This window comes from Mercenaria mercenaria, chromosome 17, assembly GCF_021730395.1.
Source record: "Mercenaria mercenaria strain notata chromosome 17, MADL_Memer_1, whole genome shotgun sequence".
NCBI classification, from domain to species: Eukaryota; Metazoa; Mollusca; class Bivalvia; order Venerida; family Veneridae; genus Mercenaria; species Mercenaria mercenaria.
This window is the reverse complement of record NC_069377.1, coordinates 4,684,892-4,817,068: the sequence shown is the minus strand read 5'-3', so window position 1 is coordinate 4,817,068 and position 132,177 is coordinate 4,684,892. Positions and strand designations below refer to the sequence as shown.

Genomic DNA, 132,177 nt, shown 5'->3' with positions numbered 1-132,177 from the left:
AATGGCAAGTTAAAGATAAATTATTCAGAATATTTTTTGTTGAAGAAAAATGGCGAGTTAAAGGTGAATCATTATGAATATTTTTTTTGTTGGAAAAAATGGTGAGTTAAAGATGAATTATTCTGAATATTTTTTGTTGGAGAAAATGGCGAGTTTAAGATAAATTATTCAGAATATTTTTTGTTGAAGAAAAATGGCGAGTTAAAGATGAATTATTCTGAACATTTTTTGTTGAAAAAATGGCAAGTTAAAGATAAATTATTCAGAATATTTTTTGTTGAAGAAAAATGGCGAGTTAAAGGTGAATCATTATGAATATTTTTTTTTGTTGGAAAAAAAATGGTGAGTTAAAGATGAATTATTCTGAATATTTTTTGTTGGAAAAAATGGCGAGTTTAAGATGAATTATTCTTAATATTTTTTGTTTGAAAAAAATGGCGAGTTAAAGATGAATTATTCTGAACATTTTTTGTTGAAAAAATGGCGAGTTAAAGATGAATTATTCTGAACATTTTTTGTTGAAAAAATGGCAAGTTAAAGATAAATTATTCAGAATATTTTTTGTTGAAGAAAAATGGCGAGTTAAAGGTGAATCATTATGAATATTTTTTTTGTTGGAAAAAAAATGGTGAGTTAAAGATGAATTATTCTGAATATTTTTTGTTGGAAAAAATGGCGAGTTTAAGATGAATTATTCTTAATATTTTTTGTTTGAAAAAAATGGCGAGTTAAAGATGAATTATTCTGAACATTTTTTGTTGAAAAAATGGCGAGTTAAAGATGAATTATTCTGAACATTTTTTGTTGAAAAAATGGCAAGTTAAAGATAAATTATTCAGAATATTTTTTGTTGAAGAAAAATGGCGAGTTAAAGATGAATTATTCTGAACATTTTTTGTTGAAAAAATGGCAAGTTAAAGATGAATTATTCAAAATATATTTTTTGTTGCAGAAAAATGGCGAGTTAAAGGTGAATCATTATGAATATTTTTTTTTTGTTGGAAAAAAAATGGTGAGTTAAAGATGAATTATTCTGAATATTTTTTGTTGGAGAAAATGGCGAGTTTAAGATGAATTATTCTGAATATTTTTTGTTGGAAAAAATGGCGAGTTTAAGATGAATTATTCTTAATATTTTTTGTTTGAAAAAAATGGCGAGTTAAAGGTGAATCATTATGAATAATATTTTTTGTTGGAAAAAAATGGCGAGTTAAAGATGAATTATTCTGAACATTTTTTGTTGAAAAAATGGCGAGTTAAAGATAAATTATTCAGAATACTTTTTGTTGAAGAAAACTGGCGAGTTAAAGGTGAATCATTATGAATATTTTTTTTTGTTGGAAAAAAATGGTGAGTTAAAGATAAATTATTCTGAATATTTTTTGTTGGAAAAAAATGGCAAATTAAAGATGAATTATTCTGAATATTTTTTGTTGGAAAAAATGGCGAGTTAAAGGTAAATTATTATGAATATTTTTTGTTGAAAAAAATGGCGAGTAAAAGGTAAATTATTATGAATATTTTTTGTTGAAGAAAAATGGCAAGTTAAAGATGAATCATTATGAATATTTTTTTTGTTGGAAAAAATAGTGAGTTAAAGTGAATTATTATGCACATTTTTTGTTGGAAAAAAATGGTGAGTTAAATATCAATTATTATGACTATTTTCTATAGGAAAAAAATGGCGAGTTAAAGGTAAATTATTATGACTATTTTTTACAGGAAAAAGGTGCCAGTTTAAAATAAATTATCATGAATATTTTTTATAGGAAAAAGAGTGGTTAGTTTGTGATGTAGCTATAGTATACACTTACTGAATTCTTGCCAGTTAATAGTCAAAACTGTTGCCCAAGGTCTGAAAGCCCAAGGGCCAAAAGTTTTGATTATTAAACAACAAGCTATTCAGTAAGTGTTTATTACATGACATTACTGTTTTATTTTTTAATTTTTGATTTTATTATGTTGAATACAACCTGGTCATGAAGCACAAACTTTGTACCGGAAATTTATATAAGGAATTATGTAACCATACTTATACTTGTATGTATGTTTATGTAAATTTTTGTTAAGGTTTTGGGTTGTTGTGTTTCAGCTGTCTTAGATTTTAGCGATTCTTTATACTTTTCTATAATTTTTAATGCTTTTCAAATAGAATTGAAAGATATTTTATCTATATATCTTAAATAGGACAGCAAAACAGGCCTTTAAAGGTGATGAGTGTAAGGTGAATGATGCTTGTAATTTCCTTGTAGCTTACCTGATGATTTTACAAATTATTTAATGTATAATCAAAGCTTCCTGACCTTTTATGGCCCAGATGTCAAATACCTGGAGGTATGTGTTTGAACTGTCCATTGTTCTGTCTGTCACACTTTCTTTTGTACTAAACTTCTGCAGTTTTCATCCTACTCTAATGAAGTATACATCAGCATGAAGGATTTCTCTCTCTGTGATTTGGGGGCTTTATCTCACCCTGTCCCTCTGGTCAGGTACTAGTAGAGGATGAATTTCGCTCCCTGTGTGGCTGGGTTTGTGCTATGTAAAGCGCCTTTGAACGTGTTTATCATGAAAAGGGCACTATATAAATCTGGTATGATAATAATGAAGTGAACATATGGGTCTTGTCAGGATTCCATGTCTGAATGTAAAGACAGTCCAGATACGCACCTATTCTTGGCTCTACAATATTGCAGCTGCATTTATCCCTTGTGTACTCAACTCACCCTACAGTTTTCATCCAGTTCAATTGAAACATCAGCATCAAGTGAATATGCACATTTTCCTGCATTTAATCTTATAGTCAGCCCCTTTCTGACTGTGTTTTATTGTAGGAAGCATTATCAGGGGTCATGTGTCAGTGTTAACATTATTCTTGATGTTGAAAAATATTTTAGATTTTAATTCACAACAGACAGTTTCTACAGTTCTAATTTTTACAAAGATGCACCTTTTATCTTCAGTTAACTTTGTGCAGATATCTTATGCAGCAGTAACTTATCATTTCATGAGAATTTTACTAATATTCACCTGTATGTACAGACCAAATTTCAATAATAATCTCTGTATATGTTTGTAGTTGTGATAATTTTTGAGTTTGAATTTTTCTTGACTCACAAATAGTCATGTGACTTGATACAAAGAGAAACTGATGCTTCGTAGAGGAAAAAATAGATTTATTTTTGTCGAACAGGGTTTAATTTACACATTGATATTTCTAGATAAATTTTCTATTTAACAGATTATTATTAAACTTTTACATGTTATTAGTGATATTTTTACAGTTATTAGAAGCTAATTGGTCAATGAAAAGGTAAAAATTTGTTGATAGTTTCTATTATTGATATTATTTTGTTCTTTAAAATTAATGATATAAATCAGTTAAGAATTGCTTTAAAATACAATAATGGAGTAATTATTTTTTGGAGTGTTCAAAAGTTACAGATATTTAAATTGTCTAGTCAATAAGTTGTTGGTATTATAAAAATTCATGTTGTTTGAAAAGATATTGTTGAACTTGTACAAATGGATTATAATGACATAAGGGAAGGGACTTCATTAGAGTGAAATAACAAATGTAGTTTAACTTTAAGGGAGATAAAGCAGTGTAGACCAAAAACTAGTAGTGTTATTAGCCGGTAGATCTCCCCTGTTGTTTTAGGGGTCAGTAGCCAAAGGTCAAGACTACAGTGACCTTGAGACTGGAAACAGTTTTCAGTCAGTAAGTGTAGAATACAGTGTAGTTAGTAGAAAGGTCAGTTATTTTGGGGGTCAGTAGATGAGCCACCCAGGGCCAGTTGGGCCTCTTGTTAATTGTAAAATTTTTGTTGCCCTTGGGGGCTTACAGTTGAAAAAGTTCTGGTTGTTGGCTGATAAAGTTTGGAGCAGTTCTATTTACCAATTTATGTAACAATACTGATTAAGTTTGAATTACCTCAAAAAATAAGTGTCTAAAATGTTACAACTTAGGGCAAACTTTTATAGTGGATCTGTTAAGCATTATCTTTATTATGTATAGGGCAGATATATGAAAAATCAAAAATTTGAAATTCAGAAAATAGGTAGAGCTATTGCATTTGGCCATTCAGAGGGGTCCGCATATGTCTGAGTTTTGATTTGATTTGATTCAGTTCTTGTAACCATGACATACTATGATGATCTGACTTGCAACTGCACTGGTTCCATAACCATATTTTCCAACTTCACAAAGTTGTGTCCCTGTTTTGACAGCAATTTTTGGTAAAGTTTTTGTACGTAAGCTGGGTCTCTTCAGCTACCACTTGTGGGAATGGATTGGAACATCCTACACTTGTTCTCTCAATCTGTGATGGTCTGACATGCAGTACAAAGGTTTGGTAACTCTTAGCAATTTATGATTGAATTTTTCTGTGTTAGCTGATACCTCAGTAGTCACTGGAAGGAATGAATTGAAACTTAACACTCTTGTTACCTGTGATGTGCACTACACTGGTTCCATAACTCGTGCATTGCAACTGCATTTTGCTTTTTCAAAGTTCAGTGTGCAGGCTGATCTTAGTCTGCACTGTTCGCTATTCAGTCAATAAATTTTCAGTGAACACCCCTTTGAATAATAAATGGTATTGTCCAAATGGAATGATGGATCAGTCCATTTTAGAAATTCAAGCTAAAGGTCAATTTAATGTAAATGTATATGATGGTCATTGTAGTTTTAGTTTGCTGAAAAGTATATGTTATTAGATTAGCCAATGTTATTGGGTGGTGGGCATCAAACTCACCATGTTCGCTTATGTTGAGGGTTTGGCTACAAATTTGTCCTGTCCACTAGTATTTGGGATGGGCTTCAAACCCATCATGTCTGTTCATGGGTTGTGGGAGTCAAACACTTCATGTCTGCTTATCTTAGGTTGTGGATGTCAAACCATTCATGTCCACTTATGTTGGGTGGTGGGTATGACACTTAAGTCTGCTCATGATTGGTTGTGGGTGTGAAATTTGTCATCTTCACCTATAGCAAGCTTATATCAATACCAAGGCTGGGATGGCATATAGAGTCATTGGGTCAAGGTCATTCAGATTTAAAGACGGAAAAAAAAAGTGCCTTCTCAATACCTTGACCTTTGATTGATATATTTAGATGAAACTTGGTCTAGAGGTAGCTTATATTGAGAACAACGTGAAGATTGCATATTAGTTATGTTAGGTCAAGGTCAGTGTTACGAAAGATAGAGAAACAATGTTTCCTCAGTTACTAAAGTTAGGTATAAGAAAAGAAAATCAGTAACACTTGAGTCTGTAGGAAGTTTATATGAATACCATTGTTAGGCCTGTTGGTGCAAGGTGAGACAACTTTTACTTTAACCTTTAGCCTGCTGGCGGCAAGTGTTTCTGTCTTTGAAACCAGTGCAGACCAAGATCAGCCTGCACATTTGTTCACTCTGTTCACTATTCAGTCAGTAAATATTCAGTGAACACCCCTTACAAAAATAAATGGTATTGCCTAAATTGAATGATGGACCAGTCCATTTTAGAAATTTAGCAGGCTGAAGGTTAAAGGAAAAGAATAAAATTAATCAAATTACACTAACATTTACTTAAATATTTATTGCAAAGGATGTCATTAGGTCTAAATCACTTTTTTAAAAGTAGAAAAAGTTTGTTTGCCACTAGTTTTGGAAAAGAGTCATCAGGAAGTAGAGGTTTTTTTCTTCTTTTAAATGGTTTTGCGGATTTTCATAGAATTCTCACTTTTCTTGTTTTATAGTTTTATAGGGCAAATATGTTATTTTTAAAATCATGTATAAACAAATTGTCAGACGAGTTGCAGTTCTGTACTATTTTAGGGCAAAATTAATGTGTTCAAGTTTGAAAAAAAGTTAATTGTGTCATTTTAACTCTATACATTGGATATTTTTGTTAAAAGTTACAGAATACATTTTTTATGAGCAGCTCCTATTTTATTGTTACTTTATTTTGTACTGTTTCTTTTAGGGCAATCATTTTAAAACAGAAAACATTATAATTTTCTATTAAATATTCAAGATACCATTTTTTGTCATTCTTTTGTGTTCCCTTTAGAAGGGGCCATCACGGTGGTGGTTATGGTTGTGGACTTGGACTGGCGTGCCCTTTGCTGCTGTGGGTTTAAAACCTGGCTTGGGGTGTACAATTCAGGCCTCCTAGTGAAACCTTTAAAACCTTTAAAAACCTTTAATTTCAGAGCAAACCTTTAAAACCTTTAAATCTTCTGAAAAAACCTTTAAAACAGCCAAATAGCCTGTAATTTTCACTCAAAACCTATATTTTTGTTCAGACGGCTTGCCGTGCCAGTTTAAAGCAAGTAATGGTTATACTACTGTATTTCTTCCCCCCTTTTAAGTGTTGTTATTAGGATACTGCTTGTGTATCTTTCATCTTGAGTTTTTCAGAATGCTGTTGTGTTCACCAGACCACATACATGTAGTAAATACCTACATGTATATATATTATGTGTTTTCAACGAGAATTCCGACAAACGTAGCCTTTATTTACTCTTTATTTTTTAGCTCACCTATCACAAAGTGACAAGGTGAGCTTTTGTGATCGCGCGGTGTCCGTCGTCCGTCCGTCCGTGTGTGCGTGCGTCCGTCCGTAAACTTTTGCTTGTGACCACTCTAGAGGTCACATTTTTCATGGGAACTTTATGAAAGTTGGTCAGAATGTTCATCTTGATGATATCTAGGTCAAGTTCGAAACCGGGTCACGTGCCATCAAAAACTAGGTCAGTAGGTCTAAAAATAGAAAAACCTTGTGACCTCTCTAGAGGCCATATATTTCACAAGATCTTCATGAAAATTCTCAGAATGTTCACCTTGATGATATCTAGGTCAAGTTCGAAACTGGGTCACGTGCCATTAAAAACTAGGTCAGAAGGTCTAAAAATAGAAAAACCTTGTGACCCCTCTAGAGGCCATATATTTCAAAAGATCTTCATGAAAATTGGTCAGAACATTCACCTTGATGATATCTAGATCAAGTTCAAAACTGGGTCACGTGCCTTCAAAAACTAGGTCAGTAGGTCAAATAATAGAAAAACTTTGTGACCTCTCTAGAGGCCATATTTTTCATGGGATCTGTATGAAAATTGGTCTGAATGTTCATCTTGATGATATCTAGGCCAAGTTCGAAACTGGGTCGCGTGCGGACAAAAACTAGGTCAGTAGGTCTAAAAATAGAAAAACCTTGTGACCTCTCTAGAGGCCATATATTTCATGAGATCTTCATGAAAATTGGTCAGAATGTTCATCTTAATGATATCTAGGTCAAGTTCGAAAGTGGGTCACACACTATCAAAAACTAGGTCAGTAGGTCAAATAATAGAAAAACCTTGTGACCTCTCTAGAGGCCATATTTTTCATGGGATCTGTTTGAAAGTTGGTCTGAATGTTCATCTTGATGATATCTAGGTCAAGCTCGAAAGTGGGTCACGTGCCATCAAAAACTAGGTCAGTAGGTCAAATAATAGAAAAACCTTGTGACCTCTCTAAAGGCCATATTTTTTATGGGATCTGTATGAAAATTGGTCTGAATGTTCATCTTGATGATATCTAGGCCAAGTTCGAAACAGTGTCATGTGCGGTCAAAAACTAGGTCAGTAGGTCTAAAAATAGAAAAACCTTGTGACCTCTCTAGAGGCCATACTTGTGAATGGATCTCCATAAAAATTGGTCAGAATGTTTACCTTGATGATATCTAGGTAAAATTTGAAGCTGGGTCACGTGCCGTAAAAAACTAGGTCAGTAGGTCAAATAATAAAAAACTTTGTGACCTCTCTAGAGGCAACACTTTTCATGGGATCTGTATGAAAGTTGGTCTGAATGTTCATCTTGATGATATCTAGGTCAAGTTTGAAACTGGGTCAACTGCGGTCAAAAACTAGGTCAGTAGGTCTAAAATTATTAAGATCTTTTGACCTCTGTAGAGGCCATATTTTTCAATGGATCTTCATGAAAATTGATCTGAATGTTCACCTTGATGATATCTAGGTCAGTTTCGAAACTGGGTCACGTGCGGTCAAAAACTAGGCCAGTAGGTATAAAAATAGAAAAACCTTGTGACCTCTCTAAAGACCATGTTTTTCATGAGATCTTCATGAAAATTAATGAGAATGTTCACCTTGATGATATCTAGGTAAAGTTCAAAACAGGGTCACGTACCTTCGAAAACTAGGTCAATAGGTCAAATAATAGAAAAACCTTGTGACCTCTCAACGGATCTTCATGAAAATTTGTCAGAATTTTTATCTTGATAATATCTAGGTCAGGTTCAAAACTGGGTCACACGAGCTCAAAAACTAGGTCACTATGTCAAATAATAGAAAAAAAACGACTTCATACTCAAAACTGGGTCATGTGGGAGGAGGTGAGCGATTCAGGACCATCATGGTCCTCTTGTTAATATTTTACTCTAAAAGGCCTTTATTTCCATAGATTGGAGCCTTTATAAAAACCTTTATTTTTGTTCAGGCCTGCTAGGAGGCCTGACAATTCCTACCTGCAAGGAAGCCATCCAGCTAGCTTACAGAAGGTCAGTGGTTCTATCCAGGTACCCACCTGTGATGAAATAATGGCTGGAGGGACACCTTGTGTCTTCCTCAACCATCAAAAAATTGAAAGTCGACCTATGACCTATTATTGTTTCTTTGTGATATTAAACTGAACAAAATAACTTGCCTTTTAATCCTTATCATGCTGAACATTGATTCTGCCTTTGCGACCAGTGTAGATCTTGATCAGCCTGCACATTGTGCAGTCTGATCAAGATCTGCACTGTTCGCTATTCAGTCGGTATCCTTTTCGGTAAGCGCCCCTTTTACCAGTTCATGGTACTGTCCAAATTGAAAGATGGACGAGTTCATTATAGAAATTTAGCAGGGTAAGGATTAAGCTCACTTGGATAAAAAGGTGTTGTGATCGTGATGTTACATTGTTTGTTTATCTAGTTTTGCTTCAGAAGACATCAAAACACATGACCAAACATACTCTATATCTAAATCTCATTTGAAACGTCTGGCTGGATTTCGGTTCTATTTTGCAGGAAAGGTGTATCAATACTAAAGATGTTAAAACCCTGGCAGTCCGTCAGATAAAAAAAACTAAGCTGCATGAGAGATGGCAGTGTACACTTCTTACCTAAGACTGTTTGTTATACATGTTACGACGCCGGTGTCCGTCTGTCTGTCCGTCCGTTAGCAATTTCGTGTCCGCTCTGTAACTCTTGAACCCCTTGAAGGATTTCGAAGAAACTTGACACAAATGTTCACCACAACGAGACGACATGCAGAACGCATGTTTTGGATGGCTCGTTCCAAGGTCAAGGTCACACTTAGGGATCAAAGCTCATATGGCTTAGCTTCGTATTCGCTCTGTAACTCTTGAACTGCTTGAAGGATAATTTTAAAGAAACTTGGCACAGATGTTCACCACATCGAGACGACGTGCACAGCACATGTTTCGGATGGCTCGCTTCAAGGTCATGGTCACACTTAGGGGTCAAAGATCGTACCTTAGGGCGTATATTGCTCCGCATTGCGGTGTTCTTGTTCTGTTTCGTTATATACATGTGATATGGCAAACTATCTTTGCTTGAAAATGGTAAAACAGCAAAAAAAGTAATAACACGTCACGCATCCAATATGAAATTCAGGCGTCAGTGTATGGAAAAATATTGACGTTTCCGGTACCAGTGTAACGTAACGGGGAATAGAAACGAGTATGTAATAAATATATATATATATATATATGTCTGCCCTGATATTTGTATATGAAACCGGTCGGTAGACACAAATATATATAGAAGCAAACCCACTGGATGTTTTTTTCTTCTATTTTATTTATTTTATATATATATATATATATATATATATATATATATATATATATATATATATATATATATATATATATATATATATCTGTATATTGGACCACTGCGTCTGTTCTAAGTTTAAGTTTGTTGTAACCAATAACGGGCGACTAGCCCGCCCGCTTAGCTTAGTAGGTAAGAGCGTTGGTCTACGGATCTCGGGGTCGCGAGTTCGATCCTCGGGCGGGGCGTATGTTCTCCGTGACTATTTGATAAACGACATTGTGTCTGAATGTCTGAAATCATTAGTCCTCCACCTCTGATTCATGTGGGAAAGTTGGCAGTTACTTGCGGAGAACAGGTTTGTACTGGTACAGAATCCAGGAATACTGGTTAGGTTAACTGCCCGCCGTTACATGACTGAAATACTGTTGAAAAACGGCGTTAAACCCAAAACAAACAAACAAACTTCCAGAAGACTTTTAATTAGATATCTTTTTTCACTCCGCTGCAACACCGCCAGAGCTAACAGTGTACCATTTTAAAACTCTTTTTTTTTCCCCACAAAATATGCAAGGGATGACCCTTCAACTTCTTTTCAGAAAGACGAGGCAATTCCGCTCGAAAATGTAAATAGTAGTAACATCACACAACCTTTCATTAGGCAAGCATCTATGGAAACTGTCACTACAATATGTTGATTTGTTAGAAAAAGATGACCGACATGAATGTGTCTTATTTTCTGTACATGTATTACTGTCTATAGGGGAAACACAGAAAATAACATTTCCTAAACTGCAGGCCTAATTTCAAAATAATTTAACAAAAAAAATGTTGCTTTGGGGACCCGGATTTGCTTAGGTTGTTTCAATACTAGCCAAGTACCATATTTACGTGATCAAGTTCTGTCAATACGTTCAAATAGATTTCCATTTACTAAACTGTCCTTTAAAAAGATTTGAAATGTTCAATTAAATTTTATTAAATTGTGGTAAAATAATTACGCATATCATTTTCATGTCCGTAAAACAAGTGGTGTGGACATGCACTTGTACTAAAAGCAATCTCCGGTTGTCTTTAAACCCATTTTGTTAGATAATCACGTATTATCATGCAACAGTTGTTCGTTTAAAATCGTTTTTAAACAGTGTGTTAATCATGTTTGATTTGTATTTTTATGTTTAATAATCATGCAGTGTTGTGGTTTAGTGTTCTGCTGACGTGGATGAGTTTCGAAAACTTTTTTAAAAAAACTTTCTTAGTTTTGATACGAGATTAAATTTTGATACGAGATTTAAAATATCCCAGGGAAATGTTGGTTGTTTTATGATGGTCGCGACGTCTACGATCAGAAAACTATGTTATTTCTATGTTGACATAAAAAATAAAGTAAAAGGCCACTAACTGATCCCTTAGAGCTGCATTACAATATTATAACGTGTGTGGCCTTCCATCAGAGACTTTATTTTAGTATTTCACGTGAGTGGTATGACCCCATGTTAATATCTTTGACGTAGTAGGAGAAATGCCACGGTGTACATGAAACTTTTTTCAACACACGTCAAATTTAGCAAATATTGTCAAAATTTACAGTCAAATACAGTAAATGCAGGTAATTGAATTTTGAAAAATGTAATATATTTCTTGTTTTTTAGCTCACCTGTCACAAAGTGACAAGGTGAGCTTTTGTGATCGCGCGGTGTCCGTCGTCCGTCCGTCCGTCCGTCCGTCCGTGTTTGCGTCCGTAAACTTTTGCTTGTGACCACTCTAGAGGTCACATTTTTCATTGGATCTTTATGAAAGTTGGTCAGAATGTTCATCTTGATAATATCTAGATCAAGTTCGAAACTGGGTCACGTGCCTTCAAAAACTAGGTCAGTAGGTCTAAAAATAGAAAAACCTTGTGACCTCTCTAGAGGCCATATATTTCACAAGATCTTCATGAAAATTGGTCAGAACGTTTATCTTGATAATATCTAGGTCAAGTTCGAAACTGGATCACGTGCCGTCAAAAACTAGGTCAGTAGGTCAAATAATAGAAAAACCTTGTGACCTCTGTAAAGGCCATATTTTTCATGGGATCTGTATGAAAGTTGGTTTGAATATTCATCTTGATGATATCTAGGTCAAGTTCGGAACTGGGTCACGAGCGGTCAAAAACTAGGTCGGTAGGTCTAAAATAAGAAAAACCTTGTGACCTCTCTAGAGGCCATATATTTCATGAGATCTTCATGAAAATTGGTCAGAATGTTCATCTTGATGATATCTAGGTCAAGTTTGAAAGTGGGTCACGTGCCTTCAAAAACTAGGTCAGTAGGTCAAAAAATAGAAAAACCTTGTGACCTCTCTAGAGGCCATATTTTTCATGGGATCTGTATGAAAGTTAGTCTGAATGTTCATCTTGATGATATCTAGGTCAAGTTTGAAAGTGGATTACGTGCCATCAAAAACTAGGTCAGTAGGTCAAATAATAGAAAAACCTTGTGACCTCTCTAAAGGCCATATTTTTCATGGGATCTGTATGAAAATTGGTCTGAATGTTCATCTTGATGATATCTAGGCCAAGTTCAAAACAGGGTCATGTGCGGACAAAAACTAGGCCAGTAGGTCTAAAAATAGAAAAACCTTGTGATCTCTCTAGAGGCCATACTTGTGAATGGATCTCCATTAAAATTGGTCTGAATGTTTACCTTGATGATATCTAGGTCAAGTTTGAAACTGGGTCACGTGCCTTAAAAAACTAGGTCAGTAGGTCAAATAATAAGAAAAACCTTGTGACCTCTCTAGAGGCCATACTTTTCATGGGATCTGTATGAAAGTTGGTCTGAATGTTCATCTTGATAATATCTAGGTCAAGTTTGAAACTGGGTCAACTGCGGTCAAAAACTAGGTCAGTAGGTCTAAAATTATTAAGATCTTTGACCTCTCTAGAGGCCATATTTTTCAATGGATCTTCATGAAAATTGATCTGAATGTTCATCTTGATGATATCTAGGTCAGATTCGAAACTGGGTCACGTGCGGTCAAAAACTAGGCCAGTAGGTTTAAAAATAGGAAAACCTTGTGAAAATTAATGAGAATGTTCATCTTGATGATATCTAGGTAAAATTCAAAACAGAGTCACGTACCTTCGAAAACTAGGTCAATAGGTCAAATAATAGAAAAACCTTGTGACCTCTGTAGAGACCATATTTTTCAATGGATCTTCATGAAAATTGGTCAGAATTTTTATCTTGATAATATCTAGGTCAAGTTCAAAACTGGGTCACATGAGCTCAAAAACTAGGTCACTATGTCAAATAATGACGTCATACTCAAAACTGGGTCATGTGGGAAGAGGTGAGCGATTCAGGACCATCATGGTCCTCTTGTTTTTGTTTGGTTTGGTTTAACGTCACATCGACATACATGTAGGTAGTATGGTGACTTTCCACCTTTTAATGATGAAGGAAGACCCCACCCAAGTGCCCCTCTGTGCATATTTTCATCACGAGCAGGCACCTGGTTAGAACCTCTAACCTTCCCTAAGCCAGCTGGATAGCTTCCCCACATGAACTCAACGCGAGGTTCGAACCTACATTGGTGAGGGGCGATTCCAAGTCAGCGACCTTATAACCTCTCGGCCATGGAGGTCTTGGGTTTGTTTACATAAATGACCAGTCAGAACGGATTAAGCCTTACCTTATTTTTAGTAAGTTCCTTGTACTTGCAAGAGAGAGAGAGAGAGAGAGAGAGAGAGCTCAGTGGGTACAGCATCTGTACGGTGTTCTGAGGCCTCGGGTTCAAGTCCCGATCTGGCTAGATATTTTTCTTATCCTGTAACATATGGCACGAACGTGGGACATTGACTTTTTGCGCTCATGTTCACCTTGTTCCCTATCCCATAAGAAACTCGACTAGCGGGGGAACATGTCATAGTATAAAACACTTCATTATAAAACACACTAAAATGGCTGCCTCCATGATAAGCCATTTTTTGTTTGTTTCTTTAATCAGTATTATGAAAGGCTTGAGGATTGCTTTCATACGAACTTCTTCATCGGCATTCCTTACCCTTTAAATAGTCCGGTAACTCGGCTGATTGAGAGGGTAATCCGAGGCCTAAGGTTCAATTCTTGGTCTGGCTGTATACCGTTTTATCACCGTGTATCACCGTCAAGGAAATTTAAAATCAAGAATCTTTGTATTTGTCAGTATTAAATGTGATATGGTAATCTGAGTCCGTGACAGTGGGTCAAACTGAATTGCAAATTACCTTTGAAACGAAGAAAAATTTAGGTTAGTGGACAACTGAACGTATTTTTGAGGGATATTCATGTAAGTCTGAAAAACTACCCTGACAAGAGTTTGTTAAGAAATCGCCACAGTGGCGGCCATTTTACTCAAAATTTTACATCCAAATTTTCATAACTTATAATATAAAAGATGACTAAGTGGTAACAATAAAGTCAATAATTTTGTCATAATTATGTTCTAAATATCTATGTGAACATATGCAAGTAAAAGGATGTGCATTTCACTACCTGTACTATGCCTTTATTTGATATTTTTCTCTGGCCAAAATGACAAAATTTTGCAATTTTACGTGCAGTCAAACTCAATATATATCCAATACAAGTAAAAAAACAAGAGCACCGCCTTGCGGATGCTGACGCTCATCTGATTGTTTTGTATAATAGAAATATTGTCCTACCCATGATTTTCTAAGTGTAAAAAGAACCATCATTTTTGCAAAAGCAGGATAAAGTTATGTTTCTTGATGTACAGCGTCCATTTATGATGGTGAAAAACTGTCGCAAGTTTTAAAGCAATAGCTTTGATAGTTTATGAGAAAAGTTGACTTAAACATAATACTCAACCAAGAAAATGATTTTCTAAGTTCAAAAGGGGCAATAATTATTGCAAAAAGCAGGATGGAGTTATGTTGCTTGCTGTACAGAGTCAGCCAATGATGGTGAACAAGTGTTGCAAGTATCAAAGCAATAGCTTTGATAGTTTAAGAGAAAAAGTTGACCTATACATAAAACTTAACCAAGAAATCTGATATTTTCTAAGTCCAAAAGGGGCCATAAATCTTGCAAAAAGCAGGATGGAGTTATGTTTCTTGCTGTACAGGGTCAGCTTATGATGGTGAACAAGTGTTGCAAGTTTCAAAGCAATAGCTTTGATAGTTTAGGAGAAAAGTTGACCTAAACATAAAACTTAACCAAGAAATCTGATATTTTCTAAGTACAAAAGGGGCCATAAGTCTTGCAAAAAGCAGGATGGAGTTATGTTTCTTGCTATACAGGGTCACCTTATGATGGTGAACAAGTGTTCCAAGTTTCAAAGCAATAGCTTTGGTAGTTTAGGATAAAAGCTGACCTAAACATAAAACTTAACCAGGCAACGCCGACGCAGACGCCGACGCCGACACCGCTCAAGTGATGACAATAACTCATCATTTTTTTTTCAAAAAATCAGATGAGCTAAAAATGATTACAACCAATTGTAAAGCAGACCGTGAAAAATAAAGTCTTAAGGAATTATTTTGAAATACTGAAATTAATGTTACTGAATTATACACAAAAATCCAATCACCACCAATTTATCCAATTTGTTTTATCTGTTCACACATGTCATAATTTACAGGTGATATTATAGGTCGACTGTTCAATGAAAAACTATGTTATCTCCCTATATAATCAACTTAGCGAAGTGTTGCGATGAACCATCGATGTGTACTGGTTTACCTAGCTAGCTGTGGTCAGTAATGCATCTACAAACAACATTTTAAATTAGATTTACATCGGGTTGTCTTTTTGTGTCTAATGCAATAACCAGGAACAATTTCGACAACAATTCCGTAAGAGTTTGTAGTATACATATTGTACTTCAAAAAGAACTAAATTTTGTCTTTGTAATATGTGTTATAATGGAGTTTGACTGCGGGTAAGATTTCAATATTTTGAGGTAAACTTTCGGTCTAAACGAGACTCAAACATTTTACAAGCGGCGTATGTACTATAAATCATCATATACTTCTATGTTGATGATAATTTGACCAACTGTTAAGGCTTTAGTGCAATTTTTAAGAGAAAAATACTCGGCCTGAAAATATGAACTGATACTGAGTTGTGACGTTGGCGATGCCTTAAGCTGCGTTGTCATTCAACTGAAAATAGTACGGCTTATGCGGAGGGTCTTCCACTTCAGATTTGTATGGAGGAATTGCCAACTACTTGCAGAGAATGACAATTTCTCAGAGTAGGGTGTGTGTGTGCGTGTATGTATGTGTATCAAGCTTATTCATTGTCGCCACCAATAACCACTATGGGAGACTCCTCCCGGAGACTGTTAATGGGAGGATAGTGCAAGACAGAGAAGACCCTTTATTTCCAGAAACTTCATTGGCTCTTTAGCGCTCCAGGCGTAAAACACCCATACAGGGGCCTCTTATCCAAATGTTAGTATAAGTAATTTTTCGTTGGAGGAGCCGAGGGGCTCAAACTCACGACCCCTAGTTTCGTAGTCAGATTTGGCCACTGCGTCCGCTCTAAGTTGGGGTGGGGGCGAAAGAATATTTTTGTTTCTGCGGTGTTGTAAGTTCTATGTAGTGAAGGACAAAAAGCTGTTTTTGGATGAATAGGAACTAACAAGTTCTGATGGTAAGAAAGACTAACAGATTTTCATTCCGTTTTATTTAATCAGATTTTTTTGTACATATTTTATTAGAAACTTCATGTAAATGCATACATACGTCATAACAGGTTGAAATTCAGAAATTCCTTTTCGCTACAGGCTACTGCCATTAACCCTTATCATGCTGGACACAATTGATTCTGCCTTTGCGACCAGTGTAGATCATGATCAGCCTGCACATCCGTGTAGTCTGATCATGAACTGCACTGTTCGCCATTCAGTCAGTATCTTTATTGGTAAGCACCCCTATTGACAGTTAATGGTACTGTCCAAATTGAAAGATGGACAAGTTCATTATAGAAATTTAGCAGGGTAAGGGTTAAAAGACAAAAACAATCTGACGTCAATCCCAAATTACCCCCGTTTTCTGTAAAGTCTGAGTTATGTCCTCTTTTAGGAGATCCTCTTAAGAGATACTTTCATTGAAACATTTGTTTCTTAGTCGTAGCTTGCAAGTCATGTAAATAAGACACGCACTAAAACTAACTCATTATTTCAAAAGTATCTACACGTTGAAAGGAACCATCTGAATAATTTTTCGAAAATTTGGTACTTGAAAGTTTAAGTACCCTAAAACTGTAAAAAAAAATACGACACAGTTTAATTTTGAATTCTAAACATTGCGATATTCATTTGCACGGCCTATTCTCACGTGAGGATGCCATAAAAGGTACTATAGATACTAGTATATCATATTTGGAATTTTTGAATTTCTGGCACTCTCATTGTTTACGCTGTAATCTTATAAACAATTTATGAAACGATTATAAATAAAACAAGTGAATGAAGTATTGCTATGCAATACAAAGTCCCCTACTGGAAGGCACCTAATTTTTTCTACTGCAGTATAACATAATGAACTGATATCTGTCAAAGATGTATAAACAATATTGTACTACATATACAATATGTTATAACATTATAACAACACACTTGGATTAAAATGTGCATATATAAAAACCCACAGTTGTTTTCATATTGAATTTTTTTGGCTGATTATAAAAATGTTATCATGTAAGTTATTTATAGTAACAACAAAGGGAAATTAATCTTTAAAAAAAAAAAAAAAAAAAAAAAAAAAAATAATAATAATATAAGTCCACAAGAAACTCTTTACCAGGTAGAGATAGGTCAAAATACACCTAAAAATTGGATGTAACATGCATGCTGTACCACAGAAAAGTGGTCTCGATTTTTCTCTACCGCCAGTAATAAAAAAGTTACAATAAAATCTATTTATAGTAACAACAAAGGGACGTAATTCTAAAAACAAGGGTGCCTCATGGTGGTGAACATTTGGTCCAAGTTACATCAAAATCCCTCCATGCATGAAGAAGAAATATTCCGTACAAAGTCACAAAGTCATTCTTGAATTTGACCTTTGACCTCTAAATATGACCTTGACCTTAGACCTAGGGACCTGGTTCTTGCGCATGACATGTTGTCTCATCCAGGGGAATATTTGTGCCAACTGATATCTAAATCCTGCTTTGCATGACAAAGTTATAGACCGGACAGGAAAAAAATCCTCTTGACCTTTGATCTCAAAGTGTGACCTTGACCTTTAAGCTGGGTACTGGGGGTTGCGCATGACACGTCGTCTCATCATGGGAAACATTTGTGCCAAGTAATATTAAAATCCCTTCATGGATGGCAGAGTTATGGACGGGACAGGAAAAAAACTCTGTTGACCTTTGACCCCCAATTGTGACCTTGACCTTTGAGCTAGGGGTCCGGGATTTGCGCATGACACGTCGTCTCATCATGGGGAACACTTGTGCTAAGTAATATTAAAATCCCTTAATGAATGTCAGAGTTATGGACCGGACACGAAACAGACCCTGTTCATGCTATGTTAACATTTGACTGCTAAGTGTGACCTTGACCTTTGAGCTAGGGGTCTGAAAGTTGTGCATGACACATCGTCTTATTATGAGGTACATTTGTGCCAAGTAATATTAAAATCCCTTCATAGATGGGAGAGTTATGGACCGGACAGGAAAAAAGCCTTGTTGACCTTTGACCTCCAATTGTGACCTTGACCTTTAAGCTAGGGGTCCAGGTTTTGCGCATGACACATCGTCTCCTCATTGGGAACATTTGTGCCAAGTAATACTAAAATCTCTTCATGGATGGGAAGTTATGGACCGGACAGGAAAAAAGCCCTGTTGACCTTTGACCTCCAATTGTGACCTTGACCTTTGAGCTAGGGGTCCGGGATTTGCGCACGACACATCATCTCATCATGGGGAACATTTGTGCCAAGTAATACTAAAATCCCTTCAAGGATGGGAGAGTTGTGGACCGGACAGGAAAAAAGCCCTGTTGACCTTTGACCTCCTATTGTGACCTTGACCTTTGAGCTAGGGGTCTGGGTTTTGCGCATGACACGTCGTCTCATCATGGGGAACATTTGTGCCAAGTAATATTAAAATCCCTTCATGGATGACAGAGTTATGGACCGGACACGAAATTGCGGACGGACGGAATGACGGAATGACGGAATGACAGAATGACGGAATGACGGAAAGACGGAATGACGGAAAAGAGCATTCCTATAGTCCCCAAAACTGGTTTTCAACCAGTAGGGGACTAATAAACATTTAATCACAGGCACTGCTTTCATGCGTAGTAATAAAACAAACAAGGGAAGAAACCGAAGGAGGCTTACAGAGCATAGAAATAAACATGTCTTTGTTACTTCCCTTGACAAAGTATTTTAACAACAGAATTTCTCCTCAGGTGAAATTGCACATAATGCACGATTTTTCCGTGCACAAGGACTGGATGTTGACCACATCATCAACAACAAACTCATTTCCCGGTACTGTTAGGATTCGTCTTCCTTTAAAAGAAAAAAAAAGATTATGTTTTACATACTACCTACAGGGTTATATTATATATCTACTGGGTAATATGATACATGTTACACCGCTGCTCTTTGTTTCAGCGGTCAGTAGAAGTTGCACTTTTTGTCATGTCAAGCTCTTACACACGTACTGTAAAAATTAAAATCAGTGATGTGGTGAAGGCGATTTCACAGCGACATAAATAATTTTTGCTATGTACAAATGATATTTGTAAACAGAATGAATTTTCACGGTAGCTTAGACCACAACCTGGTAAGGCTGCCACAGCACAAACGAAATGAAAAACATTACTTTTACCAAATGTTGATTACAGCAGGTGTAAGCAAGCAGGCACGTGCAAATCATCGATGAGCGTGACGTGCTTGAAATTCTTTACTTAAATGACTTTAGCAAGGCGGATATAAAACTGGTTCGTCCGTTTTTTGTTGTTGTTGTTTTTTTTAAAAAAAGCTTTTATTTTCTCATAAAAATGTTTCTATAGTATGGAATACATACGTTTTATTCTTTTTACGATTTTTGTTTTTCTTTCTCCGTTTCGATGAATTGGCCATTTTATTTTCACTATTTTTTCTCTCTGTCCGTACACATTTTATTCTCGTATTGGACTCGTCTTTTTGTTCCACCCTGCAGCGTAACTTTTCTTTTGAATTATTTTTTCTGCATTTGCCCTTTTTGCAGCGTTTGTTTTTACGCTTTCGTCCCTTCTTTCTCCCTTTTGTCTTGTTATCTGTCCATCTCTGTTGAAAAAAATCTCAGTTGGGTTAAAATAACGTTTCTTTTCTTATAAAACTAATGTATTATACGTGCGCTAAATATAAAATGGAAGAAAAAAGAAATGTATTTCGGCTTTCCTACTGAAATCTAACGAACAAAATCCCATCCAGCAGAAAAGATACCAGAAGCTTACATCGTATGTCGCGGGTTCAAATCCAGCACCGACCAAGACGTCGAGACCTATCTATAATACCAGAACTTGCTCTTTTTGCGGGGTGGATACTTCAAGCTCTGATGATAATTAATCATAAAATTTACCACTAACCTTGAACTTCTTTTCCCATTTACTTTTCCATCTGGTTACGAGGCTATTGTCGCTGAACTTAAGCCTGTTGAGTAAAACTTCTTCCTCCCCAATAATTAGATATTGCCTATTTACTCTCAACGACGGACAGACACAGTCGGAGTTTGCCCACATGTCGATTTCCCGCCTTTCCTGTAAATGAACTTTCCCGCGCTGTAAGATTTTGTCTACGGCCACCCGTATAACCGTGTTGTTATCGTCTATATTTGTTATGCTTCTCACTAAACACCCAATCGCTGAAAACATAAGAAGGTTAACATTACTTTTCAATAAGGAAAATGTTTAACACTATATATTTCATCAACTGGAAACAGGACGAAGACCGGGGACAAGGCCTTTGGCGGGTATAAGAGACTTCCGGTTCGTACAGATCGTACACGTGTAGATACGAGATACTCATTACATGCAAACGGAGAGTTTTCATTATTTTGTAAAATAGGTTCTTTTTTTTCACAGTTATGCCTTCATTTACGCAACAAAGACGAACTACTAGTATTAAAGGGAGGTAATAATATGTGAGAAGTTGTGATAAATAATTACATGACCAAATTATACTAAATCAAGGAAAGGTTCCTGTTGCGTGGGTGCTAGTACTAAAATTCAAATGGCGTAGAGAGCTTAAATGTTAATATTGTCACGACTGACAGTACGGTCAATAGGTTAAGAATTCGTTTAGAAGATTTCCTCGTAAAAGTAATTACTTTTAATTTAGCTGCCAATGATTACAACGAAATAAAAAGTCTTATGTCAAAAATATGCAAATTAGAAAGAATAATGTAAATTTGACTTCTCCCGTTTTCTTTGAAGTTTTCAGATAATATTATACGAGGTGACAAACATATTAACATCAGTAATAAAATAATTAGTAAATACTACAAATTCAAATATCAAAGTGCGCCAGCTTGACTAAAATGTTACTTAAAAAGATACATGTACTCAAAAATGTAGTTGATTCATGGTAGAAGTGACTAAGGTGCTGCATGGCGTATTCAAATCCCGGCTTTTAAAAATCCGCATTTGATGACATATGTACTTAAAAACAAATTAAGATAGATAACTCGAACCAGTTACTTCGATCCCATGTTCACAAATCAAAGCAGTTTATGATTGTGTGCATAGGGTCGTCTTGAAATCTTCGTTTAATATATCATTTACAGACGGCATGACGTGCCCTTTCCCTATAATTCTGACAGAACTCTCATATGTCATAGGGATGATAAGCATTTTCTTTGACACTGAAATTCCAGTACTTGTACGTGTACTAAAAACTGGCGAATGACTTAGTACACATAAATATGAGCCGTGCCATGAGAAAACCAACATAGTGGGTTTGCGACCAGCATGGATCCAGACCAGCCTGCGCATCCGCGCAGTCTGGTCAGGCTCCATGCTGTTCGCTTTTAAAGCCTATTGGAATTGGAGAAACTGTTAGCGAACAGCATGGATCCTGACCAGACTGCGCGGATGCGCAGGCTGGTCTGGATCCATGCTGGTCGCAAAGCCACTATGTTGGTTTTCTCATGGCACGGCTCATATGTGTACGGTTTGAACGTGAAAATAAGGTTTTACAAGTGTTTGATGAACGCGTCCACGTAAAAATCTGGCTCGAATTGCAGTGTTCTATATTTTAAACTGGCTGCTTATATATTTGAATGTATAATAAAATCCTACCCGTACGCGTACCCAGAAATGAATTCAATTTCAACCTCACTAAAATTATAATGCTTTTCCATATTCAGTTAAAAAGTCCAATTCTCCAACGTCTTTAAAGAAGGGAATAGTTCTGAACTTGCTATACAAAGCAACCTTTTATATGATCACGATAGAGAAAATACAAAGAGAATGTGAAGAAAAAAATACGACTATTTTTTTGCAAGTTCAAATTATGCGTAAAATTTACAAACTCTTCACTAATCGCAGGTATTCTATCTGTTAATCCACGTCTGTCTTTAATCTGTGCTTTTCTCTTTAATTAGGAAAATCCACGTGTCTGGCGAGCTCCAGACGGTGAGTTTGCACATTTTACAAAGCAGACGTCATAAATCATTATCCTTTGTCATTTATTTGTTAGAAAACTATTAATTATAACAGTATCCATTTACTATAATTACGCGTTAGGGTATCAAAATGTAAGGGTATTTGTAATTAACCAAACTTTTACTGTGCAAATGTGTCATTTTTGTGATTTATAAGTGTAATAACCTGATGTGAAAACAAAACTTTCTCTTCTATCCAGAATTTCGTTATCCATGCCTGGTATTCGAATAAATGCATTTCCTTTAACCTATTAAAGACCAGCCGTTTAAAAACCGCCTGCGGTTAAAGGCCACTCTCTTTCTCTCTGTGACTCTCCTAAGTTTGGTCGTTTTGTACAAGTTTGACCGAGCTTGTGAGATCAAAGCCCAATGGGAATATTTCATACCCGTTATGGCAATCGGCAATTTTCGTGTAATTAGGTATTCTTTCGTTAGGCAATTCGGCATACTTCGGACCTAAATATAGCTCCGCGCGCACATAGCTTTCCGTAAAAAAACGAGGAATGCCGAAATCGCATACGGAGAAAACGTAATTTCCCAAATGCCATTATGGGTCCACTACCTTAAGAGAAAAACAAGTCTTACCAAAATCGTAATTTCCCTTCTTATAAGCCTTTTTCGTTGGTTTATTTCTTGATGTGCATTTGCAATCTGAAAAATAGAAAAATACGGGACAAATGAGTACCGGCATGATTTGGCCAAGAATGGTCTATCATATACAAGAAATGTACTGTGTACATATATATAACTGTCGGCATGATTCAGAATGCAAAAAAGCAGCGCTTGAGTTCATATTGTGCATGAATTGTGCGTCTATCTTCGCGTTTCTTTTCCCGCCAAATTTACTAAATTTGACAGTAATAATTAATACAGTATTCAGTTTTGGTGTTAAGTGTTCAATACTTTTTTTGCTCAAAATAGTAAAAACGAGAGCAGGATCAAGTCACCATACACGTGAAATTGGGCAAAAATCGCAGCATCGAAAACAGAAATAGTTTATACCTTTCTTTGGGTTCGACCGTGTAGGGCTGGTCTCTTCTGAAGATTGTGTGTTTTCTGAAAGAAAAAAAATACAAATGAAATTTGAGAATTTAGCGAAACTGACTTTGCAGGAACTGAGGTTAATAATGACTGCTGGGCATATATTGGCCGTTAGTCTATGTTTCCAAATGATTTGTTCATAGGAGATAACTCCTGACGCTTTTAATGTTTTTGTAGAATTAAATCCCTTCTCTTCTATCAGTCACTTAAAGCAATGCTCCAGTTGCCAGTTTTCTGTCTTTCTCAATGCTTCTCATTTGACTGACCCAACGGCTATGTTATTTTATAACAACACCGTCAATAAAATAACCATTTCATCCTGGTATAAGACTTTCAAAGCTTCTTTTTGCAGATGTTCACATGTTTTGTGATGTGAAGATATATGTTTTTAAACAAAAACTCTTGCAGCCAGGACATACACTTTGTATTTTTTAATGTTTTCATGTCTGTTGCGGTTAAATTGTGTTTCTATAAATCCTGTTTTTTTCCTCTCTCCAAGATGGACGAAATGTCGTGAGGACCAGTAATTGTTTTACAAAAACCGGAAACGCCTAACTATATGAGCCGTGCCATGAGAAAACCAACATAGTGCATTTGCATCCACGCAGTCTGGCTTTCAAAGCCTATTGCAATTAGAGAAACTGTAAGCGAACAGCATGGATCCTGACCAGACTGTGCGGATGCCCAGGCTGGTCTGGATCCATGCTGGTCACAAATGCACTATGTTGGTTTTATCATGGCGCAGCTCATATACTGTTGCAACAAAGTGCACTAAATTTGAAATGCATTTTCATTTGCCTGTTTCATGAAATTATGTAATAATTATTAGTCACTGAAAGCGGATATGTTTATGCAAGTTACGTGTCATGATAAATGGGAACTTAAAAATTTAAAGTGACGTTGCGCAGACTGTAGTATTATTAACACCAACATGCGTGTCCCACACATACTGCGTGTAACAGGGGTGGAGGTGGGGGGTGGGTGTGTCATGGCACACCACTCAGCAAACATCAGCTTTGGCTTTTCCATGGCAGCGAACTCGAACGTAATTCAAAAAGGCTTAGGCCTGCTGTTTAAGTGAACTTTCAATAAAAAATATGCCTCGAGAAACGTTAAGGTAGTTCTGCATGTTTGATAAAGAGGAAGGAATGGTTTAACACGTCTACGCAGTGATCTCCCTTGCCGCTACGTTCTCATAAAGAGCGTAGCGGAAAGGTAGATCACTGCGTAGGGGTTTGCATTTATTCTGATAATATAGAATTAAGCCTAGGTCCTGCATACGGAAGGCGCTTATTCATACATTATATTTAACCATATAAAAGTATGTTGATTTACAACCTCGAAAAGTTTCATTAAACTCTAAACTGTGGCAAAAACCTATACGAGAGAATTTCATCAAAATGATCAAACACACTGACTATTCTTTTTATTTGTCGAAATTTCTTAGTATAGTCTGAAAGTTTTTTAATCAAATTCTGCATTGTAGAAAAAATTGATCCGAGCATGCAGAAGTACCTTATCTTTACTTATGGTACTACAGGGCCGATATGCGAGTCGTCACGTTAAAAAGGATTTGATATAAAGCGCCTCAAACGTCAAAGGGGAGCGGTGGTCTAGTGGATAAGGTGTCGGCCGCTCAATGATTCCAGGGTTCGAGCCCCACTGGGGTCACGACCATGACATCTCATATGACACCAGTACTGGTTTTTCCATGAAGCGGACTCGAGAGTGGCTTCAATAAGCTTAAAGCTTTCATCACAATTGAGCTAAAACAAGTTAGTATAAACTAAACGTCAATTATAACGTCATTCTGCAAGATGGTCCCTTATATCGTGACAAATGTCATATACATAAAAACACCGTGAGATATAGGCGTGTGAAGGAGTAGCCACAAAAGAGATACTAATAGGATGTAATCGTTTCATCCAGTATTATATTTTGATAGGTAAATGAAGGCAAACAGTAAAACGTCCACGCCAAAAACGGGTGGCAAATAAAACCTAGCACATCAAAGTTGGTAGTTAAGAGCAAATTGTTTGAATCTTGCTTTTGATGATGCACATAATCTTTTCCTAAATAGTGATTAAAGAAATAAAGTCAAGTATATTCAATTCATCTCACTTTGAACAAAAAGGTCAGTTTTCTTTGAAACTGGTATCGCATGGACAGATTATCTAGCGATCCTAGCTCTGAAAATTCTACGGAAACCAATTGGCGACAAGAATCTACATAATTATCATACTACGGTAGGTTACGCTTTGTTGTTTTGGATTTTATACTGAAGAATGCGCAAAAAAAGTTTATCTCCTGAAATTCATATCATGGAATGCAGATCTTAATCGAACGACTGATTTATGGTTTATACAGTCTACATCGTTTGAATTTATTGTTCTTGAACACGTGAAAAACATGTTATTCTATCACCTCTACAGAAGTTTGCCACGTAAGTGATGTAAATTGTGAACATAATTGTATTTCGATCTTAAACTGAAACAACTAAATGTTCTTCATATATTTTTATGTAATAACATTGTAATCACGGAACTGACTTGGAAGATTTAACCGCGCTTACGAATTTGAAATAACTTTAATAGCTATAATTATCTCCCTTTAATAAGTTCATTGAAACTGTGAGCGGAGGTTATTATTGATAAGTCGCCATTTCGAAAACATCTTTATCGTTTTTGAACATCAGATAATTTGACGCACTCTGGGACTTTAAAAATCTAACACTTCAGAAAGAACTTATGCCAAAACGTTAAGAAAACATCTACGACCCTGTAAACATCAAAAGGTCTGGACTAATTCCGTTCTATCAATGATTTACCTTTACATTGATATCATCTATCTAATACTCTCAAATAAATTTCGCATTTAGAAAATAAGTGATTTTATGAATGAATATGTAGATTACGGCGGAGGTTTATTTCTTCTCTCCTAAAAATAGTTTGACCTTTTATTTATCTCCACAAATATAGATGCCATATCGACAAACTGTTTTCATCACAGTTTTATTAAAGATAGATTCAAAGAAGTTCAAACTTCGTCGGTGTCTTTTGAAATATCTCTTTGAGGTCTAAATCTTTTGGGTTTGGCAGTATGTAAAGAGATAGGTTTTTGATGTTAACTACTTTAATAGTTCATCAGAGAACTTCAAAAGTGAAACATAAAGTAATATCAGCGTTGGACAGTTGCTTATCCTTTAACGCTTAATCGATTGAAAAACTTTTATATTCCCATGTAGCAAAGCTACTGAATGACAGCAGAAATAAGCGCTTTGAGAGTCTCTGATACCTTATAACCTTATATATTGCTCCTGGATTACTTTTTTTGTTTCCTGTAATAACCCGTTCACATTAATAACTGATACCCCGTTTAAACTGACTCCTGATGCCCCGTTTACAATAAATCCTGATGACCCGTTTACACTGATTCCTGATATCCCGTCTACACCGATTCATGATGCCCTGTTTACACAGATTCCTAATACCACGTTAACACTGGCTCCTGATACCCCGTTACACCGATTTCTGATGCCCCGATTACATCGATTTCTCATACCTCGTTTACACTGGCTCCTAATACCCCTTTTACACTGACTCCTTATACACTGTTTACATCGATTACCGATACCCCATTTAACATTGGCTCCTAATACCCTATTTACACTGACTTCCTATACCCCGTTTACACTGATTCCTGATACCCCATTTACAATGACACCTGATGATTCCAGAGACCCCGTTTACACCAATTAATTTGATAACCGAATGATACGTATCCCTAGTAGCCCGTTTACACTGATTATTGATATCCCTTATACACTGATCCCTATGTTAACCGGTTTATACTATTCCTTCTGTACCCCAAATACACCAACTCCTGTTATACCCCGTATACACTGATTCCCTATACCCCGTTTGCATTAATCTTTACAACATCTGGCCAAATTCCTGTTTACAGGACAATCAACATTCATATATCCGGATTTCAACAATAGTTGGTACATAGTTTCAAACTGGTTAATGAAAAATGTATAAAACAGGGTTAAACCTACTTTAATCTATAATTTCATGACTGTTTAATACTTTAATCTAATAATAGAGTGGACATACATAAATGAATTGGCTAACTTTCTTCTCTTTGTGTTTCAACAGTGACACGAAGAACGACACCAACAATAAGATCGAACGCACGAGCACTGACTAAATCCAAAAATAAACTATAACCAGCCCGGCGGGGACGCTGGTTCGAGTCATGGTACAAGTGAAAAACACATCAGTCGCATGTGGAACAAACTTTGACTTATTGTACCAAAGTGTAATACATTTAACTTGCACCGTACGCTAACGTTAAAATGTTTTCATTTATTTAATACGAGTATCTTAATACAAGCAGTAAACGTGTCCAATGACATTAAAATAAGCATTGAATTACAGCGGTATAATAATTTTTTCGTCCTACCATTCATTGAATTCCTGATTTAAATGTTTCATACATCACATATATAGATTCTTTAACCTTAATTCAACTTCTTTCAAAGCGTATTCAAGATTAAAAGAAATATATACATTAATGAATAATTAATAGACAAAACAAAAACTAACCTGTAGGCATAGACGACACTATAGCTTCCGGAGATACACAAACACCTTTATCATATTCTGGAAGTAGATTACAGTCCAAATCTACTGGCCATGAAAAATTATATTTGTTCATAAGAGGCTCACACCCACGTCTCGACCGCTCGCACACCGACCGACACGGCGGTATGGCGGCTTTCTGAAAATGAGGCGTACATATTGGTGCAAACATTGCACATAAGAAAAAAAGTAAGTCCGCACTGCAGTTCTGTTTTATAAGTTCACCATAGGGTTCTATAGCTAAACGTGCGTTTTCCTGTGTACTGTGGTGTAAATGGTTCGGCATCCGAGTCATGTTGTACGGCATACCCGCACACAGCGGGATCTCAATAGGTTCACACATGTCAAAGCCGCGATGAGAACTCGCTGATACCCTAACTGTCAAAGTATGAATTACACTGAATATAACAACTACCACTACTGCACGAGATCTCGAGACTGCATGTGCTACAGCACGAGAGCGCGAACCATATGACACCGTCCTGCTCTCACACGAGCTGCACCTTAACGAGTCCCACAGCTCACTGGATTTCGTATCAAACTCCGGAAGCATTTTTAACTCGTACGATTTTATCCTCCTGATTTAAGAATATCTAACAGTTGTTCTCGTAAGAAAAATAGAAATATTCCCAGACAATATTCTTTGATTTAAACAAAAAGAAAAGATTCTGCTATAAACATCTTCAATTAATGCGGTATTAACGATACCGTCTTCTACCTATTGATGTCGCCGTGCTCAAAGCACAATCAGTACTTCACTAGCATTGAATATCTCACTTATATATACCTTTTTAAATGATACACGTGGTCTCTACACTTCCATTGCATTTTTTTTGTTTAATATCATTTCATTTGTAGAAAAAAATAATTATCTTCTTTAAACCACAGCCCATGTACGGCCTATGAGTAAACGACATGAAAAATAAAAAAACACCGCTTTTCCAGATGCTTCACTATATAAAAAACCCTCTTAAATCATTTCTCGTGATTAATAGCTGATTATTTTATTGAAAATTCTGTTTTATCCTCGGTACGATCAGTTATCTCTATTAAAATCCTTAAGCCGCCTGTGGACTTGATAAATTTCGGGGCGGGATTTTAAAATCATTTTGAAATGTCAATCAAATTTTCCTTTTGCCAATTAGATATTTCATTTTCGTAATGAATGAAAAATGCTCATGGTGTATGTAAGTTTACTTCGTTTGAAGTTTGCGGACTTTCAAACAATGTTTCATTATACCGCTACTCTAAAATAAGACATTTTACATTAAGGATATTATGTATTAATGGTAGTTATTTTTTGTCTAAATTTATAAAATTTGCATGCTTTTGATTTTACAGAAAGAAACAGTCTTTTATGTTGAGCTATTTTATATCTAAATCGTTTAAAGAAATACGAAATATTTTACTTTATTGTATCATAAGCCCATCAATCTGTGACAAGTTTATAGTGAAGTCTTTACTCTATGGACAGTTCATGCCTTGAAGTGGTTACAATTTTAAGCTTTTTTGTTAATTATTAAATTATTAAATAATCACCTTCTTGTTCTTTCAGTAAGAAAACACGTAACTGTTACTCGAACAACAACAGAAACAACAACAACAACAAAAATTAAATAAATAGGATGTTTTATTTTTTAAATCTCGGGCTCGATAAACATGTATATATTCTGTTTAAACATGTGTTAATTTACGGACAGCGGGCCACTCGAATAATAATTACACGTACACGTATTAAAATCCCAGCTTCTCGAATGCTGACTGAAAACAACATGGCCAGCTAGTGGCTTAATCATCAGTAAACACTGATTTCAATAAAAAATACAGTGACAAATGGTCGCTGAATGTGTATATTGAATTCAGTGGCAAGTATTTAATCAATCATAATCTATTGAGACAGTCTGAACTAGTCTACTCGATTAATAACTAATTAAGACAGCTCGCGTAATTAGCTCGATTAAAAAAAAATCAAATAGTGGACTCATTCGTCGGCCCACGCTTTGATTTGGTTAGGTTTTAGTATACAAGAAGGTATCTCAGTACTTTTTTTAAAAATGAATTGGAACTTCACAGACCTGTTCACTGTGCTGATCTGACATGCACTGCACATGTTCCATAACTCTGTTTTGTATTTTTGCTAAGTTATGTCCCTTTTTCGACTAAGCTATTTTCGGTAAAGACTTTAATGTAAGCTGGTAACTTTGTAACCACTATTTCAAATGAGCTGACACTTCACACACTTGTTCGTTGTGATGATTTGAAATGCAGGTTACATAACTCTACTTTGTTTTTTTTTTCTGAGTGGTGTCCCTTTTTGATCTTACCAATGTTTGGTACAGTTTATGTAGGTAAGCTAGTATCTTGGTCACCACTATTGGGAATGAGTTAATACATGGTACACTTGTTCGTTTTGAAGCAGAGGTTCAATAACTTTATTTTGCACTATTACAAGGCTATGCCCCTTTTTCGATTTAGTAAATTTTGAATAAGTTTTAGTATGTTAGCTGGTATCTCAATAACCACTTGTGGGAATACATTATTCACTGCGGTTAAGTGACATACAGTTCTCAAGCTTCAGAAACCTTTTTTTTTCTTTTTCGAAAAGTTATGCATCTTTTTGACTTTCGTATTCATTCGGTTAACTTTTTTTGTGACATAGCTTTTGTCGCTGAATCTGAACTATTAAGGTCGTGGGCGCCTTATGACAATATTAAGGTAGTGAGCGCCTTATGGCAATATTAAGGTAGTGGGCGCCTTATGGCAATATTAAGGTAGTGGCGCCTTATGGCAATATTAAGGTAGTGGGCGCCTTATGACAATATTAAGGTAGTGGGCGCCGTATGACAATATTAAGGTAGTGGACGCCTTATGACAATATTAAGGTAGTGGGCGCCTTATGACAATATTAAGGTAGTGGGCGCCTTATGACAATATTAAGGTAGTGGGCGCCTTATGACAATAGTAAGGTAGTGGGCGCCTTATGACAATAGTAAGGTAGTGGGCGCCTTATGACAATATTAAGGTAGTGGGCGCCTTATGGCAATATTAAGGTAGTGGGCGCCTTATGACAATATTAAGGTAGTGGGCGCCTTATGACAATCAACAACTTCCGTTCGTTTAGACGTGTTCTTCGTACGCGATTTCGGCATTCTTCGGTTGTTATGGAAAATCATTTTTTGTGATGACCGAAGGATGCCGAAATCGCATGCGGAAGTTGCGTAATCTCACGGAAATTGCCGATTATCATAACGCGTCTATTAATTTAAAACAGAAAATAATGCCAAGTGGTTGCAGACTTTACAGGGCAATTTATGCAATGGCAAGTGACACTACTGAATGTAATTTATTGCAGATGGATTAAAAAGGATTTGACAGAGACAATAACTTATTTGCAATGGGAGAAAACACGTAACCCTCAACAGGGGGTAACTATATGGTCATAGGGGAATTCACAAAATGTGAGTTCTATCCATCAAGACTTAACCGACCGATAAACTACTGTGCAACCTTAAGTAACCCTAGACACCTCGTCTTTCTGCCGTAATCTAAAACGTCCATGGATCACCAGTGCTGTAAAGACCCTTGTATCTAAACATTAGTATATTGATAGTTAAGTACATATCTTTATCATTAAGCGACTAGACGGCCTCTTTGAAGTTCTAATTAATAAATATTTAATGTCTTTACAATTTCACAGTTTTTAGGTTTTGAATAAGAGGCATATCTAAAAGGAGATATGATATGTTAAGTTCTCAACTATCAAGGGGAAGAGAATTAAAGTCAACTGAAGTGATTTATTTCGTTTGTAATTATGTTATGGCATTGTCTTATTTTGACGTTTTATCTTACAGCGGGTTATGTATTCTACAGGATATTAGAACTTCTCTGAGGTTCGTTTGTCTGTTGGTACTTTAAAGGGACATGCCTCCTGATCAAAATTTCAGACAAAAATGAAAACGGATTAATAATAAATATTAGTAAATGTGTTTGTTATAATTATGTTTTATACAAAATACTGCTAAAGTCTCTTCTTTTTCATCTTTTTCAAATTCAAAGACCTTTTCAAATCCTTGATTTCGCGCTTGTTGCAGGATTTTTTTTCTATGAACTATATAAAAACGCCCGTCGCCTTTGTCATTTTCGGACACCATTTCGTATGAATATAAGTGCATGGGAATTCCAAGTGTTTATGCTCTGCATGGACTTGGGTATGGAAATCTCAAGTGCTTATGCTCTGCATGGACTTGGGTATGGGAATTCTAAGCGTTTATGCTCTGCATGGACTTGGGTATGGGAATTCCAAGTGCTTATGCTCTGCATGGACTTGGGTATGGGAATTCCAAGTGTTTATGCTCTGCATGGACTTGGGTATGGGAATCTCAAGTGCTTATGCTCTGCATGGACTTGGGTATGGGAATACCAAGTGCTTATGCTCTGCATGGACTTGGGTATGGGAATCCCAAGTGCTTATGCTCTGCATGGACTTGGGTATGGGAATCCAAGTGCTTATTCTGCTGGATTGGGTATGGAATCCATGCTTATGCTCTGCATGGACTTGGGTATGGGAATCCCAAGTGCTTATGCTCTGCATGGACTTGGGTATGGGAATTCCAAGTGTTTATGCTCTGCATGGACTTGGGTATGGGAATCTCAAGTGCTTATGCACTACATAGATTTTATGGGAGCCTCAACTACTTTTGTGCTACATTGATTGAGGTATGGGGTTACCACTGTTCGACTTGCGTTGATTCAGGTATATGAGTCTCAATTGTATACGTGCGACATGGATAGGGTATGTGGTGTCCTGCATTGACTGGGTTGTGGGAAACTCCGCATTGATTCGGGTATATGAAGATCTGCTGGTTACAATTTTGTAAATGCCATGCATGAATTCGAGTTGAATTTCAGCCGCAAATCTGAGCAAAAATCATTGCCTACCGCTTCGGGGACAATCAGATATATTTCTCCTATCATATACGGCTTCGACAGTCTGTGTATCAAATATACCTATGTAATTTTATATACATTTAATGGCCTATTTTCAAATTTAGTATTAAGAAAATGGGTAAATGAAGACATTTGCATAACTTTGAAAGTTAACACCTAGGAAAAAAAATGAACCCTTCAACGCATGGTGAATATGCATAAATTTGATTGTATAAGATAAATCAGAGACATTCCTTTGCTTAACAGTATAATATTTCAATTTATTTTTGGTATGACAATAAAAACGTTGAATCATTTGAATCATTAACCCCTACTTGTAAACATGAAAGGCTTTAAGCACAACCCTCTCTTGTTCTCCTCTCTTGCAGGTATAATATTCACTGTTGTTATAAGAACATAATTAATGTTGCGCATTTTTTGTTGAGTCAGTCGCTACATAGCCTCAAAATTAATCATTTTCATATTCAGTCTATCATTTCATGATGTAACTAAAATCTGAATAAAACAGCGAAAGTTTGGTTTCGTTTTTTTATCTCTTACACCGAAATAGAAGGTCTTGACAGATTTGGTTATAAATTATATATTCCGCACTCTCATAATGCTCAATTTAACACCCTTATATCTTTTGAAGTGTAAATTATAAAAGGAATATAAAAACTAACGGATCAGCCATGTTAGTGTATTAACTCTGCGAATTAACTTTTTCACGGACGACGTTCGGTGAGCTTTAATCTTTTATGAACCCCCGCGATGCGGGTATAGTACCGCTAATAAAGGCCAACAGTGAAATGCAGTAATGTAGGAGTTTCTCAAATTTCGTCAATACATTTGAAACCCTTTGATGTATCGCATATTTTGTAATATAATAAAGAACCCCCGGTAAACACTATATGTGGCATAAGTAAAATCTGTAATTGGTATACTTTCATGCGAAATTTTATCCGTATTTGATTTTTGTACAATTCATTACGACTACTTTGAAGGAGGGAATCTCGTTAACAGCTTTAAACTCTCTCGCACTTATTATATACCAAGTGTTCTTTTTTTTCTCAGGTGCATTTCTTACCACATAATATTTCTTGTGTCAACGAATTTGATATTTTGATACATTTTTGGGTTTTATTTTCCCATCCGTGTGAAAGATGGTAAAAATAGAAGAACATATTCTAAAACTTTCTTGTTTGATTGATATATTTTGCAGCCAGAGAATTGACAGAAGTTTATGCAACAGTCATCGGACGTAGTTCAGTTACATTGACCCGATCCTCCTTTTTTTCAACAAAGTTCAGAAGACTTTAAATACCATTTTATTATCTATATTGCACTATACCAGACAGTCTAGACAATTTCTTTACAAAAAACTATCTCTTATCATTTTATAGGAACCGTTTTGTCGCTGGATCTTCAAAAAATTACAGTCTATTCGTGGTGTTAGTATTATATGGTTGAATTCAGAACGCGATTTCTTTTTGATTTTTTTTTGACCAAGGTTTCTACTCGTAATTGAACAGAGAACTTACGTAGGTTTACCGTTTTCAAGGTTCATTTAGAAAGTGAGATCTGTAGATAAACTTCAATCAACGCTAATTATAAAAACCTGTGTCTTTTTCTAATTCTGTACAACTGCGCAATAATTACAACGATTGATCATGAAGCGCTTTGAACGTTGAAAAGAGAATTTCAAATGGACGGAAACGAGGCGAACAGTAACGTAGCCGTGTTGGGGCGTAAGAGCAGTATCATATTTTAAGACATTCGAATTGTGCAACATCTATCGAAAAACACAAATTTCATATTCCTTTATTGTATGCCTGTAGCTGATAAAAATATCATTTTCATTAATGCGAAGCTGAATGATCAAGCTCCAGATTGCCCTGCTAAATTTCTATAATGAACTTGTCCATCTTCCAATTTGGACAGTAACATTAACTGTTAAAAAGGGTGTTTACCAGAAAGATACTGGCTGAACAGCGAACAGAGCAGATCATGATCAGACTGAACGGATGTGCAGGCTGATCATGATCTACACTGCTCGCAAAGGCAGAATCAATCGTGTCCAGCATGATATGGGTTCATAGTCATTTCTAACCAACTTTTTGTGCACCAGTTAGTTTTTTTTTCGAATCTCCGAAGCCCTTTTCTATGAATTTTTGATATCGGTGTACATTGCAAATGATTTTCTTTCCTTTTCATGAAGAAAGTGTTTATTTTGAATATTTTTCTCTGTATTCAAACTTTTGAAGTTACGCTCCAGTGACACTATTAGTCTGCCGCTTCTTCCGGTTAAAAGAAAATGTTACAAGCCTACATTCATGTACGAAATAGTCAAACCACAATTTAGACTTTATCTCAGATGAAATGACAACCATGTAAAAGAAACCAAAATGTTAAATGTCTACAAACATTTTAACATCTTTGTGATTCAAAAGGTTAAGTGTTTTAATTAGGTATTACTTCTGCAGTTCGCAATGCCACGCGCTAATATTCAGGGACGTCAAATGCTTGCAATCAAGCAATACTATGGTAACTGACAATGCCACAGGCCCATATTCAGGAAACTCGAATACTTGTAATCACAATGGCACACGCCTAGTACAGTCAGGAAGGTAAAATGCTTGTCACCAGCATTTACTCGGTAATTCACAAAGTCGCACGCCTATAGCCAGGAAGATCGAATGCTTGTAACCAGCATTTACACGATAATTCACAAAGTCGCACGCCTATAGCTAGGAAGATCGAATGCTTGTAATTAGCATTTACTTGGTAATTCACATATTCGCACGCCTATAGCCAGGAAGGTCGAATGCTTGTAACCAGCATTTACACGGTAATTCATAAAGTCGCACGCCTATAGCCAGGAAGGTCGAATGCTTGTAACCAGCATTTACTCGGTAATTCATAAAGTCGCACGCCTATAGCCAGGAAGATCGAATGCTTGTAACCAGCATTTACTCGGTAATTCATAAAGTCGCACGCCTATAGCCAGGAAGATCGAATGCTTGTAACCAGCATTTACTCGGTAATTCATAAAGTCGCACGCCTATAGCCAGGAAGATCGAATGCTTGTAACCAGCATTTACACGGTAATTCATAAAGTCGCACGCCTATAGCCAGGAAGATCGAATGCTTGTAACCAGCATTTACTCGGTAATTCACAAAGTCGCACGCCTATAGCCAGGAAGATCGAATGCTTGTAACCAGCATTTACACGATAATTCACAAAGTCGCACGCCTATAGCTAGGAAGATCGAATGCTTGTAATTAGCATTTACTTGGTAATTCACAAATTCGCACGCCTATAGCCAGGAAGATCGAATGCTTGTAACCAGCATTTACACGGTAATTCACAAAGTCGCACACCTATAGCCAGGAAGGTCAAAAGCTCGTAGCCAGCATTAACTCCGTAATTCACTATGTCACACGCCTACAGCCAGGAAGGTCGAATGTTTGTAGCCAGCTTCACAATGCCTCACGCCTATAGCCAGGAAGGTCGAGCATTAGCTCGGTAATTCACAAAGTCGCGCACCTATATTCTGAAGATGAATACTTTTATTATATACCTAAATAAATTCTGTCCAAAATGGCTTTAAAATCCATATTGTACCTTTTGTATTGTATGTTGCCGTACTACTTTCATTTAATATGCATGACCTGACACAGTTCTATAAACAACGCACACAAAAACTACACTAAACTTAAAAAAATCAATAAACATATAAGACAACACTGTGAAGGTATATAATAAAAGGGTCATTACAACAGTAGATAGATCTGGGATTTTGTATTCGGCTCTCGTGGATTTTGCAAGGTTGTATCACACTCGGCACTTGTGCGCTTCGTGTGATCCGTCTTGGCAAAATCTACTCGAGCCGAAAACAACATCTCAGATCAAGCTACTATTATAATATAATCCTATTGTAGTTAGGCATTATGTCGGAAGCTGTTCTTGTTCAGTAGAAAAAAACAATTGTTAAATTTCAAAAAGGGCTGCACGGTTACAAGGGAATCGATCATACCGAATTTCGTCGCAAAATCGGGATCGATCCCTCTAAGGTAAGTATACCGAATGAGATATATACTATCGAATTAAAAAATATGTACTTCCGTGTTCCTTATGCCTTATTCAACATAACTTGTCATAACCGCAACGTCTTGCACATCAGTACACATATGAACAGTGTTGTTTTTATTCCAAAATCTACCTTTAGATTGGTAGGGAATCGATCCTGCAGGAAGCGATGAAAATCGGGATCGATCTCTCTACGGTAACATGCGATATAACGAATGAGATATTTACTATCGACTTGAAAAAAATTTGTTCTTCGGCCCGTGCTCTTTTCAAATGTTATGGGATGAGTTGAAGTCGGATCGATTTCCGATTGAGGCAGTGCTTTTATTTCATATTATTTGATGACATTTCCGGTTATTTTTCAAAAAGCTGTTTTAATGTACAAAAGTCTTAATGACCTAGCTCCAATTTACCTCAGATTTACGTTTACTTTCAGTTCAGACATTCAAAGCAGAACTTTGAGGTCCTCCTTTATACTCAGTTTACCTCATCAAATTACATCTTTACCTTCCGAAACCTAACTATTCAATTATACATAAAGTCCTTTATCTATTCCTGCATCACTATTTAAAATGCGCTACCAAATTAAACTAAAATGCATCTTCAGTTAATCCATTCAAGTCAGTATTCATGATTTTAACATGTCCAAAACATTGTGGAATGATACTAATTTCACTTGGGTATTGATTATATTTTACTCGGACTTTATCATAGACTCCCTGTGTAAAATCTCAAACTTTTAACTAAAATAAAGGTATTAAATCAATATGATATTTTGATGAAACCTCAAAGTTTTGATTGTTTGTAGCATCATCTGGAGCATGTGCAGTGAAAAATCTTAATTTGATTTCTACAATAGTATGATATTAATTGCTAAAGTCACTATATGTTCATTGTAAACATACTTCGTCATACCCAAGTGGAAACTGGCAGGTACTCGAAAATGCAGCTCTCTGATTGGTCAATTAGAACCCCTAATGTACTGTGATGTCATGATAAAGTTATGAATATGCGAAGTGGAGCAAATCATAAACTAGAACTATTGTGGCTTTTTCGTCCGGCAGTCGTGGATATAAGTAAATGAATTTAAATGTATAGATCTTAGTTATTTGAGGGCCTCATGGAAGGTTAATTTAGTCAAGTGAGACTGTTCTTTTTAAATAAAGGCTTCACAATTATTATTATCATTATCATTACTTTTCACAATGCTACACGTCTACTTTCAGGAAGGTCAAATAGAGGTATTCAGATATTAACTCGGGAGTAACAATGCCATATGCCTATATTCTGGAAGGTCGAATGTTAGTATTCAGACATAAATTCGGTAATTCGCAATGACGCACGCCTATATTCAACGTCTAATGCATGTACTCGGACATCAACTACTTTTATGGAGCGGAATTCATATAAGTTTTAAGTAGCTTGTTTTCCAATCCATTCGATTGAAAATTTCTTTGTTTGTTTGTTTGTACTATTTTGATTGATGTATGTCTTTTTATCAAACTTTGTTAATTTCAATATAGTACTCATGTTTGTATATACAATTTGTGGAAATAACTACAGTTTAAACTAACTACTTTCAGGAAGGTCAAATAGAAATATTCAGATATTAACTCGGGAGTTAACAATGTCACATGCCTATATTCTGGAAGGTCGAATATTTATACTCAGACTTAAATTCGGTAATTCACAATGGCGCACGCCTATATTCAAGAGGTTCAAAAACTGTATTCAGGCATAATGTTGGTTACTCACAATGCCACACGCCTCTATTCAGGAATGCCAAGTGCTTGTATTCAGGCAAAATGTTGGTAATTCATAAGTTACACGTATATATTCAGAAAGGTCAGACGCTTGTATTCAGGCATTAACTCGGATGATTCACAACGAATCCTGCCTAATATTCAGGAAGGTCAGATGCTTGTATTCAGAAATAAACTCAGTAATTCGCAATAACACATGTCCAAGGTCAAATGCGTGTAGTCCGGTATTATGTCGGTAATAGACAATGAGACCTGTCTATATTCTCGAACGTCAGATGCCTATATTCAGACATTTTCTCACAATGACATTCGCCTAATGGCATATTTCGTAATGTCAGTTTAAGTCTCTATATTTCGGCATTATCTCGGTAATTCGCAATGAGACAAGTTTATAATTCTGGAATGTCAAATGCTTGTATTCAGGTATTATACATGAGCGAGACAAAATTTGAAATGCCTACAGCCTATATTATGGAAAAAGTTATTCCAGCGAGAGTGCAGAGTATATTAAGGACAATACAGATTGTACCGGTATTGCTTTTCATTTGTATACAATTAACAAAATTTAAGACTTAAACATCATATCTCGATATATTGCATCATTAGATCGAGACTTGTATTACCCTAGCTAACTTTTGGAGGGATACTTTTCAATGATTAAGGAAAGATGTTCAGATTTAAAAAGAAAATGAGCTTGCATAAAAACACCGCCGTTTATGATTCAGCGTTCGTTGCGCAAAAACAATGGACTGATGTGAATGGACCACCAAAGACGAACGTGTACTGGGTGGTCGGCAGCACCACCAGGGTTTGTGCGCATCAGGATGAAAATGTACTCTTCATGACTCCGTATCAAACCACATCGTACTGCAAAAAAATCTGTTTTATTACCGGCTAGGCATTCTCTTACGCAACATTATAGAATGGTACATATCGAGGGTTGAACGGGGAACTGTCGCAAGTTGTTGCTTAAATCCACTGAGTTACGACAGTTTACCGTTAAGCCATTGGTATACAACTTTGGGACAGTGATCGCTAAATATGCGGACGCTTTGCTAATAGATGTTTTCGGAAATGTCATATTACTATTAAATAAAAGGTAATTCATCAACAGCAATTAAATGGTGGGAGGATGCTTTCACCAAAACATATATGTTCACACCCCTCTCCCACTCAGAAATATACAACAAGGCGTTATATCCCAGTTGTCCGACATGGTCGCACTTCAGATGCAAATCATCAAAGCTGAACGGGACAAAAACAAAAGACTGAGCAAAAAACACGCGACACTTTTCTTACGTCCAACAATCCTCACTTAATATATTTCCAGTGGAGATGAAAGGGAAAAAAGCTTGCCTTTTATGTATACATCAATGAAAAATGTACAATCCTTAAAAATTAACCTAATAACAAAGAACTAAATGTCACAAAATTGATAGATTCGGACACAAGATTTTTTTTTTTTAACATCAGTGAAAAAACTCGCGAAAATAGAATACTGAAAGGGTCAAACAACTAAGTCACATTCCATAAAAAGAAATGATTGTCTTTGTGATCTAATATCACTACTTATATTCTGTCGATGGGCATTTGCTAAATTTGGCTATGCGGCTTTACCATTTAAAGGCTCAGAATACATTTGCATAAAATGTGGCTGCCACATTTTCCGTTATGAACATAAAATACATTAATTACTTGTTAAATCCTATTTCCGATAAATGCTTTCTTTAACATTTGTCAAAGGTTTGAATATTGCTGAATACACTAGAATGTTTTATTGAATCTACTGTTTTTATTGCCTCCCTTTATGGCTCTAACTATAACAGTTCACGTGCAGTATTAAAAGTAGTGCTTTTCTAACCGTAATTACGCATAACATCTATTTGGAAAGACGTTTAATCTGTTTTTAAGAAACAAAATTAAAGCATTACGGACCTTTAAACCTCTGTATGCAATGCGCGACAGCGTTTTGGAGCAACAACGTCAACAGTATAAGGGGGTAATCAAGATTTATTTAAATCTAAACTTTCTCTACTTTGTTAGATATTTATTGTCATTTCGAGCGCATAGCTGCTGAATCGCAGCAAGAGCTGTCTGATATTTCTCGTCATTTCGAGCAAATATCTGTTAATCTCGGCAAGAGTTGTCACACATTTCATGTCATTTCGAGCGCAAAGCTGCTGAAACGCAACAAGAACTGTCTGACATTTCTTGTCATTTCGAGCAAATATCTGTTAATCTCGGCAAGAGTTGTCACACATTTCATGTCATTTCGAGCGCATAGCTGCTGAACCGCAACAAGAACTGTCAGATATTTCTCGTCATTTCGAGCAAATATCTGTTAATCTCGGCAAGAGTTGTCACACATTTCATGTCATTTCGAACGCATAGCTGCTGAACCGCAACAAGAACTGTCTGATATTTCTAATCATTTCGAGCAAATATCTGTTAATCTCGGCAAGAGTTGTCACACATTTCATGTCATTTCGAGCGCATAACTGCTGAACCGCAACAAGAACTGTCTGATATTTCTCGTCATTTCGAGCAAATATCTGTTAATCTCGGCAAGAGTTGTCACACATTTCATGTCATGTTTCGAGCGCATAGCTGCTGAACCGGAACAAGAACTGTCTGATATTTCTTGTCATTTCGAGCAAATATCGGTTAATCTCGGCAAGAGTTGTCACACATTTCATGTCATTTTGAGCGCATAGCTGCTTAATCTCGGCAAGAACTGTCTATTTCTCGTCTTTGCTGAATTTCGGCAAGTGTTGTCACAATTATAGTCATTTCGAGCAAATATCTGCTGAATCTCGACTACAATTGTCAGACATTTCTAGCCAATTCGAGCAAATATTAGCTGAATCTCTACAAGATGTTGGTATGATAAAATAAGCTAGATGTCTAAAACACAAGCGAACAAAAATCGTCTCTTTCCAACTGCTTCATGTGATGTACAAGTAATTGTCGAATAAGAAAGGTGCATACCGTTAAAGTCAGCTACGTATCAGAAACAGCTTGACGACAACACATATCAACTAGAGGATGGCAGGAGCTGTGATTCCATAAATATCAGTCAGATGATGGCAAGTCATATGGGACATTAAATATCATCTAAATGCTGAAAAGAGGCATGTGACAACAATTATCAGTCAGATGATGGAAAGACGGACGAGACAATAAAAATAAACAAGACGATAGCAGTAGGTATATAACAAGACACATCTGTAAGATGATGCTAAAAGGTACGAGACAATAAATATCGGTCTGGTGATGGCAAATATTTTGAGACAACACATTATTAGTCACATGATTGATTCAATAAGTATATGTATCAGCTAGATGATGACAAAGAATATGTGACATTTAATATACCACTAGGCTATTGAGGCGGTCAAGGTATGAAACAACACATATCAGCCAGATGATGGCAAGAAGTATGAATCAACAAATATCAATCAGATGGCAACCAGAGGTATGGGAGGTATGAGAGAACAAATAATAGCCAGATGATGGCACGAAGCAGGTATAAGACAATAAATATCAGTCAGATGATACAACAAATATAAGTCAGATTATGGCAAGAGGTATCAGACAACAAATATCAGCTCTATAATGACACGAGATATACAGGAGACAAAAGCATCAGCCAGATATTACCAGGAGTGATGAGATATCAAATTTCAGCTAGATGATGCAAACAGGTATAAGACAACAAATAAAAGCCGGGTAATTGCAAGCGTATGAGACAACAAATATCTGTAAGATAATACAAGAAGGTATGAAACGACGAAAGACAACAAAAGATTCTCTCAAATGATGGCAAGAAGTAGTGCGACATGACGCATCTGTCGGGTGTTGAAAAGACATAGATACGAGGTAACAAATACGAGGACCCAACTTTGCAGAATGTGGAACTATTTTTTTTTCACCACGTTCTTATCGTAAACAGACCCACCTGTGGTAGCAACACTTATAAAAGAAAATACGTTTTGATATTAGATTAAAGTGCGCAAAATATACAGCAATTATGATTTAAATCTAATTTACGCTCGATTAAGGTTCATAAATATTATTTCTTCTTTTAAAACTAATCGCGAAACGAACTCGTTACAAAATAATTAATGTTGCAATTTTGGTGACCGCACTAAAATAGGTTAACGTTCGGATTTTTGATATATCCGAGATACTGTCAATCACAGGCTGCAATTTACAAGATATATCTTTTAAAGTCTGCGATATAACTTTCTCTTTTATGTTTGAGAAATATTTACCTGGGTCATATCGTCAGTTCATCGAAAAATGATCGGTATGAAGTCATATCGTTTTTAAAATGTTTACCAAATATTTAAAATTTAGCCCAAAGGTCATCAGTAAATCAATTAATCAAAAAACGATCCATTTATTTTATTTAAGAGTAGTGTGAGGTCGGTGGGTCGTGTTTTATGAAAGTTTATTATATCTATAAATATCTATGTCTAATCTGGCTAATGTTATAACAGATGTAGGCAATGAGTCCTCTCGGTATCATAAATGGACATAGGAGGCCTCCGTGGCCGAGTGGTTAAGATTGCTGACCTCAAATCACTTGCCCCTCACCGATGTGGGTTCGAGTCTCACTCGGGTGCGTTGAATTCTTCATGTGGGGAAGCTATTCGGCTGACTTTTACGGAAGGTCGGTGGTTCTACCCAGGTTCCCGCCTGTAATGAAATAATGCACGGAGAGGCACCTGGTGTCTTCCTCCACCATCAAAGCTGGAAAGTCGCTATGACCTATAATTGTGTCGGTGCGACGTTAAACCCACAAAAAATAAAAAATAAATGGACAAGTTGGTTGATCTGGACTTTCGCTGCAATATTGAGACGCGCTTGCCGAGAGATACCGTCGACGTCCCATGTTCTTCAATTTCTAGTTAGTACACCATCTGTACCTTCGCCTTGTTTTTTATTACAACACTTCGGGCAAATTTCTATTAAGTATACGTAAACTTCGGAGAGTCATACTAATGTCCTCTGGTTTCAAAGTCATAAATCAAAGTTTGGTAACCAATCTCAGAGACGGAAACAACCACTGCTCAATTTCCACATCGGGGTGTGAAACAACCAATGAAATGCAGAAGTTCTGAGATTGGTTCCAAAATTCTGTTTTAAAACATCGGAACATTGACTCGACGGCTATATCCTGAATTGCAACCTCGGGGACTTTAATTGTAAAGGGACTTTAATTAGTTCTAATTTAAATGTTATGTACTGTAAACCCAGTCTCGTCACGTTTTACATCAACATACAATTAATTGATGAAATCAGTTACTATCACGCATTTACGAACGTAGAGGAAAACAAATTCACGTACTGTATAACTCAAGAGGTTCGAAACACGCACAAGATCTTCCTCTTGAAATAGCAGGCCCGTTAGTCAGATGAAAAGGTCAGTGCGAACGTAAAGTGGCTGTTCCTTTTTAATAACAGTGATTTCTTAACACGTATTAATCACGAATCGAACAGAAAAACTGATCTGGGAGCATCCTATGTTTATGATAAGATTCGTTTGAAGTCTCGAGTAAATGACGTTTATACCATACTTTTAAAACAAATACTGTGTTAAAACATAACATTACACGAGAAACATTTTAGATTATAAGCAATGATCAAAGGATTATAAAAACCTCGATTATTTCAATGAAATTGTTAAAATATTATTGGAGCGCACCTTTTAAGCAGTATCTTAACTTGTTTGATATCGATAACAATTATTTATTTTGATATTTTGTAGTTATAAGATATCTGGATGTTTTGTTTAAAACTAATCTGGCGTATCACGTTTTCGTCATGTTTTGCGCAATAAAACTCCAGGAATCATTTTTTACAAATGTTTGAGCAGTGTACTGTTCTGGCTTTAAACGAACACAAAAAACGAGGTAAAGAACTGAAAGTAAAAGAAATCACCCGAAACTATTTTAAACGCATTGTGTAGTCGTTTACTGGGTGACTGTCATCAGAATATCAACTTACTGCTCTCTGTAAACTAAATCGCTTCAGGGATGTATAAAAATTGGGGCTGAGCAAATTCTACCAGACCTAGCGACAGTAAGTGCAGACAGTGACGGCAGACTGGCCAGGCGTTTAACCCGGCCTGATTATAAACAGTAAGCATGACAGAAAACCAGTCTCCTATTCTGAGAATTTCACTGACCATAGAACAAAGTTAAGACCCAATTCTATGAAAGAAAAATGTTTCTTGAAAGACAATAGCTGAGTCCTTAAGAAAAATACAACAATAGAAACTCATCCGAGTATTAAGTGTAATCGGCAACTGTTAGCTAAAGTGATTTACCTCTTTATGAAAGATGCATTCGGCGTAATAAAAAAATCATTTACTTTTCCTGTCGAGTGTTTTCATTGTTTCGTAATAGTTTGCTGTAATCTTTTGAAAATAAACAGAAGAGATGATTAAAAGAGCGATTTTAAAACGCCGCAGACATCAAAAGAATAATTATGTGCTTTGTAATAGCGGGGATAGGTACAACTAAGGTAAGAATGTGTATTAATAATGTAAGATTAGATATTACACAGCTCTGCTGCATCTAAATCATCACTGGCGAACTTTATAGGTACAACGATACGGGCTATTAAAGTCAATTCTAGAGATCTGTTTTATTTAACACTGTCTACAAAAAGTTTTTCGTACGATTTTGATGATAAATTATTTAGAATTACATAAAGTATATCAAATATTTTTGCGGTAAACCCGGCATTCAACCTCAGTATTAATTTATAACGCCTCTCTGATACTCGAATAATAATTTTCCAAAATATAACTACCAGATATGCAATGAAACTGAACTATCTGCTCATAACTCCCAATTAGTGATAAGGTTTTTTTTCCTTCACGAAAAACATGGTAACGGCGGTTCAGATCAAACCACAAAATATATTTTATCTACAGGTATTATCAAGATTAACGGTTTAATTAATTACCGTTAATTAATCACACACGATGCCGACTTGTTTGATGTCGCCGCGGTTGTGACTAGGGATTCTGGTTTGTGAAAGGTGAAAAGGTACTTTAGCTTGAAAAACAAATTAAGATGTCTTAAGTACTGAAATAGTAAATTGCATCACCTTCTGTGCCCCATACTAAATTTTCCTCTCCTTTGTCAAGTTAAAGTCCCACATCGCTATCATTCTACGGTTAAGTTAAAACAGTCTATGGCTAAGAGAAAAGTTAGTCTATGGTTATATTAAAGACCCATATCTCTATCAGTCTACGGCTAGGTTAAAGTCCCATATTGCTATTAGTGTATAGCTAAGTTAAAGTCCCATTTCATCGTACAGTTAAGCCAGAGTCCCATATAGCAACATTCTATGCTACAAAACGATAAAATGATATTAGAAAAGTTATCAGAACGTAAGACTGTCATCTATTTATACACGGGAAGGTATTAATGGGAAGATATCAATAAATCTATCCAATTAAAAGATAAGAGGAAGATTAAAAGATATGTAAATCCACCGAGTCCATATCACGGCTTTGCTTGATTTTGCGCGATCCTTTTCCCCAAAAGCCTTACAAAAATGCATAGAAATGGTGCTTGATTATGTCAAGTATGTTCAGACCCTATTTTCATAGGATATAATTCCATAAGTGTTTCCAACATAGGTAACTAGAAGATGCTTTTGTAAAAAAGCACATGTCTCCCCCAATGCATAGCCGTACAGGCAAGAAGTCAATAGGGGACAGGAGCGAAAGTCAAAGAGACACTGATGCTTGGCTGCAATAGGGATCATCTAGTTGGCATATCCCGTCATCCCACTAAGTTTAAACATTCTAGGCATTGTGGTTCTCAAGTTACTGTTCAGGCTCCTGTGACCTTGACCTTTGACCAAGTGACCCCAAAATCAATAGAGGTCATCTACTCTGCATGTCCAATCATCCTATTAAGTTTCAACTCTGTGGGTCAAGTGGTTCTCAAGTTATTGATTGGAAATAATTTTCTATGTTCAGCACCCTGTTACCTTGATCTTTGATGGAGTGACTCAAAAAAAAATAGAGACCGTGCATCTACTCTGTAAGTCCTATCACCCTATGAAGTTTGAAGGTTCTAGGTCAAATGGTTCTCAAGTTATTGACCAGAAATGGATTTCCATTTTCTGTCCGCTGAAACCTTGACCTTCAATAGACTGACAAAAAAATCAATAGAGGTCATCTACTCTGTATGTCCAATCATCCTATGAAGTTTCAACATTCTGGGTCAAATGGTTCTCAAGTTCCTATCCGGAAATGATTTTACATGACCAGGCCCCTGTGACCTTGACCTTTAAGAGAGTGAACCAAAAATCAATAGGGGTCATCTACTCTGCATGACCAATCATCCTATGAAGTTTCAACATTCTGGGTCAAGTGGTTCTCAAGTTATAGATCGGAAATGGTTTTCCATGTTCAGGCCCATGTGACCTTGACCTTTAACAAAGTGACCCCCAAAATCGATAGGGGTCATCTACTTTGCATGACCAATCATCCTATGAAGTTTCAACATTCTGGGTCAAGTGGTTCTCAAGTTACTGACCAGAAACGGTTTTCCATGTTCAGGCCCCTGTGACCTTGACCTTAAACAGGGTGACCCCAAAATCGATAGCGGTCATCTACTATGCATACCCAATCATCCTATGAAGTTTCAACATTCTGGGTCAAGTGGTTCTCAAGTTACTGACCGGAAACGGTTTTCCATGTTCAGGCCCCTGTGACATTGACCTTCACACAGTGATCCAAAAGTCAATAGGGGTCCATCTACCCTGCATGACAAATCATCCTATGAAGTTTCAACATTCTGGGTCAAGTGGTTCTCCAGTTATTGATCGGAAATTGTTTTCCATGTTCAGGCTCCTGTGACCTTGAACTTTGATAGAGTGACCCCAAAAACGATAAGGGTCGTCTACTCCAACAGTCCTACCATCCTATGAAGTTTGAATGTACTAGGTCAAATGGTTCTCCAGTTATTGATCGGAAATGAAGTGTGACGTACGGACGGACGGACAGGGCAAAAACTATAGTAGGGGGGAGACTAATTAGAGCTTAGGCGGAATTTAGCCCGCGATAATAAAATCGACAAAAAAAATGAAATTAAGAAAAACAGCTTAATAAAAATGATTATCTTGTTGATAGTCAGACAGCTTTGATGATAACTAAGAAATCCTGTAAATTTGATAAATCAAGTCAAAACCTTGGCTGAAATTGACAAAACAATACCATATCAAAACAATTTCTGGAGGACGATTAATTCAACACTAGTAAAGAGAATTTGAAAAAAAAAACAAACAAAAAAACTATCACCACCATTGGTTTTGTTTAAATATTTTATAATACGAATCGTATTGTCTTAATTATAAAGAGAACTCAAGAAAAAAAGAAGAAGAAAAAACGTTTTTTTGTAGAAAAGGTGGTCAAAAAGCAGACATTTTGTAAGTGTAATGTTTATAAGGAGTTGACATTTTGCAGTCACAGATGCTGGACAAAAAATGAAAGATCAGTCTATTTTTCTACATTTTATACAAAATATATAATACAATTAGATAAAACGCACAAATATTAAAACTATCAAAAAAGTTATATAAAATGATATATCACAAATGAAATTTATCCAAGCTACATATATGCTAACTGGAATGGTACAACTGCAACTCCTTTATACCGACCAGCCTTGGGGTGTCATTTTAAGGTGTTTTTTTATATAAAAAATCACACATTCTAATGAGGGCAACAACATAAGAACAGGTGTTAAAACTATTTTATAAAAAACAACAACAACAGCTCTGTCACACACATATGCCCACTCCCCCTACCTCATGATGGCTTGTCCCATTTTCAGTCCAAGAAATCGGGAAACCGTTTTCTATGTTCAGGTCCTTGTGACCCTGACCTATTCAACCCCAAAACAATAAGAGTCATTTACTTTATGAGCCCAATCACGCTTTAAAGTATGAAGGTTCTAAGTTATATTGTTTTCAATTTATTGGGCGGAAACCGTTTCCAAGTTTCAGGCCACTGTGACCTTGACCTTTGACCTACTGACCCAAAAATAATAGGAGTCATCTAATTCGTAAGTCCGATGCTGCTACCAAGTTTGAAGGTTCTTGGTCAAGTGGTTCGGAAACAGTTCTTTCTACAGACAGACGGACCAACCAACGCGGCCGGCAGATGCAAAGCAAATACCCCCGCTTGAACGAAAAGAGAGGCATACTAGTAAAAAGGTAGCCTGGGAATCCAGTCTGACAATTTCTAACTTTTTTTCTACCTGCAAATTGACAAGTTGATAATATCAGAAACTCGATGAATGCCAATAAACACTAATTAGCGCAAATTAAGTCGGGTCTTTAATGCATAGATATTATGTATTATTTCTTCTGACAAAGCACAAATATTATCAACGGCTTCACAGGCTAGTAAAAAGGTTACAGATATACGGAATGTAAGAAACTAACATTTTCGGTGTGGTATCTTTTGGCCTTAATACCGAAGTTAAAAATAGATCAATTTCCAAGGTGTTGATTTTCTGACATAATATTACGACACAGGTTCTCGTTTAGAGAGGTTTCACTGTATCCAAAAGTCTTAAAAGAAAAATATTTTGAATTTTTCCATTGTGATGAATGAAGGATAGGAATCAGTTAAAAAGAATTCCATCTTATCAACATGAGAACTGTTCAATCAGTTACAGTATTATGCTGTCATTTACCACACTGCAAACCGCAAGATATAAAAAGATTGAACATATGATTTGCTTCTATAAGTCTGCCCGTGTCGCAGGAAGAATTTGCAAATAGATCAACACGATAGCCGGTATCTAGCTTGTTACTAGTACGGTAGTTTCCAAGACCTTAAGGGGTGACCTTGACCGACATACAGAACCTTTATGAACTAAGTGTACTTAAAACTGTTCTGTAGAAAGAAAGTACACTTAAAGACCCACCACAACTTAGTAAAATACTTCCTTCCCCCAAACACATGAATTTCATGAAAGTCATTCTGATAATACGGGTATACTTTAGTAATTGAGCTATACAACAGGATGACAGGTGGACAATTTAGGCCTTTCCTGAATGAATATATATTTTCACAATTTCATCTGCAAAGTTATTAAGTCAAGCTCTTTTCAGTACAGTTTTAAAAACGTAAATAACTATCTTACACAGTAGAAAAAAGGTGGTCTAAATATATCTATATACATCAAGTATTGTGCATACTGCAACATTAATGTTTAGACATTAAACACATCGTACTATTATATATCACTGTGAGTTTGTAACTGGATACTGGTTATTCTCTTTTTTAATACAACTCATGCATAACTAGCATTATGTAAACACAGGAGTAGCTATTCTGTTGTGGGTCTTTAAGGCAGACAAATATTATTCTTAGAGAATTCACTTTAGATTTTGTGGATCCAGATGTTGCATCAATACTCCATATTAAATCTAATTAAACAAAATATCAGATAGCATTTTTTTCTTTGAAATTTTGAATCTACAAAACCAAGGCATGTGTCGTACACGGAATTAAATGATTACACAGTTCGATATTTAGAAGCAAAAATCAGCAAAGAGGCCGGATATATATTGCTGCAGATATGTTTGAAGTATATAAAACTATTTACTAACTCCTTGTACGTATTTTGATACATCTGCATATCTTTCTGTAGGCTTTAACTGTGATACGAGATCGGAAGATTTATTGAAGATTTTCTGAAATTCTATGGAATTCTTGTCACTGTTATTTAATGCTTTAAATCTAGTCCCATGCATCCTCGTAGATTTTTTGCGTTAGTGTATGGTAAACACCGTCATCACGTTTCTTTTTACACACTTGATCACAAATAAATATAAAAATCTGAAAGAAAAGAAAAATATAATTACCAGCAATTCTTGTGCGTATATTTTAACACCTAAATCTTACACCCTTTTGATGACTATTCCAGAGTCATGCCTAAATATTCTTGCTCACTTGATATCCGATTGTACGAGTCGACCCTTTTTGACCAAACAGTGTTGGCAAAAAATTTGTGTAAACTGAGACCGGCAACCACACTTAGATGTGCCTTATATTTTTTTTAACGGATATTTGATTTAGTTCTAAAGTAATAAAGTAACTACACAATTTCCAGCAAAGCCGAAAATGGACGGTTCCACAGCGAGTGCCACAAAAGCGCTGTTATATACACTTCATTGTGTTTCAGGTTCAAATCCGGCATAAAACATTGACTTTTCTCTTTTTAATAATTCAACGTGTTCAACTGGGTCTACACACTTTCATCAAATGACAATCTTTGTATACCTCAAAATCAAATCGAGGGCTTGGCGCAAAACTATTGTATCTTGTTCTTTATTTATATACACTTACAATAGTTTTGCACCAAGCCCTCGAAATGTCAAAATGAGTATGCCCATACTGTCGCGACTCTTCAACAAGAATGAAAGTATTTTTAGTTGGAGAACTGCAAGATAAAGAGGACGCCCCCATTCAAGAATTTAGCATGTTAGATGGGAGACTCTTATTGGAGTGTATGTTATTTAAGCGGGAAGAGCTAGGGTTCGATGGAACTCACGTCCCCAGATCTCGTAGTTTTGACAAATGTGCTGAATATAGATCGGTCAAACAGCTTAAACTACGGATCGGTGATTTATATAAGTACAATCTGATACAGTTCGGGCACCGTTGCTTAACAGCAATATTGCCAGAGAGACCACTTGCAAACTGAGCTGTATAACGGACAAACGTAAGAAATTTGCGGGCAATCTAAATAGACGTTTTCTCGGACCATGGAATTACTGTAATAGTTTACGCACTGAACTCTTTTTTACCCATCTTGTATGCGTAACAAATGTTCGTGCACGAGGCACGAGTGCTACTGCACGAGATACTTGAAATACAGGTCTGTGAATGGTAATTACACCAAGTGTAATTATATAAATCTTGATTAGCAGCTCTTACAAAACAATATACTACCTCATTTAAATGCAGTTGGTGTTCAATAAAAGTTATATATATAGTGTACTAGTAATCGGAATAATATTAGTCATATTATTTTTAGACGATTTATTAATCATACATTGTTTTTCTTTCATGTATTTTTTTCATTTTCATAGGAATCACGTTTTATTTTCAATGTACCAGACACATAGCGTGTTTCAAACAATATATATATCTCTGTTAAAGGGTCATAATACCTTTGTTTAAGATGTGGCTGCCACATTTTTTTTTTGTTTTATTAACATTAGCTATATTATTTTTTCAGGTTAAATCCAATACTTGATAAATGTTTTCTCACATATTTGTCGTAGGTTTAAATATTTGATTAAAATAGTAGACAAGAGGGCCATGGTGGCCCTATATTGCTCACCTGTTATCATTGCACTTGAGGACAAGAAGGTCCTCAGAAAAAATATCTAAGTTCAAAGGACAGGAACAACAAAGGAAAGAAATTTAACCAAAAAGAAAACAAATAATAAAAAAGTTACTAAAATAAGCTATTTACAGTAATGTAAAAGGGAAGTAATTAAAAAGAAAATTATTGTAAGTGAACAAAAGAAGGATCTGCCAAATAAATCTGTTGACATAGATGAAATTTCTGATCAGTATCTTCATTAGTTACAGAGATATGCCCATTTTAATTTGAAATAAAGGGAGGTAATTTGACATAAAATCAGTCTATAGTTATCTACCCTGATTAGCTCAGTCCAACTAATGACAATAATGAAATTTCAAATAAGTCCTATAAGTACTTACTGATATAAATCCATTTTGACAACAATCAGGGAAGGTAATCAGATATAAAATAACTCTGGAACCTGTGATTGGACCTGATTTGTCATGGTATCCAAGATTTATTGTTGTTGAAGATATTTTGGAAGTTTGTATCAAATAAAACCATAAATGAAGTCTCTATATGGCTGCAAAAGCCAAAATAACCAATTTTGGACCTTTAAGGGGCCCTAACTCTGGAACCCGATCTGGAATCTGGCCAGTTCAACAAAGAAGCCAAGAACTTGTGCTGATACAAGTTGTGTGCAAGTTTGGTTAAAATCAAATCATAATTGTGCAGACAAGGTCAAAATAGCTAATTTTGGCCCTTTCAGGGGTCATAACTCTGGAACCCATTATGGAATCTGACCGGTTCAACAAAGGAACTGAGATCTTATGGCAACATAAGTTTTGTGCAAGTTTGATTAAATTCAAGTCATAAATGAAGCTGCTATTGTGCAGAAAAGGTCAAAATAGCTAATTCTGGCCCTTTCAGGGGCCATAACTCTAGAACCCATAATGGAATCTAGCCAGTTCAAGAAAGGAACCAAGATCTTATAGTGATACAAGATGTGTGCAAGTTTGGTTAAAATAAAATCATAAATGAAGCTACTATTGTGCAGACAAGGTCAAAATAGCTAATTCTGGCTCTTTCAGGGGCCATAATTCTAGAACCCATAATGGAATCTAGCCAGTTCAAGAAAGGAACCAAGATCTTATAGTGATACAAGATGTGTGCAAGTTTGGTTAAAATAAGATCATAAATGAAGCTAATATTGTGCAGACAAGGTCAAAATAGCTAATTCTGGCCCTTTCAGGGGCCATAACTCTGGAACCCATAATGGAATATGGCCAGTTCAAGAAAAGAACCAAGATCTTATGGTGATACAAGTTGTGTGCCAGTTTGGTAAAAATCAAACCATAAATAAAGCTGCTATTGTGCAGACAAGGTCAAAACAGCTGATTCTGGCTCTTTCAGGTGCCATAACTCTGGAACCCATAATGGGATCTGGCCAGTTCAAGAAAGGAACCAAGATCTTATGGTGATACAAGTTGTGTGTAAGTTTGGTTAAAATAAAATCATAAATGAAACCACTATCGTGCAGACAAGAAATTGTTGACGGACGCACGACGGACGAAGGGTGATCACAAAAGCTCACCTTGTCACTATGTGACAGGTGAGCTAAAAAACTATTGAATCCATTGTTTTGATTATCTCCCTTTATGGCTCTGTCTGCATAAGTTCATGTGTAATAAGGAAAGTAGTGTTTTTTTCTAACTATTTAATTATGCATATTCTCTATTTAGACAGCTACTTTGTCTATTTTGAGCATAAATGAATGGCCATCCATGAGAATAAGTTTACTGTACGGATCCACGTTGTCCCGATCCATACTAGTTACCTCCCCTGACGGTCAGAATTACATCACCCTTTATAGATTTTATTACAAGATTAGTCTACACTTACCATTAACCAAATAAGTAAAAAGGATGACAGGCACAGATAGAATGATACGCCAATATTTTCCATCGGGAACTGGGAACCAAATCTCCAACAACCTGATAACATTAGTATACCTGAAACAAAGATTTTATTTCATATCACTAGGCCATCAAAGAAGGTGCCCAACTTGAAAAATGGCCCGAATTATTTCCAAGGACAAATTATTAAAAAAAAAAAAAAAAAAAAAAAAAAAAAAAAAAAAAAAAACTCGATATCATTTTCAATTTCGTTAATTTCAATTTAATAATTATTTCAACAAATATGACAGCAATCTTCAGTTTTTTTCTCTTAGTGGAAGGTTATCATCAAAATTTTGACATATTAGAGACCGGTCTCATTTTGAAACATTGGGTCAAAATTAATTATTTTACTTAAATGCAAAATTTGGTCTGTACCCAATAAGCTCTGTGCAACGCTCTTAGAAGCACCATTCTAATCTACAAAGTTGATAACCATGCATAAAGACTTGTACATTTCGTAAAGACAAAGTTTGGTTATATATTAACACGATTCACAGATGTACTTACTGACTGGTTCTACAAACTGACTTATTGGTGCTGTCCGACAATCAAGCCCGATCTACTAGCCAATACATCTTTAATTTGTTAATTTTGAACTCAGTTCTTAATATCACAGCTATCTATTATTATTTTCAATTCAATAAAGCGGAGCGGTAGAACAAATTAGGCCGTTTTAAAAGCCCAGTCGGCCGTCGGTTTGAGCTAAACGGGGGTCGTGACTACACCTTTTAGTACGACCTTGGAAGACAAATGACAAGTATTTTATTTCTAAAAAGCGGACTTACGAGTGGTTCACTTAAACTAGCTTTATTCGAGCTAAACTGAACTTGATCATGACAGGCTTTTCGGGGAGGATAAATGATGAACTGACATCGCCATAAGTGAATTGGCATCGTCATAGGTGAAGGAAATTGGGGTCGAGTATCAATCTGCAAACATATTAGAAGTTTTAGATTTCAGTTCCTCCATTGACATGGGTCCAGTTTACACCCTCAATAATCATTCTATTCGGCGACAGTAATGGTTGGGATCCCAGGTACATTCGGCATGCATGTTGTTAGAGTAAGTTTACAGTAAATAAGGAGTGTGAATTAATACTTACTTGCTATAACATAGAACCCAAGGTTACAAAAAAAGCAGCAACAGTTGATCGTGTTACAGGAGCGGTACGCATTATCAATATCGCCGTCCTCGTCGGGACCGTATATGCCGGCGGTAATACAGCATGATATGGCACAAAACAGCAGTAGAATTACCGAGGTGGTCTGTAAACCCAAGGTTGCCTGATCTAGTACTGCAATATAAACAATGGCGAATTTGTAGACCTACTATTGCGTTCCAAACTTGAAATGTTATTTAGCGTGTTTTACATTTATAAATTAATATTCTCTCAAATAAATGGTGAAGACTTATAAACACGTTCAAAGGCGCTTTATATACAAAGGCAGCCACTCGGGGCTCCATTCATCCTCCACTAGTATAGAAATAGAGTGATCTGACAGAGGGACAGAGTGAGACAAAGTCCCCTGAACAGAGAAATCCATTAGATACAGGCCTGTTTAGCTCTTTGCGAAGAGTCTGGTGCCCGAATGGTATGGTACCGATACATGCGAAGCCGTCTTTCCAGGGAAGAACTAGCACTGCTCTCTTAGATATGAGACACTCAAGAACATCTAAGAAATTTCCAGTGCCTGGACCGAGACTCGAACACTGGCCCTCTGGAATCAAGCGTGTTACCACTTGACCACCGAACTGCTCAGATTTAGACAGAAAGCATACTAAATTACGGTGCTTTAAATCTGTATACATACACGTGCATTAAAGCTGGTAAATCCTAAAATAGTCCTTTGTAAATATAACTACACGTTAAACATGTAAATATACAAACGTAGTAGTAATTAGAGGGTTTGGCACCCTAACCAGCACTGGACTGCTAGATATCTACATATCCTTGCCCAAGGCAGGATTCGAACCCGGGCCCACTTGCCGTAGTCTCTCTACGGATTGCTTAACCGTAATGATCCCATACTGTGCTTTAATTTTCGACAACAGTATGTTTCGAATCTCGTTCTTCCATCAACTTTAATGTATCAGAATTTCCATAGGATCTACATTAACTTATTTTACCTTCTAAATGCGGCGAACCGTCAGCAAGTCTCTGGTAGAACAGACCTTTAGAGACACCATTTTCTATCAACCAATAGGGACTAAATACTCCAATCATCTGGAGGCACCAAGGAACCAGAATACCAAATGTTACTTGACACCAAACAACACACCTTGTACCCATCCTACTTTCGTTTTTGACTATTCGCGGGTTTTCCCAATTTCTATTTATAGAAATAGGTTAATATACTATATACTGTGTCAATATGCATTAAATACCTGTAAAAAGAACAGTGGGTCGTGTTTGATGCTAAACAGTGTAATTTCAGCTAAGACCAAACCCCAGTCATAACGATATAAAAATTTGCTGTTAAACAGGATAGTTTGATTTGATTTGGGTTTTACGGCGCACCAGCACAGTATAGTTTTGGGTTTAACGCCGTTTTTCAACAGTATTTCAGTCATGTAACGGCGGGCAGTTAACCTAACCAGTGTTCCTGGGTTCTGTACCAGTACAAACCTGTTCTCCGCAAGTAACTGCCAACTTCCCCACATGAATTATCAGAGGTGGAGGACTAATGATTTCAGACACAATGTCGTTTATCAAATAGTCACGGAGAACATACGTCCCGCCCGAGGATCGAACTCGCGACCCCGCGATCCGTAGACCAACGCTCTTACCTACTGAGCTAAGCGGGCGGGCTTCAGCACAGTATAGGTTATATGGCGCCAAACAGGACTACAAATTTTGGTTTCACATCTCATTTACGTTGAAATAAAAACTTGAGGTATGGAATCAAAATTTGTATACCTGCTGGAATCACAGAGTTACAGCAAAACCGATACACGATACCTGATTGAGCACTGTATATAATTTAAGAAAATTATAAGGAAAATGATATCAGATACTAGGAGACAATATAAAATGACTTGAGTTGGGGTGGTGTGAGTTGGGGTGGGGGAAAGTGATTTTAAGATTAAAAATCCCTATACATTTTAAGATAAATGCAACACAAATTTGTATGCCCTTTTATGCATATTTTGACTAGGTCAAGGGGGTCATAACAATGGCCTTGCTGAATGTAATCTCAAACAAAACCCCAGCTGCACATCTTGACATGAGGAATAATATTGCTATAATGTTTCAATTACCTAGGTGAAATGCATTTTGAGATGCGTGTAACAAGAACTTTTAATCCCTTTTCATAAATATTTTAGACTATTTTGGCTGTGTGAAATTTCAATTAAAACACCACACTAACTTCACATGATGAATGACAATCCTGTGAGGGTTGTACATTCTAGGTCAAATACTTTTTGGACAAGAAGCCCAAATGGGCCTAACAGTTGTTCACCTGAAGAGGACCTTAACCATCTGACCCTTAAAAGGGCCAAATTATAATGAGAGGACCTTATATTGACTCTACAGACAAGGTTTGATGAAGATCCAGGTGTGTTTCATGAGTAGTCATGACAAGGTATTTTTACCTTTAGCCCTAGCAATTGCCGAGACCATTTGAACAAATCAGCCATTCATTAGAAGTTGTTTAAAGCTATTTCTAGTTTTAGCTCTATCAGTCCCTAAAAGTGGCAAAGAGTCCTCAACTGAAAAGTTTTGGTAAAGGGCCTTATAATAATGCTACAAATCATTGATGAAGATCCATCAAGAGAAGAAGTCATTTCTATCTTTAGTTCTAGTGGCCCCTAGTGACGGATGGATGGCCTGGGCAAAAACTGTATGTCTCCCCCAGTTGTGGGGGGAAGGTTCTGAGTCAAATGGTTCTAAAGTTATTGATCAGAAATGAAGTATGACAGATGAACGGCCTGACGGACAGGGCAAAAACCATATGTCTCCCACAGTGGGGGGAGGGGTGGGGGGGGGGGGGGGGGGAGACATAATTATCTTACTAAGTAGGCTTGATGACTGGAAAACACTGTGTGAAATTTCAACCTAATACATGTACTTGCTCCTAGGATACATCTTTATTGTTAACTGCATGCAAAACCAAATGTTTGAAGTCGAAAAAGGGTCATTAATGGTATCAAATTCAAGAATTACCTTACTTGTTTTTTCGGAAGGATTGACGACTGGGAGTATGTGTGTTAAGTTTCAGTCAAGTACATGCATTGGTTACGGAGATATGAGCTTGCATTCAAAACATTGTAATGGTAACATAAATAGGTGAATAAAGCAGGAAAGCAGAAATAAGTAAATACAAATACCATAATTAATTATCAGAAAAATATGAGCAACAAATACCCAGATTTTGAGAGAAGTAGATATTTGAGTAAATACGAACATTCACATAAAATATCAGCTTAATTCTTATAAGCAAACAATAACACACTTGTTTTAAAAATATTGCATCTTTATTTCCTACTTGCAACAATGACACTTGCCAACTTCTAGCAAAGTACAACAAATAATTTCATATTTACACTAATATTATATTTTATGCCCAATGTTCACAAGACATATCAATTTACTTAAAAACATCTTTTTTCTAATCAGTTCAGGTACTGTTTACTTACACTATATAAATCATTTTTAACATTAACTGAGAGTAGCAATACTAATTAACCTTTTGGTTAAAATATGTATTAATATTGTATATTTTTCTATCAAATTTATATACAATATGAATTTTGTACCTTAGTTCAGCCATATATTAACACCAGCATGCATTTTCTAAACCGCTATCTTAAACATTAACATAAGTGTAGTGAGTCTCTAATCTTGATGTCAGAATTTTCCAAATTTTAAAATTATCTGCAAAACAATTTTAGTATCCAAGTCTTTAAAAATAACGTTTCAATTATTGTTTATGTTTCTTTTTGAATTTCTTCTTTTTAGAATGTTCTCTATGTTCCTGTGCTGAACTTTCTTCCTGCTTCCTCTTCTTCTCCACCAGTGTACTATAAATACAGAAAACTGTTTAAAATTGCAAGTCTGTGAAGATATTGAGGATACAATGTACCTGATTGTTTCAGTGTAAAATTGAAATATATTTCACAAATGAACACCAAATGCAATATTTTCATGTGTGGCATAGCCAGGAGTGAAAATGTAGGATATGGTGTTCATCAGTGAAAAATATTTTGATTTTACGAATGAAACAATAAAATTTTCTATTTTCCATGTTCTGAACAAATTTACCCATGTTATAGTTTCTTACTAGTGAATCTGATATTTTTTTCACTGTGAAATACCAGACATATTTCACTCTTAACATTCTGGTAATTCACTGAAAAACATGTAATAAATTTTTTTAACAAATCTCACTTTTTAATTTCTAGGGCAGTGTTACAAGTACAATTTTTAGTGACTTGTGCCGCATGCCAGCAAAATGTGTAAAACACATTTACTTTGTCTTTGTATCAAGTGCATGGCCTATATGCCCTTGCTTGAACCAGATTCAATTTCTGATCTGGTCACAAGGCAGGGTAACTATTACAGTCCCTTGACTGAAAAAAACTTGACTTAGGAACTGGTCGCAAAACAGGGAAACTACTTCAGTCCCTTGCTTGAACTATACTTGACTTATGGACTTATCTCAATGCAGGGAGTTCCTGGCTCAAACGAGACTTGACTTCTGAACTGGTCACAAAGCAGGTAAACTACTTGAGTTCCTAGCTTGAACCAGGCTTGCCTTCTGAACTGGTAGCAAATTAGGGAAAAGCAAAGTCAACAATGATACACAGTAACTTTAGGTGTAATATTTTAGAATCTACATTGAAATCTGAAACTATGGCATCTGCTTTCTGCATAATACACCATCAGCAGAGGAAAAACTTTTACCTTTTAACACTGACAAGCCCTTGTTTCCCCGAGCCTAGAGCTTTATCCCAGTCGACCTCTGACCCTTTGATAGCAAACTGCGCCAGATCTGCTTCCTGTAATTCTGCTAACTTTTTCTTCTCTTTCTTTTTTACTTCTTTGGCAGCTTCAGTCTGAAATTCCAATTTTAACATTTGTAAAAAGAAGTTAAAAGTTGCAAAAAAGACATTTGACAAACCCTTTAAACACAAAAAAGGGAGTCAGTGGCACAGTGGTTAGCAGGTTGGACAACAACGCGGGCGGTCCAGGTTCAATGAGTGTTCAGTGAGTGATTTACTTGAATTAGTACTGTTTCCAGCAGTATCGACCTAGACTGGATGCTGGAGAGGTAAATATGATGCCTACCGTGGGCTAAACTGGAAATAAGTTGTTCCATCCATTCCAGGTGCGGACTTTACCCACATTAAACAAGAACTTTTACCTTTACCTTTTTTTTACTGTTTACTTAATTAAATTGATTTAAACATAAATTCTATTCCTTCATCCAATCGAGAAAAAAGTACAATGTACAAACAAAACATCTAAAACAAAGGCAATAAAGTTCATACAATATTTCCTCCAATCTAAGTATCATGGTTTGACTCTGGTTTAATTTACCACATTCAACATGCAAGATTTTACTGTAAATGACAATCAGAAAGGTCACTACTATTCACTGCAAGACCACATGTGATAATGTTAGGGAATTTATTACTGAGATGAAAGTATGACATTTGTTGAAAGTTTGCCTTTATCAGTGGGTTTAGTCAACTTGCAGACTGTACAGAATAAATGTGTTTCAGGTTATTTAAGATATCCACCACAGTACAGTTACATTCACAATTAAATATCAATTAGAACAGTCATTTTATGGCAGTGCACATTTATACTGTGTTATTCTACGTCTACTCAGATGCTATGCAATACTTGTTCATATTTTCAAATATGAATTTTGGTCTGGTCTAAATTAATTTTAAGAATTTTTTTTTATATACATGTACAGTGTAATAGCCAAGAAGTTATTGTACATACATAATATACTTTCTAATGCAATATTGAAAAATAAAGTTGATACATATAAATTCTACATTTTCCTGCCATACCATGCACATGTTTTCAGGGTGGTGACTTGGAAATGAGCCGTGCCATGGGAAAACCAACATAGTGGGTTTGCGACCAGCATGGATCCAGACCAGACTGCGCATCCGCGCAGTCTGGTCAGGATCCATACTGTTCGCTACCAGTTTCTTTAATTCCAACAGGCTTTAAAAGTGAACAGCATGGATCCTGACCAGACTGCATGGATGTGCAGGCTGGTCTGGATCCATGCTGGTCGCAAACCCACTATGTTGGTTTTCTCATGGCTCAAATATTGGATAGCTGAAATTTTGAGATATGCGAGTTCGAGATATTAAGTTTCAACTGTACGTCAAAATAAATGGGAACAGCCATTGTGACTCGTACAACTAAACTTTTTCAGTTTTAATATATTCATTGATGCTGTACAGTTATGTTTTGCATTTATTTCAAAGGTTAGATTTTCTTTCCACTGCACAGAAAAGGTATTGCTGTTGTTGCTAGTATGAATGAACAGACTACTTTATATGACCGATACCCCATGTCAATTCTGCGGGAACACAAAAATCACATACCAGTTCTTCATCAATAGTTTGCTCTACTGGATTTAAGTTGATTTCTTGTCTTTCCACCATCCCTTTTTCAACATCCCTTTCCATAATCTCTGTGAAATGTTGTACCATCTTACGTATGATTTTATTGAACAACCCCAGAAGCTGTGAGGCAGGCAGGTCTAGCTGTTTCTCCAAGTCTTCTACAGTTTTATGTTGCAGTCCAAAACCTAACAGGACTCCCTGAAACAGAGACATGACTTTACAAGCAGACTGGAATTAACAGTACAGATAAGCAGACAATACCACTATTCAAAAGTATCCAAGCCCTTCTACTTTTATAGAAAAAGGCTATAACCAGTCTCAATTTCCAGGCATGTGATTGGTTGGTTCTGAAGGCAAATTCAACAAGAGCTGTCCGTAAGACAGCCAAGCTCGACTATTCGAAATATTGTCACAGAAGCAGGAAATTATTACCCAAAATGTTAAATATCAAAAGAGTTTTAAGTTCGAAACGGGACATAATTTGACTAAAATGCATATCAGAGTTATGGGACTTGATGCTATCAACTAGTTTAATAACCCCGAAGAAACATGTTAAGTTTCAATTCCATATCTGCATTAGTTTTGGAGATAGTAACTTGCATGTAAAACTTTAACCAGAATTTTCTAAGTCCAAAAGGGGGCATAATTTGCTCAAAATACATGTTAAGAGTTATGGAACTTGACCCAGTGAGGTTGGTAACTGACCTAGAAAAAGAATAAATAAGTTTCAAAGCTATATGCCTTTTGGTAATAGCTGTATGTACTTGCACGCAAAACTTTAACCAGGATTTTCTAAGTCCAAAAGGGGGCATAATTTGCCCAAAATACAAGTCAGAGTTATGGGACTTGATTCTATCAACTAGTTTTATAACCCCGAAGACACATGTGAAGTTTCAATTTAATATCTGCATTAGTTTTGGAGATAGTAACTTGCATGTAAAACTTTAACCAGGATTTTCTAAGTCCAAAAGGGGGCATAATTTGCTCAAAATACATGTCAGAGTTATGGGACTTGGCCCAGTGAGGTAGGTAATTGATCTAGAAAAAGAAAAAATAAGTTTCAAATCAATATGCCTTTTAGTAATAGCTGTATGTACTTGCACGCAAACTTTAACCAGAATTTTCTAAGTCCAAAAGGGGGCATAATTTGGCCAAAATACATGTCAGAGTTATGGGACTTGACCCAGTGAGGTAGGTAATTGATCTAGAAAAAGAAAAAATAAGTTTCAAATCTATATGCCTTTTAGTAATAGCTGTATGTACTTGCACGCAAAACTTTAACCAAAATTTTCTAAGTACAAAAGGGGGCATAATTTGGCCAAAATGAAGGTCAGAGTTATGGGACTTGGTGCTATCAACTAGTTTTATAACCCCGAAGACACATGTGAAGTTTCAATTCAATATCTGCATTAGTTTTGGAGATAGTAACTTGCATGTAAAACTTTAACCAGAATTTTCTAAGTCCAAAAGGGGGCATAATTTGCTCAAAATACATGTTAGAGTTATGGAACTTGACCCAGTGAGGTTGGTAATTGACCTAGAAAAAGAATAAATAAGTTTCAAAGCTATATGCCTTTAAATGATAGCTGTATGTACTTGCATGCAAAAACTTAACCAAGGTGTGACGCCGACGCCGACGCCGACGCCAGGGTGAGTAGAATAGCTAGACTATTCTTCGAATAGTCGAGCTAAAAATTGACCAATGGCAAAGTTGCATTCTCTGACTGGTCTTCAGATGCAGTTTTATAATTGTGGAACCAGTCCAGGTAAGTAAAACATGTTGTATCTGTTAATTCAAATGTTTGCTTGGCATAAACCTCTCAGAATGATTAAAAACCTAATTCTCAGGATACATGAACACAGCAGGCAGTTTTAACTTCTGTTCTCAGGATACATGAACACAGCAGGTAGTTTTAACTTCTGTTGTAACTGCTAAGATGACTGCAACTCTAACATATGTACTGACTCTTAGGGTCAAAGTGTAATATTGTATGTGTAAAAAACGATAACTTACCCCCTGTACTACACTAAGGTGTACTTTAATGAGATCTAGGAAGTATATTCTAGCCAGGGTTGGTACAAGATCCATTATAAGATGGTAGTCTACCATGTTCTGCGAGTACAATTCAAGCCTCTTTATATCATACTTGGTTAGATATATCTCCAGTTCAGCTGCATTTAATGTTTCTGTAAAAAAGTCACACATTTTGTTTTAAAACTACAGGGTAACTGTAAAATCTCATCCTGAGGAAATTCAGAAAAAATAGTGGGTTCTTAATTGTTACCATTGTCTAAACTAGAAAGAAAAACTATAAGCCTGCCTTGTTACTCAGTCAGGTAGAACATAACTTTGAATCAGAGGCTTGTAAATTCCCATTTTCTATGTGACAGTTTGACAGAAGGTATTAAAGTCTTTTGTTCTCCACTGCTGATTAATGTGAAAAAGTTGTCAGTTATGTGTGGAGGACAATTCAGTACTAGTATAGAATCCTGGAGCACTAGTCAGCTTCCTACTACAGTTATTAACTAAAATATAGTTCTAACTAAACTAGAAATACATTCTGCATGCCCATGGGCAGAATGTTGAGTCCGCCAGCACCTTTGGCCTCTAAGTGTGACCTTGACCTTAGACCAGACACTCTGTCTCATAATGGTAAACATTCATGCCAAGTTACATCAAAATCCCATCATGCATGAAGAAGAAATGCTCCGACAAACTTCAATTTGACCTTTGACCTCCAACTGTGACCTTAACCTTTGAAATAGGAACATGGGGTTTGCGCATGATACTCCTCCTCACTGCGTAAACATTCATGCAAAATATAAACAAGATTGGTCCATGCATGTCAAAGTTATGGTCCGGACAGACGCACATACACCGACCCACCAAAAGTGACGACTATATCAAGCTCACCGCAAGCGGGCTCGACAATAAATGAAAGAATGTAATGTAAATCAGACAGATTTTACCAGATATTATATATTACATCCTTCAATCTCAGATTTGCATCAGTTCAAGCAGTCAAACAAACATTCAACAGTAACAGTATATCTACTGTATAACAGCCACTTACTTTTACTGTCAGATTTGAACTGTTTTTGTTGGAGAACATTGAGTGACATTGCCGGGGTAAATTCTCTAAACTGGTAAGACAACAGTGAGATGAATCGACGTCGGAAATCTGTAAAAAGGAAATATTCTATATCAATATCTTGCTAGAATAATATCACATACAAATAACTGTTCTAAAGCACAGCCTTTCCAAAATCTACACAAAGCCTTTATATGCTTTCAAAAACAAAGAAATACAGTAACAAACTGCTCACACCAGTTTTCAATGCCTTCAGCACACAGGGTCACTCGAGCAATGCATGTGGTTCCTTGCTGTTTCCCGATATTTTCTATGTTGCGACAGCTTGAAATCCTGGATATCTCCAGCATTTTGCTCCTCTTGTCACCTCCAGTGATCAGTCTTTTACTGTATGCCCTCTTCCATGAGGACCTGTCAGAGTAGCTGCGTAGGTAAATTTAAGTCTCATGTATGCTCTAACTTCTGACTTACTGACCCACTAAACAATAGGGGTCACCTTCTGTTCATAATACAATCATCCGATTAACCTGATTCACTGCAAGCCCAAGCCTTCTCCACTTATCAAGTGGGAAATCGGTCTCAATGACCTTGACCTTTGAAATACTGTCCCTAAATCAAAAAGGGACCATCTATCGACCAACAGGCAATCATCCAGTGAAGTTTGACCATTGCAGGTCCAAGTCTTCTCTAGTTACTGAGCAGAAACTGGTTTCAGTCTGAATGTCAGTGTTCTCCAGTTATTGAGCAGAAACTGGTTTCAGTCTGAATGTCAGTGTTCTCCAGTTATTGAGCAGAAACTGGTTTCAGTCTGAATGTCACTGTGTTCTCCAGTTATTGAGCAGAAACTGGTTTCAGTCTGAATGTCACTGTGTTCTTGACCTTTCATCCAAAACAACAGAAGTAATGTACTATCTGCAGAAAATGATCTTATGAAACTTGACCACTGTGGGTCAAAACGTTTCTGTTACTGACTGTAAACCAAAGAGTCTACTGAGACCAGCCGACAGACATGAGCAAAACAATAAATCCAAGGTGGTATACATATATGGACTTTATCCATTAAGATCCATTTGAAGGAAAGCACTATCTTGGACTGCATATTTTTTTATACTGGTGATTCTGCATCATGAAATTGTTACATTGTTGTCTACTGCACTCAGAAAGAACTCTTCTCTAAACAAAGAAACACAATTATAAATCAAATGTAAAACTAACCTTTCCAGAATGCAGGTAACCAGTCACTCTCCTCCTCTGGGTCTGCACTCAGTGACTTCAGCATAATACAAGAATGTTCACCTGTCAACTCGTTCTGTAATGTAAAACAAGAATTATCTTTATAAAAGATTGGCATCATATTTTGAATGACCCAAATTTGTTAACATGAAGGGAGGAAATATTGTTTTTTTTATATCACAGTTTTAATGAGTTAAGCAACTATTACACAAGTAAATTAACACTTTTCACACTTCACTAAATAAGTCATCCCCCATTGGCACACTGTACTGGCTTGGAGCCACCACAAAGTACTGGCCGGGAACCTGTAGCCAGAAAAAAATTATTTTTTCTTTATTATTTTCTCAGAAACAAATTGCAATTAGAACCACAAATAAACTCAGTAAGGCAACAGAAGTAACTGTTGTGCTAACCTATCAACTACTGTTTTCATTGTGACAGTAAGCAAAACAACTTTACTACTTGACGGTGCCTAAAAATTCATCAACTTGCATTGCTCTCTGGACAGCTCTATTTAATTCCTATTGCTAAATATAAATATAGCCTCTTTCCATTTTAATGTTGTATGGATTAATTATGTATTTGCAAGATAATCTAATGAGCTGATAATCTCATCCTTCCCATCCCTTTCAGCAAAGATACATTAAATGTTCATACTGAAACTAGCTAAATCGGTTTAGAAAACTTACCGCTGTCTGTCTCAAATACACAGGAACAAAACCACATTTCTTCCAGAATCTACAAAATGGATAAAATACAAAGGCTGATAGCATTTCATGTTTCAAGAAATATTTCATACGTAGCTACCCAAGACTGCTTTTCAAGCTGTAATGTATGTTTTATTGGCAGCTTCAGCCGCCTAAAGCCGCCACCTAAATTTGTGATAGCATTCTATGGAGATTTGAATGACATGTTTGTGCATAATTTACATTACCAGGAAGAGTGCCGAGGAGATTAAATCAAGAACAAATTCTATTTTCAGAGGCGGCAATAGATGACAGCACACCGTGTTGTTGCCATGAAGGAAAATTATATAATGATACCTTAAAACAATTCACAGTAGTTTACAAACTATATGGCCATAGACTGAAGAGGCCAAAACAGCTATTTCGTGGGGATATAAATTAGTGGATTTTGACCTCTGAGCATAAAACAAATGAGAATTTTACTGCTTTGTTGGGACTGAATTTCACAAACTGACTCAACCACGAAATCCACCAAAATTTGTCCACCACAAAATATATGATTTCATAAGAGTTACCTGAGCAAGTCTGAAGTCATGCCGTATGATACTCCAATATAGTCCAGGTGTTCAGCTTTCCTCTCGTTTAGCTTCATTAACAGTGGTGGTAAATGTTTCCTCGCCACTACTCTCTCCTCAAGGAGACCTGCGTCCTCGTCGTCCATATTTTCAGCCTCGGTATTCTCCTCTAGGTTTGCCTCAGAGATACTCTGAATCTTTCCCAGATAGTACTGTTCAAGCAGATTCATTGCTCTGCGCCCATAACCCATCTGAAGGAGATATAAGGTACAGTTAAACCTTCGATAATGATACCCCTGAAGAGCAAACTCTTCAATACAAAGCAGATAATGTATCACCAATGAAATTTTGTGATTTTGGCAAAAATGACAAATATGAATTTGTGGGTTTCAAACTCTGTAGATCAAAATCCACAAAAATTAGCCGTAACATAGTAGCTTCTTACAATTGGATTAAACTCTTAATAAATTAACTTCTCCAGAGGAACTAGAATTGTGTTCATTGGACACAGATGCCACCACAAACTGTGACATCCTCTAAATAGCAATGTTTTTATTAAAGATCATCTTTACATGAAGGATATTCGACCTAAAGTTTGAAGCAAATTGTATTCAGATAAGGTTGTGCATCTGAGCAACTTTGAATCCAAGTGTATGAGGGGTTGAACATACAAGATTTTTCTCTGTATTCTATATAGTGAAACTATCAAAGGGCCACAAAAATCAAACCAGGGGAGATAAATGAATACCACAGAAGACATAAAGAACATTCCCCTCATCCTGGGCTCAAATCACAACATATCAGAATATTGTAGGCTGGGTATTTTTCATGTTGCTTTATTTCATGATTTCATATTAATACCCTCATTCCAGTTAAGATTTCTCAAAAAAATGACTGTTTATGCATCCTGGCAATCATTCAGGTGCTGATTAGGTTTGCAAGTCATACAGTTTGCAAACATTAGCCAAAATAAACCTATTCCAAATACTAAGAAATCATTTAATTTCATGGGCAAGAAATTTCTTGTACTGGGGACAAACTGGCTATTTCATAGAGATATGAATTCATGGATTTCAAATGTTGAAAATAAAATGAAAAAACTTCTTCTTGTTTGTTTGGATTTAATTTGGTGGAGCCACACAAGTACAAAACCCATGAAAATCAGTCCCCCACAAACATTAATGATTTCAAAGATATACCCAGTCCAGAGTAGGAAGACTCCATTGCTCTCGGCTGCTTTAGAAGTTAGTGCTTGCATAAGATGAGTGGACGTTATAAATGCTGGTATGTAACTTACCCCCTGATAGTCAGGATGGGTGGCTATTCTAACAATACGGGCTCCTGAAAGACTCGGGAAATCATGGTCCTGAAACTAAAATGTCAACACATTTTGATGAGTATTTGAAACTACAGAAAAGACTGAAAATTACACACAGCAATTTACACAGAGCAAATAGCTAAATCATATAGAACTAGAGATGCTTTTGAGAAAAGCGCACGTCTCTCACAACTGCCTAATCGTCTAAATAGTAAGTCAGTCTTTATATACTGTTTACTTAATCCACATGTGCATGCGCTTTCTTGACACCAAAAGGACGCCTATACTACTACTAGTAGTATAGGTGTCGGTTTGGGGGCAAAACTGTGCAAGAAATCTGAGTGTTTTTGGTAATTCAAGGGCCATAATTCCAAAGTGCTAAGGCCGATTTGGCTAGTTATCGAACTTGGCCGAGCACTAATTGGCAGACACATTCTGTTGAAGTTTGGTGAAGATCGGATGAGAAATGAGAAGTGCGGACAAGCTTTGTGACAGACAGACAGACTGGAGTAAATCAATATGTCTCCCACACCACTGTGTGGTGGGAGACATAATTAATTCTACTGCAATTTGTATTTCATTGCACTCTTACTTATTCTCTAACTCAAAGGTACTAATCTGTTTTATGTCTCACATCTCATTCTTCTGCCTACACTTCCTAAGAATGAAGCGGACCTCCAATGTCTGTTTAAAGACAACATGCATATTTTTCAAGTTTACACCTTGGTTTTGAAGGAATGTTCCTAGGAATATGCTCATTATCTTATAGCTATCAAATGGGACATACTTCTTTCAAAAAGTTTATTACAATATACTGTAAAAGCACATATTTTCGCTGGGTCAAAATTTCGCCAATTTTGAGTACGTTCACGACGTTAAATATTCGTGAAATTGTTAAAATGTATCATACTTGAATTTGAATTATACTAATAGTGAATATTTACACAGGGATTAATTTTCGGGAGATGTGGGGTCTCGCGAATATAGCGAAAATTAAACCCTTGCGAAAATTTCTGCTTTTACAGTAAACCAACCTGCTGTGAAACAGTCCATGGAATGAGATCTCCTGATGCCCGTTTTCCTCGGGACAGACTGTTCATAATTGAAGACTTTGATATTTCACCTTCCAAACATACCTACAGAAGAAAATATTGATATGATGTCCCTAATGTAACAACTGTTCAATCCTTAGCCTGTTGGCGGCAAGTGATTCTGCCTTTGCGACCAGTGCAGACCAAGATCAGCCAGCAAATCTTTGCAGTCTGATTATGGTCTGCACTGTTCGCCATTCAGTCTGTATCTTTTTGGTAAGCACCCCATTTAACAGTAAATGGTACTGTCCAAATTGAAAGATGGACAAGTTCATTATAGAAATTTAGCATGGTAAGGGTAAATCACAATTATATGAAAATCACTACTGAACAAACACATATTTGATTTTTTCATTTTTCAAAACATAGTTAAATTTTGTTAATTAGTTTTAGTTGGTTAGGGCTTCATACGACTTAGTTGGAAAATTACCTGTAGAACACACAGGACTTCAGGTAAGGTTGACTGGTTTGGGTCCACAGGTCCTAGCAGTACAAATATATGATGAGCTGGGGCATCTGATAGCAACTGTAAGTCATTCGGTGTGTTCTGTAATATATAATGTCCAAATAATTTAATTAAAACAAGAGGACCATGATGGTCCTGAATCGCTCACCTCTTCCCACATGATCCAGTTTTGAGTATGACGTCGTTTTTTCTAGTATTTGATATAGTGACCTAGTTTTTGAGCTCATGTGACCCAGTTTTGAACTTGACCTAGATATTATCAAGATGGAAATTCTGACCAATTTTCATGAAGATCCATTGAAAAATATGGTCTCTAGAGAGGTCACAAGGTTTTTCTATTATTTGACCTATTGACCTAGTTTTCGAAGGTACATGACCCTGTTTTGAACTTTACCTAGATATCATCAAGGTGAACATTCTCACTATTTTTCATGAAGATCTCATGAAAAATATGGCCTCTAGAGAGGTCACAAGGTTTTTCTATTTTTATACCTACTGGCCTAGTTTTTGACCGCACGTGACCCAGTTTCGAAACTGACCTAGATATCATCAAGGTGAACATTCAGATCAATTTTCATGAAGATCCATTGAAAAATATGGCCTCTAGAGAAGTCAAAAGATTTTAATAATTTTAGACCTACTGACCTAGTTTTTGACCGCAGTTGACCCAGTTTCAAACTTGACCTAGATATCATCAAGATGAACATTCAGACCAACTTTCATACAGATCCCATGAAAAGTATGGCCTCTAGAGAGGTCACAAGGTTTTTTTATTATTTGACCTACTGACCTAGTTTTTTAAGGCACGTGACCCAGTTTCAAATTTGACCTAGATATCATCAAGATGAACATTCTGACCAATTTTTATGGAGATCCATTCACAAGTATGGCCTCTAGAGAGGTCACAAGGTTTTTCTATTTTTAGACCTACTGACCTAGTTTTTGACCGCATACGACCCTGTTTTGAACTTGACCTAGATATCATCAAGATGAACATTCAGACCAATTTTCATACAGATCCCATGAAAAATATGGCCTTTAGAGAGGTCACAAGGTTTTTTTATTATTTGACCTACTGACCTAGTTTTTGAAGGCACATGACCCAGTTTCAAACTTGACCTAGATATCATCAAGGTGAACATTCTGACCAACTTTCATACAGATCCCATAAAAAATATGGCCTCTAGAGAGGTCACAAGGTTTTTCTATTATTTGACCTACTGACCTAGTTTTTGATGGCACGTGACCCACTTTCAAACTTGACCTAGATATCATCAAGGTGAACATTCTGACCAATTTTCATGAAGATCTCATGAAATATATGGCCTCTAGAGAGGTCACAAGGTTTTTCTATTTTTAGACCTACTGACCTAGTTTTTGACCGTACGTGACCCAGTTTCGAACTTGACCTATATATCATCAAGACGAACGTTCAGACCAACTTTCATACAGATCCCATGAAAAATATGGCCTTTAGAGAGGTCACAAGGTTTTTCTATTATTTGACCTACTGACCTAGTTTTTGAAGGCACGTGACCCAGTTTCGAACTTGACCTAGATATCATCAAGGTGAACAATCTGACCAATTTTCATGAAGATCTTGTGAAATATATGGCCTCTAGAGAGGTCACAAGGTTTTTCTATTTTTAGACCTACTGACCTAGTTTTTGACCGTACGTGACCCAGTTTCGAACTTGACCTATATATCATCAAGATGAACATTCAGACCAACTTTCATACAGATCCCATGAAAAATATGGCCTTTAGAGAGGTCACAAGGTTTTTCTATTATTTGACCTACTGACCTAGTTTTTGATGGCACGTGACCCACTTTCAAACTTGACCTAGATATCATCAAGGTGAACAATCTGACCAATTTTCATGAAGATCTTGTGAAATATATGGCCTCTAGAGAGGTCACAAGGTTTTTCTATTTTTAGACCTATTGACCTAGTTTTTGACGGCACATGACCCAGTTTCGAACTTGACCTAGATATCATCAAGATGAACATTCTGACCAATTTTCATAAAGATCCCATGAAAAATGTGACCTCTAGAGTGGTCACAAGCAAAAGTTTACGGACGCACGCACGCACTGACGACTGACACCGCGCGATCACAAAAGCTCACCTTGTCACTTTGTGACAGGTGAGCTAAAAACCCATCTTATTTTCAATGAGACATTCTGTGTTTTGTTGTGCTGCATGTCACAACAATAAAATTAGCTACCATGGCAACTTTCTAATTTAAATGATTCTTGAAGACCTAAGGCGCCCCATTGAGCCTTTAACAATACACAAGGCAATGGGAAAGCTTCTTCACTTGAAAGAATTCTACATAAGAAATGGAGTTTCAAAACTGTAACTACCTGACATTTAATATAACTTACTTATCTCTGGCATCAAAGGATTTTGTTTCCTTAGCAAATTAGAATTTATTGGTTGGGTTTGTTGTCACATGACAGCTGATAGTCTAATATCCAATCCTAATATACAATACCATTTCCCACCCCTGACACAATTTTGTTGTTGTTGTGGTTATATAAGTAATTCATTATACACCAAATAAACAAATACATGTATAGACAAAATGACTCATTCTAAACATAATAAGTTGGTATAAGTCAAGGGAGATAACTCTGGTCTAGATTAATGAAATCTCTAACAAAACCCTAGGTGCACAACTTCATATGCTGAATAATATTCTTGTAATATTTTATAATCCTAGGTCAAATTCTGTTTGAGATACATGCGGCACAAACTTTAAGGCCCTTTTTATGCTTATTTTTGATGTAGTCAAGGCCCTAACTTTAGTCTGGCTGTGTAAAGTCCCATTTAAAACACCAGTTGCATAACTTAACATGCTGAATAATAATCCTGTGAAATTTCATGACTTTGGGTCAAACACATTTTGAGATATCCATGACACAATATTGGATGGATGGAAAGAAGGACAATCAAACAAGGGCAACTCTTAAGCACTCCCTGCCCCCAAATAATTTTGGGAGGCACAAAAACATAGCCATCTATAATGTTTCCATACCTTATAATGAGATGACACATAAAGTCCCATAATCCTGTGCAAGAATGACTCCGACGCTTTGTGATAGGAGAACAGTGTGTCTCTGTTTACATAATACAGTTCACAAAGTTCCGGTAACGGGCAACCAGACAATATTCTAGGCACGTCTGTCGCGTTTAAACACAACAAATCATTTAACCACTTCTCTACAGGATCATTATCAGCGTATCTGATTGATTCATTCAACACAACTTCCTGCAGGATCCGGCCTGATGATGATGATGTGCCTTCTGATTTGGTTGCCATGGCAACAGTTTTCTTCAACTCTGAGGTCACACCTCCATAAGTGGAAGACTGTTGCCGAAGTTGCTGAATTAGTTTGAGTGACAAGGACCTTCCCGTTCCTTCGTATCTGAAATTTACAATATGGACTTGACTTCATATCATCTGCATATATTGTAAAGAGTAAGGACTTGTTTAGTTGGGCTTAATGCTTTTAATCATTATACCAGTCAGTTAACCTAGCCAGACTATATTCAATACTAGTAGAAGCTATGACCTCCTGGATGTCTTGTTCTATACGTACTGAGCTCATCAGACACAGCTTGGTCAATTTATTTAAATTTCTAGGTACACTAACAAATAATACAAAAAGAAAAGCACAGATATAACAGCCAGACCTGTTTCAAATTCACGCATTACTTTTGGATATCATTCTGCCAAATCAATTCTTTTAACATTTTTTATTTTCACACTGATACACAGTGCAGGTGATATGGTAACCTTCTAGCAAAAGGGGTCCGCCATAATGGGTGACTTGTGTTTAAATGTGGCTGGATCAAGTTTAACGACTTTTGTCCTAGAGCCGAAATGATCAAAAAGGCCATTCTGCTATAACTACTATCTATTTTGATAATTTTGGCTCTTTTCATTTGTTTCACTAATTCATTTTAGTTAAACAGTGTTGATAAACAAATTCACTAATCAATCAACACAGACATGAGACCTAGGAATGTGTACAAAAGAGAAAATTTTATGTTTGCAGTTGACTGGTTACAGCTTGTTTAACCATAATTGAATGTTTGTACTGTGAACCAGTCAACCAATTATCTTTTTAGATTCTGATTTTAAGACTGAGCACTAATTGTACCTTTTACTTTTTTATTTTTTCATTCATACAGCACCGCCTTACTTACCCATTTATAGTAGAGGACATAAACACCAAGTATGGTCCGAGGAGATTTTTCACAAGTGGGAGGGGTATAGCAGCAGCTTCGTCTATACACACTAACTCTGCTTGACCCAATTTGTGCGAGTCTGATGGATGAATATACTGAAACACACAAGCAATGTCAAGTCAACAAAAACCCAAAGTGATTTTTTTTTTAAATTTCAAAGTTGTACCAAATTATAAAATTAAATGTCATTAAACAAGTAAAATTTCCATTTATTTTATCTTTATAATTAGTATATTTAATGATCTCACAGCAATTTCAACATTTGTAGCGCAGTTTATTAGTTCAACTATTTTTTTCTATATTTAAACAGTTTACAGGTTTGACTAAGCTCTCTATACCTGATTAGTTTACAGGCTTGACTAAGTTCTCTATATTTGAATACTTTAAAAATATTTTGACTGACTGTTTCTTACCTGAACAGTTTGACGATGTTCTCTGAAAATATTCACTCTTACAATAGCTTTGTTAAAGTCTGGATTAGTAGACTGGATTATCTCATAATCCAAATGTTCCTGAAACAAAGGATAACCGTAAATGTTCCAGAAGAAAGAAGACAACATTTTCTAATACATGTAACATCAAACAATTTTCTTAACCTGTATCCTGCTGGCGGCAAGTGATTTTGCCTTTGCAACCAATGCAGACCAAGATCAGCCTGCAAATCCATGCAGACTGATCATGGTCTGCACTGTTCACTATTCAGTCAGTAAATTTTCAGTGAACACCCCTTAAGATAATAAGTGATGCTACCCACACTGAATGACAGACCAGTCCATTTTAGAAATTTAGCAGGGTAAGGGCTAAAAGCAAACAATTATTTTAAAAGCTACAGCTGTACTGATATAGTAACACAGCAAAAATGTCCTGTAAAATAGTACAATTCTGGTATTATAATACAATCTATTCTAAATATATTGCCTCAAATACCAGAGTTCATAAGGTCTAACAAAATAAAATAACAAGAGCTGTCGGAGGACAGCAACGCTCGACTATTCAACAGCCTTGTCGATTGAATGAATATGGAAGTCGAAAAAGGGACATAATTTAGTAAAAAAGCAAAATAGAGTTATGGAACCTGCATAGTGCTTATCAGCTCATGACAGTGGACAAGTGTGTGAAGTTTCAATCCATTCCCATTAGTGGGTACTGAGATACCAGCTTACATATAGGAATTTAACCAAAAACTCCTAAGTTGAAAAAGGGGCATAATTTTGTAAAATGCGAAGTTGAGTTATTGACCCTTTGCATTGCACGTCATATCATGACAGTGAACAAGTGTGTGAAATTTCAATCCTTTCCCATTAGTGGATACTGGAAACCAGCTTACATACAACAAGAGCTGTCTCCATAGGATGACACATGCCCCTGATGGCACTTTAAATGAATAGTTATGGCCGATGTTCGAGTTTAGGACCTTTGACCTACGGAGCTGGGTCTTGCGCGCGACACGTCGTCTTACTGTGTCACACATTTATGCGTAGTTATTTTAAAATCCATGCATTAATGACAAAGATATGGACCGGACACGCCCATCAATGCACTATCATGAAAAAAGACCTTTAACATCTAAGTGTGACCTTGACCTATGAGGTACGGACCTGGGTCTTGCGCATGACACGTCGTATGGGACCTGCTTTGTGCATGTCAGATCATGACAGTGAATAAGTGTGTGAAGTTTCAATCCATTCCAATTAGTGAGTACTGAGATACCAGCTTACATACAAAACCTTAACCAAAAAATTCTAAGTCGAAAAAGGGGCATAATTTTGTAAAAAAGCAAAATAGAGTTATGGAACCTGTGCAATGTAAGTCAGTTTATCACAGTAAATAAGTGTGTGAAGTTTCAATCCATTCCCACAAGTGGTTACTCAGATACCAGCTTACATACAAAACCTTAACCAAAATTTCTAAGTCGAAAAAGGGGCATAATTTTGTAAAAAAGCGTAATAGAGTTATGGAACCTGTGCAGTGTAGGTCAGTTTATCACAGTAAATAAGTTTGTGAAGTTTCAATCCATTCCCATAAGTGGTTGCTGAGATACCAGCTTACATAAAAAACTTAACCAAATCGGGACATGGACGCGGACGCCGACGCATGGGCGAGTCCAACAGCTCTACTATTCTATGAATAGTCAAGCTAAAAATGCACAAACAAAACCCTATTTGAATACTACTGTGAGCAGTGTGACACTTCTATAAGATTTCACCTTCCAAAAATGAGGTAAATACGTTAAGAAAAATACTGTCACAGGCAAAGAGTAAGCAAATTTTAAATTATGTTTACTACATCCTTGACAGAAACCTCTTTGATATGGCAGGCTTAAATGAAAAGCAGTATACAAAAAACAAGAGCTGTCCGTAAGACAGCCAAGCTCGACTATTCGAAATATTGTCCCAGAGGCAGGATAATATTACCTAAAAAGGTTAAATATCAAAAGAGTTCTAAATTCAAAAGGGGGAATAATTTGACCAAAATGCGTATCAGTTATGGGACTTGCTGCTATCAACTAGTTTTATAACCCCTAAGGCACATGTGAAGTTTCAATTCAATATCTGCATTAGTTTTGGAGATAGAAACTCGCATGTAAAACTTTAACCAGAATTTTCAAAGTCCAAAAGGGGGCATAATTTGCCCAAAATACATGTCAGAGTTATGAAACTTGATCCTGTGAGGTAAATAATTGATCTTGAAAAAGAAAATATAAGTTTCAAATCTATATGCATTTTAGTAATAGCTGTATGTACTTGCACGCAAAACTTTAACCAGAATTTGCTAAGTCCAAAAGGGGGCATAATTTGGCCAAAATGAAGGTCAGAGTTATGGGACTTGCTGCTATCAACTAGTTTTATAACCCCATGTGAAGTTTCAAATCAATATCTGCATTAGTTTTGGAGATAATAACTTGCATGTAAAACTTTAACCAAAATTTTCTAAGTCTAAAAGGGGGCATAATTTGCTCAAAAAACATGTCAGAATTATAGAACTTGACCCAGTGAGGTTGGTAATTGATCTAGAAAAAGAAAAAATAAGTTTCAAATCTATATGCCTTTTAGAAATAGCTGTATGTACTTGCACGCAAAACTTTAACCAGAATTTTCTAAGTCCAAAAGGGGGCATAATTTGGCCGCAATGAAAATCAGAGTTATGGGACTTGCTGCTATCAACTAGTTTTATAACCCCGAAGACACATGTGAAGTTTCAAATCAATATCTGCATTAGTTTTGGAGAAAAAATAAGTTTCAAAGCTATATGCCTTTAATTGATGGCTGTATGTACTTGCATGCAAAAACTTAACCAACGTGTGACGCCGACGCCGACGCCAGGGTGAGTAGAATAGCTAGACTATTCTTCGAATAGTCGAGCTAAAAACACTTATTTAATTCTATTTAATTTTTACTTTATTTAACCCTTACCCTGCTAAATTTCTATAATGAACTTGTCCATCTTTCAATTTGGACAGTACCATTAACTGTCAAAAGGGGTGCTTACCAAAAAAGATACTGACTGAATGGCGAACAGTGCAGATCATGATCAGACTGCATGGATGTGCAGGCTGACCATGATCTACAATGGTCACAAAAGCAGAATAAATCGTGTCCAGCATGGTAAGGGTTAAAGGTTCATGCATCCAGATTTATGCAAATTTTTCCGAAATATTTAAAAGGCTTGCTTTAGATAGTAACTGTACTAGAAAGAAATTTATAAGTGCTTCGGATCTGGAAGCAAGTCCATTTATTAACAATTTATATGTGTTATCTTATTAAAAAAATTTGATACTGTTTGCACTCTTCATTCAACTATCCCCTGTACAACAGATAACACATTCTTACCTGATATTCAAGAGCATCAAACCCTTTGAAGATAAATTCAAACAAAGTTTTCAAATTTTCTGGACTAGGTGATGTGACAAATATATTTGAGTATCCAAACCCCACTGCTGTTGCTATTGCGATACCTAATGCTGCAGATTTACCCCGCCCTCTAGCTGCTGTCATGGCAACAGTGCTGCGTAATGTCTTCTCTGAAATAGCTTCAACAAACTTCAGAAGGGCTTTTGCCTGAAAATGACATGAGAACTTCAGTATACCTGAAATTTATTTCAAACCATGTCTATTACATTCTTTAACTGTCAATTTTAAGGCCTACGGCTTTCAATATTTATGGATAGATGATGTCTCAATGGACATTTCTGGCTAGTTGTATAACAGTATTACACGATATTACAAGGTGACCTGGTCCATTCAGGTATCCGTTAGAAATATCTGTTTACAATACAAAGAAATCGTCATGGACTAAAGTTGCCTCTTTGTTTTTTGGAGGTTTAAGGTAGTGGACCCATTATGACATTTAGCATTTTCCGTGTGCTTCATGTGAGCTACGCCATGAGAAAACCAACATAGTGGATTTGTGACCAGCATGGATCCAGACCAGCCTGCGCATCCGCGCAGTCTGGTCGGGATTCATGCTGTTCGCTTTTAAAGCCTACTGCAATTAGAGAAACTGTTAGTGAACAGCATGGATCCTGACCAGACTGCGCGGATGCGCAGGTTGGTCTGGATCCATGCTGGTCACAAAGCCACTATGTTGGTTTTCTCATGGCGTGGTTCATGTACTATTCTGGCATCCTTTTGCCAAAACAGAACACTGCTTTTTCATAACAGAAAATGCTGAAATTGCACACTTAGAATACTGAATTGGATGGAAAATGCAGATTTTCATTATGGGCCAACTACCTTGATGTTGTTTTCAACAGTATTTAACTTAAGGTATTAGATCACTAATAGAGAACCTCCTTTTTGAAGAGTATTCAATTCTTACCATAAACCTACTTTTACTGTAATTCTTAGAGGGGGGCGTAGGTTCAAGCCCTACTGGGACCAAATTTTTTCCCCTTATTTTCCTTTTTTCCTAGTATGTTTTTACTTCTTTCAAGACTTATTATTGATTTCTTGTAATCTTATAAGCGATTTCTTGGTGTTCAAAGTGAATGTACTACTTAAACAGAAGGGGTAGAGTTACACATCTTTAAAAATATTGAGTTACACACGGTGAAAGTTCTCTATTTTGCTTTCACACTTAGATTATATATTGTGGAAGAAATTTAGGTAGGTTTTACGTCTGCCCTAAGGTTATTTTTAAATGGAGTAAGCAAAATTCAAAACAGAAACACAGCATTCGATCTTATTTTTTCAATGTTGAAGTATGAATTCTGTCTCATTAAAGCCTTTTAATTGAGGCACCATAGAAAAAATGATATTGACATTTTTATTTTGTGTTTTATAATTGTTTACCAATAGTTTGATGTTTCTTTCATTAAAGTTAATGGTAAAATGAGTTCTCTGCAAACGTTTTGGGTAGTGGCTATCACTTTGAAATTTGTCTCTACTTGAGCTTGAGGAGATACCATAAGTTATACAAAATTTATAAAAAAACGGCACGGTAAAAGTTGTTTAAAAATTGCAAAATAGTGCAAAACACGGTTACCTTTCAGAATATACCAAGCAAAGACCATTTTGTAAACATTACTATTAGTGACCTAATACCTTAAATAACAGTTGTCAGTTAACTTAACAAGTGTTTCTGCACTATGTGCCAATTTAGAGTGTTCTCCATAAGTTAAAGACAACATTTCAACATAAAACAAAGATGGAGGACAACTGTTCAAACACACTGTCTTCTGTAAAATCCACAAGAGATAAATTTGCCTTGCCCATGGATAAAATCTCTCAAATTAGTCTTGTACTCTACTTTCTAAAAAGCTCAGCTTTCTTCAGGGATTCAATAAACTTTTCAAATCTCTAAACTCTATAGTATCTGTACAAATAAATAAATAAACTACCTGATCTAGTGTTTTGCAACATTTGACAAGCGCACCAACAGGCTGTGTATCTTGTAATGAATCTTTCAGGTCCCGTAACTCTTGTTCCGCAGAGCTAATGGAATCTTCCTGTTATATGGATTAAGATAGATATACATGTACAATGAAATCATTCACATGTATGTTTGTGGATTTCAAATTTTAAACATAAAACCAGTGAGAATTTTAAATTCTTGTAAGAATTCAACCCTTTCCCTGCTAAATTTCTATTATGAACTTATCCATCTTTCAATTTAGGCAATACCATTTCTCATTCGAAGGGTGTTAACTGAATATTTACTGACTGCATAGCTAACAGTGCAGATCATGATCAGACTGCACTATCACTCTGATGATCTGACCTAGGTCTGCACTGGCTGCAGAGGCAGAATTATCTGCCGCCAGCAAGCTAAAGGTTAATTTTGTAGATTGATTCAACCATGAAATACATGAAAATTATTTCTCAACAAATATTATTGATTTCACAGTTTCTCCCTTTTCATACACAAACATATCACATATCTTAACTTTAATGCCAGGTTTGTTTCAATGAATTACCTGCTGGCAATCAGTTATGCATATCTGGTAGATAGGCTGGGAGTTCTGGGCCCAATTGTTCGAAACTTTAACAGGCTGTTCCACTAACTGGCTGTTAAATTTTAAGTCTTGGTGGGAACCTAGCGCATGCTCAGACAAAATTTAATGTATTCTTCCCATGTTAAGTAGGCAAGAATACGTAATCACACAGAAAGTGACAAGAGTCAAATATAATCCACTATCTTAATTACTCAGACAGGCATTTAACTGAACTTGAATTTACCAGAGATTTAGCTGGGACTGGTTGTATGCTCAACACATGTGAGGAGAGTGGTAGAAGGTTGAACTGATCATCTATTACCATACAATTCTTGCATGATGCCAGGGACAGAATAAACCTGTAAATATGACATGACTACATTCACATGTATTGTAATACTGGTATACCATAACATCATAAAAACTCTGCAAATATTACAAGTACAGTGCAACCTCTGTAGAGCAACACCCTTTGGAAGAAACAAATACAAATGTATTGACTGTTATTTAGAGGTTGTTGCTCTGGAGAGGTACATTTGATAGTTTATTTCAGCTTAGGGTAATTTTGATGATGTTGTTATAAAGAGGTTTTTGCTTAAGAGAGGGCCGCTCTGGAGAGGTTGTACTGTATAATGTAAAATTAAACAGCGGTTGAGCATTTTCATGCTTGTTCTAGTACCAGAATGTGTACTATTTCATTCCAACAATGTCTAGGCCGTCAAAATTCTACCGTTTATGACACAACCTACTTAAATAATAAAATAGAAAAATTTTAGTCAACAACCATAACCGCTTGTCTGTCGATGCCCTCTCTGAGAATTTTGGAATATGTATAATTATTTATTCAATTATGTATGATACTATGCACTGAGATATATGTTTTAAGTAATTCAAAGAAAACTAAATCAATCTGTCATGAAATTTAATTCATAGCACGATTCTCATATCTGAATATCAATTTCAAATTGACCATGCATTGATCAAAGGTGAGGGTAAGGTTCGGGAACTCTTGCGAGTTTTAATTATTAATTAGTTTTTCTTTCTCATATAAAGTTTAATACCAAACCTTTCATTAAATCTGCCAACAACATCTTGATGGGCCTCTGTTCTGTACCGTAGATGTACATCCTGATAATATAGAGATAAAGCAAATAATCTGCATTAGAACATGTGGTGAGTGGAAACCATTTTGACTTTAAGATGAATACAAATGATTAATAATGCCACTTGCAATTTCAAAATATTTCTGAATATTAATCTTCATCATGTCATAAAACACAAACTTTCATATTTACAGTGATATATTTTTTGCTACTTTTTGCAACCAAATACAGGCTGTTTCACCTAGCAAAAATTAGTTATATTTTCCCCTAAATTTGTTATATTTTCCCTTTAAGAAAATGTTCCGTAATATACATATATAGTGAACAATTTTAGGAAAGTCAATGTCTATGTATATGCGAAAATTACATGAGCTACAATAATTTTGTGTTAAACCATTACACCGTTTGGTAGAAGGCCACTATAACATTTGTTAAACCATGCCAATGCTAAAATGTGTCACGTTAACTTGCAATGACGTCAATGTTTTTGTTGCAACCAAGAAAGAACGCTACTATATTTTATCTACTGCTTTTGATTAAGGGCATATGAGAATCAAAATAATGTATAGCAAGATCGTGTTTTACCTATGGTAAATAATACACTCAAAATCAGTTATACGTCATCAGAGTAATTCACTTGGGTTACGCCCTTGCGAAATTATTCCGCGGTCGTATAACCTCTTTCCGTGTATTAATAACATTAAAACACTGTTTTTCTATACATTATTTCTTAAACAAACTAACCATTGTCATTGCATAGAGTTGTTTCAAAGAGTTCATGGAGTTCAGCAAAACAGTGATAATTCCTCCTCCTTCCACAGTCTCTATTGTTCTGGCTAGTAAGTTTGGGGTCATTGCTTCAAAGTCCTGTAACAAAATATCACATTTCGAAATTACAAAACTAATTTAAGTTTTCATGTTTGCTTGATTTTAGTTGGAGGGAAAAATTGGGCCAGAAAAATGAGTTCCTAATAACCAAGATTTCCTTATAACTGAGTTTTAACTGTAAATGTATTTAAGCTAAAATGCAAACGATATCATACCTAATACTAACCTAAAGCAGGGGGTAGGGCAGTGGGGGACTGGGACTATTTTCAAATTGTCCTTCTAATGGGTTATATAGTAAAATATGGTGAAATTCCATGTGGGCTCTGGGACAAGCTGGGCAAGTTGGATAATTCATTTTTTTGCCCCTGTGTGAGGATATTATTTCATCAGCTAACGAAAAACAAGATCACAAACCTGTAGAATACACATTCCATATGTATTTCCAAGGATTTTGTGTGTCTCAGCGTAGTAACAGTATCTAATGTCTGTTGCCGATATGAACAGCTCAAAGGGGTCATCTTCCTTGACATCTATCTTGCCGCTCTTGATCTTCTTCTGCAGCTGTCGCATTCTTTTCTTTCTATGACTTTAAATATAAATACATAATATACAATAAGACTAACAAACAAATTTTATGACAGAAATCTTTATTTTATGTGCAATGCCTACCAGTCACTGGTTATGGTTGCTGACACTTAAATATTATCACCGTACCACTGCAGGCTCATTCCCCACTCAAGTCCTCATGAGAAAGTAATCCTACTAGGTTGCAGAAAGTCAATGGTTCTAGACTACCTAGCTGTGCCTTAAGTAGAAATAATGCCAGAAGGAGCGCCATGGGTCTTCATCAACCAACAAAAACTAAAATGTGGCAAAATTAAACCATCATCAATTCAATTTCAAACCCAATAGAAATTTAATTTCATTGACGACACTTCCTTCATTCAAACTGGAAGTGGAACATTAAAATCAGATTTGATAAGAAATGGCAAGCTTGAAATGTTTATATTCTCCTTTGATAACATTCCAGTAGCATAACTAAGCAAGGTCTGTTAACTTCTAAAGGAGATCACATCTTTAGCTGATGAATACAAGATACATGTAGCTTCAAGAAACTTGCAGTTTACATAGTAACAAAAGAGCAATGGAAAATTATCCTTAAATAACAGCTTTGGTCAAATTGTTTATGTGCTGCCTGAATTTGAGTTCAACATAAATTGATTGTCACTCCCTGAATTTTAAAAAGGTTTCCAAAATATCAATAAAGTTAATTTCTGACAGCAAATAAAGGGGGTCAATTATTTCACAGGTGTTACAACAAAACTCAATAAACATATCGATCTTAAAAATGTTTTATTTGTAATGTTAAGAATTCTTACCTGCTGAATCCTAATTCTTTCTTATAACACCATAGGACAGAGGGTCGTGCCTTCACTGATGCTTTCGACAACATATGATGCAAGATAACAACCTAGAAAATCAAGACAGTTATTCACTGTTTTTTATACAGAGCAAGTTCTAATTGATAACGCTTTCAGTAACACAATACATACTGAATAATACAGAATTTTAGTGAGTTCTGTTTCGCCAAAATAAAGCGCCGCTACTCAGTCAACTGCTGAATTTGGTTGCTACAACAGTAGAGATGTTTGTCTCAAATTAAAGCTACGTACATACCAAGTCTGTTGACAATAAGTCAATTTAAACTAAACCATCTGTTAGACGCTGCCTGCCCATCTAAACAAAGACATACTTATTCTAATAAGCAGGCTTATTTTTTGAAAACTTGTAAGGCTGCTCAAGTACAATGGATAACATAAATAATAATATCTCAGAAGTCTTCACTTCCATGAGACAGAGACACTCAAATAAACAGTCATATAACTGACTAATTTCAAGTAATTTCATTATATAACTGAGTAAGGTCAAATAAACTAAATAAGGTCTTATAACTGACTTAATATATATGTAACTGGCTATGAATATCTGAAAGCATACCTGATCTTTGGCATGGTCTCCAATCACTACAAACATTGTTCTGTGTTTCTCTGCCACTCCATTCTCTATCAACACCCGAATACGGTTATCTATCTTCTTACGTACCATTCTTCTTTTATGTCTTCACCATTCCTTTATACGCACAGAACACAACTTTTCAGTGTAAATAGTGACTGAAAAGTAGATAAATGTCTTATATGATTTTTTTTTTATGTATCAAAGCTAACTAGATTTTGAAAAAAAATTATCAAAGTTTTAAAACCCGTTTCCTGATCTTTCCAAGTTTGTTAACTACCATTATTCGACAGTATGAGGAAATTCATAACTTTATCATGACATCACAGTACATTAGGGGTTCTAACTGACCAATCAGAGAGCTGCATTTTCAAGTACCTGCCAGTTTCCACTTGGATATAAAGAAGTACATTTACAATGAACATATAGTGACTTTAGAAATAAATATCACACTATTTTAGAAATCAAATTAAAATTTTTCACTGCACATGCCCCAGGTGATGCTACAAACAACAAAACCTTGAGGTTTCATTGAAATATTTTATGGATTGATAACTTTATTCTAGTTAAAAGTTTGAAATTTTACACAGGGAGTCTATGATAAAGTCTGAGTAAAATGTAATCAATACCCAAGTGAAATAAGTATCATTCCACAATGTTTTGGACATGTAAAGTTAAGAATAATTTCAGTTCGTACATAGTTTTATGTCTTGCACCTGTCACACCATATTTTTTAAGATTTAAGTCTCTTCTTAAAAATTATGGATTTACACACTCATATAAAGTTTCTATCATACATGAATACAAAGAAGTATAAATTTTTATAACTCTTTGATGAATATTAATGTTTAATTTATTAAAGCAAGTAAATCTGCCAGGTATATTATGACTTTTTTCTATAAAATATAAGATCATGAAATAAGTCATCCAATAAGCCAAATGAGTAAGGCTAGACAGCATCTACACCTGTTGTTTAACGTTGTCCTAGTTCAGATAAACTGACTTAAACTGATAAAAGATTTATTTGGACCAGAATAACTTGACTGTCTAATGTAATGCCTAAGGTGCATATATTGCATCGCGAAAATGTAAAACAATTCAAAATAATTTTCCTTATGCGCAATATAACAATAGTGATTTCATAACAGTATGTAGAATGAAACCAAACAAACTGTCACTCACGTATTCAAAGTGGTGTTAATAATAATATCTTGGAAAAAATACTAGAAAAAATTTGTCAACAAACGCATGTGGTAGGAACTTTCTTCTGAGAGAGAATCTACATACTCACCGTAATATTTTTCATTCCTCCTTTTGAAGAGTTGTATGCTTGGCGCCAAATGTCAAAATTTGACATCTGCTAGATCTATATGTGATTGATTATTTTTTAGCATCACAGACTTACACTGAGAGTGAGACTTGGTTTGTTTGATAAAAATCTCTTCTTGAAAATGCCATAAATTCAACAATAGTGTACAGTATGCAAATAATTGAAGTTTGCAAAGAACTTCAACTTGTTCAAGAAGACAATTCCATCACCATTCTGCTAGGTAGAACAGTAACAAATAAGTTTTTGTTGTTTAATACAAAACAGTCAGTACCACTAGATATGGGCTCTTATCACGAAAAAGGCCTGACTTGATTGAAGAAGGCCTGTCATATGTTCGCAATTATTTCTTCATATTTCAATTTTGATTACGAAAATGAATTAATGATGCTGTGATTTTTATATGTCCGAAAGGACGTATTATGTTGTGGTCCCAGTGTCCGTCTGTCCGTTAGCAATTTCGTGTCAGCTCTTTAACTCTTGAACCCCTTGAAGGATTTTAAAGAAACTTGACACAAATGTTCACCACACTGAGACGACGTGCAAAGTGCATGTTTTGGATGTCTCATTTCAAGGTCAAGGTCACACTTGGGGGTCAAATGTCATATGAGTTTGTTTCGTGTCCGCTCTGTACCTCTTGAGCTGCTTGAAGGATTTCAAAGAAACTTGGCACAAATGTTCACCACACTGAGACGACGTACAGAGCGCTTGTTTCAGATGACTAGCTTTTAGGTCAAGGTCACACTTAGGAGTGAAAGGTCATATATGACTTTGCTGTGTCCGCTCTGTAACTCTTGAACTGCTTGAAGGATTTCAAAGAAACTTGGCACAAATGTTCACCACACTCAGAGGCGACATGCAGAGCGCATGTTTTGGATGACTCGCTGCAAGGTCAAGGTCACACTTAGGGGTCAAAGGTCATATATGACTTTGCTTTGTGTATATTGCTATGCATTGTAGTGATCTTGTTTTTATTTGGCAGATCCCTTTTTGTTCCCTTACAATAGTTTTTTTTTTGAATTACTTCCCATTTTTGTTACTTTAAACAGCTTATTTTGTAACTTTTTTTATTACTGGCAGTAGGGAAAAACTGAGACCACTTTTCTATGGTACAACATGGATGGTACATCCAATTTTTAGATGTATTTTGATATTACTTTACCTAGTAAGAATTTTTTTGTGGACTTGGAATTTTTTTTGGGAGGGGGTGGGGATTTCTTCTTTTTGTTGTTCCTGTCCTTTAGGCTTCAACAGTCAAGTTTTTTAAATTTTGCTCCCATCCTCTGATGTAACCCTTCTGGTGTATATTGCCCCGCTTGGCGGCACTCTTGTTTATATTTGTGAAGCAAGAATCGGTGCATAAAACATGCCAATCAGAAAGGTTTTTATTGTATAATGTATTTGGTTTGCCTAAACAAAACAAAAAACTACAAAATTGATAATAAATAATTAAGAACTTTCTCATTTCTTACTGCATGGAACAGATAGAAAGTACTGCTGGAAAAACATGGCAGTTTTTATTTCATGTTTTCAAAGTTTTTTCTGTATATAAGTTTCTAGAAAATGGATAACCATGGAGACATGGACATAAAAGTTAGTTGGCACAGATCTTTTTTAACGCGAAGATGGATAATACCGGTATATATAATTAATGAAATTCTAAATAAAATTCCATTTCAGATGTTGAAATAGAATTAGAAAGGTATGGGAGAAAATCAAAGAACATTGCTTGGGAAACAACCAGGTACCTTGTTAGCTTCATTATTTGTAGAATAGTGAGAGCTGTTCTACTCACCTGCATGTTAGATTTTTGTGGGCAAGGACAGATTTCTCAGTAACCATTGCATATATTTGAATTAACGTTACTCCAGACTTCTTAGTCATCAAGTCGACTGAAATAACCAAGCTATCTAATTATGTCTCCCACGAAACATACGCGTATTGATTCCGTGCTGCTGGTCTGTTGGTGCTGTCAAAAAAATTGTCCACATAACTCCTCCAACACCATTTGGCAGATTTACAATAAACTTCACAGAAGTGATCATTTCAAAGCCTAGAATAGTGTGTTACTAACTGTGATGTTCTGGTTTAGTATCATATTCAGTGGAGTTATAAATGGTCCTTGATTCATCAAGTTTCATGTTTTCGTAACTTCTTTTACATGATAATGTAGATTTCCATCAAACCCTACAGGAGTGATCAGTGCAAAGCATACTTCCATATATTTCAGCATGTTCTGCTTCTCTGATTTTGTAGTGTAGTTATATACAGGGCTCCAGAAATTTTGATAACTCAATCGGTCCGAAACGAAAATCGTGACATCGGCGCTACCCCACCCACCGCATTCCCAATATTACATATTTTGTAAAACGTGATGGAGTAAAGAAATAAGCATGTCATGCATTAAAACTAAGTTACCGGTCACTGCGAGTTACCATACAATGAAGACAGTGTTTCAGTGTTATGTGTGATCGTTACTTTGTTTAAATTTCGATGTTTTTCCTGCTTTCCTGCAGGGATAAAATTGCCGGCATTGACACCGTGTACGTAACTAGTCTAAAAGCCAACGCCATTCTTTGACGTAATTCTATAAAATACAATGCGTCAAAGTGAATTACATGACACATATTCTCTGATAAACAGTCTCAGTATTTTAAGAATACTCTGCCGCGGACCGAATGTGCGTTATGTGAACGCTGTGATCGAATTTCCCGCATGTATAGTACCAAAAGGTCGCGGGTTGGCCACGCATATTTCATTTCACTTACGTTGTACTTCAGTAAGCAACTACATTATATAAAGTTAATTATATGTTCTCTTCTGATGCAAACAAAATTTCATTCTGAAACGTTTTTTAAAAGACCAGTTTGATAAACAGCGCCACTTCGGTTTTGAAAGTTCGACTCTTTATCATTCATGTTTGCCGGTCCATTTTTTTCTTTTTCTTTTTTGTACAGTCGGGATTCAAAGACGATTTTCTGCACTTGTTTCAACTGGAGCCCCAACAAATGAATCATGTATTTTTTTCAAATAAAGTAATTATAAAAAATATTTTTATCAGTTTTCCGTGTGATATCTTTTTTAATCAAAGACCTATAATGTACATGATTAAATGCAGTGACCATTTGTTTTTTACCCGTGATCGAACAACCTTTTTAAATAAACCATCCGTCGGATTCTAAATAAAAGAAGTGGATCCCCGTCGAAATGATTTGGATCCAGTCAGAAACATTTGGAAACCAGTCAAAAATGTTTAATACATGGCAGTCGGCTGTCTGCTAACATTAAAGGATGTGCCGCGCGAGCGCTGATTGCGTCATATGCTAATTACGGACCGATTATCAAAGTGACAATCAGACCGATTGACACGTTTATTGATTATCTGAGGGTGCGACCAACAATTTCCTGCTTGGCAGGTGATCGTGTATTGAGATATCAGACCGAAATTTATACTTTTCTCCATTTTTACGGGACCGATTTTTTTCGTTTTTTCACTTCACGAATCGGTCTGAAAAGTCAAAAATTGGTCCAAATTCGACAAACCGGCAAATTTCCGAAGCCCTGGTTATATATATTACCATGATTTATCATTGTTTACTTAGTCTGCTCAACTGCTTTGATACCACCACGAGGAGTTTCACCAAACTTCATACAAGCGGCCATTGCCAAGCCTAGATGTCCGTCACTGGCATATTTTGGTTCAGTGATTTTCAACACAGCTCTCGTGTACCTTTGGGCACTGGCTGGAGTATTATGATACATCTTGGTTGTGTAATATTCCAGTAAGGTAGCGCTATCAAGAAGGGCACTGTACTTGTGCAGCTATGAAGGAAAAAATGTTGACACTTAAAGTACCTGCCTCATCAAACAGACTTATATATTATTTAACAAAGTAGGAAAACTCTTGATTGAAATTGATTCAAGATACTGCCTTTGTTTGACGTAGAAAATTTAGTTTAAGTTTTGCATGCAAGTTGTTATTATTGCCACATTAAATTTTATATTTGTATTAAATCAGATACACAAGTCTTGCAAAGTTATGCCAATTGTTCAGCTCAGAACCTGTCAAGTAGCTAAGTGCGCTGTCTAAATATATATGGACAGCTCTTGTGTAAATTTTGCACTTTTCAGAATGGTTGCTAAGACCTTGTCAACATTACTTACCTATAAGCAAAAGAAATGTTAATAACTGACATGTGATAACATTTAATAAAAATCAAATCAAGAAAGGAATATGAATAATACTGATATATATTAAGTGTTATCAATTCAATGTTCCCAGAAACCCCCAAATGGGGGTTTTTCACCCCCCCCAGAATGTTATTTTGTACCCCCAGTCTTGGAGACAGCTGTTATATGAGCCGTGCCATGGGAAAACCAACATAGTGGGTGTGCGACCAGCATGGATCCAGACCAGCCTGCGCATCCGCGCAGTCTGGTCAGGATCCATGCTGTTCGCTAACAGTTTCTCCAATTCCAATAGGCTTTAAAAGCGAACAGCATGGAGCCTGACCAGACTGCGCGGATGCGCAGGCTGGTCTGGATCCATGCTGGTCGCACACCCACTATGTTGGTTTTCCCATGGCACGGCTCATATATCTCTTAGTGAGAGGGTGCAAAAGTGCAAGAAAAACTCGATCAGTTTTCACCCCCAACTTTAAATGCCAGTGGGAACACTGATCATGCCAAAAACTGTAGATGACACAGAATTGAAGTGTTTATTTGTTTTTTTTTTCAGTATTTTATCTTGAACAAAAGCACATTTTTTAAAAATTTCAGTACGTATATTGATGCTGGATTTCTCACCACCATTCACAGTTGAAGTTGGCGAGGATGTCTGTGACACATTAGAGAATCTGTTCTCACTGGCCTGTAACCTCAGTGGCCCATCTCGTATACCATTCTTCAGTCTCATGGTGCTAAACAACTATCCAGAGGTAAAATATATAGCCCTTACCCTGCTGAATTTCTATAATAAACTTGTCCGTCTTTCAATTTGGACAGACTAGTCTACCATTAAATGTTAGAAGGGGATGCTTACCAAAAATACACTGATTGAATGGTGAACAGTGCAGATCATGATCAGACAGCACGGATGTCCAGGCTGATCATGATGTACACTGGTTGCAAAGGCAGAATTAATTGTGTCCAGCATTATAAGGGTTGAGTTTTCAAATCGTTATTTTATCATTTAACATAATCAGAGCCTTACTTTATGGCTGCAAATCACACTCTTATGCAATTGGCCTTTCTTGCTCTCACAGTTTTGAAAATGCAAATTATTTTAAACCTTAGAAAAATGTTTAAAAATTTTGAAATATAAAGAAATAAATCCTATTCTTTACCCTGCTTAATAACTCCAGTAACGAACCTACATTAAAATGTTGTTTGACCAATACAAGTGGTTACTTTTTAATTTACTGCATATTAGTTCTATTTCCAGAGTTGCATAAATGTTCTGTTTCTTGCATTTTTCAGGTATTGCTCCCATTTTCCTACGTAAGGAACAATTACCAGAGGATTCAGATAGCTTTGTCAGAAGTGCGGTCCTTGATACAAGACTGCACGGGGAACAGACCGACCCCTTGTTACTATCAGGGTCTTGCAGAAGCTTGCAGTCAGTATAGGAGGCAACTTCAATCTTCCTTCCAGGTAATTAAGTGCCCAAGTTGGTGGCAATTGATTTTGAAGCATTTGTATATCTTTGTTTGAACTTTGTCATGATTTAATTCATGCAGATTTGTGGTTCTACTCTGGTGTCTGCAAATCTGAAAGTAAGCATTATGAGCCAGTCTCCACTAGTAAAAAATAGTTGTATTGCAGCCGTTTGTTTCCTTATATGTTTGGTATTTGATGGACCTGTTCCCATTTTACCTAAAATTTCCCAAAAGTAAAAATCACCAAAACATTCCAAGTTACAAATTGCTGAAATAACTATTAAATATGTGCATTATGCAAAGCAAAATTACCAGGTAACAGTCAAGAGCATGATGTATTTTTAGCTGGTCCAGGACTATACGAAGTATATGAAGAGCTATCCTACTCAACCCGGCGTCGGCGTCCTTCTGCATCCCCACCTTGGTTAAAGTTTTTTTACACTTTCTATTTTTTCTCCTTATCTCTGTAATAACTTGATGGATTTGTTTCAAACATAAAATAATTATTCCTCATCATCACCCACATCATATGGCACAAGGGCCATAACTCTCACACCAATATTTCATGAATTATCCCCCCTTTTTACTTAGAATTTCTGGTTCAAGTTTTGATGCATTTTCACTATATCTTAGTAATTTAATTACTAGATGGATTTGATTCAAACTGAAAGTAGTTGTTCCACATCATCTCCCACATCATATGAAACAAGGTCCATAACTATGGTACCAATATTTAATGAGTTGTCCCCCACTTTTACTAAGAAATTTCAAGTTAAAGTTTTGATGCACTTTCACATTATCTCAGTTATTACTGAATGGATTTGATTCAAACTTAAAATATTGTGCAACATCATCACTCACATCATATAACACAAGAGCCACAACTCTTGCACCAATATTTGATGAATTATCTCCCCTTTTGACTTAGAATTTCAGGTTAAAGTTTTGGTGCACTTTCACTCTATCTCAGTTATTACTAAATGGATTTGATTCAAATTTGAAGTAGTTGTTCCACATCATCACCCACATCATATGACGAAAGGTATATAACTCTTGCAGCAATATTTTATGAATTATGCCCCCATTTTGCTTAGAATTATACTTATATAGTGTTTTGATACACTTTATCTTTTTCTCTCTTATAACTTAATATTCTTGACACAGACTCAAGTTATTGTGCAATATCTTCATCCACCATTGGAGTCATTAAACACTTCAGTGACAGCTCCACCTTCCTCAGATGTGCCCAGTTTCACTAATCCAGCATAGAAATAGTCGAGCGTGCTGTCTCCTCTGAAAGCTCTTGTTGATTATTTTTTATAAAACATTTTGGTTATGAAATAAAATCTAAAAATTGCTATCTTATGTAGGTGAAGAAAAATGAGCCACAATAGTTACTGCAATATTACAAAAACTTGGTAAATCTTTGGGTGTAGAAGTTTCATCATTTCAAGTCCAACCTTGGACATTCAGAAAATGAATGAAAATCCATTTCCAGCTGTATCAGATGCTCAGCCTGGCATTATTATGATTATAAGGAAGCAGAAAAATGTATAAATTCTAAAGAACAAAAAGTATTGAAAAATCAATGACACATACAAAAAAAGAAAAGAAAAGAAATGAAATAAAAGGAAATCGTTATAAATTTGGTTGTTGTTAGAATTCCAAATTTTAGGTGTTAAACCCTGTGATTTTTTCCAAATTTGCCAGGATACAGACTATTTTTCCAAAATGGCAAAAAAAAAAAGTCTCGAGTGATGAAGAATATACTCGCTCCAGGTGATTTAAATCATTAACAATTAATATAAAACCTATTAAATTCCATTTTAAGCTGATTTTACAGAAAATTCAACAGACAAACAAATAAGTATTAAATATCACAATTCGATGTCTATAGGGTGGAACATTTCATCAGCTGGAGATTTTGGTTGTAACGTGTCAGAGGCCACACACTGTACAGAAACAAGTGGAGACAGCCTTAACAACACTTGACACAGAAAATCTTAAGGTAAATAAAAGTATTTTGATGAGTCTTAATGCTAGTGTTGATGTCTAATTCCAAGGAAACAGAAAATATGTTTAATATCTGTGTAAAACAACATATAAGAATGATTGTTTTTTTTAATGATTATGTTTTTAGTAAGTTTTTTTTTTTAAAAATAAAATAATCAATGTATAAGTAACATTACCTTTTGTCATCTTAACAATGCTTTAAGCATATTTAAGAAGTAATATATACCATTCAGTGATTTGCCGTTTAATATAATCATTGTTTGGAATTCAGATGTGAAGCAGTTACATCACGAGGGGGCATAATTAATGACAAACAGTGATTTTATTCAAGAGCATTTAATCACTGTTTGAGATATCATTATTTTGATTCTAAAACATTATCAAGGATTATAACGTACATCCTTGACGACAACCCAAATATTTGCCTGTTTTGTATGGGTTTCTTTTCAAACCTGCCACTATGACGTTTGACGCTATGATGTAATAACTGTGATGTAAAAATAGTGAATTGTTGCATAATATCTGTCTTCTTTGTTTAATAGGAAAACAATTTAATTCAGGTCGAGTTAGAATAAATGTTAATGCATTATCATGTATTAAAAGGCCGGATGTAACATTGAAATTTTCAATATTGAGAGTTCAGTATATGGAGCAACATTGATTATTTACAAAATTATATAAGACTATAATTGATCTTTTTCTACAGTACAAGAATTCTGACATTAAGTATACAATGTATGTTCTAATTTGTAGTTTTGGGACGTTCTGTGTATGAATAGAATTGGAACCGCGCCTTACCCTTACATGATCGTAAGAGGCGACTAATAGGGTCTTAACACTTGGTTTTGCTGTGACTCTGTGATTCCAGCAGGAATGCAAATTTTGATTCCATACCTCATGTTTTTATTTTGATGTAAATGAGATGTGAAACCAAAATTTGTAGTCCTGTTTGGTGCCATATAACCTATACTGTGTTGGTGCGCTGTAAAACCCAAATAAATAAAATGTTCTAATTTAGAGATCCAGGCACTTGCAGGTCTTCTGTCAGAAAATCCAGGTGTGTCAGAGAACCCAGATCTGTACGTGTAGTGTAAACTTAAAATTTTTGAATAACTTTACTCTTGCAATTTGACATAAGGCATATTCAAATTGAAAAACAAGATCATCTCATAAATTTCAGAGAATCCAGTTATTGTGTATATCAAATGTGGGAGTTCTATCCCTAGATGATATTGGTAACAGTCAGTCCAGTGCCTCCTCTGAAAACTCCAGTAACAATAGCGTTACCAACACTGGCTTAGTGGAAGTGATAAATTTGGAACCTGGTAAGAAGTAATTTTACCATGATCACTGAGATTATGGAGATACTGTAACATAAGGAGCTAGCTCTACCATAATCACAGAGATTGTGGAACTTGGTAGCCATTATTTCTATCATGATCCTAGACTGGCATCCGAGCCCTTAGAGTCCTTCAAAACAAATATCTCTTCTATAAAATCCTCTTTAATAGCACTTTCTTGAAAAATTTACAATATCTCTAATATCTCTGACTCATATGTTGAGATGAGCCTAGAGATAAAATGGCTTTCTGAGAAATTATCAGTGTCAGTATGAAGAAAGAAATTAACATTATTGCAGATTATTTGATCTCAACAGATTTTGTAAGTCTATCATGATCTTTGAAATTGTGGAAGTAGATAGCATCAGTTCTGCCATTGATAGTTGAAATATTGGAACCAGGTAAAAATCGGTTCTACCATTGATAGTTGAAATATTGGAAGCAGGTAAACATGAGTTCTACCATTGATAGTTGAAATATTGGAACCAGGTAAACATTAGTTCTACCAATGATAGCTGAAATATTGGAACCAGGTAAACATCAGTTCTACCATTGATAGCTGAAATATTGGAACCAGGTAAACATCAGTTCAACCATTGATAGCTGAAATATTGGAACCAGGTAAACATCAGTTCTACCATTGATAGCTGAAATATTGGAACCTGATAAACATTAGTTCTACCATTGATAGCTGAAATATTGGAACCAGGTGGGCATTAGTTCTACCATTGATAGTTGAAATATTGGAATTAGGTAATCATTAGTTCTACCATTGATAGCTGAAATATTGGAACCAAGTGGACATTACTTCTACCATTAATAGTTGAAATATTGGAACCGGGTACACATTAGTTCTACCATTGACAGCTGAAATATTGGAACCTGATAAACATCTGTTCTACCATTGATAGTTGAAATATTGGAACCAGGTAAAAATCAGTTCTACCATTGGTAATTGAAATATTGGAAGCAGGTAAACATGAGTTCTACCATTGATAGCTGAAATACTGGAACCAGGTAAACATTAGTTCTACCAATGATAGCTGAAATATTGGAACCAGGTAAACATCATTTCTACCATTGATAGCTGAAATATTGGAACCAGGTAAACATCAGTTCTACCATTGATAGCTGAAATATTGGAACCAGGTGGGCATTAGTTCTACCATTGATAGTTGAAATATTGGAAGCAGGTAAACATGAGTTCTACCATTGATAGCTGAAATATTGGAACCAGGTAAACATCAGTTCTACCATTGATAGCTGAAATATTGGAACCAGGTAAACATCAGTTCTACCATTGATAGCTGAAATATTGGAACCAGGTGGGCATTAGTTCTACCATTGATAGTTGAAATATTGGAAGCAGGTAAACATTAGTTCTACCATTGATAGCTGAAATATTGGAAGCAGGTAAACATGAGTTCTACTATTGATAGTTGAAATATTGGAACCAGGTAAACATTGGTTCTACCATTGATAGTTGAAATATTGGAACCAGGTGGGCATTAGTTCTACCATTGATAGTTGAAATATTGGAAGCAGGTAAACATGAGTTCTACCATTGATAGTTGAAATATTGGAACCAGGTGGGCATTAGTTCTACCATTGATAGTTGAAATATTGGAAGCAGGTAAACATCAGTTCTACCATTGATAGTTGAAATATTGGAACCAGGTAAACATGAGTTCTACCATTGATAGCTGAAATATTGGAACCAGGTAAACATCAGTTCTACCATTGATAGTTGAAATATTGGAAGCAGGTAAACATGAGTTCTACCATTGATAGTTGAAATATTGGAACCAGGTGGGCATTAGTTCTACCATTGATAGTTGAAATATTGGAAGCAGGTAAACATGAGTTCTACCATTGATAGCTGAAATATTGGAACCAGGTGGGCATTAGTTCTACCATTGATAGCTGAAATATTGGAAGCAGGTAAACATGAGTTCTACCATTGATAGTTGAAATATTGGAATTAGGTAATCATTAGTTCTACCATTGATAGTTGAAATATTGGAACCAGGTGGGCATTAGTTCTACCATTGATAGTTGAAATATTGGAAGCAGGTAAACATGAGTTCTACCATTGATAGCTGAAATATTGGAACCAGGTAAACATTAGTTCTACCAATGATAGCTGAAATATTGGAACCAGGTAAACATCATTTCTACCATTGGTAATTGAAATATTGGAACCAGGTAAACATCAGTTCTACCATTGATAGCTGAAATATTGGAACCAGGTAAACATCAGTTCTACCATTGATAGCTGAAATATTGGAACCTGATAAACATTAGTTCTACCATTGATAGCTGAAATATTGGAACCAGGTGGGCATTAGTTCTACCATTGATAGTTGAAATATTGGAACCAGGTAATCATTAGTTCTACCATTGATAGCTGAAATATTGGAACCAGGTGGACATTAGTTCTACCATTAATAGTTGAAATATTGGAACCAGGTACACATTAGTTCTACCATTGATAGCTGAAATAATGGAACCTGATAAACATTAGTTCTACCATTGATAGCCAGGTAAATTTTGGTTCTTCCATGATCACTGAGACAGTTGAACCAAGTAAGCATTAACGGTACTAAGATCACCAAGACAGTGAATCTGGCATGATCTATGAGATAGTGGAAAATATGTTAACTTTACTTCTACCATGTTCTCTGAAAATTATAGAACCAGGTAAGCAATAGTTCTGCCATGATCACTGAGATTTTGGAACCAGGTAAACATTAGTTCTACAAAGTGGAACCAGGTAAATATTAGTTCTACCATGATCACTAAGATTGTGGAACCAGGCAAATATTAGTTCTACCATGATCACTAAGATTGTGGAACCAGGTAAATATTTGTTCTACCATGATCACTAAGATTGTGGAACCAGGTAAATATTAGTTCTACCATGATCACTGAGATTGTGGAACCAGGCAAATATTAGTTCTACCATGATCACTAAGATTGTGGAACCAGGTAAATATTAGTTCTACCATGATCACTAAGATTGTGGAACCAGGTAAATATTTGTTCTACCATGATCACTGAGATTGTGGAACCAGGTAAATATTAGTTCTACCATAATCACTGACAAAGTGAGACTGGGTACACATTAATTCTACCATGAATTTTGACAGAGTGGGACCAGGATAACGCTACTTCTACCATGATTCAGATTACAGAGATAGTGAAACCATGTAACTATTAGTTCTACCATAGTCATCTTGATAGTGGCAACAGGTTTACTTTGGTTCATTTACATAGGTGCACTATCCTTTACAGCGACCATAGCTGAACCGGGTTCAGCCGTGGCCACAAGGATAGTGCACCTATGTTAACATTGGTTCTATCATTATCAAGGATATCAAGTGGTGTCTGGTGGTATTTGTTACATTTAGTGATAGCTCAGTTATTCTAGATGACCTATAGGTAGAGAATGTTTTCTATGCTTTGTTATTACAGATGTTCTGTGTTTACAGAATATTTTCTCTGGTTGGTTGGTAGATTCAGGTACTGACAGTGAACACTTGCATCTGATACTTCCACCTGTATTAGACAGTAGTAAGTAATCGTTGCTTAAGTAAAATACATTTGAACCTGCATTTAATAGCAGCCATCTGTATTAAGCAGCTGGTCAGCTAATTTGAGCCAAATTGAATATTCGTTCTAATTTCGGTTGAGCTGAAGCAGCCATCTGTTTGTGGTAATATCAGCAGCAAACATTGTGTGACTCCATTGGCAGGCTGCTTAGTCCCATTAGACTCTGTAAGCAACAGGATAGGACAGATCTAAAAATGATCATATGTCTTAAAATGATATCAGACACTTTTCACATATAAAATGATCCTACAGTGTTTTTTTTCTAGCCAATTTGGGGCCGAAATAGGGCCCCAATCCCAATGGAAAATAGCATGTAATTTTCCCAATTTCACGGCTAAAATTGCCAAAGTTAATTATATTTTCTTTTTTTCCAACTTTTTCAAACAAGACTAAAACTATAAACATTTGAAACACAGACAGTTTGCTAAATTAATGCATAATGATAAATTATGACCATTTTCTATCTTAAATGTGACATTTTAACAGAAGATATTGTAACAGTTCCCAAATTAGGCATTTTCAGACGCATTTTTCCCAATTGTAAAGGCCCCAGCCCCATTCCCAAATTGGTGGGAAAAACATTGTCCTATATATTCCAAAATGTGTGCTTTTAAATTTTGATGTGTTAATGCAGCTTCAGTTAAATAACTTCCCTAGAATATATACATGTTCTTATTTAAGGGCAGTTAATTAGATTATTTAATTTTACTGAATGGTGTGTTATATATTTCTAGATGTACCACTTGTAGTAAAATGTGACCTACATGAGAGAGTACTGCAACCAGCACAGCTGCCATTCTATAACCAGTTTGTAAGTTATTGCTTTCACACTTGTCTCTGCATTTTTAGCTCGACTATTCATAGAATAGTAGAGCTATTGGACTCGCCCATGCGTCCGTGTCGGCGTCCGCATCGGCATCCGCGTCCCGATTTGGTTAAGTTTTTGTATGTAAGCTGGTATCTCAGCAACCACTTGTGGGAATGGATTGAAACTTCACACACTTATTCACTGTGATAAACTGACTTACATTGCATAGGTTCCATAACTCTATTTCGCTTTTTTACAAAATTATGCCCCTTTTTCGACTTAGAATTTTTTGGTTAAGGTTTTGTATGTAAGCTGGTATCTCAGTACTCACTAATTGGAATGGATTGAAACTTCACACACTTGTTCACTGTCATGATCTGACATACACAAAGCAGGTTCCATAACTTTTTTTTGCTTTTTTACAAAATTATGCCACTTTTTCGACTTAGAATTTTTTGGTTAAGGTTTTGTATGTAAGCTGGTATCTCAGTATCCACTAATGGGAAAGGATTGAAACTTCACACACTTGTTCGCTGTCATGATATGACCTGCAGTGCAAAGGGTCAATAACTCAACTTTGCATTTTACAAAATTATGCCCCTTTTTAAACGTAGGAGTTTTGGGTTAAATTCTTATATGTAAGCTGGTATCTCAGTACCCACTAATGGGAATGGATTGAAACTTCACACACTTGTCCACTGTCATGAGCTGATAAGCACTATGCAGGTTCCATAACCCTATTTTGCTTTTTTTAAATTATGCCCCTTTTTCGACTTTCGTATTCATTCAGTCGACAAGGCTGTTGAATAGTTGAGCGTTGCTGTCCTCCGACAGCTCTTGTTTCTATTCTCCTATAAATTTCGCCTAAATTCTCTTGTGCTTGATTTTACAACTTCATTACATGTAAACATGTTTAGCTATTAGTTGAAGCCATCTGTTTTGATTTTCATAGATTCTAAATGATATAAACATCTATATTTCTTTAGTTACTGTAGTATCCATATAATAGATGGAACGTACAGAATTAAATTTTTCCTAACTTCCTCTTCTATTAATCACAGTCTACTTGATACAGAAGATATAAGGCTGAGAAAAATTCTCCTTTTTTCACATATCCTGGTTTTCTGATTATAATTAAGATTAAAAAGAAATATAAAATTTTGTAAAATAGTGTTCTCCAAAATGTTCCAACTTCAAAGGTTTATCGTTTATGGTTGGTAGATGACCCCTATTATTTTGGGGGTCAGTAGGTTGAAAATAAGGTCCCAGTGATTTTGAGATTGAAAACTGTTTCCGCTCCAGAACTATGATTTCTTTGACCAACTCTCATTTAATTTCATAGATGAGTAGACGACTTCTACTGTTTAAGATTTCAGTAGGTCAAAGGTCAAGGTCACATGTAAATGACCGAAAATGGCTCAGTTACTGAAGAAGGCTTGGTCTTATAGTCATTAAACTTCATAGGATGTTTGCAAATGGTCAGTGTATGACCTCTATTGTTTTGGAGGTCACACAGTCGGAGACTGACAACATTTTCCAATCAGCCCAATCAGTAACTAAATATTTCTTTTACCTACAGTTGTAAAATTAGGATGATTGCCAATGGTGAGTAGATTAATTCTATTATTTTAGGTCTTAGTAGGTCAAAGGTCAAAGCTACAGCAATCTCAAGAATTAAAGCAGTTTCCACTCATTAGCTAAAGAACTATTTGGTTTATAGTCTTCAAATTTTATATTTTAATTGCCTGTGGGCAGTTGATGACCACTACTATTTGAGTGCTAGATCGTCAAATGTAAAGGTCACAGTGACCTGAACTGAAAAAGATTTCCAAGCAATGATTAAAGCACAATTTTGCTGTCAATCTTCATAAGATGGTTGCTTGTAAACATATAACCCCTGTTGTTTTTGAGGTCACTTTTTCAAAGGTCAGTGTCACAGCATTCAAAATTACAGACCTATTTACCTCGGACAGGCCATCATATGTTTTACAAACGGCTTCTGTTAAGATTATCAAAACAGAATCAAAGTTGGTATTTTGTCTCCCTTTTTTAGATTGAATGTTTCTTAGATTGAATAGTGGAGAGTTTATCTTGAGCTTATAGGAAGGGGGAGAGATTCTGTCCTTAAGACCAGTCCTAAAATTTGTCTAAATGTTTTACAGACATTACATTGTGATTCCTCAGCAATGAAAATGGTATTTCCAAGTACAAGTAAAGCTATGGGAATGTCTGTACCAATCTACAAGCTACAAATTACTGGACTTGTACCACTCACAACAATATGTGACTCACTTGTCTTTGGAATGGTAAGTTTGCAGTTTGTCTTTTGAAAAATGCCTGTACCAGTTTACTTAAGTACTGTAATTGTACCACTCACAACAATATGTGATTCACTTGTCTTTGGAATGGTAAGTTTGAAGTTTGTCTGTTCAAAAATGCCTGTACCAATTTACTAGTACTATAATTGTTCCACTCAAAACAATATGTGACTCACTTGTCTTTTGAATGGTAAGTTTGCAGTTTTTTCAAAAATGCCTGTACCAGTCTGCAAGTTTCTTGAACTGTACCCTCAAGATATGATTCTCTTGGCCTTGAAATGGTGAGCTACAGAAATATCTATACCAATCTGTAAGTCTCTGGACTTGTACCCGACTCACAGGTCTATTTACTACCATTTGTCTTTTGAATGGTTTGCACACCCTCAGTCTAGTATGGTGGATAATAACTTACAATATATACAAAGTTTTTGTTTCATGAAACTTTATAGATTGGCCATATGGAAAAAAATCACATAAAGCATAACTTTTAATGGACAATTTTATAATTCTAATCTTGTTAATAGATAGATAGGAAATATGGAGAATATGTACAATCTTAATGTCTCTAATCTGCCATCAGTTAACTTTTGCTTTTCACTTCACATATGGCACTTTCTATTACAGCCTATGATTGCGCAACCAACCTCCTGCTGGAAGATTGACTGGGATGATTTGGAGAAAAACCAGCAGCTTTTCAAGTCTTTCTGCCATACGTTGTCCATTAAGGTATTCAGTGAATTTACAGTATAACACCAATAACTCAAAGCCACTAGGGTATTAGCAAAATGATGGAGTGTTCTAGGGTTTTTAGCAATCAAATATATAGAAAATGTAAAGAAAACAACCTGATAATGCATAAATTGCTGGAGTCAGCCTTGTCAGTCGAACCATTTTTTGTTTGTTTTTTTTGTTTTTTGTTTTGGGTTTAACGTTGCACCGACACATTTTAGGTCATATGGCGACTTTCCAGCTTTGATGGTGGAGGAAGACCCCAGGTGCCCCTCCGTGCATTATTTCATCACGAGCGGGCACATGGGTAGAACCACTGACCTTCCATAAGCCAGCTGGATGGCTTCCTCACGTGAAGAATTCAATGCCCCAAGTGAGGCTCGAACCCACATCGATGATGGGCAAGTGATTTGAAGTCAGCGACCTTAACCACTCGGCCATGGAGGCCCCCAGTCGAACCATGAAAGTCCAAGTGAGCAAGGTTTCACTGTATATGATTTCCAGCATGCTTACTCCCTTATAAAATACTGACCTGTCTTCTTTGTAGTTATACTACGTTTATTATATGATTAGGAAAACTTTGGAGAGTTTTACCTTGTAAACAGGTAACAACTATAAGGACTTATAATTATATACGTTGCTATAATTCTGTCCCATCAATTCAGATCCACTAGCTGGAAAAGACCACGGGCCATGATACTCAATAGAATACTTGCTTTCATTGTTAAAATATTAACATTTTTTTAAAAGAGGTGCAATTGGTCTTTGTTCACAACACTTAATTACATGAATTTTGAAGAAAAATTGAAGCATGCTTATTTGAATAACTGTCAAGTTAATATCCATTGAGAAATTAAGTGCTGGTGTCTTATGATGTGCAGTTGTGACCTGACCAGGGTTAAAACCCAGGACCTTTGGGTTGAGCAGCACATACTGTTTTACTGTAAAACTACTTAATTTTGCTGGCATTTAATTTCATGGGGATATGAATTTGTGACTTTCAAATTTTAAAGATCTCATAAGATAAATAGAATTTGCCTATTTTATGTCAGGATTTTATATCATGGATTTGTTCAATCACAGAATCCACAAATATTAGTCCCCTACAAATATTATTAGTCCCCTACTGGTTGAAAACCAGTTTCGGGGACTATAGGAATGCACTTTTCCGTCATTCCGGTCGTCCGTCTGTCCGTCCGTCCGTCCGTCCGTCCGCAATTTCGTGTCAGGTCCATAACTCTGTCATCCATGAAGGGATTTTAATATTACTTGGCACAAATGTTCCCCATGATGAGACGACGTGTCATGCGCAAAACCCGGACCCCTAGCTCAAAGGTCAAGGTCACAATTGGAGGTCAAAGGTCAACAGAGCTTTTTTCCTGTCCGGTCCACAACTCTCCCATCCATGAAGGGATTTTAGTATTAATTGGCACAAATGTTCCCCATGATGAGATGATGTGTCATGCGCAAATCCCGGACTCCTAGCTCAAAGGTCAAGGTCACAATTGGAGGTCAAAGGTCAACAGGGCTTTTTTCCTGTCCGGTCCATAACTCTCCCATCCATGAAGAGATTTTAATATTACTTGGCACAAATGTTCCCCATGAGGAGACGACGTGTCATGCGCAAAACCTGGACCCCTAGCTTAAAGGTCAAGGTCACAATTGGAGGTCAAAGGTCAACAAGGCTTTTTTCCTGTCCGGTCCATAACTCTCCCATCCATAAAGGGATTTTAATATTACTTGGCACAAATGTACCTCATAATAAGACGATGTGTCATGCACAACTTTCAGACCCCTAGCTCAAAGGTCAAGGTCACACTTAGCAGTCAAATGTTAACATGACATGAACAGGGTCTGTTTCGTGTCCGGTCCATAACTCTGACATTCATTAAGGGATTTTAATATCACTTAGCACAAGTGTTCCCCATGATGAGACGACGTGTCATGCGCAAATCCTGGACCCTTAGCTCAAAGATCAAGGTCACAATTGGGGGTCAAAGGTCAACAGAGTTTTTTTCCTGTCCCGTCCATAACTCTGCCATCCATGAAGGGATTTTAATATTACTTGGCACAAATGTTCCCCATGATGAGACAACATGTCATGCGCAAAGCCCAGACCCTTAGCTCAAAGGTCAAGGTCACAATTGGAGGACAAAGGTCAATAAGGTTTTTTCCCTGTCCGATCCAGAACTCTGTCATCCATCAAGAGATTACAATATTACTTGGCATAAATGTTCCCCATGATGAGACGACGTGTCATGCGCAACACCCAGTACCCTAGCTTAAAGGTCAAGGTCACACTTTGAGATCAAAGGTCAAGAGGATTTATTTCCTGTCAGGTCTATAACTTTGTCATGCAAAGCAGGATTTAGATATCAGTTGGCACAAATATTCCCCTGGATGAGACAACATGTCATGCGCAAGAACCAGGTCCCTAGGTCTAAGGTCAAGGTCATATTTAGAGGTCAAAGGTCAAATTCAAGAATGACTTTGTACGGAACATTTCTTCTTCATGCATGGAGGGATTTTGATGTAACTTGGACGAAATGTTCACCACCATGAGGCAACCTTGTTTTTAGAATTACGTCCCTTTGTTATAACTATAAATAGATTTTATTGTAACTTTTTTATTACTGGTGGTAGAGAAAAATCGAGACCACTTTTCTGTGGTACAGCATGCATGTTACATCCAATTTTTAGGTGTATTTTGACCTATCTCTACCTGGTTAAGAGTTTCTTGTGGACTTATATTATATAGATTTTTTTTTTTTTTTTTTTTTTTTTTTAAGATTAATTTCCCTTTGTTGTTACTATAAATAACTTACATGATAACATTTTTATAATCAGCCAAAAAAATTCAATATGAAAACAATTGTGGGTTTTTATATATGCACATTTTAATCCAAGTGTGTTGTTATAACATATTGTATATGTAGTACAATATTGTTTATACATCATTGACAGATATCAGTTCATTATGTTATACTGCAGTAGAGAAAATTAGGTGCCTTCCAGTAGGGGACTTTGTATTGCATGGCAATACTTCATTCACTTGTTTTCACATAGTTACTTTGAAAAGTAATTTAACAATCCATAATTTCTGATCTAGGAACAGGCTGCCATTGCACATTCACTGCCATCTGACAACATTACAAAGTCAAGAACTGGGCACCATCCCAGTCTCCAGCCATCGGGACATTTTGTGCTGGTTCCCTCTAGCAACTGTACCTTGCTGGTAAAGAGCATAGCTGTCCAGGAACTCATGTTACCATATAGTGCAGGAAACCAGGAAGAGGAAGTGGATCAGGAATTTGTGGACATTGTAGCAGAATCGTTGGATCAGGTTATAAATACGAATATATTTGTATTCTTTTATACAAAAAGGTAGAGTCTCAAAATGATAAGAAATAACATTTAGGAGTATTATTCTTGAGTAAGTATTTTGCATGTACATTCACGAACAAGTATTGTAAGGTTAGTATAAGATGGTATACCCAGACACATGTTTACCATCTGGCACCTGGGAAAATAAATGGTGTAAAATAAATTCAATTTCTCTAGTTTAAATTATGCCTTTGATGTATTCTGTAGTGACAGAACAACATCTAATCTATTGATCAGATTTAAGGTAACAAGAAACATTACCTATCTCCATTCTAGGTGGTGATTTGTTGGTGTTAGAATAGTTCCTCTTTCATATCACAACTTAAGGTTGGTTAGAACTTAAGACGTAGAGAAAGCTCTGACAATGCTAGGTAACTGCTCTCGATTACTATTACCATGATGACAATCCCAACATAGTAACAAGTTAATAAGTTGTGATGGAAAAAATCGTACATTTTTTTCTGTATTCCCTTCCTAATAAGTCTAATGTTACAGTATTGCTAACACAATATATCATGAGAACTGGTAGTTGAAGGTTGATAAACTTAAGGATATTTTTAGTTTATTTTGTGTAAATATCACCATGTATATTGACTTCTTTTAACAACAGCTTGAAATAACAGATACATACAACCCTTTGAACTATTCCTCCAACTTGTATGAGAGTTTGAAGAACATTGGAAAGAAACCTGTCTCCCAAAGACAACAGAAAAGACCATTGGATGAAGTAAGTCTTATTAGCTCATCTGATTTTTTTAAAAAAAATGATGAGTTATTGTCATCACTTGAGCGGTTGTCGGCGTCGGCGTCTGTGTCGGCGTTGCCTGGTTAAGTTTTATGTTTAGGTCAGCTTTTCTCCTAAACTATCAAAGCTATTGCTTTGAAACTTGGAATACTTGTTCACCATCATAAGCTGACCCTGTATAGCAAGAAACATAACTCCATCTTGCTTTTTGCAAGATTTATGGCCCCTTTTTTACTTAGAAAATATCAGATTTCTTGGTTAAGTTTTATGTTTAGGTCAACTTTTCACCTAAACTATCAAAGCTATTGCTTTGAAACTTGCAACACTTGTTCACCATCATAAGCAGACCCTGTACATCAAGAAACATAACTCCATCTTGCTTTTTGCAAGATTTATTGCCCCTTTTGGACTTAGAAAATCAGTTTTCTTGGTTAAGTTTTATGTTTAGGTCAGCTTTTATCCTAAACTATCAAAGCTATTGCTTTAAAACTTGCAACATTTGTTCACCATCATAAGTTGACCCTGTACAGCAAGAAACATAACTCCGTCCTGCTTTTTGCAAGATTTATGGCCCCTTTTGGACTTAGAAAATATCAGATTTCTTGGTTAAGTTTTATGTTTAGGTCTCTTAAACTATCAAAGCTATTGCTTTGAAACTTGCAACACTTGTTCACCATCATAAGCTGACCCTGTACAGCAAGCAACATAACTCCATCCTGCTTTTTGCAATAATTATTGCCCCTTTTGGACTTAGAAAATCATTTTCTTGGTTGAGTATTATGTTTAAGTCAACTTTTCTCATAAACTATCAAAGCTATTGCTTTAAAACTTGCAACAGTTTTTCACCATCATAAGTGGACACTGTACATCAAGAAACATAACTCTATCCTGCTTTTTGCAAGAATGATGGCCCTTTTTAGACTTAGAAAATCATGGGTAGGACAATATTTCAATTACACAAAAAAAATCAGATTAGCGTCAGCACCCCCAAGGCGGTGCTCTTGTATTTATGATACTCTGAATTGATTCCTGCTGTTGGTTGTGATTCCTGTTGTTAGTTATGATTCCTGGTGTTTGTTGTAATTCCTGCTGTTAGTTTTGATAATTACTGTCAGTTTTGACTCCTGCTGTTGGTTGTGATTTCTACTGTTGGTTGTGACTTCTGCTGTTGGTTGTGATTCCTGCTGTTAGTTGTGATTCATGCTGTTAGTTGTGACTCATGCTGTTAGTTGTGACTTCTGCTGTTAGTTGTGATTCCGGCTGTTAGTTGTGACTACTGCTGTTAGTTGTGACTTCTGCTGTTAGTTGTGACTTTTGCTGTTGTGAAAACTCCTCTTAGTTTTGATGCCTACTGTTAGTTGTGATTCCTGTTGTTAGTTGGTTTTCTTGGGTGACAGGAAGGCATTACTACCATGTTAAAAACTCGAAACTACAATGCTGAAAAGATGAAAATACGATGGTGAAAGTATTAAATAATTTTGACTATTCAGCATCATAGTTTCATGTTTTCATCATCATGGTTTCAACTTTCTGCCATTGTTCTTTCATTATTCCGACTTTAAAAATGGTAGTGTTATACTTTTGTTGTTTCGAACTCCCAATATGCGGCGATGGTCCTATCAGTAAACCATATTTAATACATGCAGAATAAACGGAAACTTCGAGTTAATTCATTCAAAGTATATATAGCACTTTTTGGCTTATTGAAATGTGTCATCTTTCCATGTATTTCATATAATACTGCCTTCATTGGTAAATAATTGTGCCATGAAAAAACATATAATTTTATGTAATAAGTAGAGGACAACTGTAAGCTAATATAGCTTTCTGTCCAATTCCTGAAATGGTATAGTGTAAATATTTCATAATTTTTGTATGTCACCTTCCCTAAAGATTTTTATTTTTATTTTTAAAATAATTATATTATTGTTATCAAATAATAATTTTATTATTATCATTGTTAAATACTGCAACAGAATGCTGGACACAATGTCTTGTAAACATTGATAAATCAAGATGTTAACAATATATAATCTAAAATTACAGAACACCACAGTATATACTAACAAGATGGTAACTACCAAGAGCAATAAACAGCCAAAGAGGACAAGCGTTGTAGAAATTTCTCCACAACATGACATTGAACCAGCTGACACACCTCTTGGCAAAAGGTTAAGTATTTTCATTTTAGGTCTTATTTATAGTAGCCCATCCATGTCCCTTTTTTTTAGATTTTTGACAATATGTTGGATAGCTGGTGGCTTTTGTAGCCATATGGTTAAGAGTCACTGACTGTGAATCACTTGCCACAAATCGCTGTGGGTTTGAAATCTTGCTTGGGATGAAGAATTCTTTCATGTGAGGAAGCCAGCCCTCTGGCTTGCTTACAGAAGGTTGTTGGTTTTTCCAAGGTGCCAACCTGTGACGAAATATGGGTCTTCCTCCAGCATCAAAAGCTGGATATTAGCATATGACCTATATGTGTATCAGTGGGATGTTAAACCCAACAAAAACAAAATGAACATGTATATAGTATCTTAGAAAGTCTTAAATTTAACAGCGTACCTGATGCAAATCTTGGTTCTTTTTATTAATCACATCTTGCAGACATCACTATGTGTTATAACATGATGCCTTTTAGAGCTTAATTTAATTATGAGCTGACTAAATCATATCGTAAGGGATAGATCAATGCAATAGAGAGCATTTTTCAAAATCACTACATGTGGTAGCACACATCTGACTATGCCTGTATTCAACTAAAATTTTGTAAGTAATGTTACCAATATTTCCTTGTATATATAGCCATTTGGTAACCCTGTTAGATAACTGTGTGTATTACCAGAATATTGACTTGATATTTACTTTAGTGAATTGAATAACCAATTAAGTTTTGACATAATGCTACATTATATCAGTACATTTTCTTTATTTTCCAGGCTATTAAATAAGACAGCAGGGAAGACACCAAGGCGGATGTTATATACAGCATCACACAACAAATTTCTGCCAGAGGATGCCTCAGCTCCAGAACAAAGTGCTAATGTACAAACATTTAGATCTGGGGGAACCATGAAAACAAAAACTCCAGTGTCTTTTCCTACATCTTTGTAATGTTTTTAACTAGCAAGATAGTGAATCACATAAAGACACATTTATCACGTTTTTCATTTCATTTAAAGGAAAGTTACAAACCTGGAGAAGCAAACTTTTGTAAATAAATAACAGATGTTGAGATTTCGTACGTTTTGAGTATGCTTAGGATTTTGCTTCTAGTAATACTCAATAAGCGTTTGAGGTATCAAAACTTTAGCATTATAAGTTTTACTTGAGTCAGCCATCTGTTCAAAATTTGCCATTAAATCTGAAGTGTGTGGCAAGAAACCTAGCTAGCTGAGCACAGAGTACAGTGAGCGTTTAGGATCATTGGGATGTCGGACTGTCGGTCTTCTGCAATTTCTTATGAGCAGATAAACCACCGATCCATTTTCAACAAAACTTCCCTATAGTTCATTTAGTGGTTTCCTTTCAAAGTCCTTCAAATATAGGTCATCCATGCAGAATTCTGGATGCCACGGCAACAAAAACAAAATTTGAGAATTCTCTCAAGAAACCACCGACTCAGTTTTGAAATATTTCATAGTACTCTTCTTTTAGTGCCCATCTACTAGTTTCTTTTAATTAGAAAACATGGCAAACAAGGGGGCAGGGCTAGTTGTCCCTATATTCCCTATATGGAAAATTGAAAATCTCCTGAACTGCTGATCAGCAAGTTTAACAGAAATGTTTCTTAGGTGATCTGGCGGCAGAGTTAGAAGTCATATAAGATCTTGTCTATGCCGTAACTTTGACATGTATCGAGCAGTCCTTTTTTACCTGGCAGAAATTATTACCCAAGTGAGACAGGGTATTGTCACAGGACGTTGTTCCTTAATTCAAAGGTTAAATTACAATAAAGTATCAAAGGCAAGTCTGATCTTGTTAGTGCTGTTACTTTGACTTGTATAGAGAATTTATTTCAAAGTTCCTTCTTAGTGGTGTATTTTCACACTTTCTTAAGTCAAATGTGACTTCATTTTATAAATGGGATCGGAGTAAATGTAAAAGCCCGCTGTTAATCAAACCTCAGATATGTCAAAGTAAAGGATTTTTTTCTATATAAAGGATGTGCTCAGCTATAGCACATACAAGATGAATAAAAACTTTGAAGAAATGTGTTTCAGATGGCTTTGTACTCTTGAACCATATACATGTAAAAAGTACATGGCATATCTCTTCATGTACATGATTATGTGGCTACAGCAGCACATTTAGCTAAAACACCTGCATGATTTAAATTTCGTTAATCTCTAAGTAAAACACTTGGTTGCTGGAATTAGAGACACAGCTAGCGTTTCAACTAGTTCCTTGCTGGAATTAGAGACAAAGCTAGCGTTTCAACTAGTTCCTTGCTGGAATTAGAGACACATGTAGCTAGCGTTTCAACTAGTTCCTTGCTGGAATGATGATGGCAAAGATTTTTCTGCCTGTTACACTTAAATTGACTGTGATGGAATATTAGAATATTTAATTACGCCTGTTTGAATATTTTGCAAATGTTAAACATTACCTGTTGTTTTAGCTGAATAATAAACGTTAAAAGAACTTTCAGCTCATACTTTAATTCTTGCTCCCTGTTATATGTGAAAGTCTCATATCGATGGCCAGTCCCAGAACGGTGGCTTATTTCCACATTGATTGCCGAATTTAATACACAATGAATGCCATTTTACAGTTTCCACAATGGTTTGATCGTTTTTAAGTTCACCAGAGCTTAACGTGCTTGAGGTGAGCTATTGTGACCACTCTGTCTGTTGTCTGTTCATCATTTTCTTCAAACAACATATCCTCTGAAACCACTTTGTGAAAGTTAATAAAACATTCTGGATGGTCCCCGTTGATAGTTGTTTAACCTGTAGCCTGCTGGCGACAAGTGATGCTGTCTTTACGACCATTGAGACCAAAATCAGCCTGCTGATCATGGTCTGCACTGTTCGCTATTCAGTCTATAAAATTTGAGTGAACACCCCTTTGAATAATATATGGTATTGCCAAAATTGAATGATGGACCAGTCCATTTTAGAAATCTAGCAGTGTAAAGGTTAAACGAGTCTACTCGGTGACACATGCCAGAGCTAAAAGCAAGACGTTGTGACAACATCAAACTCGTTGATCCGATTCTGAATAATAACTAATAGATGGAACTATTTCTTAGGTGACCCTCTACCAAGACTTTAAATTATTACAATTGGTCATAAAACATGGCTGCTGGAGGGCGATGTCAATTTACTCTGTAGGTGTATAGAAGGGAAAAATCTTATCGCCAGAAACTGCTGTTTTAATACATCCCCATCAACATGTTTATGGGATGGGTGCTATATAGAAGTCAGTTTGGCATGTCGCGTCCCGTCCCGAAATCTGTATGCTTAGAAGGATTTTAATTTAATTTCCCATTATTATTCCTCAAGACCAGATGACGTGTTGAACACATCACCTATGCCTGATGGCCAAAGGTCAAGGTCACAATTCAAGGTTTTTGCTCCATAACTTCTACGTGCCTGTAAGGGTGTTATTACTAAATGGATTTGATTCGAACTTAAAATTGTTGTTCAGCATCATCACCCATATCATGACACAAGGGCCATAACTCTTGCACCAATATTTCATAAATTATGCCCCCTTTTTAATTAGCATTTCAGATAAAAGTTTTGATACACTTTCATCTCAGTTATTATTTAATGGATTTGATTCAAGCTTAAAATAGATGTTCAACCTTATCACACAAGGTGCATAACTGACACCAATTTTTCATGAGTTATGCCCCCCTTTTACTTAGAATTTAAGGTTAATTTTGATGCATTTTTACTTTATCTCAGTTATAACGAAATTCATTTGATTCAAACTTGAATTAGTTGTTCCACATCACCACTCACATCATATGACACAAGGTACATAACCCATTGCACCAGTATTTCCTGAATTATGGCCCTTTTTTGCTTAGAATTATACATGTATACTTTTTGAACAAGAACAGTCAACTTTAAGTTTTTGTTAGGGAGCAAGTATGTTGTTTCTTAACTCCATTTCAAGATCCGATAAAATAATTTTCACATCAAGTTCAGAACAACTAGATCTAGTTTATTCGCTGTATTTTCATCCTTTAGAGTTATCAAATGTGCATGCATTTGTTTAAGAGAGATATAGCCCTTCGTCTTTCTTTAGCTATGACAGATAGAAGATAGGCAGTATTCATTATTGCTATACCAAATACTACATCCTGAATGAACAGTCGTAAAAGCATCCATTGCAACACTTTGTTAATTGCATCGTATTCTATATTTGCTGCATGTGCTACAATCACTAATGGATTCCTACCAGGAAAATCTTTCAAAACGCCATAAAAAGTCTGGCACAACAGTGTGTCTTTTAAAACTGTAATTTTACAAGTGGCTTCCTCATACGATGACATCGATTCTCCTGGTGATGCTGCTAGAAGTATTGGAGTATTTGGAGTATAAACTGCATCATAAATCAGTTTTGTTGTGGGGGAATCCATGCAGCAAGAAAACATTTCTATGGCTGCATTGATATTGCAACTGACTTACGGTTATAATGGTTTTATCTCCTCCCGTAAGGTGTTATCGTATGTGCAATTCAATATCAACCAAGGATGAAAGCCACATCTTGATATGTCACATTTCAAGTATACTCGTTGGCCTGAAATAAAACAGTAAGGATGAATGTAGTTATTGATCATAGATATTTCAATTAAATAAGTGGGTCATCATGGCACTTCATCCCACAAGTGACAAATGACACAATTTTCAGTTTCCAATAAATTTCATTAAGATCATTGTTCTAACATTGTTTCAGGTGGATAAGACGGGAAATGAGGCCTCGAGTGTGTGGTGTGATCCAGTTCCTTCCTTAACACAGGTTTCATGGAGACAAAATTTCATGAAAATTAGATAGAAAATGTTTCTTTCAGTTTAAGTGAACATGATATTGTTACCTAGTTTTTCATCGTAGATGACACAGTATCATACTTTTCTTGAGACAAAAGTATAGAAAACTTGTTAATTAACCTGAAATTGTGATTTTTTCTATGTCCACTTCTATTCTTCTATATCATTATACTCAAAGTTAAGAAGCTTCGTGCATTAGACAATTTGCTCCCAATCACAATTTGCTCTCAAAGGATTTCTAGTACTTTACAGTCCTCATTGTAATACGCCCTTGCCAGAAGTGCCCATCCAACCCTGCAAGTATAGAAAAACCTGCTGTTAATTAACCTGAAATTATGATTGTTTATATCCACTTCCATAAAATAAATCTTTATGAAACTATATTCATGACTAGAAATTAGTCTATAGGACACAAATGCTCCCAGGACACGAACATGTGTCCTGAGTGTAATAGATTTTTGATAATAGAACCTGTGTACAGAAGTTATGGAGCGGAAACGGAAAATAACCATAAATGTTTATTCCACCTTGTGGTTAAATTCAACATTGTCCTGTTATGGTAAAAGAATGTGCAAAGTTATTTGAATATCATTCCATGCATGAAAAGTAAGGCGTGTATCCAGGCTTAAGCACGTACGCCAGTGCATACAATTCATCAGAAAAGTGAAAAAACAAAACAAAAAACACTTTCAAATATGCAAGAAAAACAAAGCTAGTGGACTGGTATTTTCTAAATTTGATTATTTAAGAAAATATATTTTCCCGATGTAATCATATCTGATAATGGACAAATATTTATTTTGCTATTTCCTTAATTGAACTGCTGACTGATTTATAAAAATCATGTCAAATTTTGTTTTGACCTTTATATTTTGATTAGGCATGTGTCATTATTTTCTGCACCTGCAACTAAAACTAAAACAACTCACTATTAGTGCAATATATTCCGGCCCTACTCAACGGGAAGGTATAACGATAGGATTTTTGTTTGAAAACAACGAAAAAGACGGAAGCTATCGAGTACCATGTAAGTGTTCTCTGTGCAATAACTAATTGGAAAGCTGAGAACCAGCAAATCAAAGATACTCTTTCTAAATGTAAGTTATTTGCTATCAGTGGTATGCCGCGGTTTATGTGCTGTACTATATATGTGTCTCGGCATTGAACACAGTTACAGGCTATTCGGAAAGTTAAATTTAAATCTAGATCAGGCTAAATCTGTGAAAAGTGAAAGAAAGACACTTGTTTAAGAAAACTATCTTAATCAAAACCAAGATTCCTGTCGCAAAGGAGTATAATTATTTTCATTCATTAGACCCAGGGGTTTATTTACTTCATGACCTGTCTATGTGTGCCATCTTCTTGTCTTTGCAGCGAATCTGTTCAAATTTGTTATAGTCAAAAATCTTTCAATCATGGTTATGTTGAATAGAAGCTAGCATAAAAACGTACCGCTCACTAACTTCTACAAAAGGCTAACCTTGTACGTGAAATTAAAAGCCAATTTAAACAGAGTGGGGTAGTTTTAACAGTCATTTATAAATGTTTACCAGTGGTATATAAAGCATGAATTGTATCGAAACATAAACTCTAGTAATAAGACCTCTTTCGATCAACCACATTTTTGGTAAAAGTTAGAATTTTATTCAAATAAACCAAAGATGAGTGCTTCTGTAACCTCATTTTATTCATTTCACTGTATAAAACGATAATGACATAAATGTCAGATACTATTCAGCTTCTATTGTTCATGTCGTTTAGTTACCCGTAGTTGATGTCAATGAATGTAATTATACCACAGAGCCGTGTGTCAATTAATTTTAACACAATGAAGTGTTTATAAACTATTTCCTGACCTCGTTACACGTGGATGTGTCGTGATCTTTACTAATAATCACGAGTTGTCATAATAGAATTGATTTTAAAATATTGTCAGGAAGATGCGTAATATTTTTGCAAATAAACTGTAGGAGTTAAAAGGATTGGTGGAAATTTAAGGTAATTCATCCCGAAAGTTAAACAATTGATGCAAACAGTTTGATTAAAGACTGACAATGAATCGTCCGTCCATTGTAATCAAAGCAAAACAGAGAAAAAAATCAATGTGGTATAATAAGGTGAGGCAATATAAAGTGTGCGGACTTCCAGAAATATTCATTAAATCTGCCGCAGTATCCCTCACTGTGAATGCAAAATATCTTTAATTGATCATTTATGAAAATGGAATTAAATCATAAAGTAAATGCTTTCTTCACTATACTGTTTATGTTATCATATGTAAAACTGAACAATTGTGCGTCAATAAATGACACAAATATTTTACTTCGAGACCTTTTGAAAGTTTACAATAAAAATGTGAGACCAGTGGAAAATCAGAAAAACGCTGTCCATGTAAATACTAGCCTCTTAATTGTTTCTATACAAGAACTTGATGAGATTCGTGGAATATTTTCAGTCATGGGAATTTTGTCAGTGCAATGGCACGATGCAAACATGGTTTGGAATCCTGAAACATATGGTGGGGTAAAGTATGTGATGACGTCATATAAAGAAGTTTGGGTACCTGAACTGATTCTCATAAACCCTGCGGAAGAAGCGGATACTCTTGGCAAGAAATGGCAACGAGTTTACTTTCATCACACCGGATATGCGTCATGGTGGCCCGGGGACCTGATTAAAAGTACTTGTGCTTTGGATGTATCTCGTTATCCATTTGATACCCAAGAATGCATCATTACATTTGCTGCTTGGGGATATTTTGCTGGGCAGGTGAAAATAAATCCCATAAATGATCGAGTCGATTTAAGCTTTTACACTGAAAGTTCAACGTGGAAACTTGCAAAATCGGAAGTAAACGTGATAGATGAAGGGACGCAAATAAGTTTCCATGTCTATCTCGAGAGAAAAGCCGGTTTTGTGATCGTTAATATAGTTCTTCCCCTAACCTTTCTTAGTTTGCTAAATGCATTCGTGTTTCTGCTTTTACCAGAATCTGGAGAGAGAATTTCTTACTGTATCACCGTTTTGTTATCTATAGCCGTATTTATGACAATTGTGAGTGAGACCCTCCCAAAGAGTTCTGAACCAGTACCATTTATCTCGTACAAACTGATGTTTGACATGGTGATCAGCTCCGTTATTACTCTGGTTACAATATTGAACCTGCGATTATACAATAGAAATGAAACAGAAAATATTCCGCACTGGTTGCAATCTATGTATCTATTCCTAGCGCGTAAGCGATCTATGTCCAAAATTCGCCCTATCAAAGACAATGCTAAAGGAAAGAAAAACGAAGTAAATCAGTCCAAGGCCGGAAATGGAAATACATGTATGAACCGGAAAGGATCAGAACGGAGGGATTCAAGATACCTGACAGACATGCATATCTCTAGAAAACCATCAGTCGCGCTAATTGACTTGGAAGAGGTTCCAAATGAAAGAATTGAAAAACAACTGGTTAGAATGATTTCAGAGGCGGAAGAAAATGGCGATTTTCAGATGTGCGTTAATTGGAAAAATATCAGTAACATGGTAGACGGAATCGCTTTTGTATCGTTCAATTTGCTTTCAGTTTTCAGCTTTGTATTTTTTATGATTATAACATTTAGATAAAGATATAATTAAGAAGACTGAAACACTTTTGATATCTATAAGCGGTTTCATTTGATACACTGAATAGGTTTTTTGAAAAGTGCTGAAAACTACTAAACATGTATATAGAATTCAAGACGGTGATGTTATATTTAAGTCTTAGATGTCTTAGATATTAATATGAGTTGTAAATAAGTCAGTCAGTCTCATTGTGAAATCCTGTGTCTGGTGTTATTCTGAGTAACGGGAATTCTTCATGTCCGAAATAGGATAGAAACAGGAGGATCCTAGTCATCCTCTGATGTTTATGCTCTTTATGAATGATATCCCGGATACATCTTATCTAGATGATATATAATGCAATTTGCTATATGCTGATGACCAAGTCCAAAACATTAGAAACGTATTTATGATTAATAACAAATACAATCAAATCCTAAGCAATGATATTTTAGAAAGATCACCACATAACGTGTGACGGCTACATATACAAAAATAGAGACGGCAAATTCATTTAAGTACTTGGGAATTACTGTCTCTAAAAATGGTAACTGGTCTAGGCCCCCCCACCCCCCACCCCCAAGTATTGATCTGACAGCATGCATCATTTGAATTGTCTAATTTCAGAAAGTATCTAGAAATATATATTTGTCACAGAAATTTAAGCTATTTGATACTCTAGATGCATCTACTTTAAATTTTGGAGCAAAATAATGGATTTTCATATTGCAAAAGATATAGAATAAATACATTCAAAATCACTAGAGGTATATTTGGCATTAACAAGTTAAAAAATGCGTTTGCACCATGCATGCATGTGAAACAGGGAACTTTTCATTTAAAATACAAAGGAGGATGATAATGTTAAGATACTGGATGAAAATAGATGACAACCCCCAGGTCGCCTAGCTCGACAACAATGGAAAAGTTACAGGTTGGGTGAACAAAACAGGTGTATTTTAAAGTCAGACAGGATGCTGATTTTTCAATAACTTGGCTTAAACAGTTCTAAGATTTCCAGGGAATCCCTCAAGAGTGGTTTAATCAAGATATATTAGATATTCCGTAGATTAAGCAAAGACATTTTGATAATAAAACAAAACTGGTGGAAAATTATGCCGAAAATATTTAAACCATTATGATAACTTTTATTTCTTTAACTTCCAGTAAAACCGTCAATGATCTAGTATAATTCATTTAATGTATAATCGAAGTGAGAAATGAGTCGTTTTAAGTATCTCGTTTAAATAAGAAATGCGTTTAACAGTCAAGAGTCAGTCCTGTAAATGTTTATAATTGTACCAATTCAAATACTTAAAACTTTTTAATTAGAATATTGTCTTTTATTAATTTCCAACGCAGCTCTTCTGACAATATCCATGTACATTCTTTGCTAAATATTATGTTTGTATATGTTATAGATAGTGTATTTTCATGTTGTATGTAGTAAACTTTTGAATTTTATTTTTTTAAAACAATAAAACAATAAAGAAGATATTTTATACAATGCATAGAGTACGTTTATAGGTCCATATCATTATGTGTGTTACACGTGTACTGAATTGCAATATTATACAATTATTGCATTTTAGTGTGGTCGATATAAGGATTTATCGACCTGTAAAAAGTGATATCGATAGAGGGCGTTGCCCGATGTTAACATCACCTTCTTCTAGGCCAATAAATACTCAGATGGCTAGACCTAAAAGGAAACAATTGTTTTGTCATTAAATCCAACATTTCGAAGGTTAACTGGATACAGAGCAATCAAATGCAATGGGCATTGTGTTTTGACAGGAAAATGCCACGACTGACAGTGAAGAATAACAGGAAAAACATGTTTGATAGAATAAAATCATAGAGTCCAAAAACTGGACACTCCAGTCTTAAAACCGAACAAAAAGTTCCGTTCAAGTACGCATGTCCACTTTGATAGTGTTTACCAAATTTCATTTTAATTGGATGGAAACTGTAGGAGGAGTCGAGTACAAAGGTACATATATTCTTGTGATACTGTTAAGTCCAAAAAGGGCATAACTTAAAAATATAATATATAATATAATAAATATAAAAATACAGTAAACAAGACTAGACGGTCCCAAAATATGCGCATGTCCACTTTCAGTGGATTAAGTATATCAAGTTGCATTCAAAATAGGATGGAAACTGTAGAACAGCTCAAACACTACATGCCTCTCGGGTTTTCGACACAAGGGCCAAATAAAAGAGTATACTAGAGAACACAATTCAGTCAAGAGTGCGCCAAGATCAGATGCAGAAAAAAGAAAATGACATGGTTGTAAAAATCAAATATTTGAAGATTAATGCAACATCTAGTATTACATTCCAGTTTTTTTGTGTATATCATTACTATATGTATTTCATGCATTTTAGTGCTCATATACAATAAGTTTCATATAGGTTTAAGAGTTAAAATTACCTGCAATTGGGACACTTATCATACATCTATTTAATTTAACATTTCTTATTTTTGATTTGTAAACTTTCGGCCAGAGGAATATGATGAATTTTGCAATATTTCCATCTACAAATAGATGACTGTCAACTTGTAAATTGACCAAGCCAGGTCGATTATTGAATACTTCTAATGGTCCGCAATTACATAATTGTTTAAACACACACATAACACTTAAAATGTCTATACATCCGATCAGAGTCAATTGTAAAATTCATTTAATCTATTCCAATTGTTTGAACCTCTCTGTGACAAGATCAGAATGGAGGACACTTTTATATTTCTTTTAGTGTTAATGCTCTTATTGTTTATTTATTGTAAAAATGCATTTTTTTTTCTACACAGCTCTTCATGATATTTATCTCTCCCGTGACAAACCTCACGGAACTTGTTTGGATGGGTTATAATATTTCGGGGTAACAAATGTCATTTGCATTATTAGCGGTTAAAACTTTCATTTAATTACCTAACTATCGGGTCATTGATTTGCGAAATGACAAGAGCGCAGAACAATTATGGTCGTCCTATATGTCTGATACGCGGGGGTCATTGCGCAACATCATTTATCAGGATAACATAAAGCCTGGATCCCGCATACGGAAAGCAAAAATTGTCCTGTGTATAAATGTCATTATGTGTGTTAGTTTTGTACATTTATAACAAAACGGCAACATCACTGTCCTACTAAAGGCAAACAAGAGGCCTAAATGGGTCCATGTCACTCATCTGAGATGAACTGCGACCTATACACTTTGTTTCAGCTTGTTAGCAACTTTGGTAAACACCCTTTAAGCAATTGATTGCAAGTTATTATGGTGTAATATGGCTAAATGGATTGTTCAAATAAGGCCTTAAAATATTAATGCTTTTAAAAGTGTCTATCGCTAAAACGTTATGTAACATGATACCGAAAGACACTGAATGGTAAGGTTGCTGTAGACTAATGTTGATGAATATCCAACAAGAAGTTCATGAAAACAAGTTGTCTAAAGATTTTTTTTGATTTTTTTACCTCTATCAGCCCTTTAATGTGGCCAAAGACCCCCGTTTAAAAACAAATGGGAAAAGATCTAACAATAATGCCACAGACAGCGTTTGAAGAAGATCCATCAAGACGTTCACGAAAAGGAGTCATTTAAACGTATTTATATTTAAAACCTTTATGGCTCCTACAAGGGACTGAGTGTCCCTATTTGAACAAAATTGGGAGAAGACGTTATAATGATACTACAATCAAACTTCGATGAAGATCCATAAAGCAGTTTGTGAGAAGATGTAGTTCGCAGTTTGAAATTCCAGCTCTAGTGGCTACTAAAAGGACCCAGATTACAATAGATAACTGTTTTTACAGTTTCACAATGTTAACCCCTTGCTTTGACTTAGCAATTTGTTAAGTTACTGCATTTAACTAAATTTTTAGAATGAATAGGTGTGGCGCTAATGAATGCGGTGCGAAGAAACTATTCGTGGAGAAAGTAATTCTTGAAAAAGGTATTTTCTAAGTTTAGGAACAGGAGAGGTCCTAGCAATATTTTATCATTATCTACAAACCTACGGAAGGAATATTTTCAAAATCGATACATTAGTTTTATAAGCTTTAGATTTATATGTTAATAATAAAATATCAAAAATTTAAAAATAAAACAGTGTCACCATATTCTTTCGTTTATTCAACGGTCTCAAAACGATTTTAAAAGTAGACAAATACATGATTATGTAAAATTTGCCAACTTGGTTTCTTTCAGTTGCTAGTGGTGCCCTGTGCTTCCGGGAAATCTGCCCTTTTATGTTCTTTATCTTGGAAAAAAAATTAATTTTCTTTTAAATTTGACTATACGTTAATGAAAATTCCTTGCTCGTTTAATAAAAGTAAACAATTTATGGATATATTTGTTATTTCTTAGAAATGATTGGAAAATTATTAGAATTATTTCAATGCGTATCTCGATTTTGGTATATTTCCATAAGTTAACAATGTCTTAGATATTGTTCAAACACGCGAGAAATTACATACATTTACTTTCAGAAATATAAAAGATATCGCCAGGATATGGGGTGTTCCATCAGAATATTTGTTAAATGTCAGCGGGATCCTGCCTTTCGCCCGTCGCATATTTTCCTTGGTCACTGATGGAATGACCAATCACAACAACTTTAAAGTACTTTCTTAAAAGATGATGTTAACACATGTATTCATATGATGACGTACGTAAGTAATTTCAGACTTGTTAACTGATAAGCCATTTTTGACAAAAAGTTCCATATAATTGATTCTAGTTGTATGACTTTTGTAAAATAAATTAAAGCCATATAGGTCTCAAATACTCATTCCGTTGTTATTTGGAAAATGATAGATCCCAAACAGTGATTTGTAGTTAAATTAAATCATAGTGTAGTGTTCAGATGCGACAAAAATAAATCATGAGGGCACAGCGGAATGAGAAAATAATATGTATCTGCACGAAAAACATTTATTATTGCTATTTTTATAATTTAACTTCTGGCTGTTCCATAAAATTCATGACGTCAAACTTTGTTTTGACCATAGTATTTTGATTAGACCTGGGTAATGTTTTTTTTCTGCTCCCCTAAAAAAACAAACTAAAACATCTCGCAGTCAGTGCAATGTGTTCCGGTCCGTCTCGACGGGGCGGTATTATGATAGGATTTTGTTTGAAAACAACGAAAAGTACCGAAGCCTCCGAGTACCATGTTGTTGTTTCTTTAACTGGTTGTTGCCTGTGCAACTAGCAACTGGCAAGCTAAGAATCAGCTTACCTATCGCAATTAGTCCAAAAAAAACTCTTCCTAAATGAAAGGTGTTTGCCATTGATAGTATGCCTCGATTTTTCTACTACACTGTGTGTTTCGGCGTGGATTACAGTCACAAGTCATTGAAAGTTAAATTAAAATCTTAATCAGACTTGATCTGTGAAAAGTGTGTTAAATAAAAAATATCTTGAAAACAAGAATCCTGTCACAATGAGTATAATTGGTTTCATTAAATTTGCCCAGGGATTTATTTACTTTGACTATCTATATATTATGCCATTTTCTTGTCTTTGATCTTTGAAGTGAATGCGGATACTTTTCAATATCGTTATAGTCAATGTAGTCAAAGATCCCTTAATCACGGTTATACTGAACCGTAGCTAGCATTATAAACGGACCACTTACTTACTTTCATAAAAAAACACCAAACCATGTATGTGAAATTAAGCCACATTCAACAAAAAGGGTAGTTTTAACAGTCGTTTATAAATGAATGTTCATAAGTGGTATAAGGCATTTTATCGAAGTATAAATTATAGTCTTATAACCGCTTTTGATCAACCACATTTATTGTAACAAATAAAGTTAGAATTACATTTGTATATTCAAATAAACCAAAGGTCCACTTTATATTCTTTTCACTGTATAAAAAAATCTGTAAAGAGATACGTTAAAAATATAAAATGCAACCAAGCAAAATAATACATGGTTTGATTGAGTCTGCTCATGACAGGTAATTGGAAGTGCAACATCCCTCATGCCCCCTAGCATCGGTTTAAGCGGAACTCTATAAGTACAGAGGTATTGGATGGACTTCATGATCCCAAAGGACCAGAATATATAAACTGAATCCAAGTACTGGGAGACTTTTTACAGCCGCCATATATAGCTTTTAAACGAGAATGATATAAATGTCAGGGACTGCTTCTAATTTTCATGTGGTTTAGTTACCTTTAGTATGACTGATGTTAATGAATAAGAAAATACACGATGTTATATACTGCAGAACCGTGTTTAAATTAATTTTAAAACGATGAAGTGGTTACGCTATTTACTGACCTCGCTACAAGAACGTTTCTAATAGACACCATGCATTTATCATATTGGAATTGATTTTAAAATATTGTCAGGAAGATGCGTATCATTTATGCAAATAAACTTTGTCAGTAGATAAAGGAAAAAAAGCCAGTTTGAGACAACATTTACATGTAATGATCAGGATGTGGTGCCATATGTATTGTAAATAAGGGAAAGAAGAACGTTTTTGTTTTTAGTTTTCAAAAAAAAAAAAAAAAAAAAAGATCAAGGAAAATGTGGAAAGGTTATATCTTCTGGTCCTTTTGGGATCATGGAGTCCATTCAATAAAAGGGTAATAGAGTTCCGCTTATGCCGGTGCTAGCGGGCGTGAGAGGTGTTGCACGTTTCATCACCTCTCATGAACAGACTCTGCTATTATTCTTCTTGGTTGCATTCTTTGCTTCCAAAGGATCTTTTTTTACAGATTGTATTAGCTGTCCGGTCCCCCCACTGGCCCCACAACATTGAGATTGCTCCTACGCCGATGGCAGACATGTACAATGCATAAGTTCCATAAGTTAAGTGTGATTTCTATAAAATTGTGCCATTTCATTCCACTTAGAATTTTCGTAAGAGCTAATCTTTGCTCCCTCTCAAAGCTGGATAATGTTTTGATTATTTTGCACTTTGCCAATTTGTGGGGATTCAGGGAAAGGGGGCCACACATCTGGCAAATTTTGTCGTGCTGTGTGAAATTATTTTTGTTTTGTTTTGAAATTCGACTGGCCATAAAATTTCAAAATTGTAATTTGATCTTGCAAGAATCGGGCTCGGTTATTTGTTATAAAATGCACATGAAATGTATGGCCAGCAACAAGAAGGTGGTAGAACTTGGTTTTCTTCCAACATTTACACAAAAAGCAGTAAAGAGGGCATGTTGAAAATACTAAAGTTGTATAACTTATAAATAAAAAGTTATTGCAACGAAAACAGTCTATTTAGAAGTTTTATTCAGTATTTTTGGTAATCTAAATACATGATTTGGCGTTTAAGAATGATGTGCGAAGAAACTGGTCTTGAAGAAACTAATTCTTGAAAAAGGTCTTTGCTAACCTTAGGAACAGGAGAGGTCCTAGTAATATTTTACCAATATCTTGAAACCTACAGATGGAATATTTTTAAAATTCGACATGCAATAATTTTATAAGCTTAAGATTTGTATGTTATTAATGAAATATCAAAAATTTAAAAACAAAACAATGTCACCATATTCTTTCGTTTATTCAACGGTCTCAAAACAATTTTAAAAGTAGAAAAATACATGAATATGTAAAATTTGCAAAAGTGGTTTCTTTCAATTGCTAGTGGTGATCTGTGCTTCCGGGAAATCTGCCCATACCTTTTATCTTCTCTAGCATGGAAACAAATTAAACTTTCTGTGAAATTTGAGTATACGTTAATGAAAGTTCCCGGCGCGTTTAATAAAAGTAAACAATTTATGAATATATTTGTTATTTATTTAGAAATGATTGGAAAATGATAATTATTTCAATGCGTATCTCGATTTTGGTATACATGTACATGTATTTCGATAAGTTAATAATGTCTTCAATATTGTTCTAACACGCGAGAAAGTACATACATTTACTTTCAGAAATATAAAAGATATCGCCAGAACATCGGGTATTCCATCAGAATATTTGTTAAGTGTAGTTAGTGGGATCCTACCTTTCGCCCATCGTCTTCTGCATATTTTCCCAGGTCACCGATGGAATGACAAATCATAACAAGTTTAAAGTATTTTCTTAAAAGATGAAAATAACACATGTGTTTATATGATGTCATTCGTAATGAACTCCAGACTTGTTAATTGATCAGCCTTATTTGACAAAAAGGTGCATAGAATTGCTTCTAGTTGTATGACTTTTGTAAAAAAAATCAAAGCAAGTCAATAAATCAAAGCCATTAATGGTACTTTACGTGTGCTAAAAATTGACCCTGTCAGAGTACGCCTACTGTTTATTCAATATTTCAAGGCCGATTTGTCATTTGAGTTTGAAATTACCTATAACGCCCACAGGTCTCACAGACTCATTCCTTTGTTATTTAGAAAATGATAGATCCCAAACAGTGATTTGTAGTTGAATGACAGCGGAATGAGAAAATAACATTTATTATTGCCATTTCCATAACTGAACTCCTTGATGTTCCATAAAATTCAAGACGACTAACTTTGTTTTGACCGTTACATTTTGATAAGGCCTACGTAATGTCTTTGTGCTTCCACTCTAAAAACTAAAACATCTCGCAATCAGTGCAATGTGTTCCGGCCCGTCTCGACGGTATAATGATTTTGTACTGTTTCATTTTGTTTGAAAACAACGAAAAGTACCGAAGCCTTCGAATACCATGTTGTTGTTTTTTAACCTTGTTGCCTGTACAACAAGCAATTGGCAAGCTAAGAATCAGCTTACCTATCGCAATTAGTCCAAAGAGACCTCTTCTTAAATGAAAGGTGTTTGCAATTGATAGTATGCCTCGGTATATGCTCTACACCTTGTGTTTCGACACAAGTCATTGAAAATTAAATTCAAATCGTAATCAGGCTTGATCTGTCAAACGTGAAAGAAATTCGATTGTTAAAGAAAAAATATCTTAATCAAAAACAAGATTCATGTCACAATGAGTATAATTGTTTTCATTAATTTTACCGGGGGTTTATTTACGTTGACTGTATATGCCATTTTCTTGTCTTTGAAGTGAATGCGGATTCTTTTGAAAATCGTTATAGTCAAATATCCCTTAATAAATCACGATTATGCCGAACAGAAGCTAGCATTATAAACGGACTACTTACTTACGTTCACAAAAAAACTAACCTTGTATGTTAAATTAAGCCACATCCAACAGAAAGGGTAGTTTTAATAGTTGTTTATAAATGTCCATCAGTAGTATAAGGCATTTTATCGCAGTTTAAGTTATAGTCATATGACCGCTTTCGATCAACCAAATTTATGTAACAAATAAAGTAAGAATCATACTCAAATAAACCATTCTTTTCATTGTATAATAAAATCTGTAAAGAGATCCTTTGGAAGTATAAAATGCAACCAAGCAAAATAATACTCATGTTCATGACAGGTAATGGAATGTGCAACAATCACTTACGTCCCCTAGCATCAGTTTAAGCGGAACTCTATTAGTATACAGGTATTGGATGGACTCCATGATCCCAAATGACCAGAATATATAAACTGAATCCAAGTACCGGGAGACGTTTTACATCCGCCATATATAGCTTTTAAACGAGAATGATATAAATGTCAGAGACTGCTTCTAATTTTCATGTGGTTTAGTTACCTTTAGTATGACTGATATGTTAATGAATAAAGAAACACACAATGTTATATACTGCAGAACCGTGTTTAAATTAATTTTAAAACGATGAGTGGTTATACACTATTTACTGACCTCGCTATAAGAAAATTTCTAATAGACACCATTTATCATATTAGAATTGATTTTAAATTATTGTCAGGAAGATGCGTATCATTTATGCAAATAAACGTTACGAGTAAAAAGGATCGGCGCGAATAAAAGGTAAGATCATCCTGAAAATTAAACAATGGATGCAAGCAATTTGATCAAAGCTGACGAGGAATCGCATGATCAGTGTAATTAAAATAAAACAGAAAAAATCAATGTGGTATAACTGGGTAAAGCAATATAAAGCGTGCAGACTTTGAGAAATATTCATTTAAATCTGCCGCAGTATCATTCACTGTGAATGAAACATATCTTTAAATGCTCATTTATGAGAATGGAATTAAATCTTAAAGTAAATGCTTTCTTTACCACACTGATTATGTTTTCATATTTTGAACAGAACAATTGTGCGTCAATAAATGACACAAACATTTTACTTCGTGACCTTTTGGAAGTTTACAATAAAAATGTGAGACCAGTGGAAAATCAGCAAAACGCTGTCCATGTAAATACTACCCTCTTAATTGTTTCTATACAAGAACTTGATGAGATTCGTGGAATATTTTCAGTCATGGGAGTTTTTACGATGGTATGGCACGATGCAAACATGGTTTGGAATCCTGAAACATATGGTGGGGTAGAGACTGTGATGACGTCATATAAAGACGTTTGGGTACCTGAACTTATTCTTATCAACCCTGCGGAAGAAGCGGATACCCTTGGCAAGAAATGGCAAAGAATTTCCTTTCATCACACCGGATATGCGTCATAGTGGCCCGGTGACCTGATTAAAAGTACTTGTGCTTTGGATGTATCTCGATACCCCTTTGATACCCAAGAATGCATCATATCGTTTTCTGCTTGGGGATACTTTGCTGAGCAGGTGAAAATAAATCCCGCAAATGATCGAGTCGATTTAAGCTATTACACTGAAAGTTCAACGTGGAAAATTGCAAAATCGGAAGCAAACGTCTTACCCGGAGGGATGCAAATAAATTTCCATGTCTATCTGGAGAGAAAAGCCGGATTTGTGATCGTTAATATAGTTCTTCCCCTAACTTTTCTTAGTTTGCTAAACGTATTCGTGTTTCTACTTTTACCAGAATCTGGAGAGAGAATTTCTTACTGTATCACCGTTTTGTTATCTATAGCCGTATTTATGACAATTGTGAGTGAGACCCTCCCAAAGAGCTCTGAACCGGTACCAGTTATCTCGTACAAACTGATGTTTGACATGGTGATCAGCTCCGTTATTACTCTGGTTACAATATTGAACCTGCGATTATACAATAGAAATGAAACAGAAAATATTCCGCACTGGTTGCAATCTAAGTATCTATTCCTAGCGCGTAAGCGATCCGTGTCCAAAATTCGCCCTATCAAAGACAATGCTAAAGGAAAGAAAAACGAAGTAAATCAGTCCAAGGCCGGAATTGGAAATGCATGTATGAACCGGAAAGGATCAGAACGGGACCGGAGGGATTCAAGATACATGTTAGATATGCATATCTCCAGAAAACCATCAGTCGCGCTAATTGACTTGGAGGAGGTTCCAAATGAACGAATTGAAAAACGGCTGGTAAGAATGATTTCAGAGGCGGAAGAAAATGGCGATTTCCAGACGTGCGTTAATTGGAAAAATATCAGTAACATGGTAGACGGAATCGCTTTTGTATTGTTCATTTTGCTTTCAGTTTTCAGCGTTGTATTTTTTATGATTATAACATTTAAATAATGATATAATTAAGAAGACTGAAGCACTTTCGATATCTATAAGTGGTTTCATTTGATACACTGTTTAGGTCATGTAAGTGGTACGAGTTGCATTTGTTTATTATTTGCAACATTTCTTTATTGAATGTACCCAATGTTGTGAGCATTATAAGAAAACTTTAACAAGTTTTTTTTAAAAAGTGTTGTAAACTACTAAACATGTACAGTCAAACTTGTGCTAGCGACCACCCGTGCATATAGAATTCAGGAAGGTGTTGTATTATACGTTGTAAATAAGTCAGTCAGTCTCATTGTGAAATCCTGCGTCTGATGTGATTCCGAGTAACGGGAATTCTTCATGTCCGAAATAGGATAGAAGCAGGAGGATCCTGGTCATCCTCTGCTGTTTATGCTCTTTAAGAATGATATCCATCTTATATAGATGATATGTTTATTTATAATGCAATTTGCTAGATGCTGATGAGCAAGTCCATTTAGCAAACATATCAGAAACGAATTTGGGATCAATAATAAATACAACAAAATCCTAAGCAATGATATTTTAGAAAGATCACCACATAACGTGCAACGGCTACATATACAATACAAAAATAGAGATGGTAAATTCATTTAAGTACAAGGGAATCACCGTCTGTAAAAATGGTTACTGGTCTAGAACCCCAAAACATTGATTAGTATGCATCATTTGTATTGTCTTATTTCAGAAAGTATCGAGAAAGCTATACTAGTATTGTGTCACAGAAATTTTAGCTATTTGATACTCTAGATGCATCTATTTTAGATTTCGGAGCAAAAATATTGGATTTTCATATTGCGAAAGATGTTGAATTAAAACATTTGCAATTCATTAGAAGTATATTTGGCGTTTAGATGTCCAGAATGCATCGGCGCAATACATGCACGTGAAAAAGAGAGATTTCCATTTAAAATACAAAAGAGGATGATAATGTTAAGAATAAGATAGTGGATGAAAATAACTGGCATCTCCCAGGTCGCCAAGCACGCCTAAAATGAAAATGTTACAGGTGCGCTTTTATTGATAAGATAACAAAACAGATGCAACTTAGACCGGGCGCTAATTATAAACTGAAATTCTAATAACAATAACTTGACATATCAACCTAAAACTGTTCTTAGATTCCCATGGATTCTCTCAAAAGTGGATTAATCTAGATTTCCTAGATATTCCATAGGAAATTACCAAGGCCTTTTGGTATTCTGATGCAAAATTGTTTTAACTCTAGTTTTCTTCTCTACTTCCAGTAAAAACTTAGAAATGATCTAGCGAAAATCATTCATTTTGTAATGGAAGTGAAGAATGCATAACATGTTTAATGTCGTTTTTTGTGTTCTGTCATGTAAAGTTTTATAATTGTACAAATTTTGCGAATACTTACAACATTGTATTTTATTGACTTTCAACATAATTTTAACCAGTATATAATTGTCTCCTCTGAAAATATTCATGTACCTCTTTACTCTATATGGATGTTTGCATTTGTTATGTACATTGTATTTACATGTTGTCTGCAGTAAAATTTTGAATTTGATTTGGAAACAGTAAAGAATATTGTACAATTGTATTTTATATACATGTATTTATACAATGCATATAGTACGTTTATAGGTCCGTTTCATTATGTATGTTACACATGTACTGAAATTCAATATTATACCATATATAATTGCATTTTAGTGAGGTCGATATGAGGATTCATCGACTTGGAAAATGTGATATCGGAAGAGGGCGTTGCGCGAGGTTAATGTCACCTTTTTCCGGGCCGATAAATACTCACATGACCAAACCTAAAATGCAACAATTGTTTTGTCATTAAATCCAATATCTCGAAGGTTAACTGGATACAGATGCGACGGTCACTGTGTTTTGACTGCAAAATGCCAACACTGACAGTGAAGAAAAACAGGAGAAACACAAGAATGACTTCAACATTATATGACACATGCCTCTGAAAAAGTAGAATAAAACCAGAGAGTCTAAAATCTATACTTCCCAATCTTAAACCCGGACATAAAAGTTCGGTTCAAGTACGCATGTCCACTTTCATGGTGTAAACCAAATTTCATTTTAATTGCATGGAAACTGTAGGAGGAGTGGAGTACAAAGGTACAGATATTCTTGCGATATTGTTTAGTAAAAAAACGGGAATAACTGAAAAATATAGTAATAGGTCAAGACAGACCCAAAATATGCGCATGTCCACTTTCAGTAAATTAATTATATCAAGTTGCATTCAAAATAGAATGGAAACTGTAGAACAGCTCAAACACTACATGCCTCTCGGGTTTTAGACACAAGGGCCGGTCGATTATTGAATACTTCTAATGGTCCGCAATTACATTATTGTTTAAACACACACACAGCACTTAAAATGTCTATACATCCGATCACAGTCAATTTAATCTATTCCAATTGTTTGAACATCTCTGTGACAAGATCAGAATTGAGGACAGTTTTATTTTTCTTTCGGTGTAAATGCTCTTATTGTTTATTTATTGTCAAAATGCATTTTTTTTTTCTGCGCAGCTGTTCATAATATTTATCTCTCCCGTGACAAACCTCACGGAACTTGTTTGGATGGGTTATAATATTTCGGGGTAACAAATGTCATCTGCATTATTAGCGGTTAAAACTTTCATTTAATTACCTAACTATCGGGTCATTGATTTGCGAAACGACAAGAGCGCAGAACAATTATGGTCGGCCTATATGTCTGATACACGGGGGCCATTGCGCAACATTATTTATCAGGATAACATAAAACCTGGATCCAGCATACGGAAAGCAAAAATTGTCCTGTTTATAAATATCATTATGTGTGCACATTTTTGTACATTTATAACAGAACGGCAACATCACTGTCCTACTAAAGGTAAACAAGAGGCCTAAATGGGCCCATGTCACTCTCCTGAGATGGAACGCGAACTTTACACTTTGCTCCGGAGCAATTTGGAAAACAACCCTATAAGCAATTATGGTAAAATATAGTAATATTATATTTGATGGCTAAATGGATTGTTCAAATAAGGCCTTTATACTTTTAAAAGTGTCTTTCGGTAAAACGTTATGTAGCATGATACCGAAAGACAGTGAATGATGAGGATTCTGCAGACTAATGTTGATGAATATCTAACAAGAAGTTTATGAAAAGAAGTTGTCTAAAGTTTTTATTCTATTTTCAG

General features: G+C 35.7%; 6 protein-coding genes across 7 annotated transcripts in view; 3 read left to right on the top strand and 3 right to left on the bottom strand.

Annotated features, from left to right (window-relative positions):
• Positions 1 to 6,024, top strand: part of LOC123536167 (cholesterol 7-desaturase nvd 1-like) — a 16,212-nt gene extending 10,188 nt beyond the window's left edge. The window contains exon 3 of the mRNA XM_045319106.2: positions 1 to 6,024. This exon is cut by the window's left edge and continues 881 nt beyond it. The gene's annotated coding sequence lies outside the window, so the exon portion shown is untranslated.
• A 13,076-nt stretch (positions 6,025 to 19,100) lies between these two features.
• LOC123536874 (secreted frizzled-related protein 3-like) lies at positions 19,101 to 29,209 on the bottom strand. The gene is made up of 6 exons (XM_045320364.2): positions 28,133 to 29,209; positions 23,487 to 23,540; positions 23,070 to 23,135; positions 20,410 to 20,684; positions 19,866 to 20,107; positions 19,101 to 19,345 (listed from the first exon to the last, which is right to left on the bottom strand). The coding sequence occupies exons 1-6, from the start codon at positions 28,719 to 28,721 to the stop codon at positions 19,315 to 19,317; spliced, it is 1,257 nt and encodes a 418-aa protein (XP_045176299.2). The 5' UTR covers positions 28,722 to 29,209; the 3' UTR covers positions 19,101 to 19,314.
• Positions 29,210 to 48,475: 19,266 nt separating this feature from the next.
• On the bottom strand, positions 48,476 to 56,588 carry LOC123536582 (uncharacterized). Its single transcript, XM_045319895.2, has 4 exons — positions 56,394 to 56,588; positions 55,369 to 55,560; positions 54,211 to 54,320; positions 48,476 to 50,831 (listed from the first exon to the last, which is right to left on the bottom strand). Exons 1-4 carry the CDS (start codon positions 56,554 to 56,556, stop codon positions 50,733 to 50,735), a joined length of 564 nt encoding a protein of 187 aa, XP_045175830.2. The 5' UTR covers positions 56,557 to 56,588; the 3' UTR covers positions 48,476 to 50,732.
• A 2,505-nt stretch (positions 56,589 to 59,093) lies between these two features.
• LOC123536296 (RNA cytidine acetyltransferase-like) lies at positions 59,094 to 86,236 on the bottom strand. Its single transcript, XM_045319348.2, has 23 exons — positions 86,142 to 86,236; positions 84,945 to 85,117; positions 84,326 to 84,417; positions 83,361 to 83,532; positions 82,863 to 82,985; positions 82,082 to 82,143; positions 81,260 to 81,374; positions 80,422 to 80,529; positions 78,413 to 78,640; positions 74,996 to 75,094; positions 74,541 to 74,677; positions 73,366 to 73,756; positions 70,288 to 70,404; positions 69,801 to 69,902; positions 68,746 to 68,820; positions 67,449 to 67,699; positions 66,877 to 66,925; positions 66,170 to 66,263; positions 64,937 to 65,044; positions 63,877 to 64,049; positions 61,842 to 62,060; positions 60,172 to 60,323; positions 59,094 to 59,288 (listed from the first exon to the last, which is right to left on the bottom strand). Exons 2-23 carry the CDS (start codon positions 85,050 to 85,052, stop codon positions 59,189 to 59,191), a joined length of 3,075 nt encoding a protein of 1,024 aa, XP_045175283.1. The 5' UTR covers positions 85,053 to 85,117; positions 86,142 to 86,236; the 3' UTR covers positions 59,094 to 59,188.
• Positions 86,237 to 86,273: 37 nt separating this feature from the next.
• On the top strand, positions 86,274 to 111,537 carry LOC123535989 (meiosis 1 arrest protein-like). Of its 2 annotated transcripts, none has more exons than XM_053528855.1 (14): positions 86,274 to 86,371; positions 87,967 to 88,030; positions 91,066 to 91,223; positions 91,765 to 91,938; positions 93,841 to 93,951; positions 95,137 to 95,281; positions 98,771 to 98,869; positions 99,643 to 99,719; positions 101,879 to 102,022; positions 102,659 to 102,760; positions 105,873 to 106,106; positions 106,758 to 106,874; positions 108,939 to 109,063; positions 109,832 to 111,537. In XM_053528855.1, the coding sequence occupies exons 2-14, from the start codon at positions 87,991 to 87,993 to the stop codon at positions 110,004 to 110,006; spliced, it is 1,701 nt and encodes a 566-aa protein (XP_053384830.1). In that variant the 5' UTR covers positions 86,274 to 86,371; positions 87,967 to 87,990; the 3' UTR covers positions 110,007 to 111,537. The 2 variants fall into 2 exon arrangements, with proteins under 2 accessions (XP_053384830.1, XP_053384829.1); XM_053528854.1 differs by having other exon boundaries at positions 86,287 to 86,381.
• Positions 111,538 to 116,116: 4,579 nt separating this feature from the next.
• Positions 116,117 to 130,603, top strand: LOC123536892 (neuronal acetylcholine receptor subunit alpha-6-like). The gene is made up of 2 exons (XM_053528681.1): positions 116,117 to 117,355; positions 128,015 to 130,603. Exons 1-2 carry the CDS (start codon positions 116,117 to 116,119, stop codon positions 128,975 to 128,977), a joined length of 2,202 nt encoding a protein of 733 aa, XP_053384656.1. The 3' UTR covers positions 128,978 to 130,603.
• The last annotated feature ends 1,574 nt before the right edge of the window (positions 130,604 to 132,177 follow it).

Coding starts and splice junctions, on each gene's coding strand:
- LOC123536296 (XM_045319348.2), bottom strand. CDS start 85,052: ATGGTACGTAAGAAGATAGATAACCGTATTCGGGTGTTGATAGAGAAT. Junction 83,533..84,325: donor AAAGAATTAGGATTCAGCAG/GTAAGAATTCTT, acceptor TTATATTTAAAG/TCATAGAAAGAAAAGAATGC. Junction 60,324..61,841: donor AAACTATTGATGAAGAACTG/GTATGTGATTTT, acceptor TTGGAATTTCAG/ACTGAAGCTGCCAAAGAAGT.
- LOC123536892 (XM_053528681.1), top strand. CDS start 116,117: ATGGAATTAAATCATAAAGTAAATGCTTTCTTCACTATACTGTTTATG. Junction 117,356..128,014: donor AAAGAATTGAAAAACAACTG/GTTAGAATGATT, acceptor TATGCGTCATAG/TGGCCCGGTGACCTGATTAA.
- LOC123536874 (XM_045320364.2), bottom strand. CDS start 28,721: ATGCTTCCGGAGTTTGATACGAAATCCAGTGAGCTGTGGGACTCGTTA. Junction 23,136..23,486: donor ACGGTCGAACCCAAAGAAAG/GTATAAACTATT, acceptor TCTATTTTTCAG/ATTGCAAATGCACATCAAGA. Junction 19,346..19,865: donor AATCGTAAAAAGAATAAAAC/GTATGTATTCCA, acceptor TTTCTTTTAAAG/GAAGACGAATCCTAACAGTA.
- LOC123536582 (XM_045319895.2), bottom strand. CDS start 56,556: ATGGGTACAAGGTGTGTTGTTTGGTGTCAAGTAACATTTGGTATTCTG. Junction 54,321..55,368: donor TGGGTTCTATGTTATAGCAA/GTAAGTATTAAT, acceptor TCTTTGTTTCAG/GTATACTAATGTTATCAGGT. Junction 50,832..54,210: donor TTTTACTTATTTGGTTAATG/GTAAGTGTAGAC, acceptor CTTTTCTTTCAG/ATTTTTATATTTATTTGTGA.
- LOC123535989 (XM_053528855.1), top strand. CDS start 87,991: ATGGGAGAAAATCAAAGAACATTGCTTGGGAAACAACCAG. Junction 88,031..91,065: donor ATTGCTTGGGAAACAACCAG/GTACCTTGTTAG, acceptor TAAAAATTTCAG/TACGTATATTGATGCTGGAT. Junction 109,064..109,831: donor GACACACCTCTTGGCAAAAG/GTTAAGTATTTT, acceptor TTTATTTTCCAG/GCTATTAAATAAGACAGCAG.